The 144,179-nt window shown below is 44.9% G+C and overlaps 2 protein-coding genes across 5 annotated transcripts; one reads left to right on the forward strand and one right to left on the reverse strand.

Annotated features, from left to right (window-relative positions):
• The first annotated feature begins 24,488 nt into the window (after window positions 1-24,488).
• On the forward strand, window positions 24,489-39,165 carry PITX2 (paired like homeodomain 2). 4 transcript variants are annotated; one of them, XM_052774540.1, is made up of 6 exons: window positions 24,489-24,633; window positions 27,030-27,085; window positions 27,288-27,425; window positions 34,718-34,978; window positions 35,847-36,052; window positions 37,856-39,165. In XM_052774540.1, the coding sequence occupies exons 2-6, from the start codon at window positions 27,040-27,042 to the stop codon at window positions 38,417-38,419; spliced, it is 1,215 nt and encodes a 404-aa protein (XP_052630500.1). In that variant the 5' UTR covers window positions 24,489-24,633; window positions 27,030-27,039; the 3' UTR covers window positions 38,420-39,165. The 4 variants fall into 4 exon arrangements, with proteins under 4 accessions (XP_052630500.1, XP_052630481.1, XP_052630470.1 ...); XM_052774521.1 differs by lacking the exon at window positions 34,718-34,978; XM_052774510.1 differs by lacking the exon at window positions 27,288-27,425.
• A 31,823-nt stretch (window positions 39,166-70,988) lies between these two features.
• On the reverse strand, window positions 70,989-108,240 carry ENPEP (glutamyl aminopeptidase). The gene is made up of 20 exons (XM_052774553.1): window positions 107,388-108,240; window positions 102,363-102,504; window positions 99,649-99,780; window positions 95,371-95,491; window positions 93,064-93,218; window positions 92,322-92,435; window positions 90,470-90,604; window positions 86,185-86,250; window positions 84,691-84,756; window positions 83,252-83,403; window positions 79,389-79,468; window positions 77,583-77,710; window positions 77,413-77,468; window positions 76,477-76,627; window positions 75,647-75,720; window positions 75,443-75,544; window positions 75,163-75,333; window positions 73,083-73,223; window positions 72,177-72,255; window positions 70,989-71,926 (listed from the first exon to the last, which is right to left on the reverse strand). Exons 1-20 carry the CDS (start codon window positions 107,999-108,001, stop codon window positions 71,738-71,740), a joined length of 2,868 nt encoding a protein of 955 aa, XP_052630513.1. The 5' UTR covers window positions 108,002-108,240; the 3' UTR covers window positions 70,989-71,737.
• Between the last annotated feature and the right edge of the window lie 35,939 nt (window positions 108,241-144,179).

Raw genomic sequence — 144,179 nt, forward strand, 5'->3', positions numbered from 1 at the left:
ACCTGTCTGCCCATCTTTTCTGAAGTCTTGCAAAAGGCTCCATCTCAGAAAAAAAAAATAAACAGGAGGCCTTTGACAGGCAGAACAAACAGAGTATGTTTTGCCAGTAACGCCATGTAAATCTAGCAACAGATATGATATGTTGACACAGATATAATAATGTGCAGCAGGAGCACAAGTGTGCCTAGCCCTCCCACAGGTATCCAGCAAGCTTTTCATACTCAGATCTGCAGCGACTGGACACATATGGCAGGTGCAGGAGGTTTTAAGATTGCTCCTGCATCCCTGCTGCTGAACAGAGATTTGCTGGCTTTATTTCAGGCATTTACCAGACTCCGCAAGCCCTTCTAGGCTTGGAATTGATAACTACTAGATTGCACACAAGAAGATGCTCATTAGACTTGACGTTAAGGGAACTGTTGGCATTCCATGTTTTTAAAATTCTGTTCTTTCCTATTTCTGGATTTAGGAATAAAATTTAAGGCACACATTTTTGCAAACATTGGATATTATGTCTTCAAAAAAACCCATACTATAGCAATAACCACACACTCACAGGACACTCGAAACGGTGGGTAAAATTCTTCAAGCCAATAACAGACATTCAAGTATTATGCAGGCTAAAAACATGTTATATTTAATGTTCCCCACCAATACAACTGAAGTTTATTTTTTTTGTTAGCACTCTACACAGTACAACTGCCCCCAGTCCCATCAAAGGTGATTGTTATGGTTCCCATATCAACAGTTATTTTAAGTAAAATTTTGCCTCGCAACAAACTATACAATAATGAATGAGACTCTTGGTGCATTAAAGAAAAAAAGAGCTAGAATATCCTCATCTATATGTTTCCATGAGACTAATACCTATTAATCTGCTACTAAACTAGCAGATATTATCCACACATGCACCCTCTCTTTACTGGAGCTTTGTTAATTTTTAATAAAATTCCTCTACATTCAATAAACTGAAAATATAATTTCAACCTATTCTTAAACAAAGATACAGAATAAATACACTGATTATTTTCTTCAGGTATTGGATCCAGATTTTAGTTCATGTTAACATTGGAGGTACAAATTTGTATTTGAGTTGGACTGACATTCTTAGCTACTCATCCAGCATTATAAAACAAAACCCAGTAGTAGTTTTTTAACATCAATTATACAAATGTTCATTGCAAAATTCCTGTTCCTACCAGGAAAAGCATGCATAGCCTTACTTCAACTCCTTTTTTGCAAATCTTTCCCTCTAACTCCTCCTTAATTCAAATTATTTTGCTCAACCACATACAGTATCTTGAAAAATCTGCAGTAGTAAATTTGATTAGTGTCAATTCTGGCATTCCTCAAAACCTCAAAGACTTCAGAGACTTGTGTCTGTTCAGAAATGTTTTCAGCTGTTGATAGAAAATGTATCATAACATTATGGTCTGCAGAATGATTTCCTGCACTTATTTAGACATGCCCAAATAAGTGACAAGAAATCATCAGTTTGTATCATTCAGGAAATGAAACAATTTGCAGTTAGAATAAAGTCTCCCAAGCACCTCCAGTACAGCTGGTCTCCAGTGTCTCTATTACTCGAGCCTACAGTAGATAAATAACAGACCATGAACAGATATATCTGCACAATTCAACCCAAATCTTATTCTGGATCCCCCTTATAAATGATTCACATTCTGGGTTTTAAGGAAAGTGAGTTACACATAACATTACCACCACCTCCCTGCTTCCATTTTTACTAATTAACATGACTTCATAAAGTTGATAGGTGAAGCACATACCTCTACTATTCAAGATGTGCTCCATACTTCCTATATTTGAACCTATATACCTCTGAATAGAGATTTGTCTGAAGTGACCATCCGCATGTACATTCTTCAAAAGCACTCAGGTATCCAACTGCAATCTTGATCTCACTTCCGTCACCTTTACAAGCCTCTGCCACCATTTTTATTTGACGCTTGCTATTCAGGTTTCAACTTCACCTTATCTGCAGTTTTCCCCAGATAATTCCACCCTCAAAAAAAATGCAGGGGAAAGCAGGTGTGAAACAATTCACCAGCCAAATAGTCAACACAAAGTATCTGCATCTGAAGCCTATTAAACTGGTAAAGTCATCATGCATAAGGAACTCCAAGGATTTGAACGCCATGATTTCCTAGCTCTGCCATAGAAACTTCCAGCACAGCCTTGAGCAAAATAGGCTGTCACTCCCATTATCTGCAAAAATACAATAATAAAGCTACTCCTACCTCCCAGCCTACAAGAAACCTAGCAGGTCCTGAGGCATTCAGGACCTGCCCCCATGAGGTGACGCACCACCACACTTAGTGGACATTTGAGCCAGTTCTGAGAGAGTAGCAAAGCTCCACACACAGCATGATGCTGGGGTCCCCAGCACCACGGCACTACCTCAGCATGGTGCTGGGTCCACACTGATTTGGTGCAGTGCCTTGTCGACAAGAAGAACCTGCTCCCAGACTCAGCTCAGTCAGTTCTTGCTCAAGTAGACTGTGCTGCTTGGCACAGCACACGTATGCACTGAAGCTGCCGCCATCCAAACACACAGCCATGGTGACACCACAAGCTGATCATGCACAACAAAAACACTCCTGTCTCAAATTAACCTACAAGTATGCTGCCATGCGAGAATACAAGGTGACCCATGTTATTTGTTTAAACCACTTTCTGTGGGAATGGGTTGAAATTGTGGCTTTGCTGGGAAAACTTTGACATCATCTTCAGAAGGACCAAGATTTTACCTGAAATCTTCACAAATGGGATTTTTCTGATCAGGATGAGAGCATGGAGATCTCAGTGATGTTTGACAAAAAGGAATGGAAGAAGGGAAGAACTTTAAGAAAGTGGACAACATTGCCTCCCCTGGCCCAAGCAAATGATTTTAGAGCAAGATGATCATGATTTATTGGATAGTTGGAAAGTTGACCTATTTACAAAAACTGTGCAGACAGATTTCTAAAATGCGCATGCAAAAAAATTAAATATGTAACATCTAGCCTTTAAATAAGGGCATTTTCTGAATGAACAACTTGATACAGTAAGTTTTACAAGATCTGTAACATTTTCATTGATAAAAAGAGAGAAAAGAAACTAGTGAGGGAGCTGTTAGACGCTGTTTTGTTTATGCTCAGTGTAAAGAAGCAGTGACACAACCTATTAAAAGTCACCAATTTCCTCCCTTCCTTCTACCCATACACTTACCTCCCACAGGTAAGATAAACAGGTAGATAACTCCTTCAGCAACTGTGTATTTGCTTTGCTGGTAGAAGTGGTGATATAACCAATTCTCCTTACAACTGCTCCCTAATTTGGCAAGTGATTAATCACCAACAAGAATGATGGCAATGCCCATCTCTTCAGTCGATTATATTATCACTACAATACTTCACACTGCTAAATTCATGTGTGGTTCAGCTCATGCTTCACTTAAATATTCAAATAATGAGAGCTTTCCCTTGGATATTCCTTGCTGTAACAGCAGCCTTTCCAGATCGCAGGAAATCTCTGCAACCAATATTTAACTCTGTAGTAGTCTTAATGAATTATTAATTTGGTTTTTTAAAACCACCTATATCATCCCAACTATTAGCAGTTACTTCTAAAGCAGCAACTATAAAAGGTGAAAATACGGTGAAATATGGACATTCATTAAGACCCTTTCAGGATCACCCATATTACCTCTCTCCCTGCCAAGCACCCCACCACACACACACAGGTTAAACTAAACTTTGCACAGAAAAGTAAGGTGCATGCAATGGCACTTGTTAATTAAGTCTGTAGTAAGAGCATCTGTCTGAAAATAAATTCCAAACAGCCCAGCATAGCCAGCAACATTTGAGCCTACATTTGGTGTACAATCTTTGTCACACTCCTTGAGGGTGCAGTCCAATGAGATTATTCAGCTGATTCAATCACATTATTGAACTCATGCTCAGAGGCCTGTGGCAGATGACATGTTCTCCATTCTCCACCATTTACAGCAAGCAAAGGAGCGCATTTCAATATCTTTTCTGCAAAAGGCATTGTCCACATTACTGAGGAACCAGATTATCACTCAGGAATAGCAGGTCTAGCACTGCTTGAAGTCAAACGTGGAAAAAAAAAATTTTTTTTACTGCTCTACATGAGAGCACTTTGGTCACTACAAGACATCCAAGCAACATAAAACTAACCCCTAAAAGCCAGCATGACAATCTGACAGTGATGCATTGCTGTTCCTTATGTCAGGGGAGTGCACATCTCAACAGCTGGCTGATGCAGGAATTGGACACACATCCTTTCGCGGGAATACAACCTCCTTATGGGCCTTGCCTTCATTCCAGCTTGTCAGGAGGATTTCTTCCACTGCACCCAAACATGTTGCAAGTGGTTTTCCCCATGTGGTGAAAGGACGACTCTTCATTTGTTTCCTCCCAGTGTGCAAGATGCAGCCCCAGGGAATCTTCCTCACACATGAAGCATTCATAGATAAAAATGTAATTTAAGGCAATTGATTAAATAGTAAGCAAAGTAAGCTATGAGACTCTCTGTTAATAGAAGTGGTTTTTAAAAAGCTGACCTAACTATGGGACACTTTCCACTTCAAATATGTAGAATCGACATTCCACGTAGAATTTTTTCATAAATTTAGTCTGAGATGGTTTAAAATACATAGTTTATGACAACTCTATTACAAGAGTGAAAAAAGCACTTAGTAAAAGTGTTGTTGAATATTGGAATGTAAATCTCTGAGCTCCTTATCTTATGAAGTAAGTCTTTTTGTGTGCATAAAATACAGTTCAATGTTAAGTATTTTCTAGAAAATGGGTGACAAATCCTAGTGTAATCTTTAGACAAAGTTATTTCAGATGCCTAATGCCTCTAAAATTATAGCTGTGCCTGGTCCTAAATTTGAGGGTCTTTCAACATTTCCATTATAAAAGCAGTTTTTCAGGGGCTTATAACTCAACCATAAAAATTTGATTCAGGATGAATCTTGGCATAAGAATGCTCAGCCTGTAATATACCTACAAGTTGTGCCCACAGATATAGGAGAGTGCATTTTCATCCAGGCATAGGGTCCAGAATCTCTCTCTAAAAGACGCTATTTGCATTTACAAAATTCGTATTCATACCATTCACATACATGGGATCAGTTTCAAGAGAATAGGAAGCAAGCTGCATTTCTAGCTACCTGCCCTGTAAGTCTGCCCTGGGCAACTGAAGAACAACAGCCCTTGCTTCATACAGTAAAGTGATGGTCATGCAAAAACTCAAACAGTATTTCAACATGTTTAAAAGAATAAAAATAAAAATAGGCACTTTCAGGAAAAAAGCACAAACCAAAACTAAAGCCTGTTCCCAAAAGAGATTTTGCTAATCTACAATATTATTTTAAGGTTAAAATGACAACCACTTAGATACTGCACTAAATTACCCAAATTACTATTTTTTAAACCCGATATGGAAAAGAATAAGAGGACAGGCCACCCTCATGAGGCCTTCCTGCTGGTCTTGGGCAAAGGAATAAGGTAAATTGAGAAGCCGGATCCGATCCTAAAAACTCTCTTCAACAACATGAGACTCTGGCAAGAGCAAAGGGACAGGCTGGCTGGTTATTTTAGCCAAGTGCACATGTGCTACTGCCGGCAGCTCACAGCTGCTGAATTAGGCAGTGGGAGCAAACAGACACACGGGCAGGCATCTTCATGCAGAAAAGGATACAAGCAGCAACGTTTGGATTCGTATTTCAAATGCACCAACATCCAGTGGCACTCCAATCCAGTGTTATGGCAGCAGGTACAGCTCTGCTTTCACTGTGCTCAGCCACGAATCAAAACAAACAACAGAGGAAGTGTTTGCCTGCTCCACAGTACGGCACCCTAGGAGACTGCTAGCTAGATTAGGATTAGGGCTGCCACTGGCTCTGAACATCTAGGGGGAAGAGAGGCAGCTGTGGTTAAGGACAACACAGGTGCCTGAAACCAGCCATCCTCATTCCTGCTCTCTTCTTGTATGTTTTAAGCATAGTGACAAGCTACCCTCCAGAGATTAGCCCCGCCGCATAGTGAAGAGACAGCTAATCCTTCCCCCCCGCTTCAGAGTTTACAACCTAACTGGAAAGACAAAATGCACGCAAGTGTGACCAAAAAAAAAAAATCCACAAAGAAAAGCAATAGCAGGGGTAACAATTATAAATACCCACATGTAATCTGACTATAGGAACAACTCAAGTAACAACCAAATCACATTAAAATCAGCGGGAGACCAGGAGGAGGAGGGAGGGCTCAGCTCAACTATTTGGTGCCATTTAACTTTTGCCAGTTTCAAGTGCCCTTTACAAACATCCATCTTTCCTTTCCCAGCAACAGCCCATTTCTATTATGTTTGTGGGTTCTGCTAAAGAGAAGAGGAGCAGGGGTCTGCCAAGAAGATTCCTGATCATTGCTATGTGCCAAACACAAATCATAAGCCAAATTGTCTTGTTCCATTGTTTCTGGGGCTGTGCTCTAGACAGCAGTAGTGCCCCCAACCAATGCACACATACTTCAATCCTCCCCTCACCAACAATCATGTATAACATGAGTCTTCCTCCCACCATCTCTGCTGGGAGGCTTCCATGCCCTGGGATGTACTTAGGACATTGCCAGGTGGCTCCTCTCCTGCCCTTTTATTTGTAGCTGGCAAAGGTGTTTTAATAAAACGTACGGACTCTTTACTATTCACATTTGGCACTTAGATCTCTACCTTGTTGAGCTATGTATCAATAGCCAGGCGCCTATCCACCAAGGAGCTCCTAGCCTTTTCCAGAAATTGGAAAGCTGTCACAGAAGGAAAAAAAAAAAAAAAAAAAAGCCCCATTTTAAATGGCAAGTCTAAATTTTGCCATTTAGGATGAGATGCAAATCCAAGTCAAAACAGCTGCTGAACTGCCTAAAGTCAAGCCAAAAGAAAACCCACACCCAGGTTTTGGTGTGGGTTTTTTGTTGGTTTTTTTTTTCTTTTTTTAAGTTTTTAGTAATATAATCAAAATGCCTCTTCTACACTTGAGAACAACTTAAAACCTGGTGGGCTGTCAAGATTCCATTCATTTCAGTAGATAGCTGTCTAAGTTTTGCTTTCCCTCTTCCTGTCCCAGGTCCCTTTCATCATCACACTATTATGCTGTATCAGTTAATGTAAATAATGCCACAGCAGCTAGGTCTCCAGTAACTTATATCTCACTAATGAGAAAATTAAGATAAGTTGACATATATTTTACAAACAACAAATTTAAGATACCATCTCTTATTTTATATGCTTAAATTCATATTTTACATGAAAAAGCCCATACCGCTGCTCTACAAGTGTATTGTAAGAGACCTGTGAGCCTAAAAGATCTGTTGCAATTGTGTACTGTATACAGTCAAGCATGAAGAAAGGCTTATATGCCTGAAAGCTTGTCTATTTTATACTCCCCACCCCAACTCAGCTGCCTGACTGGTAGGAAAGGTACATTTCATTTGGAGAGACAGCATACCACCGCTGTACTTTGGAAGCAACAGTGAGTTTGCATCCATGATAGGTCAATTGAAAGCTGATAATAATAAGATTTCATGAGTGGTTTCTGGGCTAGTAAGAAAAATGTACAGCACTACAGAATACATGCAAACCTATATAGGACACATTTATAATATAGGGAGCATGAGTAGAAATACTCCAGTAGTGCGCAGAGACCCCAGCTGAGATGCAGGTCCTAACATACTAAGCGATTCACATACAGTAAGAGCCATGATCTCAGCAATGCAATCTATATAGCTACATCATTATACAATCTATACAACATAACAAATTTTGCAAAAGAATGACAACTATTTCTCATATTTACACGGAACAAATACAGTTAGCCTACCTGAGTCTTCTTGATAACATACTCTGAAAACACACATCATTTCCTAGCTTTCTGTACTTGCTGTGTCTGTATATTGGTGCAGCTAACCGCACCAACCTGAGATGTGGACTCCTAAGGATGAATTCCTCGCTCCCATCCAGCCCTTGTTTGGAACACAGACCCCCATGGGACTCCACACACATCACACATGGGTGGAAGTATGCAGTGCTTAACAGCAGTCTGCTGGGAAGGCTACAGGGAAAACTTTTGACCCTAATGTTGAAGAGCAGTACAGAGTTGTATTTTAGAGCACTGTTTTAAAAGAAGTGGGGACAAGCAAGTCTAGAAACAGAAGATGAAAGAGGGATCATTTTTCAGGTAGGGAAACATGTAAAGCTTTCCCCTGCATCAACTATGACAGGAAGTCCCACTGGCACACACACAAAACGAGCTTCTTGTTAAAACCCTTCCTGAATGAGACCTGCCAACTTCTGACCAGAAAGTCAAGAACACAAGCAAACATTAGCAATTAACTCCATGTCAGAGTCATCTGGAGAGCTGATTGTTTCTATACAGCTTTTCTCCACATGACTCCTATGGGAGTTTCACCCACAGAACAAGGGTTTGTGTCCTGGATGTGCTGCTGTACCAATCTTTGGTTAGAGGAAGGTTATAATCAAGTATAACTAGAAGCTCCTTGCTTCTTTATATGTCCCTTTATATGTCCCCAGCTGATTTTTTTTTTAATTGTTTTGGTTTTGTTTTTTTTTAAGGTGTAAGTTTCTTTCTTGAATGGAAAAACGCGTTTCTGTTGCAAAAGCAAACCATCTGTAGGTCCTTACATTTCTTGAAGCATCCTCTACACCTTCCCTATTAACTGACCTCAACTAATCAATACTCAATTTACTCTTTTTTTTTTTTTTTTTTTTTTTTTTTTTTTAAGTCAAGCATGGATACTATACTTCCCAGGCTTTGCACAGTAGCAGCTGAATAAAACAGGAGAATACTGAATCTATACAGTCTTAAATTCTGTGAACCTTCAGTAATACAGGTAGAGTCGTGACAGGCCATGCTCAAAGACCACAGAACCTGGCCATGGATGTATCCTTTGTGTGATCAAAAACAGCTGTACTTATAAAAGTAGCATCCTGAAAATACAAGGGAATGAGATCAAAGAGAACATGGGGAAAGAACAGAAAGAGAAAAGGATTAGTAAGATGCAAAGAAAAGAGCATGGGCTCCAAAGAGAATAAACACCAGCAACTAACCAGGGAAACCTGGTGCCCTTGGACCTCTCAGAGAAATCATTGCATCATCTTTATGTTGAAGACCAAACTTGAACACACAGACACGAAGGTCAGCCTATGAAATGCCTGCTAAAGTCAGACTCTAGCAGGAAATAGGCCAGAGGGGAGCAGGGAGACGAGGTATTCAGGGTTCACACCGTTTTGAGCAGCAAAATGACTGTTGTTGCTCTGAAACTGTTCGTGCTTCATTAAAAAAAAAAAAAAATCACATTCATCTGTGGTACAGGGCTATGAACCACTTGTCTTCCTGTGTCAAATTATGGAAGTCTAAAGGAAGAAATAGCCTTAAAAATCACCATGAACAAAGATACTTCAGGACAGAGCACATGTGATGGCCTCACTGATTGAGAAGGACCTCAAGATGTTCTGTAACATGAAGCACAGAAGTACAAATGTCAAGATTATCCAAAGCATTCAATTCGGTGTTTTGCAAACTACAAAAACATAAGATCTTTATTATAAATACTTACACATGCTTTCAGTATTTTTCTGCTTGAGATGCTGCTACATTCACAACCGGTTCCACCATTATGATTTGGGTGGGTTTTCTTCAGGGTTGTGTGGTTGGGGGTTTTTTTTTGTCAAAGGATACCAGTCATTTTCTGGTTAAAACTGCTCTAGCCAAAGTGTTCAGAACACTAACAAATCATTTGCCTTTGACTGTACGCACATAGTGTGCATATGTGTGTATATACATATTTCTATATATTTTTATTTTGTACCTGATAAGAATACTACACTTGAAAACAAATATTTACATCATAGTGCCTACTCAAACTGAAATTGGATAACTGGATTTTATGTAACATTTAGATAGCATATAACAAAGCCAAGTGCTCAGTTTCTCATGCAAGTCCACAGGAAAATTTTAAGAACTCAAATTTCTTTTAAGATATCTGTTTACACTCTAAAGAAATCTTAAGGGGTTAAGTAAACATCATTACCATCAGCAAAATTGGAGTATTCTTGGAAGCCTTAATCTTTATCCAAAAGCAACGGTTTAGTAAAAGAGATTTTTAATACAGTCAGTACAGTACACATTCTCCTAACATCTTAAGGTGCATATATACAGCTCTATAGAACAACACCAAAATAAAACCATTTAAGAGTGACTCCACAGGTAACAAGAGGTTAAACTGTGCAGTTTGGCCAGTTTCCATTTTAACTTGCGGTAGATTCTGACTATGAGAACAAATCAAAATTCAAAACCAAAAACATTTTTCAAGTAAAGCCACAGTAATTTTTTTTTTTTTTTTTTACATGCTCCAAGTATTCTTGGCTGCAAAGTCTCTTCTGGCCAAAAGACAGACTGAAAGCAAACCAGAAAAGCAAATTATAAATATGCCTGCAAGGATACCAGATTAAAGAAACTGTACTCTCTTTTGGTGCGAATTACCTGGAGTAGCATGCATCCTCATTTTATTTTCGGCCTGAATGCCTCCACTAGCCTACATTGCAAACTTTTTTTTCATTCAGTGATCTTAACACACTTTAAGCAGATGTATTGTCAAATGTATTACATACCAATCTGTTTATCATTAAAATGAAAAATCAATGTCTGATTCAAGCGTAAACAGGAGTTGAATGTTCAAGCTGTCATTGAAGATGACATATAATTATAGAATATGATTTGTACTTGGCAAATCATTATTTCCTGAAAAGGGCAACAGACAGTAGCAAGAAACTTTTCACAGCAAGTCAGTATAGTGCCACTTATAGCCAGGGAATTAGTTTTATGAATGCAGAAAGATACCTATGCAGTCAAGAGGAGCAACAAGCAAACAATCACTGTTAAATTTAATCATTGCGTATGTTTAGCTGATGAGAAAACATGTAGCTTTATGTTACTGGGCTGAGTCCAGATTTTTATTTAAAACAGGAGTACTGAAAATAAGAACTTCAAAAAAATACTGCGAGGTTTCTGTTCTGGACCATTAATTTTTCAGTCAAATCAAACTATCATTTAATTGAATCCTGATGCTAGAACTTGGATTCTACATGAAAAACTTGAAACTAAAGCACATAGAATAATTTGTTATGTTGAGCTATTCAGCCCAATACGTCTAGGAAAAAAAAAAGACAAACTCAAAATAAAGTTAGTCTACTTTCTGTGATGACACAGAACTAATAACAAAAGGAAACAAACCTTTGTCCTGGCCAAGAAACCTAAGCCATTAACTACCACTTCTTTCTAGTGGATGATTAATTTAAAAACACACTTGCAAAATGACAGAAAATACTCAACGCAAATGCAACATCTGTTGGTACTACTTGCAAAAAACGGACTTTCAAAGGCAACTAGCAATTCTAGGCATCCTCTTTGAATCAGTACAAAAAAGCTTAGCTTTCAGGAGGAGCAGAGAACAATCTCCAAACAAAGAAAACTACCTCTAAAACTGTGTCAAATCCAATGTATAAACATTATGGGGATGGAGCAAGGGGCCACTTCACTGCCATACTTTCGATTTGATATCTAAAAGAGAATTCCACTTCAGAAAAGAAAACAGGAGTCCTTCCTCTCCGATTCTGAATCACAACTTAGATAAGTCTCCAAACCTGGCATTTTGTGGGCTTCAATTTACATTGTGCTCCTCCTTGCATCTCATAATTCTTATTCTCCCCCACTGCTAAGTCACTAGTTAGCACCATCTGCACAATGAAAGAGGAAAGTCCCTCCATGTCATTCAACTAACCAGCTGTGAACTTTTTCAGGCAGACAAGAACATGCTGAAAGTATATGGCAGCCTTCAGCTGGGGAGCTGAAAGTATCCTGGTTCTGCTGAAGGGTTGACAGCTTCTATTTGCACATGAACCAAAGCATCTCAGTCTTAAAACAGCCTTGGTACACCAGAAACCATCTGAGATTTCAAACAACAGAGAAACCAGTATGCTGCTAGGTCATAAATATTAACAGAAACCTGAAAATACCCATTGAATCTTCCTAATATCTGTCATATAGACTGGGACAAAAGGTAAGTGGGTGCAGAAAGGGGGGGGGGTGGGGGGTGGAAATCAGTGTTCTAATTGTGGTCTTGCATTTTGCCTCCAAATCACTTGTGTTCTTTTCCAGTTGGAGAGTTCACAGCTGCAGTCTATCAAACAATTGGTATTTCTACTTTGCAGATAGAAGAAAACATTAGACTCTTACTTCAATACTTTCACATGTAAAGATCAGATAGGATGACAAAGTAGAATTAGAATTGTTATCCTACCCAGGTGATTAGGAAGAGTAAATTTTATAGGTGTGCCACTCCACAGTATCTTTATTCCATTGACACTAATAAGAGCGCTAAACACTTAGCGCATCTACAGATTGTATCAGCAATATCACTGCCAGAAGCTAAGCACCTGAGCACTAATTTTGACACTTGTAAATGTATTCTTATTATTACATTTCCCTCCTTCCCCTCAGGTCAGGCTGTTTACAGAACTGAAGCATTCATTTTAATATCTGCATTACAGGTGCATTTAACAAACCCCCATCAAAGATGCAGCAGCCTCCAGATACCCAATTGATATTCTAGCCTACACCCCAAACAAAACGATTTTCAAACAGTGTATGTTGAATTAGCACAATCAGTTTCTTTTATTCAGCAAGAACACGCAGACATGCTTTAATCTCAAAAACATTTGTAAAGTACTTGGAACTGAAGCTATTGTATAATAGCCCTAATAAATGTAACAGCTCAATGATTTAGAACTCCAAGCTTTGCTAAAGATCTTTTAAATGCTAGCCTGCTAATATAAGCTTAAAATTCCCTAATACACTAAAATTCAGATTTACTTTGCCCGAAAACACCATCTCCTATGTTACTGCTAAACTAGGACTGTCTAACCTTTAGGAAGAGAACAGTTTGACATATTTAAGATAGAGGAACAGCAAGAAATGATAAAGCAAATTAATTTTTTCAGTTACTTGCTTTGTTATAAGAACAGAGCACAGTTCTCTTGTGTATTCATTTACATATATTCAAAGCATTAACACTATTAAGTCAGAAATGTAGCAATCTGGATGCACTCAGTACAGTATCAGAGAACCTAATAATAAAGCCAGAAGGGGGGGGGGGGGGGGGGGGGAGGAGACCTAGTTTGCCTTCCTTTCTTGCACTAAAAAAAAAAAAAAAAACAAAAAAAACCAAAACACACACACAAAACCCCCACCAAACCAAACCAGGAAGAACAAAGGGCTGTTGTACCAAAGAGCTGAAACAAAGACACCCTAAAAAACCCAGGTGCCACTTTCCCTTGAAAACTTTATGCCAACCAGAGAGCTAACGAAACAATAGCACAACACAGGAAACCCAGCAACTCAGATATACACAGAAATTGCCAAATCTAGGACTAAGGGAGGTCATGAGACTATAGAAAAGCAGAAGTTTTATGCATAGTAGAAATATTGTTAGCTAAGAACAGTCCACAGGCTTTTACCTACCACATCACCCACAGGTAAAATCCTCTTGACCATACGTCAGCCTAGTCCACTTCTTAAGCACGTGGGTTCTTCCTAACTCCCATTTTGTCACGTAAGCCAGTCAGAAAACATAGCTGGTATCCCACCAGCAAGGATAGTCTGGTCTCCTCCAGCTTGTACAGCACAGCTACTAGAAGACATGAACTAACTTGACCGCCCACACAACAAAGCCACCTGAGAGACATAGGCTAAGACATCAACTCTATGGAGCTAAGGTATCCACAGCATACCTTCTTGAACTGAGTTACCTAAAGTCCTTTTCTGGATACGAACTCAAAGCCTAATTCTGCTCATTATTAGGAATTATTAATAAGTGTGAGTAAGCAAACATTACCTCAGTGGAAGAGAAAAAATTTCCAGCAAGCATCAAATCTATCAAAAAAGCCAGGAGTATCAGATTTTTCTAGTAAATATATATATATACACCCCCCCCCATATGTGCGCACACTCACAATACCCTTAGGAATAGGAAAGAGATGGACAAAAGAAAATAAGACTAAAAACAAAACAAACTCTTCCTCTACAATATATCTTTGGGATGGAGCAAAGCCTGCCTAACACCACCCCCAAGTTTCCCAAAGCAAACAAACCCCCAACCCCAACAAAAATAGTCCTCTCAGAGCTGGTATTTAAAGTGCCAAGACCTGACTGGGGTTAACAGGTGTTAGGAGTTATGGAAATGGTGCTGTTGATTACTACTGGGTGTGTTTTCCTCTGGTACTAACAGTTCCCTCACACTGCCTGTCATAAGACCAGTATTTTTGGTTGCTTACAACAATGCTAAATTTTAACTGGGAAGGCAGCATTTTTCTGTGTTGAAGAAGTGTTCTAGGAAAAAAAGTCAACCTTTGATAAGCCAGTAACTTGTCAGAAGAAGAGAAAGGAAAAATATTTTTTCTTTCTTAAAAAATTACATGTTAAAAAAAAAGGTCTCTAAGCTTGAGAAGTTTCACTGTACCTATGTTTTTGCAGTAATACCTAGCATTTGGGGAAAGGTGAGGTTCTGCAGTGGGGTGAGTTTTCTGTATCTCTAGGAAAATGCATAAGGCTAAATTCTAATCCTCATATAAGCTGTGTGTAAACATCCCCAGAATGGAAACCTGGAATAAATGTGCAAGACCAAAAATCTGGAGAGCTGGTGTGGGAGAGAGAGACTACAGAAACAAGGAAAGAGTCTCAAAAAGTGAGTCTTCTGGCAGGGCGCTGGGATAGGAAGATTGTAATCAACTCTGTAGTTCATCCTTCCAAGTCAAGCACAAAAAAACTTAAGGAATGCCTAAATGACCTAAAGATGCCTTCCTTTTGTATTATCGTATCATCTGTAAATACAGGATTACTTACTGTTTGTACCATAGCTCAGCAGGCGTGACAAACAGCCCAAAAGTGGAACGTGTTGTGTTTCATTGTGCTTCAGCAGATTAGGAAAACCCACAGACAGCTTTTCTAAAGAAACAGCTTGTCATTTGATACAGACTGGGCAGCCACAGCCTCTGCTGCACATGAGCTGACGTTGCCTGGCCTTTTTGGGTACCAGGCAGAGATGGTGTTTGGCAGGCAGTGATGCTGCTGCCCATCACACCCGTTTCTGTGCTCACTGCTGCTATTTCAGCCTGCCAAGGCACTACAGAGCTTCCTACCTGCTTGTTCCCAGGAAAACTTCTGCCATAGCAGCAGCTGTGGCTCCTGCTTTAGTATCTGGAAATCTTTTTCTCTCACCCCCCTGTCTGTGAAGTGCCAAGAAAGAGCCCAGCTGTTCAGCATTTCATTGCTGATTTCTTTGAGAAGGCCTGGAGAAGCCACAAGTGGGCTGCCTTTCTTTTCTATGGGAGAAGAGGAGCCTTTTTAACTGAAAAAAAGAAAAAAGAAAAGCAACTCGAGACTTTTCCTTGCTCCCTTGCCCTGTGTGAACTGAAGAATCTCAAAATCTTCATGCTCACCATATTTCGAGCCTCTCTCTGCTGTCTCGCAGGTCTCAGAGCAGCAAAGGGAGTGTCTCTGCCTATTACTCATTGCAGGGCTATACATGAGGCGAAGCCCATATTTCAGGCTTCTCATCTCTTTGCAGAGACAGTGCAGTCTGCTACTGAGCACACTCAGAAGAGATCTTATCATGCCTTTTAAAAAGATTTTTCTCCCAAACCAAGGAAAGTGGGAGTGGCCAATGTCATGTATATTCATGCCATGTTTTATAGCTCAAACATCAGATCGATCCTGCTGTAACCCAGTTTGTAAAGTGTGTTTGGAGGGAATGAAAACAAAGCAAAAAAGTTGTTGGTTTTTTTCACTGCTTGCAGATCAAACGGCTTACATGCTGTACTTTCACCACAAAGCAAATGTTTGTGCTATGTAAACTCCCAACAATTGAGATTATAATGAAAGCACTAACAGCCATTTTTGTTGACCTACAGCTCACTTATAATCACAGGTATGCTCAGTAGCTTTTAAAATCTGAGAAGACAGAAATAACTTCCTGGGTGTTCTTATTACGCAGCGTTTTCTGAGCCTACCTGCTTCAATAGGGGATTTCATTTCATGGCGAGGTGGTTGCCACAAAGTGTTTGTGGCCCCTTGTGTTCCCAGTGCTCTGAGGCAAAAAGGAAAATAAATTAAAGACAAATGGGCTGTGTGAAAATGTTTGGTCTCAGAAATCAGGAGGGAAAACAATAACCAAAATCAGCTATAGCTGCTCAGTAGCAGGCAGAGACAGAGAAATCAGCTGCAGAAAGATCTTCTGTCTCCAGCAACTTTTGTCTGCCAAATTTAAAAGGCCCCTTTCTTTTCACCCCAAAGGGTACATGGGGAATATATTCATTTAAATAGTGTGGTGCTAAACAGAGGAAGGCAGCATGGCTTTTATCCCCAGAAATGGTGGCATGAGTAAACCCTGGCCAGGATGGTAAAAGCCTGCAAAATAAGGCCAGCAGACAGCAGACGGAAAAAGTGAGATACGCTGGCGTGGAAAGAGTTCAGTCGTGAGATTGATGGCTGTAGTTTCTGTGAGCAACTCTATAAACATGTGTTCCATGATAGTCCATGGAGCATAGCTAGTTAGGGTCGATGGCACAGGGATGGCCCAGCTGAATGGAGAACTGGTTTATGTGGTATGCCGTCCTCATGAGATTGTATCAATGCCATCAGCAAAAGTGCTTGGAAAGAAGCCAGCTCCGCGCTGCACCAAGCCATGCCTGCACTCAGCAGGGTGGTACAAGACCGGCAGAACCACCGCGCACACTGCTCTCCTGGGAAGCAAGGTTCCCGAAAGGAGAGAAACATGGAAGAGAAACCTTCTGGTGGGCTCGCCTCTTCTCCTTTCTTGTCTACTGGAGTTGTTTGGGCACACTAAACAATTTTTTTTCTCTTGATTCCCAAAGAGAAGCACTAAGTACATCTTACCTTTCCTCTTCAAGTCCGACCTCAAAGTCAGTGTCTCTTCTGCCTGGGGGAAATGAAGACACTCCTACAGCGTACCTATAAACTTGTCTTTTAGCTTAGGGTTTGGACTATGTGGCTTTTTTTAACCTGGCAATCTTTCCAACTCTATTCTGCATTTTATTATACCCACATTCTGTTCCCAAACACTTTTTGGTAAGCTGTCCAAACATGCCTGAAAGTATGGCTTTATGTGATTGCCACGATGTCATCAAGAGACATTTTATCTAACCTACCACATTAAGATAACCATAAATTTGAATAGCAGATCAGATCATAAATTCCATCAGAACAAATGTTTTTCTAAAAGCATTCAACATTTTCGCTAATGGAGGATGTCAGAATGGCTTCGTATAAAAGTAGTGAAAGGGAAAAAAAAATAATAAAGAGGGGAAGCAGCCCTCAAATGGTGAAGAAAATTTACCATTACGTTTCCAAGTGAAATACTTTTTAAAAGCAGTGTCTAATAAGGAGCCAGCTCTTTGACATGGTGTATTACGGTGAGTAAGAGAACTTGGCCACATTCCCAGACAAAGAATGACCCGCTGGGTGCCGCCGCCTTTGCCCTTCCTTGAGCGATTTCCCCAAATGCTGCTTAATACTTTAGCCTTTCTGAAGCACTGAGACTTTCCAGAGGCTGGGACACAGCCTGACCAGCCATCCTGACATCCCGGCAGCCACTTTGGGGCGGAGGGAGTGCTGCCAAGGGGCTGGCGCTGGGGTGGCAAGGCCTTCCCGGTGGGATGGGGGTGTTGGGGCCTGAGCCTCCTCTCACAGCGACAGGGGTTACTCAGCCGTCCCAATTAAGCAGCTGGGCTGCTTTTAAGCTCTGTTTCCCTTGCTTTCAGCCAGCTCCTTGGACATGTTTCAAACCTGTCTTGACGCTGGCCATGTCCCGTCTCCTCCCAGCATAGAGGAAGGCACTGACAGGTGTCCCTTCAGCCCAGGAGCGGGGCCTCCCTAGGCCAGGCGGGATTTTCCCCTCCTCCTCCCCACCTCACTGCTGGTGGGGATGGGGGTTCGTGATACCCCGCACTTCTGGAGGGGTTTTGTACATGTCCCAGCCATGGGCGAGGAGGCCACGAGCGAGGAAGCACGGTGGTAGCGGTGGGGCTGCTGAGTGGCCACCCCTGAGGTAGCCATGAGCCGCCCAGGGTCAGTCACAGCTGGTTCCAGCCGGCTCCAAAGGCCAGGTAGTGGGACAGCCCCTCCACATGCCAAAACCTGACTGCTGCTCCCCAAAATCCCACCCCAAAACTTCAAAGCACACACAGCACCCCTTCCCCAACCTTCTTACCAAAAAAAACGCTGGCAGCCACAGGGTGGAAGATGCGCTCTGGGGGCCTCCATGGCGAAGGGGGACAAGCACCCTGAGGGACTGCGGCCGCGGGCGACATGCACTGGGGCAGGGACAGCCCAGAGAAAGCAGAAAGAAGAGAAAACGGTTTGCCGTAAGGAATGATGTGAGATCAGACGCAGGTGGATACTTTCTGTGTGCATCTACCTTTTCAGCAGCGTGTAGTTCAGGGAAGATACCAAAACCCAGGAACAGATCAATCGCAAGTCATCGCACTGGATGACCACAAAACCATGTGTGAGAGGAGAGCAAAGCCTAAGCAATGCACGTTTACCTCACCTTCTTCAATAAGCTTCTTCACAATTACGTCATGCCCAACAAACAAAAGTAAGAAGAGGTACTCTCTTTTATAACAAAACCACAATATAATCTGGGGTCATTCTGGCATCATTTCCCCCCTTTCTCCTTCAGAAACATTCAAAGGCCACAGCCGCAGACCACGCGTGAACACTTTAAGGGGAGCATTTCATAGCTTGAGGGACGGACTGGCGGCAGCAAAGGCAAGTGAGACACAGGAGAAGCAGTCACTTGACGAGCATGACAGAAGCTCCCTGAAGAGGGTGAACACAAATACTGGCAGTACTCACAGCATGAGGGATGGGTCCCTCCGCGCCGTGACGGACAGGAGGTGTGACACCTGCCTGCTTTCCAGACGAGAGCAGCAGGGAGGCTGTGACACTCCAACACTGGCAGCACTGTTGTGCTGTACCTGTTTTTTGAATAATGTGACATCCCCTTCAGCCTACACCTGCAGCACTTACCAGAAGGTCTAATTTTACCAAGTATGGATGCAAACAAATTAAGCAACTACACAGAGATCCTGGGTTTCCGTAAGCTTTGGAAAAGATCTTCAAAGCAACGTAGAAAGCCATGTCAAAAAAATCCAAGTGTCACCCCTTCTAGGGTTTCTCTGCTAAGCTCCCAAATCCCCCAAATTTGAAGCCAGCTCCTGTAAGATAACAAGGGGTGGTTTCATTCATTCCCTTTGCTACAACAGGACACTGCTGAGAAGGAAGTCCAGTGACAGTATTGCAAAGCGTCAGGCACGTAGGGAGAAGATAGACATGTTAAGTATACTGTGCTGGACACAGGCTATGAGCAAGCTATGGGCTGAAAAGTCCTGTCACAAATGACTGAAGCCATACAATGAGGCTTGAAAACGAGTGCTAGGCTGTCTAATCCTTATTGATAAGTGTTGCCGCCCTACAAACCAGGCTTTGAGGAGCTGATGCTCAACAGAAAGTGTAAGACTTGGGTATAACCAGACAGTCCTGGTTGCCATAGCTGAGCAGCTGACCCACTGGAAATGGGAAAGGGGTGACACACAGACAACTGGGACATCGTCAGCCCTGCTCATCGGGGAGACATGAACTGGTGGGACTGGCATTTGCTCAGAAAGGACAATGTCCCTTCAAAGCTAACAAGGGTGCAAAATGCTGAGCAAAAGCTTGCTGAGCATTTGCAGCCTGGGTCTGGCCACTGCTGCAAAGTGGACAGAATCAGAGACACCGAAATAGGTGCTAATCCTGTCCCTCAGCTTCCTCACACCAAAATAAAGAGCAACCACACATGGAGGGGAGGGATTAAAAAAAAGAAAGAAAAAAGAGAGAGAAGGCGGGGAGGGAAGATGATGCCCATGAAGGATGGTTTGCTTTGTCCTGCAGAAACAGCAGCCAGAGCAGGAAAAAGAAGGAATGTGCATGTGTGTGCGCACCATGTGGGACAAAGGCAGCGAGCGTATTTCTCTTCAGCCAAGAGCACTGCTGTCATCTGTCAGCATTGTACGCCTGTGTACAAGCAACACCAAACACTGTCCGCCTTCCAGTGCCTTCGACAATAGGTTTTTCGTGTTGACTTCCTCATCTGAATTTTCCTTTTGGCTCCCCTGCTCGAAGTGTATACATCTAGTTTTGATGACACTCAAAACAGCTGGCCGCAGACAAGTCACAGGCTTGCATGTCTGGTGGAGTCTAACACGCACACACATGCACGCACACACCCCCCCACCCCTCGTCCTGACCTCTCTCGCCTTCTCCTCTGCAATCTGCTGCATTTGAAATGTTTTCTTTTGCAACTCCCTTCCCAGGCTCGCCTCCCCGGCCCCCGAGGGCTGCTCCCCAGACCTGCCCTCGGTCCCGGTGAACGAAAGGGGAGGCCGAGGGGTGCGCTCAGCCTTGGCCGCCGGGCGGGAGAGCGGTTTCACACACCCCCCCCCCCCCCGCAGCGCTCCCTCCGCGCCCGCGGGCTCGCCGGGTCGCTGCTCCGGTGGACCGAGAGCTCGGGGCTGCGGGGAGCGGAGGCTGGGGCGGGGGGGGGGGCGGTGTCTGAATGCAGGGCTGCGGTTACAGCGGTGGGAGCAGGAGACAGGAAGAGTTTCTGAGTGGTTAAAAAAGTTCGGATAAGCAAACTCTGTTGCTGTCAAAGATTCCCCCCCCTTCCCCCCTCCCTCCTTTTTTTATTTTTAAGGCAGTTGATGTGGTAATTAAGAATTTGGTGAGAGCCCGGTCAGGTCACCTCGTTTCTCAGATCAGAGCCCCATCAGAAATTCTTTCAAGTGTCCTTCTGCGTCGCCAAAGATGACAACAGCAAATCAATAAGTGCTTGAAATGAAAGAGGTTGCTGGCTAGCCCCCGAGGCTACAGATTTTCGCACCGCCGGGCTTTTTTTTTTTTTTCCTCCCCCCCCCCCCTCAACTTCTCGCATTCTTTTGCACTGCCTCTCCTAGGACGAACTACCTTTTTATCCCTAGTCTCATGACGAAGGTAAGTGCCCTGTGAGCATCTCTATCGCAGGACGAGCCCCGCCAGCTCTGGCTGCGCTTCCCCGCTCCCCGCAGCCGGTGGCGGCCGGGGAGGTGCGAGCCGAGAGCAGCCCCGGCCGAGGGCATCCCGCCCGGGGAGCGGCGACTGCCGGCTCGGAGCAAACCGGGAGATATTTGCGCTTCCTCTTCTTTTTCCTTTCTTCCTTCCTTCCTTCCCCCCCCCCCAAAAAAAGGAAAAATTAATAGAAGAGGGGTAAGGGATCAAAGCAAAGGAAAATAACTACGGGAATCACTGCGTGAAGCTTAGATTACTCTCTGTTAACAGAGGTTGCTCCGCTCCGGCTGGCACCGTCATCCTTACCCCTAATGTGCCCCGATTTAACAATCTTCCTAACGACCGACGTCCTCGGGACGTTTTAATTAGTTAATTCATTAGTGAGTCAATACAGACATTTATATATTCTTTTAGATCAAGTGGTTAAGCGCTAATTTCGAAATGATTATAAAACACTGCAATACGCGAGGCACAGTAATTTTAATTTATATGCAAATCAACGGGTCCATTTGAAATGCTTAATTTTTTAACAATTATTGTATTGTAGCATCGGGACGAACCGCCTGAATGAGCAATTTTGAAACCAGATCTGGACAGGAAGAAAATATTCGGGCAGCCCAACAAATCAATAATGTTTGAGTGTGTTAAACATAGCCAGCTATAGGTATTTACATACTCGTTTGCTGTCAGCTAAGGAGCTCAGAGAGGTGGGAGGAGAGGCTGGGGGGGAGACGGGAGGGATTGCTTGCGAGGGCTGAGATCATAATCCGGGAATGAAGAAAGTAAATGGCCGTGAATCGCCCCATCGCACACTTTCGAGGAGAACTCCCTTTTCCGCCGGTCAGCCAGCGCTGGCGGCCGGTGCCAGACGCTGAGGGGTGCCTGAAACACGGCTCTACTTTTAGTCACCGCTAGATACGCTTTGCCTTTTGTTGCTGTTGTTGGCTATTTTTTCTTTTTTTTTTTTTTTTTTTGCCTTCCCCTGTCCCTGGGCAAAAGCCTCCTCGGCCGGCAGCGGGGAGCCAGCCCGGGTCCTCCTTCGGCTCGCCCACGCTGAGGCCCGCGATCACCCGGGGAGAAGCCCCGCGGCTCCCGCCGCCGTCGGGGGCACCGCCGGCCGCGCCAGGTGCCTGCAAACGGATAGTCGCGATAGGCGTTTATGAAAACAGCTTTTCCGCCTGTCGGGACGAGGAATAACCCCGGCCCTCTTTCCAAGCCGTTCAGCAAGCCGGCGTGCCCGCCGGGGCGGCCGGCAGGGAGGGCTGCCCGCCCGGCTATTCACGTCCCAGCCGGGCCGCGGGTGCCGGGCGCCGGCCGGAGCCCGCCGCCGCTCCCCGTTTCAGCCCGCCGAGGAAAGGCTCCTTAGGCTCGTCGGGGGTTTTAAAGCTGTTATCACTGCGCTGGCGGGAGGGGGGAGCCAGACTATAAATACAGCCGCCGCGGCCTTTGCTCGCCCTGAAATCTATTATTACATTTATTGCTTTGACAGAAGGGGGGGGTGAAAAAAATTTGAAATCCGCCTATTAAGTCGGCTCCGTAGTTTCCAGACACCCTGGAACCCCTCTTCCACGGCAGCATGTCTAATGTATTCCCTGGCGATTCTGGGCATTAATTAGTTGTTTAATAGGAGTATGACTAAAAATGTAAAAGAAGGATTAGGAGCGTGAAACGTATGTCCAGCTCCTTCCACACACTCGAGGAGGGAATGAAAATCACCCTGTATCTTATGCTTCTCCAGGAGCCATTTGCATTTCCCACCAGCTGCTCACTTCAGCCGCTCCGGCTCCGGGGCGGCCGGAGCCCGCTGCCGCCCGGCGCGGCCCCGCTCCGCGGCCGCGCTGCCAACGCGGGCGCCGCAGCCTGCCCTGCCTTGTCTTCCCTGTCCAAAACACAGCGGGGCTGAGGGGCGTGGGGAAGGTCCGCACCGGCGCAAGCAGTTCGCCTTTCCCGGGGACACGCAAGTGCGAGGTGGGAGCGGGGAGTGCCCCTCACTCCCGCTCCTCCTTCGGATGCGCGGGGAAACGGGATTTCACCTGGCAGAGCGCTCCCAAGGACAGATACACAGGTAGCCAAGGACACGCTTAATTCATTTATTTCTCCCTAGAAAAACTCCCACACAATTTCACTCCTTGCGAGAGGAAGCAGCCCTCCCCGCTTGGCGTGGCAACTGCTGCCGCGCCGCACTCGAAGGGTTTTTCTGTGCACGCCGGGACGCGGCGGAGCTGCTGAACGCGGCTGGGCTTCCCCAGCAGCCGCCGACAAAACGACCCGCTGAAAACTTGGCCGCTTCCGAGGGTTCGCTTTCCGCCTCCGGCAACAATTGCCTAGCCCCCTGCCCACGCCTATAAATAACTAAAATTCACTCCAGGCTGAAATAATTTAAAAATAGCCACAAATAGATCAGGTGCAGCCCCCGCATTAAGAAAGCGCCTATTTTATTTTCGCGTCGTCCCTCTATAAACAAAGCCGCGGAAATGCTGCGAGAAAAAGCCATCGCTTTAGTTTGGTCTCAATAGAGATATCCGACTTCGTTATTTTCTTAAACGAGGAAAAACATCACAAAATCGAAAATAAATTCCCCCCTGGCGCCAGCTCGGTGTCGTTTGGCGAAAAGGGGGAGAGAGTCTGCCCGTAGTGTTTTCTCGCCGTCGCCCGTAAGCGAGGCAGGGCGAGTAACAGAGATGAGCGGCAGGATTTCGGCTACCTCGGCCCTGCGCTAGCGCTACGGGCACGAACAAGAACCCCCGGAATTTAAAAAAAAATAGAAAAAGTGGAAAAAAAATAAATTTACAAAAAGGTGGGTTAAAAAAGGGAACCGAGACCTCTCACAACGGGTGGGCCGTCCCTCTTCACACCTGGTGCAAGGACAGCCGCCGGCCCGGCCAACTTTGGCCACAGTTCCTTGTGCCCCCCTCCCCAGCCGGGCGGAGCGGGGCGCGCCCTGCGCGGGCGCGGAGGGGCCGCGGCCCCCCTCGCTCACCTCGATTCTCCTCCGGCTACCTAGCCCGCCGCCGCGCCGCCTCCGCCGCCTTTTCTCCTTCCTCCTGCCCCCTGCCCCCTCCGCGGCCGGGGTCTGCCGCCGCCTGCGCCTGTGCCCGCGGAGCGCCGCGCAGCCCCGCGGAGCCGCCCGCCCCGGCCCGGCGGCGGCGGCGGCGGCGGCGGGGCGCGTTCGGCGGAGCCTGCGTGACGTCAGGGCCCGGGGAGGCGGGCGGGGCGGGGCGGGGGCGCGGGAGGGCCGGGGAAGGAGGGAGCCAGCGGCGGCGGCGGCGGCTCCGCGGCCCCGCAGCCAGCGCAGGAGCCCGGCGCGGCCCCGCCGCCCCCGGCAGCACCGGCACCAGCAGCGCCAGCAGCGGGGGCGGACAGCGCAGCCGGCCCCGGTGAGTGGGGGAGTCTCGGGGGGCGTCGGCGGGGCGGGCGCGGGGCCGCGGAGCCGGCCAGCCCCGGCTCTCTGCACCCCGGGACGGGCGGTGGGGCCGCGGGCCGGCCGGGCAGGGTGCTGCGGGCTGGAGTTGCCGCCGTCCTCCCGGGCGGCAGCGGCCCGTCCCGCGGGGCTGGCGGCGAGGGGCGCGACCGCTGCCCCCGCGCCGTTTCCCCGCCGTGCCGGCCCCGGGCTCCCGCGGCGGGGCGGCCGCCGGGGAACCGGCCCCGCGGAGCGGCCGCGCTGGCAGCGCCTTCCCGCAGCGGAGCCGCGCAGCCGGGCGGGGGACGGCGGCGCCGGGCCGGGCTCGGGGCGCCGGCAAATCGTGCGGGCGGGTCTGCCGCCGCCGGCTGCGGGCTCCGCGGGCGGGACCCCCCGGCACCATCCGCGGGGGGAGCGGCGGGGCCCGGCCGCCCCTGCGGGCACCGCGGCGGGGTAGGCCCCGCACGGAGCCCCCCTTTCGTTTGAGAGCCACTGGCAGCGGCCGCGGGCCTCTTGACAAAAAGCCTCCCGCCGAAATCACGGACCTCGGTATTTCGGGCGTTGCTGAGGTATCTGCCAGGGGACTCTGTTTTGGGGGGCGTTGTGTGTGTTTGGGGGTTTTTTTGGTTTTTGCTTTTTTTTTTTTTCCCGAAAGAACAGCGATAGATACCAATAAGAAAAAAAAAAAAATCCCGTGTGACACCGCTTTTTTGCCCGAGTCCTGCAGTTGGTGTAGCCGGCGTGCTCCCAGCAGGTTGCTGCGGAGCGGGCCCGGCAAGCCGCGGAGAAAGGGAAAGCTCTCCCGGTTGGTGCGTTTGTTGGGGCCGTGGGTGCACGGAGGGGCCGAGATATTTAATTGCGAGCGGAGGAGTGCTGGGAGAAAGGGAAATGGAAAAGCAAGTGGAGTTGCTTTCGTTTGAGTCGCCGGGCCGGAGACAATAGGAAAACGCTTCTCGCTCCCCTTGGCCCCCCGCTGCGATGTGGTTTGCAACAAAAATTAGAAGAGGGTACGGAGAGGAGAAAGGGAAGGAGCAGTACGGGCAGCTGAGAGCGAGGAAGGAGGAATAATCTGTCCGGGAAAGGCACTTTACTCCGAGGAGACTGGCGGTTCAGGAGAGAGGAAAAACTTCCCCTCCGTGGCGGCGGAGTGCGTGGGGGGAGCCGTGTGTCTCCACTCGTGAGATAAATCAGCCTCCGAGGCAGGCGGCGGGGGAGGGCAGCTGGGTTTGTCGTGCGGGACTAACCTTGACGGAGACCTATCCCGATTTAAGGACCATCGGCGAAGAATTGAGGTTCTCTTAATCGCCTTCCCGATTAATTTAGGCGCAGCTCGCGTGCTAGGCCCGGCTGCTGGAGGGAGCGGAGTTTCGCCCTGGCGTCCTTGGGCTTTGAATAGAAACCGCCGTCTCACAACAAGACCCGGAGAGGAGTCCCGATAACCGCACCTTCCCCTTTCCCCCCTTCTTTTCCTTCCTTCCTTTTTTTTTTTTTTAAATTCCCTTTCCTCCCCTTTTCCCCCTGGTCCCACCCTGCCCGCTCGGCGGAGGGCGGCGGGGCCGGGGCTGGCGGGGCCCCGCACGGCGGGCGCCGCGGCTGGCGCTGCTCATCCCAAACGTGTCTCGGCTCCAGGCTGCCGCATTTCTAAGCAGCAGCTAATAAAGAGCCCGGTTCAGACATTAAAAAAGAGGCGAAGAAGAAGAAGAAGAAAGATTACTGAAATGATGGTGACATGCAAATTTCCCCTGAAATTATCATAAGTAAACATTTGAAGCCTGGGCTAATAAAATCCCATCTGTGTTACTTCATATCGAGTTAGTAGAGAGCTGTGATAATGAATTTTGTAATATCTCACGAACAGACATCTCAATCAGGCACTAATCCTGTGATTTTACCGCCCGACCTCTCAGACCGGGGGAGGCGCAGCCGGGGAGCGGGGCCTCGGCGGGCGCAGCCGCGGCCGCGCACCGCCCGCCGCGCAGGGGGCCCGGCTGCCGGTACCCGCTGCCCCACGGCACACCCTGGCACCGGGGTCGGGCTGTCCCGGAACAGAGCGCGGCCGCGAGGTTCGGGGACCCTCCTCCACGTCCCCAGATAACGAGGGGTGGAGGCAGGCCGAGCCGTCCGACGGGCTGGGAAGGGGAAGCCGCCACGGGCGTTTGCACCTAAGCCGTGGAGCGGCTCGGGTGGGACCCGAGGTTGAGGCGGAGAGAGGGGGCATCGCGCGGACATCGCTGGGGAAATGTGGGGGTGCCGCCAGCACCGCCGCGACGTGGCTGCCGGGCGGCTGGTTTTTTGGGTTGGTTTTTTTTTTTGCATTTATTTTTCGCTCCCCAAATAATTGTTTTATAACTCCGACGCCTTCATCTTTTGCAGATAACGGGTAATGGAGTCCAACTGCCGCAAACTTGTCTCCGCCTGTGTTCAGCTAGGTAAGAGCAACCATCTCCCGCCGGACCGCTGCCGGGCGGTGTGGGGCGGGGCGGGGCGCGGCGCGGGTGCGGAGCCAGGTGGAGCGGCCCGCGGGAAGCGGCGGCGCCGCCTCCGCGGAGGGTCACGCAGCGGCGGGCGCTGACCACCTCTCCCCCGTGTCGTGTCCGTCCCGTGTCCCCCACCCCGTGTCCCCGTCCCCAGGGGTGCAGCCCGCCGCCGTCGAGTGTCTTTTCTCCAAGGAGGCGGACGTCAAAAAGGGGGAGCTCAGCGAGGCGCCGGAGGGCCGCAAGGAGCCCGCCGGCAGCAAGCTCTTCGGGCGGCCGCCCCCCAGCGCCAACGGTAAGCGGCGGCCCCTCCGCGCCCCTCCGCGGGCCGCGCTGCCGGGGCGGCGGGCGGGAGCTCCGCGCCGGGCCCGCCTGGGCGGCGCCAGGGCGCCCTCTGCCGCCCGCCGGCGGCGCGGCGCAGCGCGGCGCGCCGCTCCGTAGCGCCCGGGCGCCACTTGCGCGGCTCTGAAGATGCGCGGCCGCGGCGAGAGGGGAAGCGGGGTGCGTGGGCACCCCCGCGGCTGCAGGCGCGCACCATCACCCGCCGCCAGCGCGAATCCCGCCCTCCCCGCCCCCCCCCCAAAAGCATCGCTCTCAGCGCGCCTTTCAGCTACCCGAAGCGTCGCCCTGGTGTTTATTTTTATTTTCTATTTTTTGACCCTCCCCCCGGCCGTAAACGAGCTGCCAGCCCTCTCCTGCCCCCAGAGGCGGGCACCCCCGGGGTGCCCTGTCTGCAGGCAGGGCGAGCTCCTGCCTGCTCTTCCCCTGCCCCTTTCTGGGGGTCTGGTAGGTGAGCCCGAGGGGCGGTAAAGAAAAACAGCAAGGCAAACACATTACAAAGAAGAAAACAAGCGCTCTGTATTTCGAGAGACTGTTTAATCCAAGATAAACGTAATTTTGTTTAAATAAAATATATTAACCTGAATTAATAATACAGGAAACTAGAGTGAATTAATAATGCACGTATTCCTGGTCTCGTGGTTAAACACTTCCTTGTAAGAATACGGTATTAACCCTGTTTGGCCAAACAGCTCGCTATTTCTCGAATAACATCCAGGGATTTCAGGAGGAGCCATGGCCCCTTCCCGAGTCCACCCTCCCCCGGAGACTTTAAGCGGGATTTGCTAGCTGGACATCAAAACCCCTAGAAGAAGAAACGCTTAGGCTAAAGGAAGGTTAGCGAGCGAAAGCCGGGGTAATTCCAAACGCGAAGGTATTACGAGCCGATAATTTTTAATCCCGGAAATATACATGATATTAAATTGGGCACAAATAGGCTTTACTAGGGTCTGGCACTTTTTCCCTCGGCCAGTAATAAGTGTTAAATAATGTGGAAAGGAAGGGTGACATTGCTTTATATATGGTTTGCAAATAAGAAAGGCCCTTTTACCCTCCCCTGCCTTTTCCTCCCGACAAACAGGTGGTCTTAATCAAAGCCCTTAGCGCGATCTAATGGGAAAGTGGGGACCTTTCTGATATAATAAATTTATGAGCCCTTCCAAGTCAGCTTTATTCGACTAAGTATTTATAAAAGTAATATCCACATATGCTCCCTGACATGGTAACTTTTACTTCCTCTGCCGAGAAACAAATGGTTATTTTCTTAACCATCAATTATGAACCCGGATTATTGTAGTACACGCAAAATTTCCTGCCTCGTTACCGAATCAGCCGGTCTGTTTTTCACTCGTCGGGCTGCAGGGGAAATTGCTATCTAAACACCTTTAATGCCATTAATTAAAATAGAAGTCTGAGCCCAAGAAGCAGTGCGGGGTTGCCTGACCATTAAAACCTTGCCGGTTAGGGGGAAGGGGAGTGCGGAACGACCGCGGATGCGGATATATCCCTGCAGATGTGCGGGTGTACCCCTGCAGATGTGCGGGTATATGCCTGTGTGCGGCCCCAGCCCGTGTCTCTGGCCGACGGATAATGGCAAGTCCTGAGACGCCCCGAGCTGCTCGGGCGACTCGCTGCAAATTGTAGAAATCACGGGTGTTTTCTCGTGTTTCGGGCGGGTTTTGTTGGGTCTTGGCTTTGATTTGCTTTTAATCGCGCGGTGCTCGTTGACTTGTGTCTTGCCTGACCGTCAGGACTTCATGCTTTATGGGATTTACCTCGCCAAAAGTCTGGTACTTGGGGCGGGCTGGGTGGGAGGCGGGGAAGTGGAGCCGGGGTTATTTGGGACACCCCCTCCGTCCCCGTCCCCGTCAGAGTTCGGTTTCGTAAATTACGAGGGCGGTCAGGTAATTTCGCGAGTTAGGCACCATCGGTGGGTGCAAGGAGGATAATCGCTAACTAGCAGCAGTGGTAATAATGGTAAAAAAATGCGAACGTTTGGTCAAATCGATGCTCCTGTGAAAGGAGGAAACGAAATTCAGTAGGAGACCCTCCAAAACAACACGGGCGCGCTAGATTCCCGCGGGGAAGGGGGCGCGGGGAGGGAGGGTTGTTCCAGAAGAAACGGGTCCGTGGCCACGCCGGGGAAAGGCTAACTGGGAAAGTATGAAAATATTATTGCAGCCTAGAGTGTCAAAGGCAGCCCGGCGGGTCTCGTGTTTGCCCAGAGAGATGGGAAAATCGCTGCTGGGGGACCAGTCCCACAAAATCAGGAAAACTTCAGCACACGCTTCGACAGCCCCACAGCACGCGTAAATGGTTGCTGGTGGGTTTATTCGAATAATTTTTATGCAGGGCGGGAGGATGCTTAAACTATTTGTGTGTGTGCACATGTGTGTATATATATGTGTGATCTATACAATTTGTTAGCTCTGTGAATTCTACTGAAGGAATCCTTTCCTGTAATCGATAATCTGGGTATTGCTGAAACAGCAGCCTCCAACATAAGACATTGAAATTACGTTCCGCCTTGTATCATCATTCAGCATCACAAATTGATTGTTTCAACTCTTTAAAAAAAAAAATATTCTTTGGTCCAAATATTCCGTAACTTAACATCTCTTTTTCAAAAACAAAACCAAAAAAACCCAACGCTGATTCAGCTTTCCGTCCGGATCAGCTGAAGACAGGGCAGCGTGCAAAGCAAAGGTCCCCGGTGCCTTTTTTGAGCCCCGGGACGAGGTGGGCGCGCAGCCTCCGCCCCCGCGGGAGGGGTGGACGGGGGGGGGCGGCCGAGGCGGAGCCGGAGCGGCACCCTCCCCGCCACATAACGTGGCCAAATTTGTCCCCGGCGTTGTGACCCGAGCGGTGGAGCCGGGGTCTCCCCTGGCCGGGGCGGAGGCACTCACTCCGCCGGGGAGGAGGCACTCCGCCGGTGCGCTGCCCCTGCGCGGCGCCGGCGAAGCTGCGCGCCCCTTCCCGCAGCCCCCGCCGAGCGCAAATTAAAAGTTATTTATTGCGCTTCGGATATATAATTTCCCCCTCCCTTCGTCGTCGCCTGAGAATAATATATGCAGCGGTTGTTAGCCTCACTCCAGGGAAAACGAAATGTATAACGAAAGCTTATTCGTGAGGAGGAATATACTAACGGAACAATCTGATGTCTTCTTAATCCTATGTAAAAAGCTCTGTAGTCTTCCTAATATTGACTGAACGGGTAATTAATGGCTCTTCATCGAGGAGAATACCCGGTAATCCGAGATAGGCGAAAGACAACAAGCCAAAGGTAAAAGACAACAGGACTGGCTGGAGACTCTACATGAGAACCAATTTATCCATTTAGGAGAGTATTACGCCTAGAAACAACGATCCCGTTAGGAGATAAAGGAAAAGTGGGAAAATAAATACCCTGGGTAGGTCTGGCCAACCCCCCCAGCACCATCCAGCCGAGGCGCTCAGCTCCCGGCCCCGCTCCCGGCCCGCCTGCCTCCCCCACCGGGGCCGGCACCGGGGATCCCGGGCCGCCAGCACCGCCGGCGGGAGCGGGAGGTCGAAAAACACTCTCGGGGGAAAAAAAAAAAAAATACAAAATTGAAAAGGAAATGCAGAAGGTGGAGCGGGGTGGGGAGCAGCCGCAATTCCCCGTTTTTCGCAGCCGGCGGATGCCTTCCAGGCCACCGGGGCGCGTCCCTGGCAAGCCCTGCAGCGCCGGGCGAAAGGGGAAGGGAGGAATTTCCCCAAATAGGGGGTTTTGGTGGGGAGGGGTGACAGCCCCGTGTAGCAGGCGCGGACGGTCGGTACGCGGGTGAGGCGGCCGGGGCGGCTTCGCGGCAAGGACCTGAACCCGAAGGGGGATGGGAGTTTCCAGCAGAGGAAAAAAAAAAAGGAAAAAAAAATTAAAAACACTTTTGACATTTTAATTGAAACCTTTACCGCTAATATATTACTTGGGCGACTACAATTAGGTTGTTTTTCGGTTGGCTGACAGCTTTTAAAATATTATTTCACTCGGGAAATAAAAGCTTCATCTCAGATTATAGGTGGGTATTTTTGGATTTACGTGATTTATGGTCACCATGACAACTAATGCTGCGTGGTAGCTCCCCTCCTGCCCAGGGTGGGGGAGTTTTCATCAAAGGCATGTAAGGAAATGCGGGCACCTTCTCTCTCTGGGCTGCCGGGGCCCTGGCCGGTGCTGTGCCCCGCTTTTGGGGACGCGAGGACGGCCGAAGGGTCTGTCCCGGCTGGGGCTGGGGGACGCGGGGCTGGCCCTGGGGAAGGTGTGGGAGGGCGGCGCGGTGGCCGGCCCCTGCTCCTCCTCTCCCCCTTCGCTGGGGGGAGCGGGCCGGGACCCGCCTGCCCCCGCCGAGTGTCCCGGGACAGAGAGGGCCCTCTCGCTGCGGGGCGGGCACCGGCGGGCACCGGCGCTGCGCCCTGCAAGCGCGTAAAAAGCGCTCTGCGCCGCGCAGCCGGGAGGGACTTTTCGTTTCGAGTCGCGGCGGAAGAAGCCAGCATTTCCCCAAACTAACTAAAGATACATGAATGCAAAAAAAAAGAAAAGGAAGTGGGGGGAGGGGGAAAGGGCTCATCTGCGAGAGGGTTCCATTGCTCCCTTCAAAAAAAAAAGGGGGGGGGGTACCACCGTATCCCCTCTCCCTCCGGCTCCCCCCCCGCCCAGGGCTTTGCAGGCTGGTTACAACCCCGACGTGGGGGCTGGAGAGGGGCAGCGCTCCCTCCCAGTGCCCCTGGCAGCGAGGCCGGGGCAGCTCCGCGCCCGTGGTCTTGGCGCGGTCCCGTCGTGGGGAAGGGCTGGGGGGGCGGGGGGGCGGATTTCTGGGTGCAGGACCACGGAGGTAGCGAGAGGTTAAGAAGAAACGGGGATATGATTGGTAAACAAATTGTGCAGAATGGAGCTGGATTCATATTGACTTAGTTATAGGTCATCTGCTGCCGGTGCAAAGGGAGGAAATATTTACTTTACACATATACTTTATGATCTTGGGGGAATTAGAGGAAATTCAATAAGAAAACGGCTAGAATCATTTTAAACCCCCTATTTAAAAGACTTAAGCAAATTAGAGTCTTATCAGATTAAAATCCACTACAAATGTAAGAGCATTGTCTCCGTCGAAACGCTGTGGGGTCTGAGGAAAGAGATTCTTTGCCAAATCTCAGGGATAAAAACACGTCATTTAAACACCAGATAATGAGCAGAATGTAAATTAATTTAACCTTCTTTACTAACAGGCTGCGAAAGTAATATGTATAATTTAGCGATAAGTAAGATTGCGGGGGATGATACGTACCTCGAACGAGCATCGCCACTGAGAAGGACCCTTGCGGGGGGGGGAAGCAACGGGATACAGAAAAGTTTGGGCGCTGGGATGTGGGTGTGGAGTGCCACATCAAGGGGAAGCTTTCGGTAACTTTTCGATGCCCGTGCCCGTGCAGAGGAATGGACGATGGAGGCGCGACCTGCATTTTCCGCGCCTGGGCTCCCCGGGCCTCCCCATCCCTCCCAGGGCCGCAGCTCCCCGGGGTCAGGGCTCGGGGACAGGCTTTTCTGCCCCGGGAGGTCCTGACCAACACGGGAGGGCAACCTGCCCCCGCGTTAGATTAAACAGCCCCGCTCCTCCTTCCTCCTGCGAGACCCGAGTCTACAGCAGCCTCGCCCCCCCCGCGCTATAAGCGGGCCCGTGAGCGGGGACCGGGGGACAGCGCAGCCCGTCCCTCCACCGCCGCTGCCCGGGGGCGAGGGGTCAAATCCTGCCTCCCCGCCCCCCAGACCTCGGAGGGGGGGTTGGTGGGGAGGCCGCGCGTGAGAGGTTTGCGTGCCGGCGCCCGGCCCGGTGCGGGGTTCGGCCAGGCTCTGCAGAGGGCTTTGGTGGGCGCGGGTCCGGGGGCTGTGCAGGGCGCCGCGCCGGGCAGCGGGACGGTCCCTGCGGGTCCCCACCGAGAGGGGGGACGACGGATCCCGGCGGGTAAGGGCGCGAGTAAGGTGTAAAACCGGGGTGGGAAAGCCGCCGTGGGGGCTCGCTGTTGGGAAGCCGGCTGCGAGGAGGGGACGGCAGCGGCAGTGCCGGCGAGAGGGTTTTTTCCCCCCGTTTTCTCCGCCGTCGGCGCAGGCCGGGGGAGACGAGACAGCCGGCGAGCGCGGGGGTTACGAGCGCCCGGGGGCCGGGATGCGCGCCCGCTCCTCCTTTACTCCTGCGAGCGTGATGTGAAGCTTTCCGTAGCCGTGCCGCAGAGGGGAGGCGATTGCTGCCGTTCGCGCTTAGCTGTCCGTGCTGTAGCTGTTACTGCTACTACGGCCGTCACCAGTCGAAGATCCGCCGTCTAACCGGCCGCGACCCCCGCCCGTTTGTTTTCCGCCCCCTCCACGACGAGGGGGTCGGCGCCGGGGCTTCCTCGCTTTCTCCCCCCTCGCTGCCGCGCCTCCCTCAGTGCCGACCCTCCCGCCCCCCACCCCGCGGGTCCGCGAGCGCGGAGGGGCGCGGAGCCGAGCGGGCGTGCCCGGAGCCGCCCCGACGGGGCGCCCCGCGGGCCAGCCGGCGGAGGCCGGGCTCTCCGGGCGCGGGTACCACCCGCGGGGCAAACCGGGCGGAAAACGCGAGGTTTTGGGGGGCGCGGGTGCGCCCGCCGCCGGGCGAGCGTCGTCGGGGACGCGCAGGACTGCGCGGAGCGGGGCGGGGCGCGGGGCGGGGCGCGGCCGGGGGCGGGGCGGGGCGGGCGGTGGAGGGGCGGGGCGGGGGCGGGGCGGGGCGGGGCGGGTGACGTGCCGGCGCGGGGAAGGCCGCCGCCGGTTTAAGATGTCAGGCCAAGAGGGAAGCGGCTGAGCTGATGCGGTGCGGGGCCGGCCGCGGCGCGGCGCGGGTCCATGCGCGGGCAGCGGAGAGGAGCGCCCCGCGGAGCGCCGCCGCGCCTCGCCGCCCCCGCCCCGCGGAGCCCCGCGGCGGGCCGGGGGCCGCCGGCCGGGGAGCAGCCGTGTCGCCGTGACGGCTCTTGCAGGACCGGACTCGCCCGCTCGCCCGTCGCCGCCGCGCCCCCCCGGGCGGCGGGGGCTTCTGGGCTCGCCGTGCCGCCCGGGCGCTAGCCGAGCGCCGCCCGCCCCGACGCGGCTCCCCGCCCAGCAGCCCTGACCCCCCGGAGCCGCGGGGCTGCTCCGCGCCCGCGGAGGGGCCGCCGCGCCGACCCTCCTACACGTACCGACACCTACAGACACACGCACACCTTCTCCTATCGACCCCCCAGGCGCGCACGTAGACTTTGGCGTCCTTTTGCCGATGAACTGCATGAAGGACCCGTTAAGCCTGGAGCGCCTGGGAGCCGGGAATAAGCTGTGCTCCTCCTCACCTTCCTCCTCCTCCTCTTCATCATCTTGCCACCACCACCAGCCCGCGCTGGCCATGGCGACGGCGCTGGCGCCCGGGCAGGCGCGCTCCTCCCTGGAGTCCGCCAAGCACCGGCTGGAGGTGCACACCATCTCCGACACCTCCAGCCCCGAGGCCGCAGGTAAGAGGGGGCGAGCGGCAGGGACCCCCCGCCCGCCGGGCGCCCCGCTGCCCTGCCCGGCCCCGGTCCCGGTCCCGGTCCCGGTCCGGCGGCCCCGCGGCCCGTCCTGCGCCGCCGCCGCCGCCGCCCCTCTGCCCCGGGAGCGCCCCGCAGCCGAGCCGAGACACGTTTCGTGGTTTTGTTGGTGGTTTGTTTTTTTTTCTCGTGCGGTGTCTATGTGCCGGCGTATAGGAAGATAATGACATGTGTAAGGATAGGCGAACAGCGTGTACACCGGTGGGCGAATAATAAATATGGATACAGGTCGGCGAATAATGTCGATACGGATCGACGAGTAACGAGGGTATAGACGGACGAGTAATATGGGTATAGAGGGACAAATCATACAGGTATAAAGGGAGAAATCATACGGATATAGATAGGCCAGTGATGTGGATACAGATGGGCGAATAATACGTGTACAGGCAGAGGAATAGCACCGTACAGGCAGGCGGATAATATGGGCACAGATAGACAAATAAGAGGGATTACATGTATACAGGTGGGAGAAGAATCCGGATACGGATAGGCGAGAAACCTGCATACAGACAGGCGGAGAGGCGGCTCGGTCCCGCTGCCCCGGCGGTGGCCGTTCCCGCCGGAGGAGCCGCCCGTGGGTGCCCGCGGGGCGCGGAGGGCCCGAGGCGGCGAAAGGCCGGCGCGGGTTAATCATTACACCGCCGAGCCGCCTTCTGGGCAGTCTGCGGGATCCGGCGGCGCTGGGGACAAGCCCTTCCCCAGCCGCTGGAGAGGAGGCTGAGGAGGCTGAGGAGCCCTCGTTTTCCGCCTTGTTGTTTTTTGTTCCCCCCCCCCCCCCCGCCCCTTACAGAGAAAGATAAGAGCCAGCAGAGCAAGAACGAGGATGCGGGGCCCGAGGACCCCTCCAAGAAGAAGAGGCAGCGGCGGCAGCGGACTCACTTCACCAGCCAGCAGCTGCAGGAGCTGGAGGCCACCTTCCAGCGGAATCGCTACCCGGACATGTCCACCCGGGAGGAGATCGCCGTCTGGACCAACCTCACCGAGGCCAGGGTTAGGGTAAGTCCCGACACGACACCCCGGCTCCGAGCAGCGGGGGTCGGAGGTGGGGGGTGGGGGGTGGGAAGGGGAGGAGGGCTGAAATGTTTGCAGCTGCTTTCGATTTCGGTTCGTATGCAAACTTCAGAGCCTTTGCACAAAAGCAGGGCAGAGCAGGACATTTCTGTCAAAGCGAGACAGATTGGGATCTCTCTCTCTCTCCGGAATATGGTTTGCTGCACGTTTCGCCCTCACCGTGCAATGCGTCCTGCTCCTTTTGATCGAAACGCTAATGAAAACATTAGCCAAGAAAGCAACTTGGAACAGGCTGCAACCTGCGCTGCCTCTAATGAGAAAAAGATGTAAAATACACAAGGGCTTTTACTTCACTCCGAGGCACTCCCGACGTGCCCTTCCTTGCATTTTCTCTTTCTTTTGGTTTCACAATTCGACGAGCGTGTCTCTCCGCCCTTTCCCCCTCCGAGATTTATGGGACCATCACGGCGCTGCAGAGATACCGAGGCCGGATCCTGCTCGCGTGCAAACGCCGCACTGGGGGGGGGGGGGGGGGGGGAGAACAAAAAACAAAACAAAAAAAACCGCACCAAAAAAAAGCCCCCAAACGGGCCGAACCCCCAGATTTTCGGAAATCTCACATAAATCCTCTCCCCGCCGTCGCTTGAGGAACGCGAGCCAGTGAGAACGGGGGGGCAGCAGCGAGCGGGGGCGGCTCGCCGCCCCGGGCCGGCGGTGTGCGGCGCCGGGGCAGCCCCGCGGCGGGGAGCGGAGCCCGGGGGGGACCGGTGCCTCGCTGGGGGACGAAGCGGTGTCGGTCGCGGCGGGGCTTTTGCGGGGAAGGGGGGGGGGTGGGTGTGTGTGTTTGGTTTCGGGCGGCGCGGTGCCGCCGGACGGGGCCCGTCCCCGTGGTGCCCGGGTGGCCCCTGCCCGGCTCGGCCGGGGGGGGGTCCTGCAAGCACCCCGGGGCGGCTCCAATACACACGGTAAGGCTGCTGCTGGCGGCTGCCCGACGGGTCAGACACCTAGATGTGGATTGGGAAAGGGCACGTTTTCCCCATTGTCTGCGGGAAGGGTCCCTTAGATCTCATTTAGCACGTTGTTAAATGGCGATTTTTTTTCATCTTCTTCTTTTTCTTCTTTTTTTTTTCCGCCAAAGAGCAGTCGAACAAGTTTGTTTAGAAAGTGGTTTTCAGCTCTGGAAGCTTTCGCGCAGGAGGAACTTGTAGCTTTAACAAACTGAAGCAAGGATTTATTAGTTGCTGGCTTCCCCCTCCTTCCCCGTAATAGGAAACATCGCCTTAAAATTCCGCGGGTTTCCAGGCGTTTTGCCCTCGCTTTTGCACTTTTGTATTTCCCCTGGATGGCTCCAGTGCGGAATAAGCCAAGAAAGGAGGGGGGGAAAGAGAGAGAAAGGAGGGGGAAAAAAAAAAAAGAGAGAAGAAGGAAGCGTTGGCCTCTGGCGCGAATTAGAGCATCGCGAATTATGCCGGGGGGTGCGGGGGGTGTGTGTGCGGGGAATTGCACAGCCGCGGATCTGCCTTGCTAAACCCCAGCGGCCCCGGGGCCCGGGGGATGCTCGGCGGCCCCGGCAGCCCCAGCCCAGCGCGGGGCTCCCTAGGCGAGGAGGCAAACCTATGTATGTGTATGTGTACGTACTTACACGTTTTTATATATATATGTATATGTGTGTATGTATGTATATAGGGACAGGGTCGGCTGTTGCCCTGAGAGCTTGCGAAGGGCTGTGGTGGTGGTTCCTGACTAACTCGCGTCTCGCATCTCCCTCCCTCTCCCCCCGTTTCCAAGGTTTGGTTCAAGAATCGCAGAGCCAAATGGAGAAAGAGAGAAAGGAACCAGCAAGCCGAGCTTTGCAAAAACGGCTTCGGTCCACAGTTTAACGGCCTCATGCAGCCCTACGATGACATGTACCCCGGCTACTCGTACAACAACTGGGCAGCCAAGGGCCTGACCTCCGCCTCCCTCTCCACCAAAAGCTTTCCTTTCTTCAACTCCATGAATGTCAACCCTCTGTCTTCTCAGAGCATGTTCTCCCCTCCAAACTCCATCTCCTCCATGAGTATGTCTTCAAGCATGGTACCCTCGGCAGTCACCGGGGTCCCCGGCTCCAGCCTCAACAGCCTGAATAACTTGAACAACTTGAGCAATCCCTCCCTGAATTCTGCAGTGCCAACGCCAGCCTGTCCTTATGCTCCTCCAACACCTCCGTATGTTTATAGGGACACATGTAACTCCAGCTTGGCAAGTCTGAGACTTAAAGCCAAGCAGCACTCCAGTTTTGGCTATGCCAGTGTGCAGAACCCCGCTTCCAACCTGAGCGCGTGCCAGTACGCGGTGGACAGACCCGTGTGAGACACCCAAGTAGGAAACACTGCATGGGAATCCCTCCCCATTTCCCGCAGAGACTGAGAATTACACTAGAAAGTAATGGGCACTAGAGAGAAAGAGAAAGGAGGAAAAATCAGACAGAGACAGAGAGAGAGAGGAAAAGAGAGAGAGGAAAAAAGAGGAAACCACTGAAATAAGATAGTTCCTTTGTTTTCAAAGGACCTCCTACAGATTCTGAGATCTTTCTTTCACTAAGAGTATTTCAACAGTTACAAGGACATATATATATATATATATATATGGACAAATGTTTGACTGGATATGATATGACATTTTAATGTTACTATAAGCTTGTTATTTTTTAAGTTTAGCATTGTTAACATAAAAATGACTGAAAGGATGTATATATATCGAAATGTCAAATTAATTTTATAAAAGCAGTTGTTAGTAATATCAACAGTGTTTTTAAAAGGTTAGGCTTTAAAATAAAGCATGTTACACAGAAGCGATTAGGATTTTTTCGCTTGCGAGCAAGGGAATGTATATACTAAATGCGACACTGTATGTTTCTAACATATAATTATTAAAAAAAAACCATTGTGTGAATATCAGTTTTAGAATAGTACCTCTGGTGGATGCAATGATGTTTCTGATATTGCAATGTAAAACATGCCCTGTGTATAACATTTCGTACAATATTATTGTTTTACTTTTCAGCAAACATGAAAAAAATGTGGTTTATTTCATGGGAGTAAAATATACAGCATACAGTTTTGTCTGGATTTTTATTTACTGAGCCAAGCTGCGCAGCGGTAACTGGTCTGCAGTGATTGACTGATCGTTGACACTGGATCTTGTTCTCTGGAAACACAGGGCAGTACTTTTTATTGCAATACAAATAAATGCTGGCATTTGTTTCGCGGGAAAAAAAAAAAAAGAGAGAGAGAGAATTCCCTCGCGCTAACATTGCATGCTAGAGAAACGCCGGGCTTGGGTATGCTGCCTTCCGTGCAGCAGGATCCCTTTATTCCCCCGCGCAGCCCCGAGAAAATGGATTATTTGACATCGTTGGCCTCGAGAATTACCAGCCACAAAGTTGCTGTATCTCGAGCATAAATTTCTCCCGCTGTGAAGGAAGCTTTTATTACTTTAAAGAAGAGGGGGTGGGAAGGAAAAAAAAAAAAAAAAAGGGAAAAGAAAAGCCAATTTGCAAACAAACTGCTCCTGTTCAAAATAATCTCTCCCCTTTGCCGCCCCTTGCGCTCACCTTCTCCCTTCAGCGGGCAGATCCTTCATGTAATATTACATTTCTATTTCCAAATCCCCCTTTCAGACATGAAGAGAAACAAAGAGCAGCCCAAATAACCGCAACCCCGCGGAGCGCGGGGGTTGAGAGGTTAGCTCCGAGTTTCCTGCGACTTCGTGCTGCAACACGTCGTTGAAGGGAAAGGTCGTGCTCTCGTGTGTTTTGTTTTAAATAATATCGACCCATTCATTCTCAACCTGCTTGTTCGTGAAATTATACAGGATTATAACTTTGCCATCGCCGGACAATTGAAGCAAATCAAGATGAATTGCTGCTCGGCCCTCCCATCGGTTTACACCCCGGGACGGCAAGGAGGGGCTGGCGGAGGGGGGGGGGGGGGGGGGGGAGGGCAGGACCCGGCGGGAATATCGATATACGAAGAAATTCCGCAGGCGCGTAAACTGGCGAGGTGCTCAGGGGACGCCAGGGAGGAAACACCGCGGTGGGGGGCGAGCTTGCCCCTTGCGCGGCCTTTGCGCGCTCCTTGCGCGCTTTTGGGAGGCTGGGAAGAGCCGCCGGGGGAGCCCTCGCCCACCCCCGGGCTCCCCCGGCGGGCGGGCAGACGGACACCGCGGAGGGGGGGTCCCCGTCCCGTCCCCCCCCCCAGCAGTTAGACGGGGAGAGGGGCAGAGAAAGGGGGGAGAGGTCAGCGCCCTGCGCTTTCCCACGGGGAAAACGCTTCCCCCACCCAAAAGAGGAGTCGCCCCCGTGTTCCCATTTGCGGAGTGAGCAGACCCCAGCCCCCATTACCCCCCTCCTCTTAATTTTTAACCCCCCCCTTTTTTTCCTCATCTAATTTTTAATTTCTTCTTCTTTTTTTTTCTTTTCTATTTTTTTTTAACCCGTTTTTCTGTTTTCTTTTCCTCTGTGTGTTTTTGCCAGGGGGTCGGCGGAGAGAGCGAGCCTCCATGCTTGGGGCGGGGGGGTGGGGGAGAAAAGGCGGCCGGCCCCCTCCCCCTCGGCGTGCCCGGCCTCGCCGCCGCCCCGACCCAACGCCTCTCCCCTCGTTTTTTTTCCGTACCGTCTCAACACCTCACCCGGGTGAGTGCCAGGGGCTTCCCCAAAATGTCCCCTTCCTCCTCCTCCTCCTTCTTCTCCTCTTCCTCGCTGGGCTGCGGGCGGAAGGTCTGGGGGCGACGCCGGCGAGGGTCTGGCAGCCCGGGACCCCCCCACTCGGGGGTCGGGGAAGCCGGAGAAAGGCGGGTGCTTTTTTGCCCAAACCCTCTCGGCGGGACGGCCTTGAAAATCAGCGAGCGGATCGCTGCGGGTATCGGCACGGTATTTTACACGCTCTTTTCGGCTCTCGTTTCTTCTCGGTGGCACTGGTTATTTATAGTCTTCTCGTATATATATATATATATATATATAAATGTCGGTGTATATACTTAGAATATGTGTGTGCATGGAGGAAGAGTATATATTTAATATAGAGTATAGGCATATACGTTTAGAAGAAAAATATATCCCGTTTCCGGACCAAAAAAATACTGGATCAGAGTTTTCCACTCTACTGTGTAATGGCTCAAACGATGAAAAATCAACGTGACCGCTCAGAGAGGACATAAATCACTCCGAGTGTAATCTGAATTTCTCTTTCTCCCCCTAGCTGAAGCCTTGAGGGTCATCATTTTTCTGCGCCACTTGACCAAAGATATAATGTTTTGATTAGGTCGTAAATCAAAATCTTGGGTCGTGTTTTTTCTTTTTCTGCCTTTTTTTTTTCCCGGGGGTTTTCCTTCCCCTTATCGGCGGTGGCAGCGTGAACCTGGAACAATGGAGGCCGTAGAGAGGCGGGGGGGGGGAAGCCACAACGAAATAGGGAATTTGCAAAATACCTATTTGGAGAAGCGGGCGGGGAGAGGGGTTAAACAACGGGCTCGCACCCCCCCCCGGCACCCCCCCGGCCCTCGGGAAGGCCGCTCCGGGCCGCCTGCTGCGCGGTCCCCCGCGCCGAGCGTGCGAGCGGGCAGCGCCGTCTGCCTCCCAAATCCACATCCCAATCCACATCCCAATCCACAGCCCCGCCAGCCCCGGGCCCGCGCAGACCCCGCCGCCCCCCCCACCCCCCCTGGGCTGCGGCCGCGGGCGCGGAGCGGCGCCGGGAGCTCGCCCCTTCCAGCTGGGGGGTCCCTCCGTCGGCGGCCCGGGGAGACCCGGGGCCGTGTCCCGGCTCGGCTCCGCTCTTTTGTTTTCGGACGGTGCCTTCCCGCACTTTGAACCCCGGCGGCGTGCGCAGGGCCCGGGCAGCCGGATCGGCGCGCCTGGCAAAGGTCAAAATTGAACGTAGGTACCGATATGTATCTCGTCTGGGTTGTTTTCTGTGCACTTCCCGCTGTCCTCTCCCTGCGTTGTTTGTATGTACGTGTGCGCTCGTCCGTGTGTGCCTTCCCGAAACGGCTAGATACCGATCCTTACATACCTGTACATTTGCCTATACCTATTAAATAAAAGAACTTTTTTTTTTTCCTTACGAGATGCATTAGCATTTTTGGAGGGAAATAACTTCCTTGGGAAAACAATTGACATCTGAGCCCGGGGAAGGTTGGTGTGTGTGTGGGTTTGTTTTGTTTTGTTTTGGGTTGTTTTGTTTTTTCTTTCCAAAAAAAGACGTTTTGCCGCGTTGCGGGGCGGGCGCGGTGGCGGCAGACGGCAGGGCAGGTTTGCAGCCCGCTGTCCCCCGCGGGCACCGCCGGCCGGGCGGGCAGCGCTCCGCGGGCGCGGAGGAGGTTGCGGGGGGTGTGCGAGTGGGGGGGGGTCGCACACCCCCGTTCAAGCCAAGGAGAGGGGGCAGGGGACCGGCTCACGGCGCACCGGAGCCAATACCGAGGCGTTCTCAGGGCATGTAATTTACCTTGCTAAATGCCTGCTTTGGTACGCGTGTTATACATGTGTAGGTCTGAATATTATGCACCCGATAGACCGTAACAGTTAATAATCCAGGAACTCGGAAGGATTTACACCTTCGGAGCTCCATACGCTGCCGGACTAATTGATTGCTAAATTTGAAGTTTTCTAAATGCGAACCCCTTTTGGAATTAATTCCTCCGGTCGCCTGCACCTTCTTCTCAGAGAAGAAAAGAGGAAATAAAAGAAACCCTCACTTGTAAATTTTTAGTGGCAAGGCCTTTTTTCTCTTTTTAACCAAAAAGGCGTTTGAGGCCGCTTTTCGCGGCCTCGGCCCCCGCTTCTGCCGGGCAGAGCCGAGCCGGTGCTCCGCGGCCCTGCGCAGGGGCGCAGGGAGCTCCGCGCTGCCCGCCCGCCGAGCCACGGCTCTGCCGGCGCTTGGACGAATTTCCCCCAGGTGGACGCGTGGTTTCGGGGGCGAGGGCAGCTTGTTTGCTGGCTTTCTTCCCGCCCGCTGCGACCACCTCCCGCCTGCCCCGAAGGGCGGAGGGCTCCGACGGGGACGTGGGGGGACGGAGGGAGGGGGCAGCGCGGTGGCTCCCGCCGCCGCGGAGCCAGGCGGGGGAAGGCAAATGCTGCCGCCGCCGAAGCGGGAACCGGGCCGGCCTTGCCTTCTCGGAGGGCGGGCTTGTGCCTGCCCGGGGGGGGCCACCGGCGCGACCCCGGCCCCGCGACCCCGCACGGCCGCCGCCAGCCCGTGCCCGGCACCTCCTGCGGCGCAGCCCGGCCACGGCAGCGTGCGAGCGGGGGCCTCACGGACATCGGCCCCACGGGAGGAAGGTAGCGTGACCGAGGTGGGGACCCGTCGAGGCCCGCGGCACCGCCTCGGGAAGAGCCTGGGCCTGACCCCACGCGGGTACAGTCCTGCGCGGCTGCGGCTCTGCAAAGCGAAGCCCCCGGGGGGCTCTGGGCTGGAGCCCGCCGCCGGGAGCGGAGGATGGACGCGACTGACCGCCAGCCCGAAACCGGGAGAAAAAAAGAGAAAAGAAAGAAAGGAAGAAAGAAAAAAAAGCAGCCACAAAGCCCCCAGCAGCCCACCCGGGAGCAGGAGCCCGCGGGTGCCTCGCTGCGGCAGTGAGGAAGAGCCGGGAGCCCGTCGGCCTCGGCCCCTGCCCGGGCAGCGGGGCGCGGCGCTGGAGAAGGAGCCGTGTGAGCCCTGAGTGTGTCTGTGTTTCTGTGTCTGTGTGTGCGAGCGTGTGCGAGTGTGAGTGTGGGAGAGACCCGTCTCCGGCCCAGCGGGGCTCCCCGAGCCGGCTGCAGCGGGGAAGCGTCTCAGATTTACGCCCGCATATCTATATTCACACATACCGATATATATATATACACACACAAACACATATATATTACACACACATACACACACGCACACAGAGTGCTGTGCGGGCTGTGCTCCGTAGCCGCTGCCCGCAGACGAGAGGGATGCTCCGGCGGCTGCAGCCCCACACGGCCACGCAGGGGCTGGCCACGCACAGCCCGCGTCGGCGAAACCCACGCCTGATCGGAGCGGCGGGGCGGGATCGCCTTCCACTCTCTCCTTTCCTTTGACCTTTTCATAAGGTTTTTCCCCCACCTCCTCCGCTGCCCCCCCCCCCCCCGCCCCCGTGGGCTGTGGGGGCGCTGGGGGCTGCGGGGCCGGGCGCGGAGCAGGGCCGACGGCCGCAGCCCCTTCCCCGGCCGCGCCAAGCCCGGCCCGCGTTGAACATTAACCGGCTGGAGCGGCCCCGCGGTGTAACACGCTACGTATAAAAATGAATCATCTCCCAGGTTGTAGTAAAACGTCCTGCAGAGTCCACCTATAAATCCTGGTATGCACTTAGCGCTCCCGGCTTCACGTCTTGCCGTTGCCACGGAGTATTTGCCATCCCCTCCTCTCCCCACTTTTCCCTCCCCCGAAATCCCGGCGGCCGTCTGCCGTCCTAACCCCGGTCCCGCATGCCCCGGGGCGGGATGCGGGCAGCCCGGGGGCGGGATCCGGCCTCTCCCCCCGGGGGGAGAGTGGGGCTCCCCGGGGGGACCCCCGAGGTGCCGGCGGCCGCAGCCGTCGGGGACTCTGGGGCCGCCCCGCTCCCTCCAAACTGCGGGGAGGGAGAAAAACCAGCGGGCCAGACACGGCCCTTAACCCTCCAGGGCGGCAGGACCGCCTCCCCCCGGGGCCAGCTAAGGTGGGGTGGCTTGCAGATGTCCCTGCTGCTCCTGCCCTCCGAGGGGGACTGCGCCTCTATGTGTGCGATAAGAGGAGATACTCATACATGGCAGCAAGGTCCTATAAAACTCAGCAAGGCTCCCCCCTGCAAATTGGTTACGTATTTTTCTCCGGATTAAAGGGAAAAAAGGAAGAACGTTTAAGCCGAAGGGAGCCCAGCGCTGTGCAGCCTCAGTGGGTAGGCACAGGCAAGGATCGATGAGTGCGCAGCAATCAATGCAGCCCACAGTTCAAATCCACCACCGAGATTTATGCAATTGGAAAGAAACCTGAGGAACAAGCCCCTGGCGTGCTGGGTGTGTATGTGGAGAAATGGCAGTGCTGGGGAAAACACGAGGGTGGAGCCGGGCTCATCACTTGATGTGTATATTTAGTGTGGTGGTAGTTCCGCTGGCTCACGGGGTACTACTTCCATGCTTAAAGTTATTCACATGCTTGAGTGATTTGCTGGATTGTGGCCATATGTAAAGCAATAAATATAAGTGGCTACTTCTGTGCAAATAAGAGATCCAGAGGTCTCACAAGTAATTTTCCAGCAGATCCAGACCTCGTACTGTTAAGGTAAAAGTGAAGAGAACTCTCTTCTCTCATTCAATTAAAAAAAACAAAACCACCACCAATTAAGGTCACTGGGACAATACAAGCATAAAGGAGCATAAAGCCTTTGCTTTATGAAAATCCTTGCCAGGCACTTTCAAGGCTGCAGTATCTGCAGAGGAGCAGGAATCTACAAGTCCTGTACCGGTGCAGTTGTTTTCAACCTTCCGAGCCGCAAATTCTTGCACCCGCTTTGGTGGATGCAGAGCTAAGGAATGAAGCAATTCCTTGCCAGGTTGGAGGACGGCGTGTCGGTGTGAGAGTGGGTCCCAGCCCGTTTGGTGCTCCTTTGAAGTCAGCAGAGCCTGAGCTGGCAGCGCTGAGTGCGAGGGGAGTTCCCAAGCAAGCAGAAACTCTCCCTATGAGGTTCGGGGTGGTTGAATTCCCATGATTTCTCCAGGGAAGGTCATGCGTGCTTCCCACTCCTCAGCTGGGATGGGAAGAGTAGTGGAGACGAAGGTGGCTCCTCTGCCCTTTCTCCTCTATCTGCGGAGCCAAAGTCTCTGGCAATTCTCATTTTTTTCATGCAAAGTAAAACAGAGTTTGATTAAAATAATAATATCCAGCTTTTGGCAATGCTTCCTATAAATTCATGGCTTTAGCCTGGACTGTCTCATGGCCAGACTGTAAATTTTCGCGTCTAACTCCCTGTGACAAATCTCTAGCCCCAGCCATTGTTATTTCCTTCAGCTTTCACATCCTGCTGGCAAAAACCTCCAACTCTGGTATTCTTCCCCCAAAACAGAAATTCCTACCACAAGGGCCATTACCCTGAGAACATTTTTTAATAAACATGTTTGGAAAATGAAAACAAGACACATAAAATATATGAATATGAGTAACATCAAACGAAGTCTTGGAAACGGTTTCAAGTAGTATTACAAATAGGAAATAGCTTGCCAGAGATAAAAATACTCCATGTGTTTTGTTAACACCAACATGCAGTCGGGCTTTATTCTCATGGTTTATTTGGATGTTAAGGGACACCTTTGTCCTACTTGATGTACTTGTAACTGCTGGCTGAGCCAGGAGGTCAGAGACTTTAGCTTGTAATCAGTGGGTGACCGGCAACATCCCTGACAAATAATGTTGGTGTGACACGATCAGGGCGACAGCCATTCTCGCATGTCAACAGCTATGGCTCAGCGAGGCTGAGCAAAGGACGTGGGGAGGGACGTTTCATAGCACAGGCCATTTTTTTAAATCCTGGTCCACACACCTGAGATGCCGTTCAAAACTTCAGCCTCTGATACAGAGCAGGGAAAATGGCTCCCACTGACAGGGGTGGTTTGGGTTTTTTCTCCCCGCAATAAAAAGGGATATTAAGTACCCCAAGAAGCAGCCTCATTGCTGATTTAGTGACAGTTGTAGGCTCTCAGCATCTTATAGGGTGTTTCCTTTTAATTGTCTAGGGTGCAGGGATTGTTGCATTTTTCTGTCTTCTTAACAAAAAAGGCTTCCGAAGCTGGAGCACAGCTCTAACAATTCTCTCCGTGACAATGGAGTACTTAATTCTGGTGATGACCAGGCACTGCCATTTGAGACCACTCAAATTCCCTCCGGTAGGGCTGGCAATTCTGGGGACATAAATAACACAGCTTGGGGACCCAAGTGAGCATTGTTTACATGGAAATATTATGGGCCTACACTGGTCAGTGTAATGTTTTCTCGTGCTGGAAGGAGCAGAAGCTGTGATGCGCTCGTCAATCCAACGGGGCATGTATGCATATCCTTAAATCCCATCAGCTTCCAAGGTAAAATTAGCACATGCTCATCTCGTCCTGGAAGACAGCAGGAACGGACCATGTGCCTGCAGGCCATGCTGAATCAGGACCAGGCTCCATGGCTGAAGAGAGAGGACTGGGAACAGCTTCCCTTCTTACAGCCTTAGACAGGCTCATTTCATCTTGCAGGGCTGGGCAAGGAGAATAAGTGGGCAGGTTCTGCTGTGCCTGGAAAAAAAGAATTCCCAACCAGAAAATACTTAATCTCCTGCCACAGAAATCGATTAGCTGTTTGGGACCAAATTATGTCTGATGTTTAGGGAAATGGATGAATTAAAATTGGAGGAAATCCTCCAAAGGAGCTCTGTGTAGGCTTTTCTTGGGGTAGGAAAGAGAACCTGCAGCCCAGGCTACGAAGACCATGCTGACCCTGTGTGGAGGCTGTGGGCATGAGCAGACACCAACGCAGCCTCATGTTAGAAACGCCTTGTATTAGAGGTTATTATGTATTAGAGTTGTTCCCTTACTTTTCTCTTCTGGCTGGAGAAATGAAGCCAAAGGAGGAGTAAGAAGAAAAGATGAAGCAGCTCGAGAAGAAGAAAAGACATCTTATTTCTGGCTTCTGTGATATGTCTTGTGCAGAGACTGTCACAAGAAGAAACCTTCGTCGAATACAATGCCACTGAAGCCAATGTGCAGTCATACTAAGAAAAGTGTGTGTGGTCTCCAGATCAGCTCGGGGTGATATGTTATGGGAGTGATAATTCTGAATCTCATTCTTTGGTGATACCCAAGCAATTATGTTTTACTGATTTATTTCAATGGCACAGTTTCACTTTCTTAAAATAAATCTAGTTGAAATAAGCTTGCAGAGGGAAAATGGGACAGCTAAATTGGTAATCTTAATGTTTCTATAAAGGTAATGACGATTCTTATCATTTATTCTTTGTTATTCTTCATGGCATCTGATTCATTTCACTGCAAAATTTAGTTTACACATATATGCAAGCAGAGCACGTGGAGTGTTGTGAGCAGAATGCCCACCCTGACTATTCCAGAGGATTATGAATGCCAGGCTGTTACGAAGAGAATAGCAGAGCCTAGCACAGGCCTTAAGAAGAAATCCACTGGTCCTGTCCTGCCACCATGTCCACTGGACAGAACTGTGGGGTGCTTCCCTTTGAGAAGGTGCCTGCTCGAGGAGTTGTCCTCAGCACAATGAGGTCTCCCAGCGCGGCAAAGAAAAGCCTCGCTCAGTCCCGTAGGAGATGCCTGATTTGAGGCTGCAAACATGGACTGTAGCCAAATGAGTGAAAAGTATAAAATCGCAAAAAGCGGTTATTGGTATCCTGGCAAGAAATTCAAGACTACATCTGACATCTACACATGATGCTATAGTCCAACACTACTTAACTCTTAGGGCATGACATTAGATATGTAATCCTGGCTCTGTGGCCTCTGTGATTGAAACGCTGTCATGCAATCTAGCTTAGTAACTGGTGCTGGATGTGCTTACAGTACCCCAAGAGGCTCTCGATGTTTTAGACTGTAGCCAAAAGACTCCTGCGAGAATTGCTGTGGACTGGAGACACTGTAGTAACCCGTCTTTCAGCTGCTTCCCGCTCTCCCGTTTGCCTTGTGAAGTGTTTATGGATGGGACCTCTCTTTCCTCTGAAAGTGAAGTCTTCTCTCCCAACTCCCTCTGTGAGCAAACAGTAAAACTCCAGGGGAGCTGAGGGCTGAGTTGGGGTTGGGCCCCCAGCACCAAGAGGGTGAGACGGTTGCTGGATACTATGCATGTGAGTGCAGAACAAACCTATGCCTTTAGCACAGAGGGTCAGGCAGACACACCGTGTCTCCTGGACCCTTCTACATGTACGGCCCTTGGCCATGGTGTTGCTGGCCCATCCAGCAAAATGGCAGCTCCTACAGCTGAGCTTAGCTAACTAGGTGTCAAATTGGCTGTGCATCTGCTGAACTCAGCAACTAGGACACCAGCGCTAGTTCACATTTCAGGCACATAGACAACATCAAGCCACTAAAACTGTGTTTAAACTGATGAATCTGGGATGCTCCCAGACCTTCAGATCCAAGTGCATATCCTGGCCTTCTAGTTTGGTATAATGCTTTAAGCCATCAAAACCATGTCGAATAGTTATATATATTCAACCACAGGAAGAAAACCAGGCATGCAAGCAAGCTAAGAGGGAACCACAATGTGTTCTTGTCAGGTCCTTGGTGTGTGCCAGAGGAGACAGGCACCTGGAAAGCCCTGTGTAGTTCATATGCCATGCAGGCTTGGTTCAGATGTACTTCGTCAGGTGCCACTTTCAGCTGCTCTTACCTGAACAAGGGCAACAATTGTTTCCCATGTGGTGTGAAGACAAAAGCGCATTGGTGGTTGTGAAACGGTCAGCTAACTTGGTGAGGAAGATTATTTCAGTATATGGACAGCGAACTAAATCCCTAATTTATACCTAGCAATGGGCACTTCCTGCGCATGCATGCATTCATTTTTGTTAATTTTTTTTTTCATACATAAGATTAGGAGTTCCAACTCCAGGCCTTTTATTCAGGTGAAGAGCATAACCTTCATAAAAGACTCTGAAGACAAAGTGGCTTGTTGACCTATAAACTGGAAATAGCCTACCTCCACTATGTGCCAAAAAAGGTTTCAATCAAAAAGGCAAGCGTAGCTACAGGAGAAACTGACTCAGAATGAAGCAGCCACCTCACTGCAACATCATTAAAGAAAGACTTTAATGGGCTGGGACAGATTTATAATAATTAATACAACTTGCTCATTATCTGAGACAAGGCATCTACAGCATATAGCATGTCTCTGTGTGAAATTGTAGACTTATTTGCACAAGTGTGGGCTGATTACATTACATGTAAGTAGCGGGGTGAAGCAGGACATTTGGTCCAAATACATGTAAATAGAGTATCTAATAGTTTAGAGAAAGTCATGTCATGGGTGATTTATACCTCCCTACTTTGTCAAATCATGCTGACCAGGTTAGACTTTTTCATTTCGTCTCTCCAGGGAAAAAAGCACAGCATTTTAGGGACTCGTCTCCAGAAAATGTGCTAGGGTGGTAGAGATGCCAACTTTTCATTTTCCCAGTGGGTGGTCTGCTGCAAAATCCCCAAAAGGCGAAGGATCTAGAGCTAGCCAGGGCCTCCCTTAAGCTGAAGCGTTTAAGAGATTTTTATGTGTAATTTAAGATGTTTGCTGAGAAATAGAAACTCTGATTTAACTATTTGCAGCTTATGATTTTTCCATTAGAAAATCTTAAGGAACCATCAGCACATTCCATATTTGACTGACCACAAAAATCACAATTTTTTCCCTCAAATCTATTGCCCCACAGCAGTGTCCTTTGTTCTTCTCCTCTCTCATTTGGCTTGCGCTTATTTGGAAATTGTCAGAAAAGACATTCGACCACTGTTACTCACACTAAGCTACGAGCCTCTAAAAAGATTGCCACTAGCTTCTTTGGGGCAATTTGCAAAGCAAGGGTTTCATCTGGAAGGCTGGGTGGACTGACATCCCTGCTTAATGTTTAATACAATTCCCCCAAGCACCCAAAGGTTTCGCTCAGCCCTTTCTGTGCAGATGCCCCTCTTTAACACCCTGGGAGCTCAAACTGAAGAGAAGGTGAGCGGCACGCAGCATTCTTGCACGTAAACCTCCCAGTCATCCCAAAGGTGCTGGAGCTGCATTGCAATAGGCAAATGCAACTACACCTAATTGTCTCCCTTATTTAAGTGTTATATTTGTTGTAGGAAATACATAACTTTTGTTTGACAGTGCAACAGGGTGGTCCTCTTTAAGTAGCCAAAAGAACCTGGAGCCAGTTTCCCCTCCCTCCCCCCCCGCCCCCCCAGTAAGCTTTTTTAAGGAAGTAGATGTGTGAAGGAGCAGCAGACAAGATAGAGACTGGAGCCAGATGTTGCTCTGAGAGCTGCCTCCTGACTGGGATAGAATCCCAGCTGTTTGCTGACTCAGGGGGATTCCAGGCAGAAAGCTCTGGGATTTGCGGTGTGTGCGCGAGAGAAAGGCACAGCCTGCACTCCCCTACGCTGACTCTCCCTAGCTTGCAGTTGGAGGGGGAAGGCGTGTGCTTGGCTGGGAAAAGGATGCTGTGAGGACGGTGAGCGTGTGCCGAACAACCCTTTTGGGAGAAAACCTCAGCTCCCCAAATCGTGCTGATGAGGTAGGTAGGCACATTTCTCCTGGGACCTGTATTAAGAAATCCTGCTCGGTGAAGTGAACCGCTGCCTTAAATAGTCTGGCCATTTGTCTAATTTATAGGAAGAATGCCGAGGAAATGGCTCTGCTATGGATGCGCTGCAGGCTGACAGCTTGCGCCTGGCTTGTAAAATATATTAGATATTTCTGGGCGTATTTACAAACATCTCCTAGTTAGGATAATAAGCTGCTTGGCCAAAGTCAACATAAGCTGCAGCGCACATTATATCCCCAACCAAAACCTACCTTCCATCCAAAAATCATGGCTCAGCCTCAGAAAACCTCTCCACTCCAACCTGTGTTTAACACCATTGATTCTGGGGGAAGAGAGAGTTTCCCTGCACCATTGGTCCGTAGGTCACAGTCCCTACCCGAGGGTCTGGTGGGATACGGCTCCACAGGCTGTACAGATTGCTTGCTCAGAGATGTCTACAGGTAGCGTGCCATGAAGAAGGAAGAAAAGCCTGTCCTTAGGGTGGTTTTTATTTTATACTTTTTCCAACGTTCAGGAACAGGTGCCACACATGCAAATGCCCTGCTAAATGGGTATGTGAGGCTCTTACGTATAAATTATGGAGAGGTGCACCGTTACCCAGGACTCTGAAGGCATGCGTGGCAAGCCTCTGTACCTGTTTTTATTCACGGTGCGTTTCGCTATGAGCCACAGCCAGTGACAATTATCCATGCTGGAAAAACTAGGGCAGGCTGTGGCTCTTCGCTGCTAGGCAGGCATGTCCTTCAGCTGCGTCTAAATTACCTCCTCAGGTGCAGGGGTCTTGGCGGGCTGCAAGCCAGCTGTGTTAGCTGTCCTCTGCCACTTCAGGCTGGGTGGGCAGGTTAAAGGGCGAGAGCTGTGCACGCAGTAATGCCTGTGGCTTTGCTCTGGGTGGCTCAGCAGGGCTGTGTTGCCTGTGAGCCTGACCCTCCTTGGAGCTGGCCACCGCTGCCGGTCCCGAACCCCTGGGACGACGCATACTGCCAAACCCCGGGCTGCGAGTACGGATGGCTGAGGTCCGATGTTGCGGGCAGAGGAAAACCTTGGCAGCTCCGCAGGCTCACTTTCACTCACAGCCAGGATTAGGAGCACCTCTCGTCCTCCTTGATAAAGCCCAGCATGGGAGCGGATTTGACCTGCTCCTAAGCCAAGTGCAGCTTAGCAGCCACAGCCTGGCCAGCTCTGCTTCGCGCTGCTGCACCCCACATCCTCATGGTTTTGAGGCTTGCCTCCAAAAACCTGACCGTAAAGTGGCAGTGTTGGTGATGCTACGTCAACAGCTTCAGCTCCTGGATAGGAAGAGCAGCAGAAGTGAAGTACTGGTGAAGGGCGCATTACTGCTCTTCTGACTGCACTAAGATCCCCTCCGGAAAAATAGCTTATTAGTATTTTATACTAGTGCTTTTAACTGGTAGTGTTACTTGCTGGCTTTGCAATACAATAATCCCAAGGAAGACGGGTTCGCATTGAGCTAAGCACTGCTAGCTAGCACAAGGTGAGAAATTCCCTGCTCAGAAAGGCTGCCATTTAAATAGATAAGGCAAATTGTAGGAGGAGAAACAGAGCTAGAGAAAAGTGAAAAGACTTGCTCAAGGTCACATGGCAGATCAGTGACAGATCAACAAAACAGTCTGGTTGTCTGAACTGCCAGTCTACTGTCCTGCAAAATCTTTGGAAAAAAGCCTCTAATAGCTGCAGCTATCCTCATGCCCACAGTAAGCCTCTGCAAATAATATATCATAACTCAAATTCTGGCATCCCAGAAATAAGAATTCCATATTTTATGCACTCGGAGTATGATCCCCTAAGGTGGCTAATTCGAAAGTGAAACGGTTTGTTGGATCAGTCATTTATTTTTAAAAATTGACGTTTGGAAAGCATAGTTGAACTGAAGTCTATTTTTTTTTCTGTGGTGAGAGGAACATGCTGGTGACCATAATCTTGGCTAAAATATAGGATAAGGAACTCTTCGTCCTTCCCCCCCCCATGTGCTATTTTGAGTTGGCATGTGTTTACAGAGATAACATTTGATGTCATAGTTGCCACATTTGACAGAGAAAAGCCTGAGAGAACCATTAACTATAGGACTAGTCAGCAATCTAAGGCATCTTTGTCCTTTGCTAAATGATTAGCTCAAAGCAATGCTTCTTCTGAAGTTTCCAGCCCAAGAAAATCCTACAAACAAACATTCTAATAGCTATTATAAAATAAAGAATCCTTTATATTTAACAGAATTTTACAACTGTGCAAAATCAACTCATCTTTATTGCCCACAAGAAAAAATATTTATTTGTATTCATTTCTAAATGCATTATAGCAACATTAACTACAGATTTGAAGGCATGAGTGAATGAGAGAATAGAAACTAGAGACAAATAGGAGTCAGGATGCCAGATTGCTTTTTCTGCTCTACCACTTTGTTGCTTTGTAACCCTGGGTATGTCACTTAACCTCCCCACCTCAATGCATCTATATGCAAAAGGCAACAATGATTTCTAATTCACAGAAAGGTGCTTCTCCTTCTGCCGTAGACTCAGGTGCTTGACCCTCCCAGGGATCTGCTTGTGAAGATTTTGGGAGAAGTTTTTTTCTTAATGAATCCAGGTAATCCCCAATGAGCTGTGAATCCTGCGGGACCATACTATTCAGTAGATTAGACATTGCTATCAGAAAGAAGAATTGCGTGGAAACTGCATTCTTAGGATGCTGCTGGTCACAGCTGCTTTGAAGACCCTTGTGGGGGAGGACGCTGCTGGTCCATGATGAAGACCCAGGCCACACTTTATTCTCTTAGATGCCTCCAAGCAAGCAGCGGAGCCACTGATATTTTTGCCTGCAGCTCAGTTGGTTTCTGGACTGTAAAACTCCCTCGCCATAGCTGCGAGAAGGGGAAGATGGGAATGGGATAGGGACAGCTTAATTTGTCTCTGTAGGGGAGGGGAAGACAGCACACAGGAGGTCCTTTGGGTAATGGGATCTGAGCAGCTGGGGGAAGATCCTATGCTGAAGCATATTTAACTTCACTGCTAATGGGTTAAGAAGAGCAAGATTATTTTTAACACACTACTTGTGAAACATTTTTCCTGTTCCTTGAAGAAGTACTTTGGCAAAAGGTGTGGCACAGATGCCTGTAATAGTAAACGCTGTTACTGGGAAACATGGCACTACATTGCATCCATAAGAATGTAAAGTTGCCTTTTGTAAAAGACTGTTTTAGGCACTTAAAATTTTTCCATACTTTCCTTTATCCTAAAAACATTCATGAAGGATGCCTATCTTTGGTTGATGATTTATTTCTCTTTTGGTTAAAGATTCAGCAGAAATGGCTCAGCCAGTATTTCCAGGGATAATGAAATTAATCTGTCATTTGGCTCATTTTCTAAAGGGAGAAAACCACCTCCATCCTGCTGCAAAGCACTGGTCTGTATGCGCTTAGGAGCAGGCATGTGAATTTGCTGACAGGGTTACTCTGATGTCAGGAACGTGCCCTTTGCTTTCCTAAATAGTATCAGCCAAATCTGTGAAATTCTAGTTTGGACATACTCTGGAGAGACTTATTAAGAGTTGGGCAGCTAAATTCTCTGAAGCTTACACGTGCTGTAGCACCCGCCAGCTCTCATCAGACTACGGCTGCTGTAGGAAACACGCATCAACGTGTTACAAAGCCAAACCACTGCAGTATGTCCCACCCGGTTCCCTGCAATGATGGCGAGGTGGGGGCTGCTGCTTGCTTCACTTTCTGGAACCACCCAGTCATTTGTCAAACAGACCCGCAGGCTGCACTTTTGAACCCCAGCTATCCAGCCCAGGCTCCACCAAGCTGGGCAGGCTTGTCCTTGGCCAGCTTGAAAGATCTTAAGGAGAGTTTGTGGCCAAGTGGTGGCTGGAATCACCACTTTTTGTAAAGCAGAGCTTGCCAAAAGAATTAAGTCATCCAGGCCAGACTGAAATTTAGGGAGGGCTGAGCGCTTTCTCTGTAGAGATGATGGAGAGCTAAACATTGCTTGAGAGAGAAGGGCATGCCCAGCTGGAGACCATGAGAGACGGCACAGACAAGGGCACTGTGGCATTAGGAAGAACTGCAATGGGTTATATCCCCTCTGGAGTTTGTAAGTGTGAGCAGTGGGCAATCTGCATGGATAAGGAAGGTGACAACAGTGGTTGTGGTTAGAGGAGTTCTTCATCGGCACTGTGAAAAGCATGCCAGGGAAAGCAGCTCAGCCTGAGTGGCTGGGCCCTGCTGCCTGCATCACCTCTGCCACAGCCGTGCAAAGCCGGGTGGCTGCTGCTTCCACCTAGGAAGGGCTCAGGGCTGAGGTGGCAGCAGCTGTGGCTGGCAAGGAAGCGGAGTTGTCACCGTCAGCAAGACTGGAAGTGACATGCCTCCATCCCCAGGATTTTGCACATGGGAACCCAGTTCTGGCCTATTCCATTTTCTTTTCCCTCCATCTGGCAAAGTGGGCTGTCTCTGCCTTTGTCTTCTTATCCTGGGAGAGGAAAACAGTGGTTGGCTACACAGCTGAGAAGCCTCAAGCTGAAACTCATGGGTGGGGACAGGGGGCCAAAGAGCAGTACTGGTGTGTGGCCTTTAGCTCCCAGGACAGTGCCTACATGCTTGGGACTGGCAGCACTTTAGACTTCCACAGCATACGCACGTGTCCCGGCGATGTCCCCAGCCCACGTCAGGTCAGGACCTTGCTGTGCAGTATTCCTTACATCTGGCATGGAGCTGCAATAGGCCCCGGGATGGAGACCTGAAGGCACACAGTGGCTCTGCTGCAAGTCAACATTGGCAGTTAGTAGCGTATATTTATCTATACATGAGCAGTTTTATACCTATGCATGGAGATTATTACTTGTTGTTATGATGGCTAGAGAAGGGAGATGAGGGGAGCTGGAGTTTGAGGATGTTTGTGATCAATGCCACACAGATCCTCCTCTGACAGAGCAGGAGGCTGTCAGAACTGTTGGCTCTAAGGGAACACCGAACAACACAGTTTTCTGCAAAATCCTCTCTTCAAACCCTATTTTGTCCAATGGAGATAATTGCTAGACATGCTGCAGGTAAATAATGCCAGTGGGATTTGTACCATGTAATGGTGAGTACCCAGAGTGTCACCTCTGAGGTATCCCAGTTTTGTGGAAATTTCTTGACTTTAGCCTCTCTGTGCTCATTTCACTATGTTAAAAACAAAGACAATACTTTTCCTTTTTGTCTTCCTCAGTAAAATTTTATTTGCCCTCTACCCTCAGGAAAATAGAGACAGGAACAAAAGAAAAAAAGGAAAAAAAAAATAAGCAAACAGAATTAGATTTTTTTTTCCTTAAAAACTTCGAACATTTAAAAAAACAAACATTTTTCACAAAAAAGCTCACATCTGTTATTTATAAAATTCCATTTTTATGTGATTTTTTTTTTTTTACTGCCTCCCATTCAGATACCAACAAAACAAATCAGACACAAGTATCACATCTTGTACCAGTAAGTGCTAGAGTCCCTGAAAGAATATAGAAGCAATTATTTTTTTTCTAAAGATTTGGCAAGGGAGGTGTGTTTGGAGGAGGGATAGAAGGAAGAGAGGTAGCCTGAGAACAAAGAGAAGGGTGATTAATAGAGTACAACCCTCTTTATCTTCTTCGTCTCCAGATACGAAAAATATTCAGGTGAGTAAGGAAAATGGCAAGTAAGCGTTACATCCCTGATGAGAACCTCAGTCAAATGAAACAGACTTTCAGATAAATCCATTTTCTTCTTCAGATGGATATATTCAAAAAGGCACAAGCTTGTCAGCTTGGGCACTAGACTTATTTTTAAACATTTATCTAGTCAGCATGCCAAGCTCCTAGATATGCTTACAAGCAAAATTCTTAAGCCCAGTGCTTTCTAACTGCAGAATGGCACTGTTGTCTTTCTTGGGAAACAAATTATTTCGGCCAGGTCTGCACACAGAAGTTGTCTGGCTTCGACCACTCGGGCATAGGAGCACCAGCACAACCTTTCCTCTCTCCCCCATGTCGTGATTGCCATTATACCAATATAAAGACCCCATACTGATATTATTATTCCTTGTCAGGAAAAGGAATGAATTGCAAGCACCTTCCTGCCACTGTAAGTGAATTGATACCAGGAGCTGTAGATGCAGTTAAAAGACCCCCCTGGTGCTTCCCCCCCAGGTCTCCCACACAACCGACACAGTTACACTTGTACAAAATCTAGCTATAGAACAGGCTTTCATGGACCAGGAGTCTTTACCCTTTTTTAATCCACTTAGATTAACAGCAGTGCACTGCTAATTCACATGGCAAAGGGCAAAGGGCTTTTTGCAAAGCACAACTTTTTCGTGTAGCAAAAATAGATGAACCCCCTTTCCTCCAAAGAATTGATTACTGGATGCCTTTGTGGGTTTTGTACAGCGCTCTGTTCATGTGAATTAGGCGTAGTTTGGTGAATGCGAAAGCTTAACCCCTCTTCCTCCAACCATATGTGGAGAAGGAAGGAATTTGTGTTTAAGTTAAGGACTGTAAAAAATACAGCAGCTGTATTTTTTTTTTTTTTTTTACACATAACAGTTTTGGTTTTACATGTAATACCAAGCATTTTAAAATGACAGAAATACAGAGCCCTCTGAAGTTTTGCTAAAATGTCTGTCATGCTAAGAATCTCAATCTCCATTAAACTGGCAGCACATTTTAATGGGAAACAAATAAAATCATAAATTTGTTATGCTAAGGGCTAACTTTGTCCTGTTAACATCACTGCTAGTCCAAAGGAGCCTTGGTCCATAAAGAAGTTTCTTATGAGATGGACAACTAAATACTATGGATTTATTAAATATTAAAGGATTACGTGTGCTTTACATACATAACTTCTTTAGATTGGTTTTTAGGCCACTCAGGATTTTTACTAATAGAAATCAAGCGATTCAGAATCCAGGCTATTGCTGCTGCCTCAGTTGAGCTAAGCTGCTAAAGGAATTTTTAGATACAACATGGTCTTCTATGCACTACCTACCGTTTGGTTACATCAGTACTATTTGACCAAATGTGATAAAGATAGGTGCTGCAATAATTCTAAGAGAACAGAAATATATATACACACGCAGTGGCAGGTGTCACCAGAAATGATCATAAGCTGCAGGAGAGCCACATGAAGGCAATTTGTACCCATGTTCGTTTAATTTTTTAAAATCTCCTTTGGTATTCAGAATTTTCTTTCTGGAAATTTTCTCAAAGCAGTGGGAGATTCCTTAGCAATTAAATGAAGATGCAAATATTTTAAAATTTCTAACACTGGGTATACATATATGAACTCAGTCAGTGACACTATTCACCTAGTTAAAGTTAGGCTTGTGCTGAAAGAACCAAACGGATTTTTCCCTGCTCACTCGGCAAAGGAGTTACGTCGGTGTTAACAAAAAGACTTTCTGTATGAACTGGTTATTAGTCACATTCTGTTGGTCTGTCAGATTTAGCTTCCTCCTTGCCTGACGCCACATCTACTAAATCTCCATTCACCTGTAGAGTAAGGCAAGTAGAATAAACCAGGACCTGATTTTTTTGTATAAAGTACTGAGAAAAAATCTCAGTCTGGAACCAAAAATAAAAAACCTGGTGGATTAGTAGAGATTAAAACTACAGAAAGTTATTTTCTCCCACTATTCAATCACATTTGAGGGCAGCCTTAAATCTGTACTCGCTTGCGCTTGCCATTCTTTTAAAATCTTCCAGTGAAAATTGAGACTTGATTTTCTTGACAGTAAAATGTCAGCGGCAGTAAAAGAGAGGCTGTTCTTCCAGGCGGTGATAGAGATGAAGATTGCACCGCCCTTCTTTTCCTCTCCCCTTTCTCGGGCTCTGTTTCAGTTTCTTACCCTGTGATAAATGGCACTTAGATCCAGGCAGATCCTGCTGTATCGCAAGCACAGCTTCCTTAAGCATAACATCGTGCTCTCTGTACCAGCACGCGGCCAGAGCCTGGGGTAGTGCAGAGCGCGTACTTCCATCCAGCTTCCTGAAATGCAGCGAGGGTATGGGCATAAGCTGTCCTCTGTGTCCATCAGATCTGGAAAGTAAAAACTGATTTTTATTTGTATAAAGCATAGAGCCAACTTCATCAGCAAACATAACTGTGATGCTGATAATTTCTGCTAATAATGATAACTTCGGTCTAATACATATCGTGCGGGGTAGTGATGTTACCTTGCTTACTAATATGTAGACCTTTTCAGCTCCTGTCCTGCAAATTGTATCACACAGTTGGTGCTCCATAGAGCGAAGGCTTCTCTGCAGCTGACAAGATGGCAGGTTTAGGGCTTTTAAAGTCTGTATCCAAAACCCACTGGAGCAAAGAGACTCAGTCATTTTGCATCCATCGACTCTTTGCTGAGCACATGAAACAAAGAGCTACCTTCTGCACTCACGTAGGTGCACAAAGCTTTGTGAGGAGGGATTAATTCCTGGTGGCTGCGTCTCGCCTGTGGGACAAAGGTGCTCCATATTACCACACCTCGAGGAGGTCACTCTGATTCCCTCCTAGCCCACAGACCCCCTTTCCTCCCTCCAGACCGGGCAGGGGGCAAAGCACAGGGATCGCATTCCCACATTTCATCCCAACACAGAGTCAAGATGTAGCTGAGGCAGACAGCAGGACCCAGGAGCTAAGTGGTACTCAGGGTCAGACTGCATAAACACAGTCAGTATTAAATCTGTATTATTTGCTTTCACTGCAGTGCCTCGGGTCTCTGAGAACCTTACTGTGCCAGGCACTGTGCAAGTCCAGAACAAACTTACCCCAATATAGACTTTGAATAAGGACAGCATTGAACCATGACAGATTTAGAACACAGCCTTTAAAGTTATCATTAAAAATATTTTAAAACCCTGGTTTTTTTGAGCAACACCACCCCCACCCCTTTAGAGGGGAGACCTTGTCAGGCACTAAATAAATGTTTACAGAAAGGTGTTTATGACTCAACATTAAATAATGATTTAAGATGGAAATGTTGACAGAGGCTGAGTGCTAGCAATACTTCTAAGAATCTCGATGCATCTGGGAATTTATTTCCTTTTACAGCCTATGATAAAAAAGAGAATACCTCTATCCATGTTTTAAAATAAAAGCAAGTTTTCACATCAAGGGCCAACCAAAATGATCTGTAATCCCTGAAAACAGGAATCTCTACTGGAAACAGGGACAAAACCTCTACTGTAGATGTTTCAGCAGGAAAAAACAACATAAAAAAATCATCTCCATATGTTGCATAGCTTCCTTTTTCTGTTTACAACTCGTTTCAGAATTTAGGATTTTTAGCTAGCACTGTCTTTTCATTTCTCTATTCCCCTTGTTTGTCTTTTTATCTTAAAATGTGTATTTGCTTCAGAAAAGTCTTCTTAATTTTGACCCACTGGTGGCCTGGCTAAGCGCTGAGCTAATATTGACTAATATTTCAAAATAAATTGCTCCCTCTAGTGAGATCGCAGCAGTACTGATGTCTAGCAGATGTGACTGAAAACTGCTTGAATGTATTTTTCAGTACCACTCGATTAAGCAGTTGGCTCATTATGGATTTGATTCTGCGCTCCTCATTCAGACAAAACTCCAGATGATCTCAAGAGGAGATTTGCTTGAGCAAGGAGTGCATGATAAGGCCTTCTGCATTTAAGATAATATTATTTACAAAGGCTTATGCCTCCTACACCATTAAAACCTTCCCTTAAACAATGCGCCAATTAACTAGTAGACCTTTGGAGAAGCACGCTAGCTTGCAGAATGCTAAAGCCTTTGCTATGAATAGGTTTCGTACAAACAATACTGTTATCACCGTCTCCTTCATTTCTTTCAGCTCCAAGTTGTTCGGGAAAAAAAAAATCTCATTAAAGGCAGACCTCACTCCAAACATGAGCCGGATGCTTCAGGATGCTCCCCTACATCCAGCAGCTTTTCAAGGAAAAAAAAAAAAAAAAAAAAAAAAAAGGCCTATTTTGTGTGTCTTCAAAAGGCTCCTGAGCAAAAAGACATTAAAAAGGAACAGCATTAGCATTCTTTTTAGCACCTTCTACCATGTCGGCATGGTGTTTCATAAGGAAATGGGTACCCTTTCTCTTTTTGATTAACAGACCTACTCTGGGAACACTGGGGAATAACTCCCAGAGAGGCAAGGACCAGGGTGCTGGGATGCTTCTCTGCTCATTCGCGTGACCTACTCGTTAGCAGCATTATCCTGAAGCTGGCTCTGCAGTCACTGTGAGTGCTGCGGACACCACCTCCCTCCCCGAGCATCTGCACCACGCGGCCCGCGGAGGCCATCGCCCGAGAAGGCCCCGGCCTGGCTGGCCGCCCCTCCCAGCACAGGCGGGCGGCCGCCCCCCGAGCGAAACCGTGCCGGTGGAGAAGTGGAAAACCAGTAACGCGTCTCTTGTTATCAGCCATCCTGCTCTCTGCTGCCCGCTGGGCAGGGCAGGGGCTGGGGCTGGCGGAGGGCTTGGGCCCGTGCTGCCGGAGTGGCCGGCAGTGGAGCTGCTGCCTGTCCCCACCAGCGGGAGCGGGTGTGGGGGGCTCTGGGCAGAGGTTACCCGCCAGCGGGGCCGACCCGACGCTGACAGCAGCAGCGCCGCGAAGCGATGGTGGCTGCCGCAGGGTGATTTAATTAGCGGCGCAGCCTGATTTCATTAGCGGGATGATTGGATTAGCGTCCGATGAGTGGCTGTAACGAGAGCAGCCCCGGCCACCCACCCCCGCCCCGCATGCCAGCGGTGTGGGGGACTCGACCTGCTGAAGGTTTGGGTGCTGCCCAACCTCACGCGGCGTGGTGGTGGGGGGGTGCTGCGGACAACACAGTATGGCGGCAGGGCCTTTCTTTCTCCCTGTCGTGGCCCTGCCTGCTACGTGGAGACACAAACACTTGCCAGGCTCACGATGGTGGCCTCGGGATGTGTTGTGCCGGGAGGGGCTATCCCCTTCCTCGGGCTGAGCTCATCCCCGAACACTGCCACCATCTCCCACCGCGGTGAGGAGGCAGAGCGGGCCGTGGGTGATCCTGCTGGGGCGAGCCCATGAGGGGACCTGAGGCAGCGACATCTCTGGAGGTTGTGGAGGGACCTCACTGCCCAATGGTCGGCGTGAGGTGAAGCCAGAGCTGCCCCGGGGTGCTTGCAGGGGTGCAGCTGCAGGAGGCCGCCATGCTGCAGGGGCCCAACTCAGCTGTTGTCCAGAGCCCAGCGGCAGGGCCGAGCCCGCACCTGTGCTCTCAGAGAGAGGCTTTTTACTTTACAAGAGAAAAACAGTGGCTTGACTGGCGAGAGATGAATGTCTGGAAGAGGCCTCGGCCCCCTCAGGCTGCTTAAGAGCAAGGCCACCCCACTGGAGGAGGTAGGTGTGAGGGGAGGCAGGAGACATGCCTGAATACAGGGATGTCCTGCTCCAAACCCTGGTTTAGGTCCTGGTGAACCCTCCCCACCGCTGGGCGCAAGGCTTTGTTCACCGTAGCCTGTGGAAAGTCAGCTGCTCAAGGGAGGCTCTTCCCTCCGGTGGCTTCTCCTCCCAGCCTGCCTGCCCGGCTGCCTGACGGAGAGGGGCTGCATGCCCCCTTTCCAGTGCTGAGGGGACAGGAGCCCAACGCCTGGCTGCTGTCCTGCCTGGGACACCATTTCCCAGCCTCGCTCTTGCTCTCCAGCCTCCCTTTTTAGTGCCATGAATGTGTCACTGAGTCTGCAGACACAGTCATGACCGTGAGCCTGGGTCCATTTTCCATAAGCAAAGCTTGACTGGCCAGAGCAGTTCTCCAGAGGTCTGAGCAGACCCATGTCTGCAGGAGGAGCAGCTGCCACAGGCAGCAGTGGATGATTCGTTCTTCTCTAAATGAAGTAATGACTTAAAGGCAGGTGGTAAGATTTCTTAAACAAATATTTCCTAACTTCTTTTCAGCGAGGAGTAAAAGCGTATATGACTCCCAAAAGCAATGGATTAAAAAAACCAAACACAAGCCCATTTTGGAAATGTTGAGGGCTTTGTTGCGGGCTACTGGCAGGCCTGAGGGGGAGACCACCTCTGCGGGAAAGCAGCTCTACAGCACCGGTCCTGCCGTTCCCTGCCACACCTCCGGCAGTGAGAGCTTGTTCCCGACTGCAGCATGGGTCCTGCCATGGCCCCTCAGCATTTTGCTGAGCGCAGCGAGTTCTCTGGCATGATCACGGGCAGACACTTGTTTCCACAACCCCATGAAGCACAAGTGTGTGTGTTTGTAAAGAAAGTCGAGTTTGCAAGGAGAGGTAATATCTTTTTAATGCCTCAGTTGCTATAGGTGAAAAAAGCCAACAAATACCTGGCTCAGGATGGTGTAAGGGAGTTTACAGGCATTTATGATTGCTGCAAATTACACATGCCAGTTTTTGCTAGGAAGCTTTTTTTTTAAGTTGCAGACAACTGCTTGAGTAAAATAGCCATCATGCCAGAGTCCAGTGCCCCTGCTGCTTACAGGCGCGTATGCAAACTCATTGCGGCTGTCTTGAGTTCTGAGTGTTTGGCTTCTTGGTCCTTCGTAGCAGTGTCCACTGCTTTTTGAAACATAACTTGCATTTTCAGCAATTTCTGATGACTCAAATGGTTAAATGCAATCTTCAAAAGTGACATAGAAGCTTATTTTATGGGTTGTGGGTTTTTTTTTTCCAGCCTACAAATTTTAACCTTAGTGATTGCCATTTATTCTAGGTTAAGTTGTCTTATGCGGTGTTACTTAGAAGCACCTGTGTGCTTAATGACTGGTTCTAAGGCAACTTTTGTTTTTTTTAAAGATGTATTACAAATAGTCAAAGAAGTGTTTCCGTAAGCATGCGCGCTGTGTTAAAGCCGGTATAATTAAATGTAATGGCTACCAACTGTCACTAGAGGCTGCTCTTAATACACTGTGGAGAAATAAAAACGGGGAAAAACTTCACTGCACATCCTCCATCTCTCATAAAGGAGATTTTTTCCCTTTCTTTTACGAGATGAAAAAAAGTTCATCGCCATGATGTATCTGCATGGTTATCCTATTTATTTCCATTGCTAAACCATTCGTTTAACCATAAAATCGTTCTAGCTATTACAGCTATTACCTGTGAGATTAGGCAACACACGGACAAACCACATTTCCCAGACCACCAGTATTTATTTTTTTCTAGTGCACACAGAAAATAGATCAAAATTTTTGAGTTGCACTTTAAGAAGTATTTGAACAGCAGCTCCTAATTATAGTAGGAAATTTATGTTTTACTTTAACATATGTTTTTGGAGTAATACATTTCCCATAGTAAAAACTTAATGATACTTCACTAATAAGTTTTCTGATGCTTGCTGTTTTCTGTCCTTAATTTTCCCTATCTGATTTGTCTTTGACAGGTTGCATTCATCTCCTATGTAAGGAGTCCTAGCTAAAATAATAAAAATCCCTTAAATATTTTGCAAGGAACTCTTAAACATTTTGTGCAGATCTGTTAACATCTAAACCAGGTGCGTTTAAATAAACAAAACACAGGCCGTTTGTGTACTAGGACATGCACGTCAACCTGCTTTGGCAACTTAACTGCCTCCCTGTTGCCCTGTTCTGCACATTGTTCATTTGCACAGCCCAGACGGTACACCAAAAATGTCTTTTTCCTGGGTAAACCCACTCATCCATTAGATCAGAATGAGCAGGGTTTTTTGGCCAAATGAGGTGTTCTCTGTTCTTTCAAAATGCAAAGATGACCAAACATTTCTTGCCCTGCTCTGTTCTCTTCTAGCCGTGCATCTGCAGACATGATTAGGGGACACGGGGAGCGGTCTAGCTGGGGTGTAGAGCAGAGCAGAAGGCGCCGTATCAGCGTGTTAGCATAGCATCATGCTTGCACAAATAACGACCTTCGTCTTAGCCCTGACTTTTCTGACTGGGCCACTCTAGTGCCAACTAAGATAGGCGGTTTGGCGTTGTACCTGATTTCCCCCTCCTGCAATCCCATCTTAGCCATAGCCGACCTTCCCCTCGGTTGTGTTGTTTCAATGCTAATTGCGCGTTGTTGGCTCTGCTGGCTGTTCCGTTTTTGTAATACATGGTGACTGACTCAATGTTCATTAAAACCAGTCCCTGCTTGCATCAGCCTTTCTCAAATTGCACAAGTGTGTGCTTCTGTTTTGTGGCCAGGGCAATACCTGAGGGTGTAGTTTGCTCTGGTTCACCTCCTAGTTTGTGCTGGTTTACTTTCGTGCCTGGAGCTTGTCTTTCCTCTATTGCAGTCTGGCTGGGGAGCTCAGCAGCCCTTACGTGAAGCCAACAGTCTTGTTATTTCGGGGCATTCTCTGGGGGAGCACATTTTTGTTTGTTTGTTTTTCTCCTGAACTAGGGAGGAGGTGAGTGAGTCTGTGCAGCTTGAATGAAGCTTTGTTTTCTGCTGAGGAAATGAAAAGCTGAAATCTTGTCTTGCCTCATACAGAAATGTTCCCTTTCACAGGACTGAGGCTTTTGGTTTGGAGTCCTTGGGGTGGTAAAATAAAAGAAGGGCTGCATTTACAAGAGCACTGGAAGAGAGGAACACCCCTTACATGCAGTGGTTGGAGACCTTGTGTGGGATGTGGAAGACTTGGTGAATTATTGTTTCTGCTGAACAGAATTTTAAACCATGTCTGCCCTTTCAGGCTATTGCTCGAACCACTGTACTATGGAACGATGCTCCTCTACATTTCTAATTACTTAGGGCCTATTAATGAGCTTATTAGCAGCCTCTGCTGAAGAAATCCATCTTTACTTAAAGTGATAATAAAATATAAGGGTCTGTCTATCCTGTGTTCTCAGGTGCTCGTGCAAAGCACCAGACTAGAAAGTTACTAATTTGCTTTTGATCCTGGCTATTATTTAAGTATCACGGGAGAATTTGGAAGACCAGGCCCAGTATAGTCATGTGGAAGAGTTCACGTGCATTTCTGTGGAGGAGGCAGAACTGAGCCTTGATCTGCTTGCTTTCTTTGTAAGTGCTCCTGCCCAAGAAAAAGGGGGGGTGATGACTTTTCATCAGTGATTTTATAACTTCAGGTCCATAGTGTTTTCTCCAGCTGAAGTTGCTTAACGAACCTGGGTGGGCCATAATTTCAGTTTGCTGAAAGTGACTATTTGCTAAAACAAATGAATCAAATCATTTATTGGCTGCCCACCAGACACCTGGAAAAATCTGCTTCTTAGACTGCCACAGCAACTCTTTTGGCTCATAAGAACTTGACCTACAGCTTAACACCTTTTTTGCCACAACTTTGTGCAACTTTTGCTCTGGCTAATAGCTACGTTAACTACCCTCCAGAGAGCATCCTGCAGTTGTTTGGTTTCAGGCTCCCTCTTTGCAAAAGATGTAAAAAATACCCCTGAGTTGCAGAGCTGCTACAGGTAGGAGCTCTGTAGCTCTGTGGTATGCGGTTCCTGATTGGAGAGGCTTCTTCACTGACCTGTGGTGTGTGAATGCATTTGACAGCAGGCAATACAGAATGAGAACTCTGGAATGACAGAACCTCATGGTCTGTGCTTGGCCTTGCACTTCTTGGAAGAAACCATATCAGTGACCAGTCTCTTGTTCACTGCAAAGAATTTAAAAAATTCAAAAGTGCTGGAAAGGATATTTAGCAGTCACCTGGCCATTTCATCCATCTCCGAAGGAAAACTAACATAGATGGTTTAAGCTAGGGTGAAGTTTGTATGGCAGATATCACGTATAAAACTGCAACACCTATTTCAAATTAACTTTTGATTCTTACTAAGAATAATGACCCTGTATCCCCAGCCTGCCTTTTGAAGAGTTAGGCTCCAGTCCTCTCTCATGCTTCGATCTCTTCCTTTCCCTGACTGCCTGGTTCTTGAGACCATCCATACACATTGTTTCAGCATCATTAAACTACCAGCAAGCAGATGTCAGCTTGACAGCAGTCTCTGGACATCAGTTTGTGAAGAAGAGAGGGTTGATATGGAAAGGTTTTCTGTGGGTGAGGGATTACTGAAACAACTAGTGAGTGCTACTTGAGAATGGTGTCTCTCAGATACTGTGTCACGGCCATATTTTTCAGGTTTTGCTCTTCCCTCACAACTCTTCAGAATACACACTGGGAAGTCAGAAACTCTCAGACTTATCTGAACCAAATACATTTCAGATGCTTTTATAAATAGATTTGTAATTTTTTCAGAAGTGCATCTTGGAAAAGTTCAGATATCTGGGCAGCCATATGAACCACTGTAGTACCTGTCAGCTGGAGAACACTTCCTTAGTCTCATATAGCTGTATCTTTCTGTACCAGTTTTCCACATACAGACATACATTCAGCTGCCATAGGTGTGGATGTGAAGTTGGAATGCCTCCAGGTCAACTGCCTTCTGCCTAAACAATTGGGAAAGCAAACACAATCTTGTTTGACTAACTTTCATAATTGGATACATATAACACAAGATGAAGTTTTAATCTGGCCATATGGTATTGCTGCTGGTAGTAACCGGATAAGGTCCTATCCTTCTGACCCTGTTTAGCTAGTCTCTCCTGTGCCCATTATAAGCTAGGTTTTTCCCTCTCACCTTGAGTCCCAAAAGTTGCTGGAAGACGCCATCACCCCAAATGATGGTAACCAAGAAATGGCACTGGTCACTGTGGGAAGACTGGAGGGATACTTCCTAGTCATGTCCTATTTCAACAGAGAGACATACCATATGTATATGGTATTTTTTTTATGTCTGCATACTTTGTAGCGATCTTAACTGCTGTTTTAGAAACTGACTCAGTTGGGGACTTGTAGACGCCTTGATATTTGCATTGGTGCTATTCAATTTTTCTGTGCAGTAATACAATATTTTCAGTTGTTTCTTTACCTGAATCATCAAGATAAAGCATTTTCATGTGCCTATCAGGCTTACAGCCTCCTGGGGCCCACGGGCTCATGCTCCATAGGACGCACAGCTGTGGCTGATATGAGAAGGATTTGCACAGCTAGCGTAAGGCAACACTGCAACAATCACAAGTGGCCCCTCTAACTCCACCACATCGCGCTTCTACTCAAAGTGTTTCTCTACCTCACTGCATGCGATAGCTTTCGCTGCGGTACAACGGGAACAGCAGAGCCACAAAAAGCTGTGTGGATCTAAGGGGCCAGCCGGTTCTGCACTCCCTCACTTGGCTTTATCAGTGGAAATTCCTTCCTCGCCGATCGAATGACGGGGGGAAAATTATCTCTTTTTAAAACAGTTCACATTTCTTGGGATTCAGTTTCAAATTGGCATTCTTAAGCTTATCACAGACCATTTGTAAATGACTAGTTCCTGACCGAAAGATTTAGCATGTACCAGATTTGTTATCCGTTTAGGACAAACAGTCTGAAAGAGGCACATGCCATACAGTACATTCTCCATGAGCCATTTAAAGGTAGCAAGATCACTGCATAATCTAGAGAACATTATTTAAAATTGACAGAACCTTTACCCTACCATAAAAGCAGCCTTCTTCTAGGGCATTTGGATTTACTTCCATCTTCATCTACCCACCTAAGATCAGTGTAGAAATCCAGCCAACCTTTCTGTAACATCAAAAGTATCCAAGCACTAGTTAAACGTCTCTCTGATCCAGTGTGGTTCAGCACAAAAGCTGCACATGGTCTCATCTTCCTGAACAGAGCAAGAATCAACTGACAGGCGGCAATTGCTTGGCTCACTATTTAAATCCCCTTCTCTCCTCCATTCAGTCAGGGTCATGAGCCCAGTAGTTGTTCAGACTTGTCCTTGGCTTCTTGCTCTCTGCCTCAGTGGTATTTGTCTGTTGTCTCTCTCTGTTGGCCTTTTAAATTTTTTTCTACTACAGCGATACACAACCCTACTAATATGTGCCTTGTCTTGAATAGCGATATGTCTGTGTGATTTGGATGTAGGCTGCTTATGCTATAGCTTTCCAGCACCATAGAAAATCTTCATTACTTGTCGTGTTTTCCTTGATGAAAGCCTACTACTGTAGCTGACAATGTTGGCCACCCTGATCCCACTCAGTGGTAGTAGGGGCTACATAAAACAAAGGATAGAAATCTCTTAAAGTAGCTACTTAATCTTCTATCATCCCCATAGTAGTCATGCCTTTCTTTCTACAGCAAATTGTGGCAGAAGCATATGAATAGTTAGAGAATCTCTTCTTTCTGCCAAATTTCATTCAATCTTCTCCGAAAGGGAAAACAACTGAGCTATGTGCTTGAACATCTTCATACCTGTTTTGCGTTGTTGCACATCATGGCCAGCTGGAGTTAAAATCTTTCAGTTAAAATATACAGCACTGGCAGTGCACAGAAAATTTTTCTGAGCTGATCATACTGTTGTATAGTCACAGTGATACAACATACTGATAGTATTACAGTGTAGTGCTAAAGAACCAGTTTGTGACCTTGAAACCAAGACAGTCGTTGTTTGGCTTCTGCTCCTTCAATGCACTCATCGAAACTGTAAAATTGTGAAGGCAAGTTGGCATGTGTCCTACTAAGCAGGCAGCTGCCCAAGGACAACCTGCTGCCCGTGTGCTGAGCTGCTGGTAGTTTGGGTGTGGGCAGCTGTTTCACTTTCACTGTCCTCTGTGTGTGAATCTGAGCAAGAAAAAAAACTGGAAGAAATTGCCTCGCCTTTTGCCACCTCTTTACCTTAAAGAGCAGCTGGTATCTGTAGCAAGTTGTAACCACTGTTAGTCAAAATCCTGTCATGTTTTGTTTGCAGGAGGCAAATGACTGACATTTTCCTTTGACAGAACAACTGACTTGGTCACCAGATTTGTCTGGGCTTGTCGCAGCTATTCGGGTATCTAGGGAGAGGTCTAAAACCATACCAGCCCTGAATCTCCTGGGGGAGCAGGGTAAAGTGTTTCCATCCAGGACTGTATAAGCTGCTCTGGAGCTCTCTGTGCCGTACCAAGGCCTAGAGGCAGGCAGAGCCTGTACCCCAGGATTTCTGTACATTAGAGCCATCTCCTCAACATCTCTAGCTTTCCCTTTCAATAGCATTGCAGGATGAAGGGAGAAGTGTTTTTCCATGTTTCTGTCCTCCCATCCCATTGCCGAGTTTCTCGACAGCTGTGCCTAATCTCTCCCAGGGCTACCTACTGTGAGATGCTCTACGGTCCTGTTCCCAGGGCATCCAGACAGGGACTGGCTCTATCTGGTTCCCTTCTACTGTGCCTTTCCACTCAGGAGACGAGGGAGGAGGCAAGGAGGATGGGGCTGATGCCCATGTCTGTTGCCCGTACGGTGTCAAGACACAGCACATGGAAACCTGGGAGCTCCAAGTCACCCAACTCCCAGCTTGGGAGGGGCAGGCAGAGTGTCCCCAGTCCTTTCTCCAGCAGCATAGTGGCAGAGGGACTTGGGACCAAGAGTTGTTTCTGTGCTGCCTGTACTCCTGCAGTAGACTGAATTGCAGCAGTGGGACTCATCTGCCCCCTCTGCCTGAATTTGCCATTTTTTTTGTATCTTCTCAGAGGAGATAATAGATTTTTCCCCCTCAAAAGTCACTGAAGCTATATATATGGCATACCTGGGCTATGTAACAGGTGTCTTTCTACATGCCAGGCAGTTTTGCCACTTTATTAGAAAGAGACTGAGATTTCCAGGTAGGTTTTTTAAATTTTATTTTTCCCTAAGAAAAGAGACAGTAAGGACTGTATGTCTTGTTTGCAGTAACGGCTGCCACATGTTCTTCTTTTGAGAAAATTTAGAAATAAGACAAAAATAACCAAGACAACCCCTAACCCAAGCTACAGAATACCAACTAATAACATTGAAAAAGAAGCTGGTAATATTGATCCCTTGTGTACTGGTAGTTAAACTTCAAAAATCAATGGAGAGGGAAGCTTAACTGGCCTTTCTGTAGTATCAGAATGGAAAGGTAAATCCCAAATGTAGAATTTTTACAGCTGTAAATATAGGGGACAATTTTCAGACAATGTTAAAATTACTGCTTAATTCTCTTTCCTTCAGGAGAAAGCTCCTATGAGGTGCACTTGGAAAGAAATCCCTGACTGTACTAGATACGCTTCTGTGCGAACCAAGAAGTAGCTTTTCAGAAGAAGTGGTATGTGGAAGAAGTGAGAGCAGCTTCATCAGCAAGGACCCCAGTTCTGCCATCACTTATGCCTTGAGTAACTTTAAACATTTATCCTGTTTGTTCAGGCAAATTCATCCCTCAAAATATGAAGCCATTCCTGCACATAAGTGCTGGCAGGGTCTGGGATCAGCAACTACACAAACATTGCTCTGGCAGTGGTCTCCTGAATGTTTGTAGAAAAAATATTAGGCCTTGGTCCTCTAAGGTACCTAGGTAAGAAATCCACATTGCTAAATATCTCTGAGGTTCTGAGTGCCTAGAATGAGTGCCTGGTATTTTTAACAAAGTAAGACTTCAAGGGCCTTGGCAGTGCTTCTAGCCATGTTCGTATTTCCTCCTTGTTTACTTTTAGCCATTCAATGTTGTTCTTCACCTGCTCAATTGACTGACTCCTGGGCAATTCTGCTGCCCCAGCATTAGGATACTTCTCAAAGAAATTTTCCATCTGGAAAAGAGAGAGAAAAAGAATTGACATGAAGCAAATAATGCTGCTATTGGGCAAGTGGCTTTTTACAGGGACCTGCTCAAGGGCACTTTTGGCTGGGAGTGATATTTAAGCTCAGGCTGGTAGCACTGGGATAGTTCTACAGTCACTCATACTGCTTTACACATTTAGAGGATAAAAAGTCAAGTTTCCTGGCCAGTAGATTGTTAAATATATTGACTTAAAACCAAGAGAAGTGCTGTCACCATACCTGCCAAAGCTGGAGCTCAGTGTTGAATGTTTGGGTGATAGTTACTAATCGACCAAGGTTTCTGTCATTGATAGTGAATCTAGAAAAACAATTTAATAAATGATGTTTGATGCAATACTGTTAAAAAAAGAAAAGGCACAAGTAATTATCTGAAGCTTAAACTTCTAACTGTGCTACAATAAAACAGATGCACTTGGATTTCAGCATTTTTAGAAATACTTGAAAAATAATATTCCTATACAATATCTGTGCTGTTCTCAAATATGTCTACTAATGGAGTGATCTCTTCTGGGCGAGGTTTGGGGTTTTTTTAATTAGTGACTTATTGTCTCATGCTGGAAATTGGGTGTATTGCTGCTCAGCAATACAAATGCTGTCCAGTTCACAGCTCAAGGCTTGCAGGTATGCTTTGCTTCTGTGCCCTCGCCAAGCGCTTAGAAAGGAGAAGGAAGGAGAGAGAAGTCACTCAAATAGGGAGGAGCAAACCTAAAAGGTTTGCTATTACTTCCACTGCTTGTCTGTACATCTGCTGCTTGCTGTTACCACTAGAAGGAACGAAAAAAATTCTCTACGCTGTCTTCTTGTTATGAAATCAATAGAAAGAGTGGATACACAACTGACTAATTTCCATGCAATAACCAAATTTCTATAGCCTCAGTAGAACTTTCTATACTTTTTAATCACCGTTTATTGGTAGTGATCATTTAGGTAAAGAATGATTTTCAAGTCAGCAGCAAAGTACTTTTTCACAGTAGCTGGATATAATTGCGTTGAATACACTTTCAGTTTTCATTATGCAAAGTCCAGTGATTATAGCTGTATAGTGAAAATACAGAAAAGCATGGCATATAACAAGATATACAAATAGATGTAGACCTAAAGTTTCCAATGAGTTCATTAGTGTACCTGTCAACTAAGTACTGCCAGTTAAGTCGTATCCAGTCCCAGGCCATCGTTTTCCCATAGGTGTTATACGAGATGTATTTAAGGACTGTGAACACGTCTTGGCTTTTGATGAGGCTGGTGTTGTAAATATATTTCAGATACCTAAGGGAAATGCCATAAGAACCAGTGAGAGACTTTCATGAAAGACCATGAAAAGCAAATAATAAGTTAACACTTTCAGTGTAGACTTAACTGATGATGATGAGAAATAATGCAATGCTAATGTCTGTATTTCTCAAGTATTTACCACCACAGTCTACAGCCCATTTCCAAGCGGAATATTATTTTTGTCTACAGCATTTTAAAGGTGGAGCACACTGATCTAAAACATAAGTATCTCTTGATAACTGTGTCAAGAGATAATTGTATTGAAAGAAATCTATGCAGTTAGGCATCTCTTTAGAAAGTAAGTAGGGTTTATGTCTCTGAGTTACTTGAAAATGGCCAAACCCCATTATTATTCCTATATTTTAATCAAGTAGTGGAAAAAAGACTGGGTCAGTAGTCCAGCCTGTTTGGGTAGCCAAGTGCCAAAAAAGTAGTAGTCCAGGCTATAAAGATCTTATAGGCACCATGACTACACACGCAGGTGGCTTTCTCACACTGAAATCTGTGCTGTTTGTTCTGGAACTCTTACCTATACAAAATTAAAATTCATTTGGGCATAGCATGCCTGTAAGTGCTGCAGTTACAATTCCAGTTACAGCACAAATGGTTTTGACTGACAGAGTGGAGGATCCCTCAGCATGCATATTCACAGGGAGATGAGTAGTGTGGTCATGGCTTCACAGCAGCAGCTGCAGAAGAACACCCTTAAGCTGTTGTGTGCTGCGATTAAGGATTGTCTTCTTTCTTCCTATATGTAGGGGATGATTTTCTCAATCTGTTTGCTCTTTTCCTCTTCCTTGTCATTTTAATAGTAAATTAAGAGGCAAGTTCTCCCTGCTTTAGGGGGAATTTTTTATTTTCTGCAAATATAGGCTGATCTAGCTAATTAATTCATGTCTTAATCATGTCAGCAATTAGTCATTGAATGGCTTTAGATTATGGCTGTTGTGGTCACAAGAATTTAGGAATACAGCTGCCTCCTGCCACTAATTTAATTACTCTAACTCTTATGTTTACTCTTCCTGAATCTCCTATACTTCCTTGTTTCATCTTGTTTCAACTTGGAACTCTTCCAGGCAGAGACTGCTCCATCTTATGATATTTAGATAGGGCTCCAACAAAGTGGTGAACAGCCCTGGTGAAGATATTTGCCTGCATCTCCTCTACATGATATAATTGCATGCAAAGTTATCAGATAAGCTTAAAGGAGCTGGTGTGTCTATGCAGAGCGGCAGCCTGGAAAGATGCTTGCCCAGTCTGACAGCTGGACCAGCCTGGGGCAGTATCCAGACTCCCCATCACTGCCATGGTGGCATGAATACATCATTTCTGGTTCCTGCCCAAGTACCTCTGCACAGCACTTCAGGGAGCATTGCGTCTTCGCACGGATGCCTTCATAGGACTCTTAGTAATGATTGCTCAAGGTTGCCTAATTTTGGGTACTTGGAAGGCAGACATCTAGTCTAGGCAAACTCCCTCTGTAGCCAATGGAGGGTGACTGGCAACACCCAAAAGCAATTCTTCCCGTTGATTTTAAGTTCCTTTCCTGGTCTGGGATAAACAGTGCTCTGGAGGTCCTGCCTCCCTTCACTGATTATAGAGGAAACATAGATGACTAATTTTCTCCTGATGCTTAACTATTAGGCAGCTAAAATTACACAGGGTGAAGCACTGTTGGAAGAGCTGAAGGCTGTTGATTGTGTGCAGAAGCTACCATGTGTTCAATATCTTTCCACTAAAGGAGCAAGGCTTTTTTTCCACTATAGTACAATCTCAGAGGGGGGGTGTTAGATAACTGGTCTTGAAAAATGTGTTGCATTCCTCATGCTGTAATCTGACAAAAATGACAGCACAGGAGAAAGGAGAGGGGAATGAGCAAATGGTGACTGGTTGCTTCTGTAGCGAAAGAAAAATCTTTGTGTGTTTAAATCACCTGTCCAAAAGGGTGATGTTCTTCACTGATGCCAGGCCATACAGCAGCTTTTCTTTTTCTTGTGCTAATGAAGTTTCTTGGTATTTCTTGAACATGTAATTCCACGATGACTCATTGCCTGAGTTCTGCATCCCATAGCGATATACTAGGAGTCGGAGATTTGCAGGAATGCTAAAATAAAGAAACAGTACTTGAATGTTCTTTCCCCTTTCCTGCTTGAGATCTATGGCCGAGTCACATGCCGTGTTCTTCACCAGCCACAAAAGCCATGAGCACTCACATTTTTCCTTGTAGCCATTGCTCGAATAGTTGAGAAGCGTTGTTCAGAGATTCTATGTCATCCATACTGCAGGCAAAGTCTAGAACAGATGCACGAAGAAGCCTTTAAAAGAGAAAGAGAGATATAGAGAGGGATATTTTCCTACTGCTTAGTGTTCTTTGAATCTATCAGTAATATGAGAAGGAAAAAAAAACATTGTTCAACCTCTCCAGATGGCTTCCAAAATCATTCCAGTGCAGTTGATCCACAATGGGTTTTACCAGGTAGCGGAAATATTCCTGAGGTAGAAAAAGAGGGTTGGTTACTTTGGTAGATTTCTTTAAATAACAAAATATTTGTGTTCATAGTTTATTCTCCTTCATTTTTCCCAGAACTAACATCTCTTAAACAACAAGGAACACCAACATGCACATGCACAATCTTTCCAGATCACCACAGCATGCTAAGTCTGAATGCTTGCAATACTGATGCGCAGATAGGACAAAGGCAATCTGCTTCTCTCCAGCCTTGTCTGTGCTCCTGAATGAAGGTTGGGGTACAGCAAGGACACACTGCCACAACTGTTTTCCAGAGATAATGCTGAGTTCAGGACATACTTATTTCAGTGACCATTAAATCATGTTCAGCATGGTAGGTCAACTAACACACCTGCTCCCTGCCACATTGAGATATAGCCATCCTTCGTCCTGAGGACAGGTGTCAGAGATTTTGCTGCCCTATACATGCTTTACTGGATGCAGGACAGCCTTGACTAACAAATGTCTGTACTGTGACTTATGGTGATGGATTATAAGAATAATTAAGCATAATTTCTTTCTTCCAAGTGCATAGTCCTGAACTGAGAATCCAGGTAATTCAGAGATCAGTACTAAGCAGTTTTCGGCACTTTTTTTTTAAGAGTACTGTAACAAAAAGTAAATACTGATAGCTCAGCAACATTGAAAATCACTTGAACTTCAATATTATTGCTGTTACAGGTCCTGAGCTGCCAGATCCAGTGGTCCCGTGCAGGAATGGTTTTTTTGCTTCATCACCTGAAACCGAGGATAGAGATTTGTGTCATCTTCAAGCATGTTTGCGAGGTAAGTTACAGATGATATAACTCGATGCCAAGGTAAATAGTCTGTTTCATTTGTTAGGTATTTTGTGAGCTCCAGGGGAACAGCATAATTCACGAGTCCAGGTCTGTGGAAGGAGAAAACATAACTTCTGTTATTTTAATGAATTTGAAGAACTTACTTCTTTAAAGAGATTAGAACACTATTTACTTTAGAAGGTCTAAAATAATAAATTTTGAGAGGGTGAAAATAGTCTGGAATGTAACTTGGGATGTGTTTTCAAAGAGACCACTGAAGATCACTGTTGATCAATGCCTGACCACAGGAGCTCTCGCTGCTGTGAGGAGGCTACTCACATCGTGCAGCAGCCCAGCGTGCCCAGAAGTGGGTAGCCCTCAACTGACTGCATTAATTCCCGGAGACATCCTGAAAGGCTGGGGTGATTCAGACTTACAGGCTGTCACAGGAGGTCGCCTAAAGTTTATCTGTGTCAGCATGGCTGGGTACAAGAGCTAGAAGTTTCCAAGCAAGTTTCTAAACAAGATAGCTGAGATGGTAACTTCCTAACACCATGCTATGCATCGTGGGTCTCTGATTTTCTGGGCACCTAACTTCTTCTGGAGTGCTTCTATTAATGTTACTTAGCCCTTTCTAAGACCTGTGCAATTAAAGCCCTCTTTTTTTCTGCCACTGAGCTGAAGGGGAGCATCTCTCTTGACTACATTGGTACTGCAAGTTGCCAATGCATACTTGAATTTGACCCTTTTGGAGGACAATATAAGCCAATAAACAATTAAGACTTGTAACAAATTCAGAAATTTTCTTTCAACCATCTGAGTTGAGTTAATTCTAATTAACACGCAATGGAAAGTGAAAAACTTGTGTTGAAACCTCTGCAGGGAATTAGCTTACCTTGCTAAAGAAAAGGCATCATCCAAAATCCCTGCACGGTCAGCAGCTGAAAAATCCTGTGCGAAAAGAAGAAAAGAGTGATCAAGAATATATAGATTATTTGCAGAAAAAACAGCCTCTACAAACCTCTATAAGAGACCCATCAGACAGGTTAATGTTATGACACTCACTTTGTGGTTGCTGACCAGAAGAATGCTTAACTTGGCCCAGCTTTGACTATCATAATTCACCCGATAGAATCCAATGTGGTCTGGATTAATGTTCGCAAAAGTATTAGGGGGTGATGCTATTATAATTCCTGCAAAACAAACAAACAGTGATCAGTTTGTGCATTTTATATGACACAGAACTCACTGGAGATTCCTTGACTCCAAAAGTAATATATGGTTTTAATGAATTTCAAAATAAGATCCAAACCTTAATTTTATTTATTTTTTAAAGCGCCATGAGTAAAGACGAGATATTATAGACTTTAATGAGTGCCAGCACTTGTCTTACAATAGTGAATTGTGGTAATTACTTAGGCCAGCTAGTTTGTTAAATTTAAAATGGAGATCATTGTGATTAGGGTTAGGATGGTGAAAATTAGTGTCATTGTAAAAAGTAAAAAATTGCAAAGAAACGGTACTTGCAAATATCTCTTAAAAGGTTTTTCACCCTCATGATTACTATTAGTTTAAAAGTTCTCATATTTTTTCCTCCATTCGTTTCATTTTTCAGTTTATTTCAACTAACTTTTTAAGGGTTTTCTTCCCTGTACTCCTCCCTGATTCAATTTTTGTAGCTATAAATAAAGGAATCACAAAATCAGCTGAGACTTTACTCAAGCATTCATGTTTAAGGAATTTCCCATTTAAAATGAATCCTTGAAAAATGTTGCTTTCTCAGAAGCTTGGCCTGGTCCAGTTGGTGCTGCTAGTTATGAAAGTTATTCTATTGCCCATTGAAAGCAGTGGTCTTCAATCTGCAGTTTGAGGGTGGCTGGAGTTAAAAGCAATTTTCTCTTTGCATTATCCATACAAAGTATTTCAAAAGGCATTTTTTCCCTACAGTTGCTGTTTACCCTACTAGCCAAGATTTTTATGGATGTAGAAGTAAGCACCTAATCACGCCTTTGGAGACTTTGTCAAGTTAATAGCCCCTTGCAGCCCACCATAATGTTATATGGAAGTTAGAGAAGGAAAATTTCTTTGTCTTAATCTTTGACTTGTAGCATGACATAAGACTTTTTTGTTTGCTTTTGCATGGATACTAGAAGCAACCAGGTAAAAAAAAAAAGCAGAACAAAAGACAAATTACTTTTAAAATAGGTAACATTCAAACAAGTACAAGAAGAGAAGAGCTGATTGTGACAGTTCTGAAATTCCAACATGATGAAATTTTAAAACTCCAGAAGTCAGTACTTTTTTTCTCTTTTCCCCCATTTTTTCCCCATTTTTGGCCACTAGAGTTATAGAATGAGAAATCCAGATTTGACCGCATAATAGAACAACCATAAAAAATACCCGTGTAGGTTTTTCCTCATTCCTGAAATCAGCATCAGAAAACGCGTGTAATCATTCATAGCTCTTTTTCTTTGATTGAACTTAGATTGCCAGTTTACCATGCCACAGATGCGTTCATCAGCCTCTCACTTCACCTCTTTTCTTAGACTCGACAAAGGGCATACCTAAGTCCCATTGGTTTTAGTGCATCATAATTAAGAGTATGCTTAGATGCTTCCCTGAATAGGACTGGATTTAAACACATGCTTAAGCACTTTACTGAATTGAGCCTAAACTGACATAATTTGTGTATAGGGGAAATAATCATCTTATTGCAGAAATGACTACTAACTTCACCACAACCAAGCTGTGTGCTGGTTCCTGGATCTGAAAACTGAAAAGCATGAAAGTTAATTCTGTATTTTATTTCTTGTTAAGGACATTGAAAAGCTTTATCTGTTCATTACTCTTAAAAATGAAGGGGAAGTTTACCTGCAGGATCTGATGTGTTATAGAAAGTATAATTTGTTGAACTCCCAAGTCTCCATTTCACTGGTATATTCCATTTGTAACTGAAATTATTTAAAGGGAAAGAGAATCAAATGACATTTGAAACCAAATGTTAAAAATAAAACTCCAATGTATCTTTTTTATTTGTTTTAATGCTTACATATTGTTTTATGAAGCCAATTGTGTGCTTATGTACATATACGTTTACCAAATATCCCTTGTGACAAAACACAGTGTTTTACCAATAGCTGTTTTTTATGTAGTAAAGATGTTTCTGTGCTATGATACTCTATTCAGGCAACAAAATGTAAGATATTGATGTGGTGTGATTGGGGCAGTTATATTCCCTGAAAAACAAAATAAAAAGCGTGAAATATCTGCGCATGTTCATGCTCTAGAGATGGGGAATAGCAGTAGCTTGTCTTAATACTTTGTATTTATCAATAGTTCTCAAAATGCATCTGGTGGACTGAGCAAGGGAGCGAAGTAAGATTTTGTCCAGCTTCCGATGTTGACGTGTTAGTCAAGTTAATAGTTAATATGATACTCTGCTAATGATGTGCCCAAAGTTAAGTCTGAAAGCTGCACAATTTATCTGTTTTTGTTTTGGGTTTTTTTTTTTTTTTTTTTTTAAATCAGTGATTTTCTGAATGCAATCTTCACCTCTTGGTGACTCTGTATGCTGGAAAGGGTAAAAATCACCCATAATCATACAGAGATCACATAAATGAATTTCCATTGTGCTATCCTGTGTAGCTTATTACCACAGCTCTGGAACATGCAGCCCTGCTAAGCAGTATCTTCATGTCATGTCAGATAATAACCTAGCAGGGTACAAAACAATTAATTTAGTAAAAAATGATTATATGTGGATGGTTGGTATCAGTGGTAATACTGATGTGTCTAGGTCTTTGTGCAGACACCACTTAATCTTTGCAACGCTGACTTGAAATAAGTGGTTAAGTATTATGAAATCTTTTTTACAGATGTGAAAACTGAAAGAGCTTAAGCAACCATTGCGATACAGTCAGTAGAACCTTTTGCCTTTTCCAGCCTATTTTCCTTCTCCAAGACAACCTTAATTCCTCAATTATAAAGCACTGGGAGCCAAATGTGACCTTTCCTCTTGCTTTTCAATTCCTTGAATACCTTCATTGGGTAGGTGCAGGCTCCTCAGTCTGGGGCATGCCCAGGATGAAGCTGAGACATTTGGGCTGGGAGGGAGCCATGGCACAGCCTGATCAAGACTGTGACCAGGCAGTCAGGGAAATAGGATGGCAGAGCATGCCATGAGCATACCTGCACAGCCACCTGCATAGGGCTGCTAAAATTATTAAGCCCTTTTGAGCAGTCAACTGCTGTTCCATGTTAGCATATTACAGTCCATCCCAGTGAGATTTTTCTTCTGTCTTAAATGCCCTGGTGACAAGCGCCACAGGAAAACCTGAGCCATCTTTACAACCCTGGATTAAGTGGATGGTCATTAACTTCCAGAAAATACCAAAATGAAGGCTATGGTATCTCCTGCTTCTTCCAGGAAGAAAGACCAGTTACTGTTTTGTATCATCTAAACAAAAATATCTTAACAGATTTATATACTTCTAGATTTTACTAGTTCTTTTATGGAGCTTACTGCCATGGGAATTTAGAGAGGTTATTGTTTGGCTAGAAGCCCCAGTATTGTGGTTCCCCAAGAGAAAGCCCATAAAAGATGATTTAAAAAAAAAAAAACCCTCTGGTTTTTTAAATGCATTTAATGAGGGGGATTTTATTTAGTTTTCTTTATATGTTCCTGAGCTTACATACATAAGTACTTTTCCTGAGCATAAGGTACAAGAGCTGTGTCCTGTTAACTGTGCATATTGAGGATGTGTTCCTGACATGCTATGCTGTAGCTACATATTTGCCCAGCAGCACTATTTTAAGAGCACAGGTTTTTGAACTTCCATTTCTTTTGAGTGTCAGCATGCAGGAGAGGACTCTTTCAAGCCAAACAAGCTTGAAACAAGCAGGCAGCTGAGGAGACTATCCCTGCAGGGTTCAGAGAATAAAGCATACACAAGGCCTGGAGTTTTCACTGCTTAAATCAAAATCCCACACCTGGACATGAAATAGGCCAGTCCCATCTGGGGTAGGATCTCTTCAGGAGCTTCCTCAACCCCATCTGTGAGGGTGGAAGGAGGGGGTATTGATTTTCAGTGGACTGACTTCTAGGTAAGAGAGTAAGTCTGTCCCAGGATAGATAATGTCAGCATTATATTACTGCATTTTATTTTTGAAGTAATTTATAAAACTACATATTCAGAAACAAATTCCCCTCTCACTTTGGGAATAGCAGGGGCAGTGCACAGCTCAGCTTCTTGACAGGTTAGAGTAGGAGCAGTGCTGGGATTTCTGCTCAAGAAATGACAAATGGCAATGTACTGTAAGTCTTGAAGTCAAGCAAAAGTAGGATTCCTGATTCTGCTACCTCATAGCATAGTGCAGTAAGTCAAAATTTTTAACACAAAGAAGTATTTTTGCCTGAATAGTCTGTAATACCAGCCTTCAGATGGCACAGTGCTGCTGTTTGCAGCTAGCGTTACTTCAAAAGCCTGCAAACTTTTCTGCTTATGTTGGGAGAAATACAATGTTTCAAAGACACAGGTAATTATCCAAACTCTTTTGATACCCGTCCTAAGCTGCCAATACCATGGGTCTTCTCATTGGTCAAGTTTTTTCTTTTTAATCAGAATGAAATAAAGTGGCCACAACTGTTTCTTCATTTTCTCCTTGTTCTTGCTTTTTGTATTAAAATAACTAGAAGAAGCTAATAGAAAATTGCATTTGGGTAGATTTAGTTCTGGTTCGTACAGGCAAGTTTTACTGGTTTAATTGATTGGGCTAGTTCAAGGAACGAAAGCTTCCTAATATGGGTTGATTTGAATCTCTTTCACTGAAATGGTAGCAAAGTTGTATTGCCTCAAAATTGGGGCTGGCTAAGAATATACACAATGCCAGCTCCGAACAGTTATTCAGCTGGTTAATGCCATGGTGCAGCTGAGACATTTTTCTGTGCAGGTTCACCAACCCACTTGTAGGGTTCATCTCCTCCCAGGTCAGTCATCTGTTAATTAACAAATATGCTCCTATAGATTATACACCCCCCACCCCCCAGCCCCCCCCGTCTTGAATAGGGTAGATGAATGCAGCTGTCTGTCTGGCCACGTAAGAGCCCAAAATGTCTAACTTTGACTAGATAACTACCTTTTAGATAGGTAAAATTAAGCAATACCATCCTGAGTTAAATAGGGAAAAAATAGCTCTTGATGAGGATTAATAACATTTATACATGACTAGTTATTTCATAGTAATTCATGTTTTTAAGACATGTAGAGAAGACCCTGTATTGTATGTGAAGACCCTGTGTTGTATTATAGATCCTATACCATATGGGAAAAGGAATAAAATATTGTGGTATAAAATACCTAGATAATGGTATCTGATTTCTGGACAGAGACAATTTTGTGTCAGTTTTCCTTAGTCTGGCAGACTATAATTTGCAGTGGTTCAACAGGTGACTTGCAATCATTTGAGCTGTCTGTGTGTGGACATAAGATTTTCTGAGACACCCTGTCAAATTCTACTCTGCGGTGTTGGAGAAAGAAACTCTGAGACAAAGGGCTGATGCTGTCCTAAATTTGAAATACTTGTATCCAACTTCCTACTGGCTTCTTTTTAAAAACAAATCCTGAGATTAAGTTTAGCAAGAATGGGTATAACACTGCCTACTGTATGTCAGTTGAAGAGAGTACCTGTACAGTATTTCTATCTGTTTTGGATAGACATTCACAGCAGGAACTTACCCAAGATCAGAAGGAGGATGAGAAGCATTTGCATTGGGATCCAAGAGAAAACGTTTCTGTGTGAATACTGAATTATTTCCCATCTCCAAAACAGGGTAGCCCATCTGCCTGGTCCATGTGTCCATGACTTCCTTCACAGGTTTATTACTTGCCTATGGATGATGGGAGAAGGTTGCAGTGAAAAAGCAAATTCAGTCCAAAGAGTTAAAAAAAAAAGTATCTCTGATATTGAGAGAAAGAAGAGCAGAAAGTGGCAGAGGAAAGAGCAGGTTCAGTACAAAAACTACTCCATTAAATCCTTTTATAGTGCCTGTCATTGAAAGAAAGAATGAGCTGGAAACTTGAGCACGGACAGAGGAAATGAGAAGTATATGGGCAGGAGACTGACCAGTAGCATGGACAAGAAATACTGAGGAACCTTTGAGGTCCCTTGCATCCTCTAAGATCTCTCCATTTTTTCTGAGGAAATAACTGAACAGGACAGAAGGGACATAAAGAGACTTTTCAAAGCCAGAAGTCTCTTTGCAGTATGCCCTGTTTTGAGAGTGAAGGAGGAGGCAGTATTAACCACCAGCAGCTGCACTAATGTAAAATTTGATCCATTCTGTGGACTGTGAGCTTCTGTCCTAGAGACTGGAGCTGGAGAAAGCTGCCACTGCCTCCCCAGGATGCCACCTGTGAGGGAAGGGAGCTGGGGTCATTGTTTCCTTCTTCAGACGAAGTAGATGATGTGAAGATGCAGGGCACCAGAGAGACAAAGCAGGAAGAAGTCCTGCTGAGCAGGAAGAAGTCTGGGGCCAAGGAGAAGATAGGAACTTTGAAGGAGACACAAAAGTGCAACTTGGGCTGTGTGGGTGTCCACAGTGGTGGAAGGAAAGGAAATATCATCGGGAAGAACCTGGTAGTATGCAGGTGGGCTTTTGGGGGTAATGAGATAGGTGGAGAGAAACAACCCAGTCTCAAGCAAAAGGAAGGATCAGAAAACGGTGGCACAGACGATGACCCAGCTGGGACTCAGAAGATAGAGACGGAGATAAACACCAAAATTACTTGGGAATGGATACTGTTGAGAACTTTCAAACAGCTAAATCTGGTTAGAGATACGGGAGAGTATGGGGTGTATGGGTGTGGTGGATGAGGGGTGTTTTCACCCATGAAATGAGTTTGAGTTGCAGGGGGAATGTTTCAGTAGCAGGCTGTTTGTTAGCAAGGCCTCCTTTCTTGTTTCTTATTCCACTCCCACAGTCTTATGCCAAAAAATGAGGAAATAATATATATTTGCTAGAAATAAGATGTGTTGGAATATACTGGGAGGCTGCTTAGCTTGTGACCTCTGATTGACAGAAGAGCTACAGAATATAAAAAGTTTGGGAAACTGAAATCAGTGGGTGAGATATGGAAAATTTATTAGCGAGGGTTTGGGTTGCTGCAAAACATACCGCTTCCAGAGCTTCCCAAAATTGTTGTGTCTTGGCATTCTGGAAATGGTGTTTCTTCAAATATGCCTAGAGAGAGGTAGAAGACTGTGAAAATACTACCAGGTCTTTCTTCTTTGCCTATGAAAACAATACACATATTCAGTTGTACAGAGATACAGAGAGTACAGAGAGTACAGATCAGTTGTACAAAGTATCTATGCGTGGATGGTAGTATTGTGAGTAGGAGGTTAAATGGATCAATATTCAGCTGATGAAGTTCCTTTGCTTTCCAATGCATCCTGTAACACTAAAAGTCAGCATTTTCCACTGTGACTTGTTAGTACGAAATAAATTTGTACTTGAAGAGTTCTTTGTATTTTGTTTGAATGGACACCAGCATACCCTGTTGCAAATTTATGTTTAATGTAAGAGCTTGCTTAGAAGGAGGAAGCTGTTTCAGGAGATTTCACTAGCTGTGGACTCGGAGTGGAAGTAGGGAAGTCTAGTCGCCTCTAAGTTGTAATCAAAATGACTATTACAAGGAATAATGGTATTCAGCTAAGTGTTTGCACCCCCTAAACACTATTCCTATCCTTTATCTTACCTGGCTGCTTAGCGAGTGCTTTCCTACCCTGCTATCCGGCTCCTGGTGATGTTTAGTCAGTAGATGGTGCTGTTTGTTTCACTGTTAGCCACCGCTACCTACTTTAATGTTCTTGAAGGCTTTGAGTAGAGGGGAAGCATTAGACTCTTGTGGACAAGGTGGCTGTATTTTCCCATCTTGTGGAACTGTCCTGATTGAATATATGAAAGGAAAAATAAAGGAAAACACAACTGTCTTGTAGCAGCCCATAAATGTGCTCTCCAGGAGGGAGGGAGGTGAGAACAAATGTGGTAAACCTGGGCTGTAACTCTTCAGAGATGACAGATGTTGGTTCAGAGGAAAGGGCAGATAACCTTCCTCTTTCTGGGAGGGGTCCTTTCTCCCATTTTTTCTTCCATAATTTTGTAGCATCACATTTTTTTCTCTATGAGAAAGGACTATGAAGTGTGCAATATCTCTCTTTTCTGCTCCCTATTACCTCAGCTCTCTAGGGCTGGGTGCCCCTGCATCAGGGTACGGATGAGCTTATGCCTGTAAGAGTGTCCCTGCATAGCAGGCTTGGGTGGGTTGGAGGATCGTGGCTGTATGAAGCTGCAGACATACTTTACAGCTGAATGAGGGGAACCTAGCTGACAACAGGATAACAGTGGGGTAGAGGAGGTTTCTCGGCTAAAAGCTGTCATGAATTTAGGTCCTCACTGGCAGGCTATCAAATCTTAGTGCAGTTCACATTCCTGCTTCTGTGGGAGCGTGGAACTTCTTCCCCTTGATGTTGTCCACTCAGTACTGAAATGCAGTAAATACTTTTGGTACTAGTACCAGGATCTCTGATATTCACTTTTTGAACAATGGCTTTGCTACTGTAACACAAGGATGGGCTGCATTTCTCGCCTGTTTGGTGCCACGCTTACCTGACAGCCTTTCTGGAAGAGGTCTGGTGTAATCCAGTCTCGAAGCATTCTGAGGATCGATGCACCCTGAGGACAAAGGGAAAGGGAGAAAGTCATTCTACACTGCTCTAACACTGGATTTCCATTCATCTAAAAAGCAACATGAGAATGAATATTTTATTAGGCAAAAATAGAAACCATCTATCTGACTAAGGAAGTGGGTTTTTTAATTCCTTCATGTCACAGCATGCCTGCCTGCCAGAGCTTAATTCTAGATGTGAGAGTTGGTCTTTAGCTGTGACCAGGTGCCCGTTTCCAAGTTCAGCTGTGCCAGTGGAACGGCACCTGAGCCCTGCTGCTGGGGTTTACTGTCCTGCTGCTCTACCAATTTGTGTGAGCGGGGGTCCCTGTTTCACTTTGAACAGCACAGGGGTGAGGGCAGCTGGGGAACTAGCCCTGTCCAGCAGCACAGCCTGATAGAGGAAGTGACTTTGGCTGAACACCCAACAGGTAGGGAACTCTAAAAATGCTGCAAGTCTGGGGCTTTATGTGTCGGGGATGCCATCTCAAGGTTCAGAATGAGCTTTGCTGAGGACTGGTGTGAGAGCTTTGGCCTCTGAAGCAGGGTAGAATTGGGATCAGAGAAGTTACTTACTTGGGTGTCACAGAAAAAAACAATTAGGATCTTGAAAGAAGAAAAAAACAAAGGGAAGACAGGAGAGAGAAGTAGAAGAGTCGTGTGGAACAAAGAACAGAGTGGGCACAAAATGATGAAAAACAAAAGCAGTGCAAACCCAGTTTTAGGATTAGCATGTTTTCATTTTCTGAACTAAATCAAAGGGCAGCTGAGAGCCTAATGCTATGAATGGTTTAAAAATCCAGTTGTTCCATGAAAACAAGAATGTTATCTGAATTCTCAGTAAATCCTGTCTCCCCTATTTACATGTCTGAGAATAACAACTTGACTGCACGAGTCACAGCAGAGGGACTGTTTGAACAGATATGCCTCAAACTGCTTTCCAGACTATTGTTGCAGAGTCGAGATAGTCAGCAGATGACTCTCTTCTGATAATTTAATGTGTTTACCGTGAAATATGTTCAAAAGCAATTCAGCAAAATTTAGAACAGATATCCATTAGTGGCAATCATAAGGCTGCTTATGATTAATGGTAATCATAAGGCCACGTGTATGTACCAGGGTACCTCAGCTCCTCAACTTTGTCTATCAGCCACTTCTTATCTGATGTCACCTCTCATAGACCATCCCCTCCCACTTATATTAAAAGCCAGAGTAGAAATATGCACTTGTGCATGCATTTGGGAACAGCAGAGATTTCTTTTGCTTTAAATTGCAATGTACAGTTAGCCCCTTGCATCTTCTATTACTGCTTTTCAGTCTCTTCCCCCTACTCTTGTCATTCCTCTATAGTCTGTGATGGAGTGTGTTTGAGAAAAACTCATCCTAACAACTGGTTATAACTGGTTATAGGAACTCCAGTGTTTTAATAACTTTCCTTTCTTTCAACTGTTGGGGAGGTTCAGGAAAGTGACCTTGATTTGAATAGCTGACCTTGTCTGATGGGGATGTGAGGGCGAGCCTTTTAACAACACCCACATAACTTCTCCTAGAGAGGTGTAGTAATTGCCAAGTATATGACAAGATTGTATGTGGCAGAAATATGGAATGTTTAATCCCAAACTTCTTTAGCTGGGAGGTTCCAAAAATGTGGGGGTCCAAGACCAAACTTCTAGCAGAAATTATTTAAGTATCTGTTTTCTGAAAAGGTAATCAATGTTTGAACTCCAAAGACAAAAAAATGTCATTGTTACTTTAATAGAATCTTTCAAACTGAGAGGATTAAACTGGAAAAGAGGTGAGATGCAATTACTTTTTAAGAGCAGATTAAAAGAATTATATACATTAATTGTGCAGTCACCAGCTCTACTCTAATACAGCTTTCCTAGGCACATAATGCCATGCCGATCATACAGCAGTTAGAGTTTCCCTTACAGAATACACTGCAATGACTCCACAGACCCTTAGGCTTTAGACCTAACCATTAGAGTTTTAGGATTGCAGAAACCCTGTAATTGCTCTGGTAAAACTAACAGAGAACATTCCAAATTATGCTTTATTTGTTTAGTGATGAATATTATCATGAGGAGATTGTTTTTATAAGAAAAATGCAAAAGAGAAGCCAAAATAAAGCCAAAAAGAAACAAGTTAATTTTGTCACGCATTTATATATAAATATCAACAGTAATTTGAGCTAAATCTACGTGAAGACTTTCTCATTCAATCCAAATTATATCCCAATCCAAATTATATCCCAGGCAGACTGTTCCCAAACAATGCATGAGTCCTCAAGTGTTTTCACTTAAAAAAAAATAAGTCCATGTAGCAATTATGTAGGCACAAAGAGATGACTAAAAGCTAGGATTTTTTTTCTCCATTGTTTTTTCAGACCATGCAAAAGTATGTCTCTTGCTTAGCTCACCACTACAATGCATTTTGGTGCAGAGTATTTCATTTAGCTCTGTATGTTTCTTGACTTTTGTTAGTTTGATTTAAGAACGGTGTTACACAATCCAGGTTTTCACATGGTTTATGATTTGACTGTGAGGCATTTATGATGCAATAAATACTTGTTGTATTGTTGGATAGAGGATTTAACAATTGAAAACAGAAAACTGATGGAAATGGATGGATCAAGTCTAGCTAATAAAAGTAATATCTACAGCTACAGACTCTTGCACAGCTAAAGCTGAAGTCAATGCAATACATACTTTATGTTTAGCTGATAATGGGAGCTTGGAGGGAAAGCAACAAGCAGGATTTAATAATAGTGGATTTTGTGTGCTCAGTGGAAACTTGTTCTGGCATCAGATAGGAAACACTGACAGAGTCATACAAGAAGCTGTCAACACAAGGTCATGGGAGATGGCTGGTTGGGGAGAGAGTGAGCAGAGTCCCAGCTCCTTCCTCACCTTGGTGGCATATGTGGTGGTGAGAGGGAAGAGGGACAGGGGTGTTTCCTCCTGTGCTGCTTCAGATTTGTCTGTTAATGCACTGAAAAAAATAACTAAAAGCAACAGTGTTGTCAGGGCAGCGCTTGAGTCAAGGGACTCCCTGGTTAGATACCAGGGAGTCTGGGGGAGACCTGCTTTGTTCCATGTCTAAGGGTTCTCTAAGGACAAAATGGCTTTGGCTGTATCTGATATGGAGGGAGACAAGCCAGCTTCAGCTTCCTAGCCTGGATCCTGCTGACCACATCGAAGTGGTGACCCTCAGCATGGCTGCTGGCCTCTCCAGTGCTCTGGACCTCAAAGCACTTTTCCACAAGTGCTGAGCTCCTGGCTGCTGCCCCACACAGCTACCAGAGGCTGTGGGCTCAGGGAGGCCTCTGTGCACCCTGGTCGCAACAGCGGTTGGACGGCACCAGCATCCTGGTGTCTTGCTGCTCAGAAAGACCCAGGGTATTCTTCCAGTCAGTTCCAGCTGGCTTCTGAGAGCGCGTTTATAGGCACAGGTCCCCACCACCACTGACAGGGACAGTCCCAGGATGGGCAAAAACTTGTCAAATACCTAACGGTGTGTCCTCTACCACTTCCTGGGCTACAGACTACTGTACTCCAAGTCAGTCCTGAGCTCCACAACTCTCAGTGAAATGTGGAGCTAACTTATCTCCCAGTTTAAGGCCAATGCCTGTAGAGACTGGTGTAGACCATCTTTGCTATGGCTTCTTGGGTGGCTGGGATACTGTGAGCAACTTGAGACAGAAAGTTACTTTCCTGTTTTCACTGATTGGTTCCCTGCCTTGCTGTCTCAAAATAGAAGTTGTACTGCCCTGAAGGTGTGATGAGGAAGTGAGAGAGGACACCTGGACATCTGCCCTTGCATCATTTGGCCTTGATTTAGATTATGAGGCTTGACATAACTGGGCTGCATCAGCACATGAGGTGATGGGAGAGAGATGTGCTTAGTATTTGGTTTAGGATAATTTTAAAACCAACAACTTTAGTGGCAGAAGCTGCTGACACTGTGATTTTCCTGCACCTCTGCATGCTATGACCAGGTTTGTGTGGTGCACAGTGGCTGACTAAGACTCTGGCTGCACTGCTCCTCTCACAGTTGCTTTTGACTGAATCATAACAGACAACAGTCGGGAATGTCCCAGAAAAAAGGTCTGCACAGACACAGCCCAAGTGGGCTAGGAGTTATGATTACGAGCTCCCCTGACTTTTATCTCCTCTCTCAAGCCTCCACTTTCTTTGCATCCAAAGTCACAACAGGAGGATATCCTACCTTACTGTAGGATATCCCGTCAAACACAGAGGTGATTTCAGCCGGAGATGACACATTGACCACAATTGGGTGGGAAGAGAGCAAAGAATCATCCTTCATGACAGGAAGCACATCATCAATTAAAACCTGTTCGAGCTGCGAAAGAGAAGATGTTAGAATAGAAACAAAGGCAGGACTATATGCCTAATTTCACAAAATAAGTAGCTTGAACTGCAGCTTCTCTAGGGGGAGGCAGTTGGAAATGGAATGAAATTTCACCTCCTCTAAAGAAGGACTTTCAAACTCTTACTTTATGTCTGAGAGGGGAGGGACACATTTTTTCCTTAACTAAGATAAATTGCCTTTTGCAAATCCTGTTTTCCTGTGTGTATGATAACACCCCCCCCCCCCCCAGTAGGCAAAAAAAGAGGCCTGTATTACCAATTTCAACAGTGTGACAATATCTGCAAAGCATTATGGGCTCCTCTTGCAAAAAGAGGAGCTGGGGAGGAAGGGAAGGAGGGAGGAAGGAGGCAGGTTCACCATCCCAAGGTTTATAATTTTTTTAAAGTAATTATAATTTTTTTAAAAGATTAAGTGGCCTGCAGTCAAAATCCCATTACTTCCTAATCAATATTGACCAAAAAAGACTAAATTTCTATCTATCTAGTTTTCCTCTTCTAATACTCACTAGAATGACAACATGGAAATGGCTCTAGATCTTAAATGAACATGGTGTCTAGATACCAAAAGGTCTTTTAAATTTTAGGCTCAGTAATTAAAATTTTTCTTACATAGCTAGCACAACAGATCCTCTACTTCAAAGTGTAAACCAAGTGACCCAGGAATGATTTTGTTCTCAGCCTCACATAACACGGATGAGAAGAGATATTTATGGGGAGCGGGGAGGGAGGCAGGGGAAGCACCAAGTAGGCACTGTCTAAAGTCACTAGGCTCAGGGGCTAGTAGATTTTGACAATGGGCTCAACCTATGCAAAACCTACCCTGCTTCCTTCCACTGGCATATGTTATATATTTTCTAGTAGCCAGAATCTCATTACACCTGGACAGCTGGGGGAAATATGCATACTATACACCATCACATCTATTTGGGAGGAGAGGAAGAAGAGAGCAAGAAACCCCCCTTTATTCACACACTGTTATCATTCCTTAGAGTATAATGCATATTTAAGGCTACTCTCTGTCTGCAACTCCCTTAAAGTGGCTGTGAGTTGGTTTCGCTGCACAGTTAGTGCTGTGGGCCATCCACTATCACTACTTATTTTTGTGCTGTGGAGAGTAGAGGTTGTCTGAGTTGGAGCATTTGAAATGACACTTAAAATGCTGGCAGCAGCTGAATAGGGGATCTGATATTTTCCTTGACGAATAGCCCAAACTGTGGAGAAGACAGGACCAGGTTCCCAACCCTCACCAGGTCTGATAACGATCCTGACAAGTCGTTGATAAGACACTACAGCCCTTGATAAGACACTACAGCCCAACTAAATAAATAAAGGGAAATCTCCATCTTCCAGGATTAGACCTTTAAACAACCTTGCAAAATTGCTAAGCCTCTTTCCAGAATCCACCTAGGTATTATTTGCCATAATAATAACCAAACACTTGACTGACTTGTTAAAAAAGAATGACTCTTCCCTGCGGACTAAAACTTCACAAAGTTTACTTTGACTAGTTTCAGACCATAACATAGGTAGGTGGAAAAGCTTAAACCAACTTTTTCTTTATGTTGCACTGCACTATGTTATTTTTCTATAAACATACTTTAAGTCTTCATTGTCCTTGTCCAATTTTTACTGCCTTTCAAAATGTTCCCCCCAGCCCCACCAACCCTCCCCAAGACAGAAATAATTACCATTTGCCAATCTGGTTCTGCAGCATTTACTCCCAGGAACTCAAAATAACTGGCAAATCCTTCATTTAACCACAAGTCATCCCACCAGTCCATGGTCACAATATTTCCAAACCACTACAATTATAAACATTGAAAGATACAGTATTAGCTAAATGGTAAATGTACGTTTCAGTATCTCGAATCTCCACATAGAACATTCATTTGTTTACTTTTCTTCCTGTTACCAGATGAAAATTATCATAATTCTGGGGTTTAAATAGGAATTTAGGCCTTGCCTTGTGTTAAAACATCAGTTTTATTATAAAATTACATATTACTGGGGAGATTGCTAATGATTCATGTGCCACTGAAAATATTTTTAGTTTCTTCCTCTTGATTTGATGATTTGTGCTTGTAAGGATATGTTTTCAGACAGCCTCCACGGTATATAGTTGTCCTTATTTGCTTGCCCAAAAGAGACATCTGCACATGCAAATTAGTTCCTTTAAGACATTTCAGACAGATTTTCATAAGCTGGCTCACAGTCTGGACCCAAGCATCTAACTTCCTGAGAAAAACTCAAAGGCAGTAGTTACGGTACTTTAAAGCTCTAATGGAGAATTGGTTTAGCAGGGTATTTTGCAATCAAATTGTGAGCACATGGAGAAGATCCTGAGACAGAGTTAATGACTATTTTCAAGATTAAAATGTTGTGACTACACATTTGAAGCACTGTAAAAATTAATCGTGTCCTAAAACATACCTGATGAACGAGCTCATGGGCTATCACAGCAGCTACTCTCTGTTTGTTGGAAGTGGCTGACTCATTGGGATCATACAGTAGGTTTGTTTCTCTGTATGTGATCAGCCCCCAGTTCTCCATAGCACCTGTCCCGAAATCTGGAATAGCTATTTTGTCTACATTGAAAGAAAGAGAATATAATTACCACTGTATCCTTTAAGCCACTTAGCTTGTCCTCATTCTGTGTATTCACAGCCTGTTTTGCTTGCCATTTGTGGTTGTGGACCACAATTGCTGTGGACTGCAGTCTATAACCTGTCTTTAAGAAGCAGGGAACTGGCCTGCAGCAGCTGATAGCAAGCACGCTGGCTCTGCTGAGATTAATAGAGCTAGGATCAGTTGCACTAGCTGAGGATCTGTCCTGCAAGGTGATGCTATGCCACCTCCTGGGAACGTGCGTATCACACATTACTTAATTTTGGCTCCAGAAATTAATAGTATTGTCTGGGGATGTGCTGTAGGCAGTAAACCTCCTGAAACTATCTGTAGCATAATGAGGCATGTCATTGTTTGTCATACTGTTGTATTAAAAATATTTATTGACATGTTAACTGAAGTAAATCCTCCATGCAGTGAACAACATCTGCTTCTAGTCCTGGCAATTTGTGGGGGTCACTCATTTATGGTCAGTAATCAATACAGGTTTAAATGAGAATTGTGGACTCAATTGGACTGGCATTTTCTTCTGCAAATAATGACCACAGCGGTTCTATGCGGGTTAGTGAAAAAGTACAGATGGATTTAAAACTGAGTAGAACAACCAACCTTCACTCCACCCTAACAGAAGATAGGAATTACTTATTTTAATTTAAACAACTTGATTACAGAATCAAAGCTGATAGTCTGGCAAGGGCTTCACTGACAGTCAAAAGGAGGATCACAAGGAGAATGGCAATGCCAGAAGCCGTAAATCAATGTGAAATACAATATTTAAATAAAACATTATGCAGAGATATATTTGATTCATCAGGTTTGATCTAGATGACTTCTAATACTGAAGAAACAACATAGTAAGTCAAATTTTGTGATCCAACAAATCGACATTCTAAGAAAAACAGTGCAAAATCTACAAGAGCATCTATCCTCTGATACTGCTGACCTGGTGTTACCAGTCCACCCTGTAACGCAGACAGGCCCCTATCCATACACCGACATGGCAAAGTCATCAGGCTTTTATGGAAATGGAAGTTTGAATATGAAGCATAGCTGAGATATAGTCCTAGTTATTACTGGGGACCAGTGTGCAAAAGAACATATTGTACTGGTTTCCCTAATTCAGTTGTCATTGAATGCAAACAGATATTTACAGTAAACTCAGATGATGTTTTGAAAGGAGGAGGTAAAAATCTGTAATACAGGTTAGCCTAATAGGTACATGTATGAATAGCCAATAAAAGGTCTGCATAGCATTGTTAATTGTCTTCAAAGTTTTGGTTTTTTTTTTTTTCCCCATTACATTGCCTTAACTTGTTTGTAGTTAATATTTTTCCATCCTTTTAAGTTCATGAACCTAACTGAATTACCTCTTTGGAGGTCATAGGAGGGGGCATTTCCAAAACTCTGTTTACATTCCCAACTTTGTTAGTTCAAACTGCACAAATCAGATCCAGAGTCCAGATAGCCCAAGTTAAAGGATGCCCAACTGCATTACTTTTTCTTTGCTTGTTTTGTAACCATGGGTAAAATTTGATAGTGTGCCCACTCTTGTTTAGCTCTGGGTCTTTATTTAGCCCAGCAGTAGAAACTACAAATTATATGCTGGACCACATTCATCCTTCTAAGAAGTGGATGCACACCCACTTTGCACTAAGGTTAATAAATAGTATAACATGCTCTTTGGCAGTTTACATCTTCACTTATCTCACTGCTGACTTTTGTCCAGAAGTTCCCATGGAAGTGGTACATATTTTTCTCAAACTTCTTCTGGCTCTATTTTAGCTCATGATGTTCCTTTGCTGATGACACGAATGCTTCCCCTGATTTTCCACAGGACACTTTAAAATAACCATGCCAGGACCAGTGCTTCAGTTCAGCAAACTGAACTGTGAGAACTGGTAACTAAACTGTTACTGAGACCAACCCTGCCCTCATGACATTTAAGAACATCTTGAACTACATGGGTACAGTTTTAAAACATCCTGACATCATATCAGCAGTTAGCAACCAAATGCTTTCATGCTGTTTTCCACCAAAGCACAGAGACCTGTAGGACAAACATGACCATGACAGTGAATTAACAAAATGAAAAATAAAAGTATTAATAATTACCTAGTTTTGGAAGAGAATAGCTCAAATTAAAGTACTCTTCAAAGAAGTCGAATACAATTTTTGTTACATTTGCTGCATATTCTGCTGTGTGTATTTGCAGTGGCTGGGCGTAAACTCTCAGCTGTAAAATACAGAGAGACAATTAGAGCAGTCTTCAGTTAAAATAAATTAGAAGGTGGCAAGCATTGAAAAGTCGTTTAACGTACACAGCTGTAACACTGCAGGTTTTCTCTAAGAGACTGGCCTGAACACTGAATTCTGTTCCCTAACACATTTATTCAATAAAGTTTTTCAAATGTTGTACATAAAAGAAACCAGGTCAACATAACCTGTGCATGCTTTCCACAGTATGCCTAAATTGTAAAACTGGCAATACCCATGTCCAGAAGCTCACAGTGGCCAAGCTTGGAGCAGGGCCTGGGTGCATACCAGTCTATCCTTCCCCAAGGCCTGGTTTTCTCAAGAAGGAAGCCTGGACAAGCACAATTGAAGGGAATCCACTTGTTCTGAGCAGTTCATTGATCTGGACTGATCCCATCAGACCAATCTTTAGGAGCACGTCTGTCCTGAAATGTGTCTGAAGCCCATAACACCTTTTCTTCAATTTCTTCCTACCTACTATCATCATAATTTCCTCTTGTCCTTGTATGTTTGAAGATCTCAGACCCTTTGAAGATAGTGTGTTTACCAGATCTGTAACTATTCCTGGACATGCTGGCCCGTGGAGGTCCAAATGGCTGTTTGCCCAGGACCTCAGGCCATACAGCCACCCAGTCACAGCTACGGTGCCTGCTGGGGAGTTGCGCCTCTGGAAATCCCAGACAAAAATCAGCTCTCTCTTCCCACCAGGTAGGTCCAGGAAAACTGGCATGTTTGGTAGCCCTGTGTGTGATGAGTGACCATTTCTCTGCTCCTCTGGCATATCTGTGCATGCTTTTTTTCCTGAACACAATTAATGGTGTGTTGAGTGCTGATATTTCCATTCCTGAGGCTTGGTGCCTGGGACTGCTTTGGCTATTACTGTCAAGCCGTAGGAAACCTCAAGCCCTGGACGACTAGAGTCTTTATGGCACCCATAACCATGATGAGGAGGCCTACAGCTTGAAAAAGCTTTTTGGGATGTTGTCTCCACATCATGAAGACAAAGTTTGACTTCAGAATTTATGGAGTCTTTTGGGGGTCTTTCCCTTAATCTCTTTGTCCCAAAGCTCATACAGATCTCTGACCCAGAGCAGAGACATAGCACTGGAGTGTCCACTGGCAGAAACTGTAGGCTGTTCTCTTCACTGTCGCCCAAAATCTCCAGTGTGGAAAGTAAGAGATCTTTATATGGAGTGAAATTTCTGACTTTAGGAAAACCGATCCATCTCATTTTGCAGGCTCTGCATCTCTTATGAATGGGCCACATTCTTCTGGCTGAGTTGGTGTGGCTTGTTTACTCCTCAATGCTGTCTTACAGCCAGGAGTTTAGGGTCCAAACTGAGCAATGAAGCTGGCCTACTCTAGGAGACCTCTTGGAGCCTGACAACACATTGATTTCAATACCATAAAATTACACTTCCTCCAACAAGAGAGGAGGATGGGAAAGTGGTCAGAAATAAAGCTGGAATGAAAAAACAAAACCAAAAAAAGCTTATGAAATTCAATCAGGAATCCATTCCAGCCAGGGGATTTCCCTCAGGATCAGTTTGCAATTACTATCTGCAATTTCCACTTCAGTAAGCTCTTTACTCAATTTAGCAGTGTTCGGTCCCCTAGCTGATCCATATTAATGGTTTCCAAAACCTTCAGCATGCACTAGAACTGACTTTGGGTTTCATTTGTATAATCTCCTCTGTGATTTTCCAAACCAGGCATTTGGTACCTGACAGGTAATCAGCTCAGGAGCATAGTTTCCAGCTGTAGGCACATTTCCCACCATTGATTCCATTGAAGTCTTTGTTAGGGCAGCAGCTTGCAGAGCGAACAACAGAGTTTTTAAATAATTTACTGTGTCATGTGAGCTGTACGCTGTTGCTGTTTATGAAAGCAATATATGGATCACATGTATACTTTGTGTTGGATGAGGGATTTATTGCTAGCAATTTATACAGCAAACTATGGAATGTTCTTTTCAGCAGTCAGTGAATCTAAATACCTCATTGCTCAGCTGGGCTTCAAAGTTTTTGGAAATGAACTGTTTGGTTAGGAGAAGGACTTTCTAAATATCTGACTGAAAACTCTAAAGATAGCATGGTTTTCCTGGGGAAAAGGTAATTTTTAGTGATGGAGTTTATGTGGCTCCCTTAATTAAAAACAATCTTACACATATACTTTACATACATATCCACGCTAAGAGAAAGGAAACGGTTATGATTTTAACTTCACTTAAAAACCAAGTTTTCTAGTGCAGGCAAGTCCTCAGAAATTGTTTAGTGAATAGCATTAATAAAATATTTAGTAACCAAGGCCTGAATTAGAAGATGTTTCTTCAGGCAACCTCTGTACTGACATGAATACCCCTGCTTCTACACACACACACTAATTACCATGTTTCAGTGAACACTCCCTTCTATTTAGAAAAGCTACAACCAGTCAGGAACATTGTGGGCTTTACCGTTTTGCTTGTGGAAAAAACCCAAATATTGACCTCAGAGCCATATTCTGGAGCATGGCATGGATAAGCAGAGAATATTAACTTTTGCATCTAGAAAATAAAGAGTTTTACATATGTCTTCAGCACTTTTTTTTCCTACCGCACTATGTTCTACAAAAGCTGCACAAATTCTGATTCTTAAAATAACTAAACTCTAGAGAATATCTATCGAGGCCAAATAACCAAAGTCCTGTCCCTGGTAGTGAGCGGAACAGCTGCACTGAAGAGCATTTGGTTAACAAAATTGTGTGGCTGGCTGGCTTAAAACATTCTCCTGTTTTGCAAATTACTTAGCCAAACAATAGGGATCTAAGAATATTGCATCACTATCTCAAACCAGGCTCCAATTGCTTGGGTAAGTGTAATTTAGCCTTAGTTATCTGTCAAGAAATAATATATGTGTACAGCATGATGCTAGAGAGGGTGTAGAGGAGGGATGCCTCAGCACAGCACTGTGCCAGGAAGTCTTCGCTAAGAACTGGATCAGCACTTTGGATATTTATATGAGGCAGATTTTCACATCAGTGGACAGCCTTAAGTAGGGAAGGATTTGCTGAGCTTTTTCGGATAGAGAAACTCAAGAAGAGCTTACTTGCTAGGGGAACAGTGGTCTGGCTGGGGCTTTGCTCTAGATTCCCTGTCCATTGGTGTCACTGCCTCCAGAAGAGGAGAAAAGGGCTGCCAGCTCAGCTGAACCTCAAGACCATGTGTTACACCCCTAAGAGGAAAGGAAGGGGAAGCAGCAAGAGCATACAGCCCTGGAATCACCCTCTGTCTTGGATGAAATAAATAATTAACAGTGGGTTGAGCATCCCAGACTAGGTTTAGGCTAAATGAGGAGTATATGTTGAGGGGCAAATTGTATTTAAGCTTTCAGGTTGTGATTCAACATAATGTCTTGTGATGTCTTTATGCCTGATCAGCTGCACCTTCAGGAGATTTGAATCTAAGCGAGAACTAGATTGGACTGCCTGTTGCATCTAAATAAAGGAGCTATTTTAATTTTATATGGATTCAGATTCAAACATATGTACTTCATTAGGGCATCTACCAAATATTCAGCTGTTTAGGCAGGCACTATCACTTCTATACTTATTTGTAAAGAACTTACACTGGGCAGTTGCCTTTAGCCACTGTTGTAAAATAAATAATATTAGAACCAATACATAATGGCACACAGCATTGTAGTCCTATGTCTCCATGACTGTAAATAGGAAGACATCGAGTGCATAGATTCACACCTTTTAACCCACAGAAAACTGTAAAGTAGTTGGATCCATGGCCTGTGAATCTCTTGTACTCCTGGATTTGTACATTTCCTCAGACTCTGGGCTTCAACTCAGGGATGAGGTTGGAGAAATAGTGCTCCTTCCTCACCCATGTGCCTGTATGGGAGGTACTGACTGGGATTTCACCAAGATGGGAGACAGGGAAGGACTGCAAAACACTGTATGTAGTCAAGGTCAGAGGGACCACTGTGAACACCCAATCTGATAAAATAGGCTGCATCAAATAGGCTATAGGAAAGGGAAAAGTATGTTCCTGTTTGTATTATAAAAAGAGATGTTTCTTTTTTTTTTTTCAAAATGCAAATCACAGTACATCTGTCATCTGAACCATGTTCAGGCTGCAACAGAACTTACAGGTTTTCCACTAGCAGATATTCTCTCTGTCCACTGGAACTGGTGCACTGCAAAGCATACCAAGTAAGTGCTCATGGGAACTGACTTCTCAAAAGTTGTCTGAGTCCAGCCACTGCCCAGCTGTATAGTTTTCTGCAGAAATGGAAAAATAATTAATTTGATTTTTGGAATTGCAAACATATGCAGAAAAGGGTACAATATTTCTATGAAGGCTGCAACTACATAGGAATGATAAATCACCTCTTCTGGCAACCCATTGCCAATGGCATGAGAACAGACAATACGTTTTTTCTGCAATACACAAAATGGGACTTTGTTTTTCTGCACTAAATAAGTCTACCTGGTTCTAATTTTAATCAAGGATTTGAAATCATTCACATGCACAGGAATTTTGCCAACAGGAGTTTTCCAGTGTATGCTAGTGTGTTTTGTTCTTGAAATAGTTACACTAAGTAACATCCCTTTGGACAGATCAGAGAAGAGACTGGATTCTCTCCTCTCTTAAGTACATGTGTCATGTAGGAGCCAGACATTGCTGGGATGCTACTTAGAATAAAGTCCAGTGTAATGAATCTGTCCTGAACTCATTCAGATACAAATTAGCACTGCTAATTGGTGGATTGTTTAATCCTACATAAGGTTTAGTACTGCTTATAGTTTTTATTTTGTAAATCAGTTAAAAACCATTCCTGATTTTCCCAAATGTCCTTAACTCTCAGCTGAACTATATGACCAAACCTGCAACCTGTTGTATGTGATTCATCCTCTAAATACTTATTTCTGCTATTCATTATCTGCTATTGCCTGTCTGATAATTATTTTGTGCTTCTGACTGGATAACTAACTTAAGTAGGACAAAAGCAAACAGCATATAAAAGACATTAACCTTCTTCTAGAGATACAATACTTAATGAGATTTGTTTGTTATAAATACAATATAAATAAAGCACAGATAATGAATCTTACGGGTAATATGATTCCATGAGCAAAAAACCCCTTTTCACGGATATTCACAAACCCTTTTTCGTAGAGATAATTGCAATCTACTTTTCCATTATTTGACTCATTTTGACTCTATTTTGATATCTTTTTCTTTCAACAAAGTCAGGACTTCAGTGGAAAAAAAGTTTAAAAAAATTCACTCCAGTGAAAAATGCAAATGAAATGTACAAGTTTCTGATTTTGCTATGTAGATTATGAAGCTCCACACCACCAAAACTACTACAGGACATGTAAATGTAACACACAACGTGCTTTGCATTTACAAACTATTACATTTCCATCTGTTGAAAAGATTTCCCAAACATCTTTCACTACTAAGAACAGAGCTACTGACCTTGTGAGTGCACCAGATTAAAAAGTGCCCTGCTATCATCCATTAGTAAAACCTGAGTATGAACCCAGTATAACCTACATTTCCCTGCCTGTACTTGGATTTTAGCAAATTAATTAACAAGCAGTAGCTAGCTCTTTGAAAGCTTATTTTTGTCTGTTCATACTAGAGGCAAGGTCCACATGTAAAGGTGTAAAGTAAATCCCCAAACCCACTAAATCTTGGTAACATCTAGTCTCATCCCCTCATCTTTCTTGCCAGTACTCTCGTTTATTTGAGGTCTGTGAAGAAAGGTACAGCAAACACTCTCCTTTCACATGTTTTTCATCAAACTGCCTGGTGCTCTTTTAGGTATCATAGAAGTATTTTTAATAACAATAGGTTAGAGCTTTAAATTTGCAAAGGGTCTGGGACGCAGCTGTATTGGATTGGTAATAGTTCTCTCAGCTGCATTGCTAGGGGATAGTTAAGGTTTGGGGGACTCTTTAAATAAAACAGTACACAGTAAAGCAGACCTTTGTTTTCTGGGTGGGGGAGTGATTGGGAAGATGCAAATGTCAACAGCCTGGAGGCTGGAAGCTCTTTTTTTTTTATTTTTTTTTTAAACTTGGCACTTTATCTCCCACTTCAGAACATATTCATTAGAAATTATACATTGGACTACATATTCAGTTAAACTATTCATTGGAAACTCTCTCAGCTGAAAGCCATTCAATCTTCTTCCAGAGGGCCCAGAGGTAGATAATTGATGCCATTGAATTTTGTACAAAACTTGGAATTTGACCCACCAGATCCAGAAATAGATTATTTAGGAAATTACACTCATGGTGAACTGACAAGTGTCCACACCCATGAGCTGACAGATGGGATTTCAGATCCTGTATTATTAAAAATAATAATCCTAGGCTTTCTTGCTAGCAGGATCCTTTGCCATTAGATTGTGATCAGCAGACCCTTGCTTTGGACCATTATGTAGTTTCAGTGATTATTTTAGACTTCCTGTCTGGGAAGCAGCTGTCTTCCAGAGAATTTCTTCTCAGAGTCCACCTGGTTTGACTGAAGAACCTGCATATACCTATTTATAGTTAGTAGGGGATGCTCATCTAGAATATCTGAATAGAGGACCAGCTACCTAAAGACAGAAGAGATGTTTCATTTCTGCTTTGGATTTGGCTCTGTATTGCCATGTTTTGTGCTGGTGGACCACTGGGAGTCCTAACCAGCCAACCAGTCCTGTTTTATGGAATACTTATTAACTATTAGCTTTACAGTGTCTGTGTGGTAGAGTCTGTGAACGCACAGGGAACTTGCAATCCACACTACCTTTCCAGTGGCTTTACAGAGCCATTCCACTTAGGCAGCAGAGTTGGGAAGTACATACCTGTACCGGCATGTTTGAAAGTGCTTGGTACGCATCTTGATGTACAATAGATATGTTGTAAGTCGCCTTTTTGTTGGGCTCGTCAAAGCAAGGAAATGATTTCCGTGCATCTGTTGGCTCATGATCAGTAGCTGCAATGCTCCTTAAACAAACAACAAATTGGCAAGCCTTCATTATATACTTTTTAAACCTTATCTGCAATTTCTAAGCATAATTTTTTAGCAGTTTCACAAACTAAAGTCAACTACAAATATTTGTGTGTACTTCTCCATTTACAAAAGTAGGTGACATCAGAAATGCACAAGCTGACATCATACAGGTATTTGTAACACATATACCCCAAAGTTTGCCATCAGCATCCTCTAGGTTTCAGAGCAAAAGCTAAAGCAAATTGCTTATCATCAAACATTTTTAGGAGCCAGCCAATATGATAGGAATGACCCCTCATGGATGGCAAAAATTTTGCTCACCTTCCTGATGAGCTTTCCCATTGATTTATGTGCCTAAAATAAACTACTGATGGTATCATCTGAAAGGAAATTAAGATCCTGATATGGGGACGCTTACTTAAGTCACTCCATGTGTTGTTTACCCACTACAGCATATCTTGGGATTGGAGTCCTCAACATCTCCTGACAAGACACCTCAGAATTGCATAAGTGCCCGTAAAATCTCATCCTGCTTGTGTGTTTCTTTTTCTGCAGTTACCATGTACAGTTTTCTGCTGGTGCTGTTATGCTCTCCTGACTCCATTAATGAAACTGCTGGAGAAAGCATGGGAAGTTCAGATGAATATCCTAGTACATAACTGATGCTATGGTAGCTGTGTTGGAGGGTTTAGAAAGTCATCTGAGTTATGCAAAAACAGCTGGAGGAGCTAGACAATAGGGGTCACGTAAAAAAATAAGGTGAAGGTTGTGAACGTTCATATCATGCTTGCTTCTGCTCCAACTATATTAAGCTAGATTTTCTTTCCAAAAAGTAATTAAAAGTGTACATCATAAATTACAGATCTGCAGCAATCCTACAAGCTCACTTGACAACCAATTTTTCAATGTTTCTCTTGCCCTTGGCATTTCCCTGTGACGGTTAAATACTAAACTGGTCATTAGGAACTTGTAGCAGCAAGGGTCATTTACAAGCCTGATGGAGGTAATATGTCTGGGTTCTTACCATTCATGTTCATTGGAATAGTAACTCAAAAGTTCATGGGTAGACAGCATAATGAACACTCACCTTAACATAACTTCAGGCTCAACAGGGTTTCTTTTGCTTGGTAAATTGTTTGATGTCGCTCTCTACTTTTTGTAGGATTTGAAAGCTATTTCACAATTAAGTTAACTTCAAGTCCCCAGGGCAATGCTTCACAGCTATTGCTTAAAAAATTGGCTATATATTTTGACACACTTGTATCTTGTTCCTACCGACTGATAACACTGTGATATTTCTGTTGTTTTATAAGGTGATAATCCATTTATCCTCATATACTTGTGGATACATACAGACATCAGCAGTGCAAAACCTTAGCACTACCATTCCTATGGGGTAGATGATGAGAGCTCCAGGCTATGGCATGCATAGAAGTGGCACTAGAAACATGAAATGTTGTAATTTCCTTTCAAACTGTATAATGTAGTTTTTAGATAAGATTTTCTTCACTGCATGGTGGCTTCTGCCCTTCTCTCTGCTGTTGATGTCCAGATCTTTAAATATGAACTAGAGGTGACAATTGTAAATATCACTGAAGTGAAGATCTGGCTGGAGCTGCATCCAGCTGTTGTTCCCAAAATAAAACAGCACTGCATTTAGAACCATGATGAATTTCCCGCCCTCCCTTTTATTTTTTCCCAAAGCACAGGGGGTTAGTGGAAAAACCCCTCCCCTTGAGCTAATTAAAGCATTTTTCTCCCAGTCTTTCCCTAAATTCAGATTCATTGCTTCTTCTGAGAAAATTTTCTCCTTGAGGAAGAAATGCAGCAGTGCTACTTCTGTACACTAAAGAATATTTTGCCTTTCCCAAATCAATAAAATCCTAAATGCCAGTCTCCCTGTTAGAGATGTGCCCAGCCAAGTATCTTTTATAAGCTTCTTGTTCTCCTCTTACAGAGGACAGAGAGAATTCCTATAAAAGGGAAGCTATACCTTGTCACTAACAGTAATGCAAAATCAAAAACAGCTGCTGTGACATGTTTGTATCATCTGTAATATTAAGGAGAAAATAAAAGTGGGTTTTAGCACACTCCTTGAGAGGCACTAATGACTTAAAAGAACCCATTACAGCACACAAGGGCTCTTGTTGTGCTCCTTTCCCTAATACCTGAATATAACACAGTCGTAACATATTTATGCTCACTGCATCATGCAAAGTAGGGAAGGACTGCTATTCCCCTTTCATAAATGGGGAAATGAAATGCACAGACAGAGGAATAGCTTTACCAAAGTACCTCAGTGCTTACAGCTGGATTCAGGCACCCACAGGAGGATCTAGGCAGGTCTATGTATAAAATCTGCATTCTCAAAGTTCCTGCTTTCCTGCTCCTCACCCTCACACGCACGTCACTTTAAATAGTTGTGCTCCCAAAGTATCTCAAGATCCGCTTCTGGGCATGTCCAAAAGCACCTTTGTCCTGATGGGGACTGTTTGATCTGTCTGAACAGGATTTCCAAATGAGGTGTTCTTCTCCCTAAGCCTCCCATGGATCCCAGACTTGCAGGCATGTTCAGCACGTGTCTACCTGTTTTCTACAAAATGTAGTGGGAGATTTCAATCTAAGCAACAGCAGAGCCTGGACATGTGCCCAGTTTGTAAACAAAAGGCATTATAGCAATGCTTTGGCAAACCTTTGCCTTCACAGATAGACAGCCGGGGAGAAGCTCAGCCCTGGGAGCTGACTTTCCAGTGTTACTAATTTTCTCAAAAGGTCCCCCTGCTTCTAACACTGCCCAAAAGGGATGGGGGAGTAGGTTAATTACATGTTGGCTCTCATTTTCACCTCAGCCCCCTTCTTCTGCTATTAATTGACTTGCTTGACTTTTGCTATTTCCTGATCCGATTTGTATTTACTTACAACGTGACAAAAAAAGGAACTATTTGGGTTGAAATTTTCCAAGGGTGATGTCTGCCTCAGGCAAAGGTGAAATAAAAAAGCTAATTCCGGTCAGCATTGTTTTTGAGTAGAAAGCCAGGGCAAAATGCAGTTTTAATAAGTAATAAAACCCTTCCCTTGACATCCTTCCTCACCCCATCCTATCATCTACCCTCATGCCGCATAGCAGCAACTTGGCTGGCGGTTGCAGCACCACTTGGCTGGTGGTGGTTTTCATGTCAAAGCTGTACTTATCACTATCACGTACATCACCTCTTCCACCCCCACAAACAATCTGCCCAAACCTAACCACATGAAAAGCATTTCAGAAATCACCATTCACTCATTCTTATTAGAGCCCTTCTCAAGCCTAACAAACAAATTCACACACTCACGTTCCTCTCTGTATTGAGTGTTTTCAGACTGCTGGCTGGGACCATCCTTGCAATTATACCTTCCAGCACCCAAATCAAGAAGTAAGAACCTTCTTAAAGTGAGCTCACATTTTATGCTTTCTTTAGCTTATGAAGTTCTCCTTCCTTCCTCATGTCAGATGCTTGGTCCTTGTCTTCCTACACTGTCTGGATCTGAGGGATGGGCACTCACCTTTCCTGCTCTGTGACTCAGGAGACCTGCATTCTGGTCCTGCTGTTCTGGTGTTGCGACAGATCTGTTAATTTAATATCTAGGTAGCCTTCACCAATAAAAAGGAAGTAACACACCTCAACTTAGAAAGATGTTAAGAGGTTACACTTTAAAACTGCTGAGGGGATGTCAGATGCTCAAAGTGTCAAACCAAAGCACCTTCCAAGTCAGAGCAATACTGAGATGGTAGATGGAGGAAAACAAGAGGGAAAGAACTGGCTGGGGTTAAAGCTGTTCTCTACATGGCTTCTTCCCAGATCAGGTAACTAAGTTTAAGTATGAAAAATCAATGCTTGCTTTTATCTCTGCCTCTTGGATTTGCTGCTGCTGGTGCCTGTCACTGCTGCTACTCCTGGCATTGCCTGTCAGCAGCTGAATGGAGATGATACGACTCTCACTCATGACACCATTGTCCCAGGAGGGCAAACAAGTGCCGTGAAAACATACTAGTGTTTGTCTCCATGCTCTTGCTACAGGGCCTTGGAAAAGTCTAGCCAAGTTTATCTTCTAGCTGTAAAGGCTGGAATGAGTCACTTCAGAAATGTAAATATTGGAAAACGGATGAGTGTCCTCTCCGTAGGTTAACTGCAAAGAAATGCTTCTGAGCAGTGGGCAATGGCTTTTTCAAGCTTCCACCTTGAAGTAGTGCAAACCTGGGAAGTGGAATGGGTTAACTGAACTGGCAGAGGCTTTGTAATCTTTCAATAACTAGTGATATATTAAAAAGGAAGAGCTGTAGCACAAAAAAACCAAGTCGAAGATAACTTCATTGTTTGGACTTCCTACCCATAATTTAAACCAGCTGCAGGAGGGACAGGGAAGTGCTGGTTTGGATATTCCTCAGGCTTACAACATCAAGGAGGCATCATGTCAGGAAAACTATCATAAGAGCATTTTACACCAAAACTGTTACCCTGGGGAGTGACAGGAGAGAGTGGTGAGAGCTGTATGCTATTTATTGTACTACAGAGATAAAAACAGGCCTCGATCCCTCCAGCTCTCTGAGGGAGCCATTCGTAAAGCTCAAATATAACCTGGGATCAGTAGAGTTTGAAAAAGTTTTTCAGAATAATAATAACAAACCCCTCATCTCTCCTGCCCACATTCACTTGTCAACAGCCAAAGGGTTTTGAATACAGCATCTTCCTTAGGGGAAAGAGAAAATTAAAGAACAGCCCAGAATGTCAGCAAGTTGGTGAGAGACAAGACTGAGAACCTGAAACAGAAATAAAGCAGGCCTGAGCAAGTAGAAATAGAGAAGAAGGTTTAATAAATAAAAGAAAAACTGCTTTACTTGATCTGTCCGTTCTCAGTGTAGGTGGTCCTATAAAACCCAACCAGGGAACCATTCAGCCAGCCTTGAAACTTCAGAGTGAGTATATAGGGATCACTTTCATCAGTGACAGAGAGCTCTGCTTCTGCCTTCATCACTATGTACTCTTGTGGCTTGTACCCAAAGCAGTCGTTTAGAGCAATCTGCTGTCCTGAGGATTTCCGGAGTGTAGGCATTTCTGTAATCTTGGTCTCTCGCAGGTGGAGCCACAGGTAGCTGGTAGATTTTTCCAAAGCAATAGAAATACTGACTGTCCCAGTGTAAATGTCTGTCTCCATTTCAGGCTTCATTTCCAGATCATAGTGCACAGGCTTGACATAAGTGGGTAGCCTAAAATGTCTCCAGTCTCCAGTCTCATCGTTTTTAGGAGGACAGGGACCCAAATCCACTGGGGGAGGAGGGTTTGTTGGCTGATCTGTTCCCCCTGAAGGTTGCTGAGATTTAGGTCTGCTCAATCCCACGCCAAGCCCCACTGCAAGACCTACAATGACCACAACACCACAGATGACAGCCACGTGCTTTGTCTTCATGCAGTACCTCTTGGACTTCTCATCCTCAAAATCCATGCCCTCCATCTCTGCTCCCGGGTCTGTTCTCAGAGCAAAACATTAACTGTAAAAAAGCTTGTTAGTCACTTCAGCACTTGCATTCAGTAAACTCAGCAGACGGTTTGTATTTTAATTGTGTAGCTATAGCTGTTCTCTGCCCGTCTCCCCCACCTCGCTTTCCACGAGACACTCAATTAATTAAAGACAACATGCATTTGGAGGAAATGTGAATGATCAAAAGGAGTGCAGCTGGGCTGGGAGACGGAGGGAACTGACACAGAAGAACATTGTTCCTGCCGTGCTCCCCTTATAAGCAGCGCAACCCCACCCCCAGCCCCTCCTGCTCTAGCCTGAGTTAAATATAAAACAGTGCTATGTTAATCAGCAGTTAGGAGATGATCAGTTGCCAAAGCCCTGTCAGCAGTGGTCAGAAAGAGTTTGCAGATAGAGATGTAACTGCTCCAAACCCTCAACCTTTACCACTACCTCTTCCTTTTCTTCCCCTGCTGTGTCTTGTTTGGGTTTTTGAGGTTTGGGGTTTTTTTACTTTTTCCTCTTACTAGCAAAGGTTTCCTTGAACTTCCACCCTATAGTTTGTGAAATGACATCTCCAAAGTCTCAAAAATCCAGCAAAAATCATATACATCTTTCAAGGCCTTTTCAACTGTTTCCCCTCTTTTCCAGGCTCATTTACCTTTGCTGAGTAATTTGAGGCAGTCACGGGCAGAAGAATGCACAACAGAGCAATAAATTTTGATGACTGACTTCGAACTTTAAACCATGTCCAATTCCTCTCCCCCTCATAAGGCCAGTTTTCCAGGAGATTGCTCATAACCATGCATGCAAGCTGGTAGCCTGGGATAACATTGCCGTGTTGGTCAGCACAATTACAGCACTGCCTGTGAACCCTTGCTGCGAGGGACACTTCTAAATATGCAGTTATATGATTTATGTACTAAAGATCTAATTTAGCATTTACTGTATGTCATCACGATGTGGCACTTCATCAAAACAAATTAATTTAATAGAGTCTGATTCTGCTTGGGGGAACTTGGTGTAAGTAAGGCCTTGCTAGCCTGCAAGCGAGATGTTGCTAATGCAGTGTGAAAGTGAGTACAGCAGTAGTCTTGACCTTGTTTGATGCTGAACTAAAGGAACACCGTAGAATAGAAACCTCAGTCCCTGGATCTCTTAACCCTTTTTCTCTAATTATGAATCCCACTTGAATGGATTGGATTTTCAATCAGGCACATCAGTTTGGCTTCATGCCTCCTGTTTTAGTTTATCAGGTGACAGATTAACATCACTCTTCACATCAGTTACAACTCTCTGATGACTTAGCCTCTTCTTTTTTTTTTTTTTTTTTTTTTTTTTGTGGTGGATGAAGTTTCACCTGGATGGGTTGACTTATGCCCTAGAATCGGTTAACACATGTTCTGAGTGAGATGCACTGAATCAAGGAGGGAGCTTTTCCAGGACAGTCTATTTAGAAATGGATCTGCTCACAAGGTTTGTAAGTCTCCCTTTGAAATATCGCCAGCCACCATGGGGAACTTTAGCCACCCAGTCTGCATCAGCACCCTTACAGCACACTACTATTTATATAGCATCTTGTTTTAAAGGCAAGGTTTTCCAGCAGGAATTGAGAAAAGAAAAGGTCTTTTTTGCAGAGCATCAAGTTAACTCTTACTCAGATATTTTCAAAGTGAAAAACCAATGTAGAAAAAAAATTAAGCAGAAAGCTAAAAATCTGTTTCACATTATGTCTCTTTTTATTGTTTCCCATTTCTCTGCTGTGATCAAAACTAGATATGACATGGGAAACCAGTGCCTTTTAATGGATTGGATAAGAATTTAACTTCTAGCAACAGAGCCAGCATTGAAGATCATGGTCTTAACATTTAAAATCATTTCAGCTCTTTTGTTTTTATTGAACAGGACAAGGAAAAAGAGCAAGAGTAGATTTTAAATAAAAGACATCTGAAGCCAGAGCTGGCCATAAGTGATGAGATAGTAAATATGTCTTGATTTCAGGCATGCTTTTTACATCACTCCCATTTTCATTCTCCTTAGCGATGAGGTTTTCCGTTACATTTTTAATCTGAAGGTGAAAAATGGTCTTTGAGCTTATAGACTTCAGAGCAGATTATTTACTCTAATTATGAAGAGACTTGCAGATTTCTTCACTAGTAACAATTACCTCCTTCAGGAAGAGCTAGAAAACATATGTGGATGAGGTGGTCCTAAACAGCAAAAATATATATATTTCTTATCCTAAGCCTTAAAAACAACACTAGCAGTAAAAGCCATTACAAGCTAATGAGGAGCAACAAATGAATCAGCTCAACAAGTAGCAGAGATTATTGGTGTCTTCTGCTAGTCAAGAGCAGTAGTGCAGTTATATGCAAGCTCTAGCATGGATCTTCTCTTTATAAAAACTGAGTTTCAAGCCTAGTTGCTGCCAAAAATAGCTATAATGTATTTCTGATAGTGGTAGTTATGAGCAGACTTATCCCTCCCATATCAGAAATATGCATTGTTCCTAGCTGACACCACTGGGGTCAGCTAGCAGCACTAAGAAGGTCCCTAGCTGCCAATAACCCAATATACATGTCCAAGGATAAGACAGGGCTCAAATTGTTAATTCCTCTACACAGGAGCAATAAAGGAGGGCAGAGGTCCCAAAGGCAATGCCAGTACTCTCCCTGCTTGGCTGTATGCAGGTAGAAAGGGGCAGGGAACAGGATCTGCCTCCCCAGAGAGGAAAGAACTATGGCTTTCATCAACAAGGTATATATGCTTTGTCTACCCTCTCCCCATGGGCATAAGATGATGAATCCCCATATGGAAAGTGGAAGAAAGCTCACCCCAACCTGCTCCAGCATAAACCACAAGCATGGCTGCAGGCAAGTGCTGACCAGGCTTGGAGGGGTTTAAATTGCTTTAGTTTAGTTTCTAGAAAACTGAAAAGAGATTAAAACAATCTTATCAGTCACCTGGACTATGCTAACACCTGCTGTCATTTGTTTGGTGTCGATTTTTAATTGAAGCAATTTCACCTTAAGTTAGGATTTAGTTCTGTCTGCACCAGAATTACCACACTAGCTTAACCCTGCCCCTTTGGCTACCTAAAATGGAGGGGGGGTATGAAGTCACCCTGTTCTGTCATGACATTGCTGGTGGGGACATGTATGTGCCTGTAGGAGTAATATCCAGATATCTTTTCAGACAACTACCAGGAATATAATGAATCCTAATTTTTATCCCTGAACTGCCAGCCATTCATTTCCCATATAATTTCCAATTTTAAGTTCAGAAAATGGAATAAAATTTCTGCAAGTGACAGCCAGGATCAGTGCTAACATAGGCCTGCTGTAGGCATTTGGGGAGAAGTCACATAGTCCCAGGAAATCCTTAACTGAAGCTGACAATGAATAAAGAGCTGCTCTGGAAAGCATCAAAGACATGGAAATAAACGAAGTCTATTAAAAAAAAAAAGAAAAAAAAAGCCTCCATGCAACTCAGCAAATGAAATTCCTCCGAGCCAAGTCCATCCTTGGAATAACATGAAACACTTACTGGGCCTATGCCAACGTGGTCTTTCGCTCCCTGTGTCCAGGGACATTAAGGCAACATGAGGGCAGCAGGGTCTAAGGACCTCTGATTTCCTTCTGTTCTCTGAGCTGCCCCTGCTATGAGATTTAGGGATAATAAATTGAGCCTCTCAGCCTCCATCAGGAGGAATTTGGCTCTTTTTATGCTAAACTAACACTCCTCGTTAGATTTGTTGTTGCAAAAAAAGAAGGCATGAAGCAATCTGCTGTAGTGACTGCTTTCTGGCAGAACTGCAATTGTAGACTTCTCCCCTGTGGCCCTCTACCAAAAAAAGTTTAGGACATTAATTTGAGAAATGTGAAACTGATTGTGGTGTTCCACCAGGTCACAAATGAACTGTGTCAGAACTAATTCCTTTGTCCAGTGTTTTCCTATGTCTGTAATGACTGATTTTGTCTCTATCTTTGGCTTTGAACACTCTCTAGCAATCGTTAATCCCCTAGAGTTCACGAGTCTCAGTAATTACTGGCTTGCACTGGTCCTTGTTCCACTCACAATCTTTTCTATGACAGTTTTTAACTACAAACCAAGTCCTTTTGGGTTTGTGTTGTTTGGAAATGCAAATGTATTAGACTGATTTGAGAAAGACAGTCAGGATTTCTTCAGTCATAATTGTTTCCCCATTTAGATCTTTGAAATCTGGCCCCAGCTATGGGGCACTGTTGGCTGCGGTGCCTTGGGAGGACTGCGTTATTTCCTGCAGCAGACTGATGAGCTCTGTATATAACACGCCAGTTGAAGCGCAGTGCAGTCCCACCACTTATTCTGGGTTCTGCTGTGCTCCCCCAGATCAGTGCTGGATGTTTTGTTCATCACTAGGGTCAAGGCTGAAGGTAGTTACCTCAAAGCTTCTTCACAAGGAAGTACCGTGAGTTACCTTTAGCAGAGACTTTATTTCCTTCCTTTCTTTTTTTCCTGTTTCAAATTCCTGGATGTAGATTCTGTGCCTCAAAATGTGAATGTAATCTCATACTATTTGTGTAAACAAAGCAAGTCCATTTGCTTTGCTATATCGTATCAAGTCATATCTTATCTTATCTTATCTTATCTTATCTTATCTTATCTTAACTTAACTTATCTTATCATTTAATCTGCCGCTGCATTGCTACCAAGATGAGCTTGCTTGAGTTCCATCATTCTAATTATTAACCTTTGATACAAAACCAGAATAGTCTGGATGCTGGTGAATACAGTTCCAACTTTCCAATTCTAATGTGTTTTATTATTTTTACATTTTAGTATCCTATTTCTTGTCAACACTGGTCATTACAATAGTTACAGTTTATGGCTCTGCACTTCAAACTCTAGCTTCCAATATGAAATTTCCTTTTTGTCTTTAAAAACATGCCTGAGGAGAGTTCTACTGTATCAACAAAATACAATTTAACATATATGGACATTTTGTCAAACTCGCTCAATACACATTGTGTTTAAAAACTTCCTAAGCAAAAGTGAGAAAAGCAACAAGCTTTTACCATGTAACCTCTAGGATACAAGAAGCCTCGGAGGGAGGATCCGGGGAACTACAGGCCTGTCAGCTTGACCTCAGTACCGGGGAAGATTATGGGACAGTTCGTCTTGAGAGTGCTCACATGGCATGTGCAGGACAACCAGGGAATCAGGCCCAGTCAGCATGGGTTCATGAAAGGCAGGTCCTGCTTGACCAACCTGATCTCCTTCTATGACCAGGTGACCCACCTAGTGGATGAGGGAAAGGCTGTGGATGTTGTCTACCTCAACTTCAGGAAGGCCTTTGACACCATCTTTCACAGCGTACTCCTTGAGAAGCCGGCGTCTCCTGGCTTAGACAAGTGTACTCTTCGCTGGGTGAAAAACTGGCTGGCTGGATGAGCCCAAAGGGTTGTGGTGAATGGGGTTAAATTCAGTTGGTGGCAGGTCACAAGTGGTGTTCCCCAGGGCTCAGTATTGGGGCTGGTTCTGCTTAATATCTTTATCAATGATCTGGATGAGGAGATCGAGTGCACCCTCAGCAAGTTCGCAGACAACACCAAGTTGGGAGGCAGGGTTGATCTGCTCAAGGGTAGGAAGGCTCTACAGAGAGATCTGGACAGGCTGGATCGATGGGCTGAGGCCAATTGTATGAAGTTCAACAAGGCCAAGTGCTGGGTCCTGCACTTTGGTCACAGCAACCCCATGCAACGCTACAGGCTTGGGGAAGAGTGGCTGGAGAGCTCCTTCGTGGAAAAGGACCTGGGTGTGCTGGTTGACAGCCGGCTGAATATGAGCCAGCAGTGTGCCCAGGTGGCCAAGGCGGCCAACGGCATCCTGGCCTGTATCAGAAATAGTGTGGCCAGCAGGAGCAGGGAAGTGATTGTTCCCCTGTACTCGGCACTGGTGAGGCCGCACCTCGAATGCTGTGTTCAGTTTTGGGCCCCTCACTACAGGAAAGACATTGAGGTGCTGGAGCATGTCCAGAGAAGGGCAACCAAGTTGGTGAGGGGCCTGGAGCATAAGTCTTATGAGGAGCGGCTGAGGGAACTGCAGTTGTTTAGTCTGGAGAAAAGGAGGCTGAGGGGAGACCTATCGCTCTCTACAACTACCTGAAAGGGGGTTGTAGTAATGTGGGTGCTGGTCTCTTCTGTCAGGTGTCTGGAGATAGGACAAGAGGAAATGTCCTCAAGTTGCGGCAAGGGAGGTTTAGGATGGATATTAGGAAAAATTTCTTTACTGAAAGGGTTGTCAGGCATTGGAACAGGCTGCCCAGGGAAGTGGTTGAGTCACCGTCTCTGGAGGTATTCAAAAAGCGCGTAGACAAGGCACTTCAGGACATGGTTTAGTGGGCATGGTTGATGGTTGGACTCAATGATCTTGAAGGTCTTTTCCAACCTAAATGATTCTATGATTCTATGATTCTACATATTGGGACACCAGCAGGCCCACAGGAAAACCAAATACTGCAGTTTAGAAATTCAGTGGGAAATTCCCTGAGAACTTCTGGAGGCATTTTCTCCTCTTAGAATGAAAAACTTGCTTTTCACTCTTCACTTTTTTTTGTGAGTGAGGGTGATACCTTAGAAGACCACCTCTCTCCACTTGCAATTCAGAACACTACTTTTAATCTGTCTGATATGAGTTACAGTTCCCTGAGGTGCCACCTCTGCCCTTGAGCACTGCTGTGCCATTCAGTATGCAGTTATATTGATCCGCTTCTATGTCTAGATAGCAGGGCATGAGAAGAAAAGCATTTTGATGGAGGAGAGGTGTAAAATTTCCTTCCTACCTTGACTGGCTGCAGCCTGAAACTGTTAACCTTCAGGGCAGGCTTATTTGTACTGCTTTCTCCTTTAGAAGCAGGGCGAAGTTCAGAGGCCAAATAAATGGAAATGAAGCATTAGTCAGCCCAGTAATGATGTCTGCTCAGCATGCAGTGATAGTACTAAATCCAAGTATGATACTAACTTCATTTTGCAGGTAATGGAGATTACGGTGGAAAACAGTATTTTCAGCTGAAGACATGTTTTCACTTACAGTAAATTGTGGGTTTCTCATCTTACCAGAAAAGATATAGTGGAAATAGAAGAAGGCATCAAACTAACTGGCAAGACAAAGAGAATGGAAGGATCAATCATCCTTTTAATCACTAAAAGAGATTAAGACACTGAATCTTGCTCTCTTGCAACTGTGTGCACTGGGAGCAATTCCCTAACAGTCAATAGCAAAGTGCTTGAGAATCTGAAAAAAGAGCAATAGGATATGACAACACTGTAAAAATAATGGGTAGCTTAGATTAAGATAGTTTACCTAACCCATAATATAATAGCAAGGAAATTCATAGAGCTTTCAAAGGCAGTAAATTTTACACAGACTAGAAGAAAACCTTTCATGTTAATCTCACATACATCTCATTCATAGTGGCGTTCGTAGTGAGGGGCCATAGGTGCTGTGTATGAAGCATCTGATGCAAGCCCTGAGAAGCACAACAGTGGACTGAGAAGATTTCTGATATGTTCTGCTATGTAAACTCATGCGGTCTTTTGCCACTGAAGGTGCAAGTCACAGAAAAATAATTGCTTGCATGATTTTAGTACCAGAAAAGTCTCATAAATGAAGCCAAGTTAATGGAAGAGGAGAAAACAGTTAAACATTTTTGCTCATTTAGAGATGTAATCTCAGGGGAATTGTCTGTCAACATGTATTTAGGTTACTTCCAAGTCTGTTACCTGTTTCATTTTCTTGGCCAGGGTGATGGGGCTGATAAAAGAGAAAACAATTGCAGCAGCATAAACTGTTTCATTTACTATTATATAAAAAAAAAATCCTCCCCCCTCCCCATTTGTAAACAGGATTGTAGTTACATTAAGGCATTTGAAAATGAATCAAGAGGTTGGGAGATGAGAGAAAGTTGACAATTATAGATCTGGCTTCCTTCCCTTCCTCCCCCCCCCCCAGTTAAATCTCTTTGCCTGCAAAATGGAAGTAGAACAAGCTATGTCGTTGGGACTTCAACTGCATTTACTTCATCTGTTTTGCCCTGCATGGAATATCTCTCTCTTTCAAAGACTAGCTCTGTTTTCATCAGTCCTTACCTCCCCACAGCCACTGCCAACAGCTGCTGCAGTGATTGGGTAGAGCAGGAGCTAGACAGGGATCAGTTGACTGATTCCCAGGCAAGTTCCTAAATCACTCACTGTGCACACCCTTTCACAAATAGGCATGTATGTGAGGGGTGCTGAGGTATGTGCACTGGCATACCAGTCAGCAAGTTTGCCTGAAAGGAGGTGTCACATTAGAAGGAGGGCTCTGACACAACTAGTATTTATTTGATGTTATTTGGGAGTCATGTCCTTCAGAGCAACAATTAGTCAAATGTTTTCACACAGAAAGAATACTATAAATTATTTTGTTCTATTTTAGCAAATCTAAGCTGATCTGGGAGTTGGCCAATTTTATTGGCCAACAGTAAGTCCTCACATCTAAATTAATTTTTATTATGAGCAGCAGCAACCAAAATAGTAGGTGTTTCTACACAAGGATGAGGACATCTTTATTCTTCAGGCATATAACATGTTATTTTGAGCTCATATGCAGCACTACACATTGCCAAGAGCATAAATGAACAGACCAGCAAAAAAAATTAGCACTTGGTAAAGATTGCACTGAAGAAAAAGCAGCACAAGCAAAATCAAAGAAACCCAGGAATTTCAGATCTTACAGGTGATCAAAGCAATATTTCCTCTTCCTTTTAAAACCAGCTAAGGAATAGCATCCTTTATATCCAATACCAAATGGAGCCAAAGAAGCTTAGAGTTGGGAAATAATCAAATAATGTCTTGGGTTATCTGGATCCAATTCAAGATTTTAACCCCTTGTCCAAGACCTTCCCTACTGAGAATCAGATCTCAAATGAGATTGGATGTTATGCACTAATTCACTTTGAAGTTTTTAGGATCACTGCCTTTGCTGTCCCTGGAGAAGTTTAAGCACTGGTGTTTTACAGGATAAGCTACAGGATGGGATATTGTTGTACAGCCAGGTATTTCCTGCAGGGCCTTCTTTCACTTCTTACTTTAATTCACTTTTTTTCTTTTCCTTTTCCTCTTCCTCAAACCTTAATGACAGACTTTAGCAGGAATCTTCCTTTACTAAAAAGAACTTCCTTCCAAGACCTTCTGGCAATAGAAGCCACAAAAAATACCAACAAATCTAATAAATGAAAATGGGTATAAAAGACAACTTTTCAGCCTTTGTCCTAATGTCTTTTAGAAACCCATACTACTACCTGCATATGCTGTTTTCAGGCTATTTCTGGTTCCTTCTGAAGTCAGTAATAACGTTTCCATTCACTGCAGAGAGACCAAGAAGTAGAGCAGAGAAGTGCAGGCCTACATTTATTAGTATATGTGAGGGGAATATTTAGACATAGGATGTTTGACGCTTCTTCCTCACAGAACTTTTTTCTATTTATATACTTACATTCAAGAGCAGCTTAATGGTTTTAGATGGAGTAGAGTCTTGGTCCTTGCCCAGAGAGTGCATCTACTGGTATTAGACACAAGAAAAAAGTAGGGCACTAAAAAATGGAAAGAGAGAGCGAAATGAAGTGGTAGGACAATTGTATCAGCATAGCCATGTAGGCAGATAGGTATGTGCTATTCATCTTGATTATTTGTAACCCAACATGTGTAATTCATATTACATGATAGGCTCTCATTCTGTTGGTTTGTTTCTCATAATGATACAGGACTTTAAATGAAGTTCTTTTAAATTAAATAATTCCATTAAAATATCTGCTCAGCCGAGAAGAGCACTTACTGGACTCTCAGACAAAGCAATCGCCAGCTGAATTATCAGAACTCATATCTATGGTGCAATCAACAGTGTTTTTCAATTCTGATGTATCAGTCGAAAGATTAAAAAGTCAAAGGACAAACTGTTCAGCACAGTTTTACAATGATCATACCTTACTTTTCCAGGAAAAGAAAGTTGTTTCTGAAGCATATACTTGGGGTAACAATAAAGCAAGGTGCAATCTGCTTAACTCCTCACACCTTTAAGTTCCATGTGATTTTTAGAATGGAAATAACATTTTTTTTTTGAGAAAGATACACTACTACAGTGATACAAAGCAAGAAAAAGCCCTCTCAGAGACAGAACTTCAATAATTTTCTTAAGTTTATATAAAAATTTGTGCCTCAAGTTGACTATGACATAAGGGCATCTCTGTACAAGACCTGAGTCTGTCTACTCCAGTTGGAGAGTCAGCAGTTTTTTTCCAAAAGCTATGCCACCTTCTTTCCATCTAGTTTGGTCTGTAATATCTCTGTTATTGGCAGAGATGTTCAAATCTTCAGACATGGTCCATAGGAGGGAAAAAGTGGGAAAAGGAGCTGAAGCTAATCACAGGTTATGGAGAGGCTCACAACAATACCGTCTTTGTAGTCAACTACAAAGTTGTTAATATAAGAGGACACTGAAACCTATTTCCATCCCCCAGTCCTTCCTGCTTACTATTCTAATTGTCCATTATCCCAGACCAGGACAGATGCCTGAATTGTTGATATTCTGGGTATATTTTGCCTAGATTGCAAAGGAATGCTTCTGACTACGTGGAACATATTAACAGTGCTGGTTTAACAATACCGGGTAAAAACCCCTAAATGTTCTAGATAGAGAAATAGAAAGGCCTTTTTCTTCTCTGCAGAGGTGGGGTTCGGTTTTCTTAACTCTTATCTTCCTCTAAGAGGTAGCTGCACATTTGGTCCTGGAGAGAAAGCAGAGTTCATAGCCTTGCCTTCAGGCAGACTCACTACAGTTTAACATGCTGCACAAGCTGTTCCCTATTGTCCTGTGGCAATATTTTGGCACACACTCAGCTGAGACTCCCAGATTCACATGAAGCATTTAAAGAAGAGGCCCAGTTTTTCAAGTGCTTCCTAGTGAACTTAAGCATCTAATTTAACTCTAAATCTTAAAAAAAAAACAAACCCAAAAAACCCAAAAAACCAAAACCAAAATTGTAAGTTAATTTAATGTTTTTGTGAAGAAAAAGCAAGAAAGAAGATAAGTATTAAAAAATAAAAAAAGTCAGCACCTGCTTTCCAATGTTATCCTGAAAGCTTACGTGTATTACATGCTGCAGCTTTGTGCTCCTGGAATCCTATCAAAACCAGTGTTATACCCCTGACTATATCTATCTAAACTTGCAGGCAGAAATACAGCCTCATTTTAACAAAAAGATGAGTTCTGGTTATGCTTGTCTGATCATTTGGATTATTGCCATCGCCACACTGAGCTGGGTGTCTGTGTTCACGTTGTGCCAGCCCTTCCCTGCAGTACAGTAAGACTCGGGACCTTGTGTCTCCTGCAATATACTGAAAAAGTCCTGCAGAGGGGAAAGTTGGTATGTTGCTTCAGGTCATGCATGTGACCAGCAGCGGTATCCAAGCCAATTCTCTCTATGGCTGTTAGTGCTTTTTTATCTGATGACTGTAAGTGCAGGGCTCAGAGGAGGACTCTGATATCTGGCTCTGTCATTCTACCAGGAAATAAAATTCAGCACTAATCCCACAGCCTCACCCAGGGCAGAACACCCAGCATAGCAGGGATTAGAGCGATTCTCCTGAGCGGTGCTGATCCCACATTCAGCCCTGTATCACAGTCCCTCTGAGTAGCTAAGTGGGATACTGTCTGTGCCAACAAGGGATACTGTCTGTTCATACTGTCTGCTAGCCAAGTCCTTGGGAACTAGCTCAATTCAGACAGACCATCATTTCTACTGTCTCTGATTCATTTCTGCAATGCTAAATACAGTGTCTCCTCAAATGCTTTGCACTTCTCTTTTGGGGTCAGTAAAGACCCTCACCCATCAATGCCTTTTGCCAGGGGAATATTCTAAAACTCAGTTTCTCGGGTGTTTTCCAGCACGTTTGCAGCTTTAGGAGTGTCAGAAATCATTGTAACAAGGGAAAGAAAGTGCTTTTACGCAGCAAATCACTAAAGCCGCCTCCTCTCTGGGAACAGCATGAACTAGTCTCTTAAATACAGTTCCAAATCCCTTGATCTGCTGGGATTTACGACCTCACCCAGAAAGCAAGAGGTGAAGCCAGGCAATGACCAGGAAGCAGAGGAAACAGCCTCAACTGCTCTGAATAAAAGGGCTGGGAAGAGAGTAGTCAAAGGAGGTGGTGGCTAAAGGAACTTGCTTCCTAAGGTGAGGCCTGATGGCCAAGTCAGTTTTCTGTATATCTGCTGTGGAGAATGGATATATGTAAAAATATTTCCCTGGATGGGCAGTTAATGAGGCAACCTGGTTGGTTTTGGTTGGTTTATTTTTGGCACCTATGTGATTCAATGACAGATGTATAACACTTCACATTCAATTCCCTCGTGCTAACTTTACACACACAGCCTCTCATGTCCACCTCCCATCAACATAAGAGCAGCCAGGACCAGACCTGCGTTTATGCCTGTCCCCAAAGTTGTGCGATTATCTCCAATACTTTAGATGATCAAATTCCAAAAGTTGTGAGCTAAGTGACCCAGCAGTGGTAGAAATGTGACTCTGAGGGATTTTTGTATCAGATTATGATTTACTTTCCTGTTCCAGCAAGTGGAAACCCTTGCTGTTTTCCTGAGCCGCCTATTTTAAAAAGGTGGCTGTTCTCATATAGATAAGCTTCCATTGTCTTACTCTGGGGCAACTTCATTGCTCATTTATAAATAGGAACAGATGTTTCACTCACATACCAATGAAGAACAGGTGTGGAGAATAAAATTATTTCCTCCTGATTTAGTATTGTTTCCCGTTTTTCACACTAGCTTCTCTGTGAAGATAATCCACTCCCCTGTTGGCCAGCCACTCAGGCTGGAGTGGAAGAGCCAGGCTGTGCTCCTTCCCATGCATGCTGCCCTGAGAACATCTGGATTTAACACTCCTGTTCTCTTCAAGGCCCAGAAGTATGAAACATGACTTTTTGCAGCTGTATGAAGGTGGCAGTGAGGAAACCTGAATCAATATGCCTGATTATGCAAATGGTGTCAAGGTAGTGTCCTGTTTTAGACTTGTGCTGATAGATTTGCAGTATTTTGAGTATAGGTAGCCACAGCTGTTGACTCTAAGAGCAGCATGTTACTTAAATGGAAACTGGGTATTCATTTTCAGAGGGATTCTTGTACTATAGTACTGCAATTAGTCTTCTAGTTAAACAGGTTAATAGTTTACTCAGGATTCACCAGTATATTTTGAAATGCTAGAAATGGTTCTATCTTATTACATGTAGTTGGACTTTATTCTTTCATCAGGAGTGGCTTTAATGGTTGTCAAATTACACAGAAATAGCATTAGTGTTCTCACATACGGAAAGTGGTACAAGTATAAAAAATAGACTGATATGAATGTTTATTACCACAGAAAGATTTTAAAAAGTGACCTTCAGCATAATAACCTTGTATGAACAAGGCCCTAACTTTCAAATGCTATTTTGTTTGGGAAATTACCCACCACATGACTGCTAACTTCTGTGCTTTAGGTGCATCTTTCAGTGATTGTTTTTGTTAAAAAGGAAGTGACAGGCTCTTACTGCATCTGTATGACCTCTCTCTATTCATGTAAACAGCAAAATGATAATGTTTCCCTGCCATTCCATTCTGAAGTTAGAAGTTTAATATTGCTAATACTTAAGGTGTACTTGGTCATTCTGGTTCTGAAATGTACTTTTTATGAAGTGAACCGTGCTACTTCTTTTTACAACGTAGCTGTTTTTAGAGCCAGACTCCAACATTTCATTGCTGCATAACTTAAACTGTGCCACTGGTTGTGCTCGATAGCTCCAAGTTACTTCTCTGGAATGAAAAAGGAACCTACTCTATTAAAATGCCCAAAGTACTGACATACACAGGATTCATTTGCAAGACAATATACAGGCACCCAAAAGTTTAGCTGTTCAGATCCCTCATGCTTATTCTGATCCAAGACAAGTGCTGTACTTTCTAGAACATGACTGTGAGGTCCCAGTTCACACTTTGCTGACACTATTCCTGTTGTGGTCATTTTTTCAAAGCAGTGAGAGGTACACTCGCCTCAGTTGCTTTCTCATCTCTTCTGAAGTTGTCCTCCTCAACTCTGTTATGCCATGACTGTCTTTGTTCAATCTTTGAGTCCTGGTCAACAATATACCTGTATAGTACTTCTTGTCAAGGTCTTAATTTTGTCTTTCTTGGTATTTTCCAGTAGGCAATGCTAACATTTCTCTCAAAGAGCTTTCAGGAGGGAGCGCTTGCAGAAGAGAGGTGTTTCGTGGAGATGCTTAGAAGCCTTTCTGCATGCACAGGGCTAAAGTACTATCTTTAGTGGCAGTTCTTGCATGGTGTACAGTAAAATGGTAAAACTCATATTCTTTAGGGAGGAGTTATCAGCAAAAGCCTGCAGGCTTTTCATATCAGACTACACAGCAGGTAGTACAGCTTGCCCTGTCATGAAATGTGGGGCTCCAAGCTGGAAAAGCATGCTGGTACTCTGGGTTAGCAAATCAGAAATATCGTTAAGTAGATTAAATTTTTACTGGGGGAAGAAGGATGTCTAATGAAGAAAGATTCATGTTCACATCATTGACCAACTGACATGAAACTGAATGAGAGTATAATCTGAGCAATGAGTAGAAGGAAAGTGCCGTGAACAAAGGCAATGTGCATTTCATAGGAGCAACATGAGACCTCTTGTCTTGCACTGCTTTAAAGAATAATGAAGTTACCTGACATACCATTTTTTCTCAAGTTATGCTAATGATGATTAGTACAGTGCTTACTTTTCATATTCTGGAATTTTCAGTGCAAAAAGAAATCAGTTTACCATAAGTATGTTGACAGTTATCAAAGAAACTTTCACAATTCAGGAGACCTGAATACAGTAACCTCTTAATAAAAATCAAATCCAGTGGTCCTATAAGATATTCTCCTGTTATTACTATGTCTGGGTACAAGACAGCTGTTACAAGACTTCAGTTTCCATGATCAGAAAGTTTCTGGATTAGTATTCAGTAACTTCTGCCCAGCCCCTTCACTGCCTAACTTTCTGTCAGAAAGAAGTGTACAAGAACTCCCATTAACATTATAAACAGAGGAGCCAACATCCTTGGAGCCACTTGTAAAATTGGTACAATGATGTAACTTTTGAATTAATACTTCTTTCCACAGCGTATGTGTGGCAGCATCATGAGATGTCACCCCCATTACTGGTAGCTTATAGCTCAGCATATGAAGGCTTCTGCTGAGATTTGATATTTTTATGCAAGGTACTTAAAAACAAGCAAACCAATGACAGCTCCAAATTCTTAAGTAGTGTTAACTGAAGACAAAACAATAAAATGTTACATTATACAATAAAATGGAACATAATAGCATAGCCTTGGATTTTGACTACGGGTAAATATTGCTGAAAATATTTCTTCAACCTGGAAGCATCTTAGATTTTAAGATTGAAATCCTTTCTCCCTCCCTACTCCATCTCTAATAGAAGGTTTGCAAAACTTTGTGTGGCCACAAAACAGATAATTGGCATGTTTCAGGAGTGGCAGTTTTTCCTCAAACACTAATTATTTCCTTGGCTCAAATTTTGGACTTCAGAGTAGGGTGCTTTTGGTGTTAAGGAAGAAGCTGTCTTTCCTCAAGCAAAAGCCACAGGCTTCCTGGTCATAGCACCAAAAACTCAGCATCCCTTGAGGAAAGTCCCCACCCTTAAAAGTGAGATTTCTGACAGAGTGCTAAGTCACCACATGGGTGACTACAGTCATGAGGCAGGGCTGGGGTCTAGTTGGGAAGTCAGTCTACAGTGTGAGTCCTTGGCCAGGCACAGGCTGTGACAGAGCTTGAAGAAGGGAGTAAAAGCCCAACCTGATCCTAAATAGGGCCTCAATAGGTAGGGGTGTGGGTCCCAGGTGAGGCTGGTCAGGGCCATAAAGGCCTGTTAGCGCACTCAGGCCTGACACAGAGGTGCAAAAATGGTTTTTGTTTCTTGCAAAGCATTGAAATGGCTAGTGTGTGTTGGGGCAGGGGAGTGGGGGTGAGATTCAATGTTTCTAACAGTGCCAAGAGATCTTGAACAATGACTTTGATGAGGACTTTTTTTGATGAGGAATAAAAAGGGAAGCTTTGCCAAAGTGTTGATTGCCACGATCAGCAGCAATGACTTCAAAATAAGGAAGGAAAAAATGAAATTGCTTGTTTAGCAGCAAATAGGAAAGTGCTTAGCAGGAGACTCCCTTAAGAAACTCATAGTACCTTTAGCCAGGCAACACCTGCCAGGATCTAAGTTACAGATGAGACACGCACCAGAGATAAGAAAAAGCAAGGTTAGTGAAAGGCATGATGCGCAAATGACTTTGATAACTATTTGAAAAATGTATGATAGTCGTAGCAATTTCTGCATGGCTACTGTATATGTGGAACAGCTTTAAAAAAGGATTCAACTTTGTAATGACACAGTGAATTGGAAACCTAGCATTCCCACTTTAGTGATAATTTGTGGTGGGTTGGACTATACAGCACTGAACAGAGCTGCATAGGGATGCTCAAGCCAGTTCTGAATGACCTGGTAGGCAGAGTCACCTACCTAATGTGCTGTATTGTTCCTGTTTCAAATTAACTACCTTGATTATCCACCTGTGTGGCACAACAGTGCAGCTGAGAGAGATGTGTCAGAGTGGGTATAAGAATTCAGGATTCCTTCTTAGGAGCCTTGTGGTCTTTGAATATCTAGAAATGACCACAAAGTATGCTTTTGCTTTGGTACTGCAGGATAAGTAGGTACAACAGCTGAGAAATCAAGACTATCAGTGGATCTGAAAGAGTGTGTGGATGCACATTGCAATTTCTTTGGGCTGCAGAAGTGTCTGGGCTGGCTGAAAAGAATAGCTGCTCACAGGGTATGCCTCGTCAGGGAGCCCTGGAATTTGCAAGGATGTTGAAAGCATGTGGAAGACACAGGCACCACAGAGCTTCTGTGAGTGTGCCACATAAATAGTGACTTAAGACACCTGTTCTGGGGAAGAAAAAACTGAAGTTCTAGAGTGTGTTAAGACTTCAGGGCCACAGGAAGAAAATATGCACAGGTGCTGTTGGATTGTATACCTGTTAAATTCCACATGTGGGACACACCTTTGGGGGAATCTATATGGCATGCACTGTATTAGCAACATGGCCTGGAGAGGAGGGAATTGTTCAGCTCTTGGTACCTGCAGGAAGCAAGGACTGCGTGGATCGTTCCTTTTGAAGGAGCTCTGGGGGGGCTGTGTTTCTGACACTCAAATGCAGCAGCTGCAGGAAGAGGAAGAAAACAGATCCTGCATGTTCCAAAGGGTGTTCCAAAGAGTTCAGTGATGGGACTAGCTAAATGGACATTGGAACAGAAGCAGCAAGGGAGGTAAGAGTCTTCCTGTGCATCCTCACTTCCTCGCTCACATGGCAGCTGGGAATAGCTTGGCCTTTGATATCTGTCTGCTGCTTAATAGACAGTACTAGTACTTACAGTGAGCCATGAATACAAGCTAGGTCAGCTCTAACCTTAACAAAAAAATTGGATGTGTTTTCCATTGTTAGATAGCTCTTCCAAAGGAGCCTGGCTGCTCACATCGCTCCCACTATTAGAAATTAAGTAAGTGCAATAGCTGGTTTCAAAGGACACTAGACTTCCTTTACTTTTTGCATTCTTCAGACTCTTTGTTCCCATTTTATTATTCATGTCACTAAAATTTCCCTTGTTCCAGTACTGGACTCCAAACTTCCAAAGTGTTTTTTGGATTATACTCAATCTATGCAGTCAGATGTTTATACAGTCCCTTCTAAAGTCTTTAGTGCTTGTTCTCCCTTCTTTCCTACTTTTTATTTTTCCTCATCAGAACTATTTTATAAGCTGCAATAATCAAGCCCAGTTTCATTGTCTGCAACGAATGTTTTTGTTTCAGCACCTGTTCCTCTCCTACTGAAAGGGCAGGGATGTATTGGAAGTCAAATGCTGATGCTCTGCTTTGGTTTCAGGGCTTCTGAGCAAAAAGTTTTAACAACAGTGGGGTTCTGTCACATCAGTGGGAGCAGGATTTGTTATTCTGAAAGTGTTGGTATCAGGAGATGCCTGCCATATGTTCCTGGAGGCAAAGTCCTTTTCTTACAGTGTGGACAGAAGCCGTCATTTTCTACCTGTGCCTTCCTCTCATTCTAACCTTGAAGATGTTTGCAGGAAAGAAAATGAAGCTTCCATTTAATTAGTTATCTGATTGCAAGATTTTAATGATCTTTCCTGAGACTAATTCCCTTTCTTCTGAAGCACAGCAGCACTGCAAAATATATAAATGCATTATATGCTATAAAATCTACCAATGCCAATTATTTTTGATCAAAAGGCACCTGTATGGTGTGCATATGATTACTTCACAGGCATTTACATGTGAGCATTTTCTCAGACTCATGACTGCAGTAAAGACGGGTCAGATTCTGTCGCTGTTACGCCACTTGAGATACCAAGGAAGTAGAAGACTGATGTAAACACTAAGCCTGAAGTTCCTGTTAAATTGCAGAACTGTCAATGAGAACAGAAGCTAACACAGATACTTGATTTCAAAAGAAGAGGTGTACGTTCCTCACTGAAACTGTTCTGATTTAATGGGATCCTCATCTGCCTCCAACAGAAAGTTCTATTTACCATCTACCCTCTGGAAGCAGCAGCTCTTACATCCCAGTATACCTCAAGTTTGCTCCACTTTGCCTGAAAACATGCTTATAGGTTACTGACTTCTATGTGAAAGTTATAATATATAACCATGCAAACTTAATGACTGCCATCTTAGTCTCTTAGATACTGCAGAGACAAATGTGTTACAGCACCACTATATTAGGCACGCCTATGTTCAAAATCTTTACCTAATAAATGGCAATATCTTGACGGCCTCAAGATTTAGATATCAACCTTATGCACCTTAACACATAATTGATACCCTCTATTGCTGAACTTACAGAAAGTCCCAGTGACTGGGAAAATCCGATGGTTATGGAGAGCATTGTCCATTCTTAAGGCTAAAGTGATAGATGAACCCACAGAAGGTCTTGGTTATATGAGCTGCTCAGTCATAGGTCTCCTTTGAGCTTGGACAAATTGCAGAACACCTCAACCTTTCAGGGCTTCAACAATGTCTAAAGTTTCCATGGATGTACATACATGGAGAAACTGGACTGGGACCTACAAGTGTGACTGTAAGTAATGTGATGTTTTGTCATGTTGTAGATTTGTGGCTTGGATACCAGTAATCGGGCTGATACGACTGACAATTTGTTAAGATATTGCTCTTTCTATACACTTTTTTGGTAGCAAATAAGTGCAGTTAATTGCATGGTGTATGCAAGCTTGTTTGAACAAAGAAAATGCTATTTATTCCACGTTTGCACACATGAGCTTCTGTATGCATGAGAGCATGTCTCTTCATTTAAACTGCTCTGCTAACTTATTACCAGGTCCTCTCTTTGCAATGCATTTGACAGCAAAGACTCGATCACTGTTATTAGTGCTCAGCTACCTTGGAATTGTGCTGGGATATGACACTTGTGCCTTAGTCACTGGGAAAATTATTGCAAGACTGTGCCTCCTGGTCCATATCTAGGGAAAAATTATGTTAGCTTTACATAGCCCTCGCCTTTCAATTCTTGATTTTGAATAGTAAGTTCTTACGTAGATATCTGTGTATTGACAATATCTATTTTCATACGATGGTCTCTACTATTTAAATTCTTAATTACTCATTTAACTGCAGTGCCTTCCTCTTTTCATTTCCAAAGTGTCATAATGTGATGCAGCAGAATCACAAGAAATCTTCCTTTTTCATTCAGCTGTCAGCTCTCCTTTGGCTGGAGAAGGACTTAACTGGAGGACATCCCACTTATGGTGGGATGATATGGTTTCATGTGCTGCAGCTGGCAATCTGATTTTGGGGAGAAGATGAGCACTGGATACTGTTTGCTTGTTGTGGTTGATATGGGGCTGGGGCAGACTCCTTGCTGGTGCAGGTCACTGCCCAAAGGTGAGGAAGATCTCTGAGCAGAGGTGAACACCAGAGAGGTACAGGGGCTGTTTGCTTCCTGCTAACAAAGCTGAGAGTTGCTGATTATTAGCACTGCTGTGGACTAGCATTGAATGTGCTTTGTAAAAGGTGAAAGGGGGGGCTCCCTCAAGAGATCAGGGCACCCCATTACCTGTGTCTGTATTTTATGTGCCTCTTGAACACTGCCCTCTCTCCTATGCTGTCGACTAGCTGAGGGACATGTTAACTCTGAATCCAAATGCAAGGGTACAAGAAAATCTTCTGGAGGCAGAAGCTTGAAATTGTACCATTGTTGCCACACTAAAGCTGTGATGTTTATTGTTAGATTCTTTAGACGCTCTTACAGCACAATAAATACAGAGATATTTGCAGATGCAGAAGGATATTTCCTACATGTTGCAAAGTAAGATATATACTCAGAGCATCAATTTTTCTGTACTGTCTAAACTAAGTAATATTCATATAGTACAGATTTGTATCAGAAAATTCCATTTACTTCTTCCATGCTTTAAAGAGATGTAGTCTAGGTTTAAAGGATGCAATAATGTTTAATTTAGTCAGAGTAAGTCCTGCTCCTTGGATATCCTTGCGTTAAAGATCGGTATTATTGCTGATACAGGTTAGTCTTACAAAACTTAAAGGCAGCCATAAAAACTTTAACCTAAGTTCAGAAAGTTCAGCTCAGGAATAGCCTCTACTATTGCAACACTAAGAAATATGGAGGGAATGGTGAGATCAGATCAAAATTAGAGATTTCATCTATTCTGTAATTTCCTGCTGACATCAGTTGGCAGGGAGATAATCATTAACAGGATTAATGCAGTAAAGATTATACCATCTATGTAATATTTTTTTACTCTTCCCCTAGCATGACAACCTTTAAACAACTTTCCCTGGTGAAGACCAATTTAGATAAGAGGAGAACTGCAGGAAATATTCTGAGGTAAGCGTCTATTTCTTTGTCAATCCACTTTCTTCTTCCTGATCTCTGATTTTGCAGTCTAAGGGCTTGTACGAGCTGCATTCACATCAGTCATAGTATACAGCCACTTCCTTGTGGTAATGGCCTCATGCAGAGGCAAGGCTTCTTATCATCAATTGTGGGTTAATCTAAAAAGCTGGAATCCTGATCACAGAGGTATGGAAGGGTCAGAGAACAAATTGCCGGTAAATATTCTTGTTTGTGTTTCCAGGGACCTCGGTGAAAAATATTCTCCTTATCTTCAAAGGGGTTATTAGTGGCTGCTCGGCTTCCACATCTTTAGTAGGTACCCCAGATGTAATGGGCTCACAGTGGGATCTCATTGAAACAAGCAGTACTGTGACCTTGCTGGGAAAGAACCAAGTCCTCTAAACATTGAAGAGGAACCAACAACTAATGGAATATTGTTGCTGATTTTTTTTCCGAGATTGCCAAAAATTCAGTGACAACAGTCACATTAACTTTAAGAGAAATAGTCGAGAAACCCTTGTTCAGAGAGGTTTGTATCACAAATACTAAAGCTGCTTCAACTGGGGGAACCTTGTGTGTCTGAAACTTACATGTTTCTCTTACAAAGAGGAATTTTAACACCATTTAAAGACTTAGTTCTTTTCCTCATGTCACTAGTCTTAAATTCAGATGCAATGTAAGGAATTTTCTTCTGTCGTGTGTGTAAAGAGGTGCTGGGAAGCAAGATCTAATATTGCCTTAACATCTCCTCACAGGACTGGAACAAAGAAGGATGTGGACAACAAATGGTGTTTTATCTTTAAGGCTCTGTAAAGTCTTCCTGAACTGGGATGAAGGGATTGTTTTAACCTCATCCCTCCTTTTTTACCTTGTTTCATCCTCTTCTGTGATTCTAATGAATTTTATCCTAGTGAGATCTTTTCCTTATTATATCTCTTAACCTCTGGCCCATAAACCAGAAGACTTTATTAAAGTCTAACGAGGCTTTTAAAAGATTCAAAGGTTTGAATAATTATCAAAACATTCCATTCTTGCAACAAATTTTACAAACAGGCCTTTTCTAATACACTCCTAATCAGAAAAATTCAGTGGGTGTTAGTCATAGGCCAGCTAACTTTGGTGTATTCCTAACGAGTTCTGTTAGCCTTCAGGCTGGGGGCAGGATCCATAATTCTTCTCATTCTTGCTAATAACGATGACCCAGTTCAGTTATTTGAGAAGAAAGGGGTTCATCACTACCTCAGACCGTCGTCTCAGGATAGTGGAGATGGCTCTGTTTGTGTGTTTGATTTCTTGCTGTGACACAGGGAATACTTTACTACTTGGAAACAGGCCTTCCTCAAAACAAAAACTGTGACCAGTCCAGAAGCTACTTTTTCTAAATTATTGAAATGACAGGAATCCTTCATTCTGCCAAGGGTCACTTGTCACAAGGGGCTGAGCGAAGTTCTTATGTATCCCCAGATATTGCCAGTTGAAGATGGTCTGACAGTCGGTTTCCCAACAGTGCAGAGGCAGAAGTGGTTAATGCTGTGCCCGATACCAATCTACACCTGGTGGTCATGTAAGATATGACCATCTAAAAGACTGAGTCTAAAAGGTCTACTATGACAATAACAGAAATATTACATTTCTAACACTTGGACTGTATGGAGTTTGTCACCCTCCATAGTGAACTGGCCTTTAGATACTAATTTCCCTTGCAGACAATAAGTGTTGTTAATCTGCATCCATACAAATGAGATGAGAATTTTCCTGAGAACTCTGAAAGGCCCAGAAAAAGCAAGATGCTGTTATCACAGATTATGCCTTTTCCTTCAGATTATGAGAGCAAGCATGTCCTCAAGCAACCCTGTATGTCGTACGGTGGTGGTGACATAGTGATATATTCTGGCAGACTACATGGCAGTACATACTTAGCTGTTGGAGCTCTTGTGGATGGACTACACAGCCATACCCCTGGAGGCAGATTAATAAGAATCATTTGTAATAATTATTGTGGCCACAACTATGAAGAATGGCACTGAGTTTTTCCTTACTGCTTATGCAGAATAGAGCTGTCATAGACATTTTATGGTCAGTACACTTTGAATCTTATGTATCTTGCTATAATTATTGCAACAGAAGTATTCCCACATGAATATTTAAGAAAGTGCTTTCCTTTGGTATTGTATGACATTTGCATAATTACCACTGAAATTCGTGGCAGATTCAAACTGTCAAGCCTGTTTACATTGCAGTGGAAAAGTATTTACTGATCCGTACAAATGTTACATTTGCATCTGTAACAGAAAACGCATACCTCTTCAGTTTGCTAATGAGAAAAATTATACATCTGGTTAAAGAAACTTTGTCAGAGGTAGAGCTAGCTGGCATTTCCCATATCCCATTAATGTATGGATACACTTCTTTCCCCCCTGGAATTTCAGTCAACTCTGAGAACATGTTGTTGAGGAAATTGAGTGGTGCCAGAATTTATATGAAGTATTAAACCCCGGGCTTCTGAGCTGTTGACTTGTAATAGTCACAGTCTCGTTTGGCTGGCCAGGTAACAAGTACAGCATTAATACAGGAATTAAAACTAGAAGAACAAAATAAATGGGACATTGTCCTGTTCTTTAAAGGGCCAAACACTTGGGGCTGAGAAAGGGGGCCAAACAGTATCTGAGAGAGGAGGTGCTGAGTACCTGACAGGATGTAGCACCAGGACACTCAGCTCTCCAGTAGAGCTGTTAAACTCCTGACTGATAAACTGGATACAAACCTGCAGTCAAACTGTGCAAAGCAGGTCAGGTCCAGTTAGGTTTATTGGCTTAGCCTCAATAGAGATCAAATGAAGCAGCGCTGGTCCAAAGCTGGCTTTGAGGGACAATGACCTCAAACCTGGGGGAACATGATGGAGCTACACCCTAAGGGCTCTTGAGAAGTCAGAACAAGTCCAGATGGATTTGGTACATCTGGTTTGGAGCTGGCCATGCTAGATCTCAACTGGTTTCCTGCAGAGAGATTCAGCATCTTTGGCTTGTGCTCTTGTGTTAAGTGCACAGGAGAAGAAATTGGAGCACTTGGCTCCAGGTCAGTCCAAAGAGCGGAGCACTGGCTGCAACTCGGTCTTCTTGTCCTGCTGGATGCAGAAGCAAAATGATCCACTCTGTAATTGCAAAAAGAAACTGCATTACAAGAATCAGCCTGAAGAGGCAAATGTTCAAATATCAGGGTTCAGGTTCACAACCAATGTGGGTCTGGCTTAGAAAAGACTAGTGTTTTGAGATACATTAGGTTCTCTTTGTCTTTGGAAACTTCCAGGTGTACTTGATGGAATTCCAGACTTGTCCCTTGAATTAGAAAGGCTACAGGTTTTCTTTTCATACGACTGAACATGACATTCCTGTTAGCAGGAACTGGGGTGCTAAGTAATGCATCACTATCTATGAGACTTGAAATAAAACCAGCACCACATCCTTCTGAACTGATAACCTGTATAGTCCCAGACTTCCTGCTCTACTGATTGCCTTGAAACATTTATAGGAGATCTTTAACTGGATAGGTCAAAGATAGTTATCAAAATGCCTTGCTCTATTAATAAAGGAGGTGCGATAGAATCAGAAATGCTTCTTTGGCATTAAGCTACTTAGAGAAAAACATTCTTGTTTAGATCTAGGGTTTTATTTTGTACCAATGTCTATGCTAAACTGAGATGCTTGATGGTTTCACTTTAACTCTCCATCATTTAAAATTATACTGTTAAGTATTCTTCCCCATTCATAATAGTGGCCTTCAAAGTAACACTTAATGCAAAATGTCCAAGAAGTTAGTAACTAAACTGTGAAAAATGTTTCTGTGTTAAATACGTAGAAGGATGAAGCTACTTCTTGGCCCCAAACACTTAAGTTCCTCCCTTCCATGTCTCTTTCCTTTAATAAATGCAGCTACCTCATTCTAGCCATTAAAAGTCTAAGTGAATCATTAGCTTTTTTCTATACAAGAATACATTATATTAACTTAAACTGTTCTTTCTGTTACCTGTGGAAAATCCCAACATTTTTTCTCCCTCTCTTGGGTAACTGGGCTTTTAAGCGCTCTTGTCACTCGCACACTACACCACTATATTTTTATCTTTAAATGGTCCCCATGAAATTGTGTATCATTCGTAAGAATTGCCTTTGAAACACTTCTCTGGAGCTAAGGCATTTCTCGTTTGTGGGCAGATTCACAGGAGCAGCCTGTTTTATTATGTTTTTAAATCTTCCTTTGGAAATGAATTTGTTTTCTCAATACAGGTGCTCTTTGCATCTCTATTTGCCAGTGGCCTATGGTTTATGTAATTTGGACATGTGTTTGAGGAAAGGAAAATTGACATAACCTTTAAAATCTTAGTCTGAGTTTAAGCAATTTTTTAAGAGGGATATAGTGTTTTGGTTTGTGTCCTCTGTAGTTGAAACTGAAACTTTATGGTGTTAGGTCTCCTCTGCATTTCCTCCTTTTTTTTTTTTTTTATTTTAATTTCAACTTTTACTCATCTGTGTAATTAACTGGAATGTTGTCCCAGTCCTGGGCTGGGGCCAGAGATGACCTCCATGGGGGAGGAAATGATGTAATGGTAGAAACTGGGCACCCAAAAGCATGTGGAGTGTCTCCTGCAACAGGGTTAGTGCAATAGGGTGGGGATTTTTTTCATTGTTTCTGCAAAGTGTCCAACTTCCAACTTTAACTTCCTACTTTGCTGTAAGCCCTCTGACATTTTGTCTACAAAACCTTCTCCTCCCCAGATGTGATTGACAGCTCCAAGCTTTTCCTGTGATGGAGGAATCCTGGGTCCAAGTTCTCATCTCTTTCACATCCCAGACAAGTATCTTGGTCAGCTGAGGCTTTCAATCAATATTTCCATAACCCTCCAAAGGAGACTATGTGACAGCTGTGACTTGAACATGGATGAAGAAATATCAAAATGTATTTCTGGGGGTTCAGCTTATTTTTACAGCAGTGTGTCTTAGGGCTTCAGGCAGGGCTTCTGCCAAAATCTGCCCAATAAATAAATTACTTTGTTCTGAGCACATTTCCTTCAGATTCTGTAGTCAGCAGGCTCTCCCCTCATGGCACAAAAATCCTGTGAAATTTAACCTCACAAAAAGAATCTCTGACTTCTGGTTCACAGGGTGTTGGGTCACTGAGGCAGAATATCTACATATATAATTTTCTATGCAGCATACGAAGCTAGATGAAGAATGAATGGCATGAAAGGAGAAGAAAGTGTGATGATGAGCTCTGCACAGCAGACCCTGACATGTCTGGGAAGGTTAACAATTGACTCTTTGTGGGGGTGAGGAGCTGAGAGTGTGACCTGAGCACATATGAAATGGGACAGGGCCCAGACTTAGATGCACACAGTACATTTTTCAAAAACTGCTGGCAACTGCTGTCTGAAACCTTAGAAGTAAGCCTTCTCTTATTTGGTTGTGCTAGATTTATATTAGCAACTTCAGGACCTGACAGAAAAATTCCAGGTGTTAAGGGCTTTTCTTATTATCCTAAAATTTCCTCAATAGCATTTCATTGCAGGGGTCAAAATCCTTGAATTGTTTTTTTTTTTTTTACTTGGAAGGCTTTTCTTTTGGTTCATTTGCAGGGTCAATATTAATGCCATCTGATACGTAGACCCCAAAACAGAAGATATGGGAACAAGCTAAATTATAAGATGAGGAAAGTGGAAAGCAATTTTACCAAATCCAGGTACTAGAGAATTAAATTTCTCAGCCATGCTCCAGGAAGCAAATTTATGCTCAGGTTACAGAGTAAGGTTTGGTTTAATTGACTGTGTTGTAATTTTCCCACACCCTTTGGTCACAGAAATCAGATGCAGTTCTCTGATGCCTGCGGCATCAAACCAGACATGGTCTGAAGTATCCGAGAGCATCCAGAGCTCACTAATGGAACCTTGTGATGTGCAGAACAAATGTGTTTATATCGCTTGTGTCCCTCTTAACCAGTTAGCTACAAACAGCCAGGCTACATACAGCACTTTTTGGGAAAGATGCTGAGGATGCCCTTATCTCTCCATTAGTTGCTTGGGTGACAGGTGTCTATACTTTGAGGAGCTGACTGACATAGAAGTATAAGTAAGGTCTAGCTTGAAAACAGACAAACTTTTAAATTTAAATATCATTTTTCATCTGCTCTTGAAAGACTCTTTTAAAAACAATCTAATACATTTATTCCAAGTAGAGATCAAGATATTTTTTCTAGAAAGGTTAACAGTAGAAAACGATGAAGAGTCCAAATTTAGAATATTAATACACTGTTATTTTGCCTAAGATGCTGTTGTACTTGTGCTAATATAGACTTACCAAAATACTTAGAAATATAAATACTATACTACAGTCATAATAAACAAAATTAATTTGGAGATACACAATGCTTTGAGTTCCCAAGTTAATGTTGTATGAATGTACATGTAGCACATTTGGTTTTTTTAAAATAATTTAAGTTCAGTCCTCTTCAGCAGGATTCTAATTCATGGTACAAATTAGCAAATTTCTACAAAAATTTGTCGGGGAGAATCCTATACAAATGTAAACGATTTAGGACTGTTCTAGGTTTCTTAAGACAAAATCCGTAATTACAAAAATTGCAAGAATGAAAGGATCTGAAAATAGTGAGTAATGACTTTGAGCTTAAGTTCAATGATTATTATCTCTCTGTCAATGAGTGAAATGTGTATAATCTACTACTAAAATGGAGCAATTAAGTTTTACTTCAACAAGCATGTTCAGTTACCATTACCAATTAATTCCACAGCATTTTTCTCACTTCCGCTTAATTTAGTGAATACCATTATTTAAGCTTCCTAGCTCCTCAGCTATTCAAAATACTTCACGGAAACTGTAGACACAGCTATTTCTTCCCTATAGTGCAAAATAAGCTGGCCTTGCACTCAAAAACCAAAGACAAGAAGGTTCAGTCACCCTTTCAACAGGATCAAAAGATTCTCTTTGGCACTTGTCTGAGCAGGTCAGAGTACAGCAGTGTATGAGCCAGAGCACAGATCCCAGGTTGTCTGCCCTCACTGAAGGGGTAGAGTGTGTGGTCACCCTACTGACTGGAAAGCAATATTTTCACAATCATCTCACACTTTTTTACTACTTTTATTTTTTACATCAGCCCAAATTATGGCTGGGATGTTACTGTGATGAAATCATGCAGGCATAATATGGATGTGCAGTAATGATACTTACGGTGTAATTCAGGCTCCATTGACAAGTTACTAATTTAAAATGTCCGCAGGAATGCATCCCTGCTGTGAGATGAAGGCCACCTCTTACATATGTGTTAAACTCCGTTTTCTTCTCTCCCTGCCTCCTCCAAAACCAGAAGAAAGTCTGTGAATTCCCTTCAAATATAAATTGCAATGAAGACCCGGAGGCCAACATTGCTATATTTTGTTTCTCAAGGCCAGGAGAGCATGGGAGCCCCACAGGGCTGCTCAAATGCAGCCAGCAGCTTCAAAGTGCCACCTGAGGTAAAACTCTGCTGGGCCTCAGCCCGGGGAGTGTGCCAAATGGGACACACTAAACTAGTGTCACCCTGGTTCAGCCACCTCCCAGCCCTTCTGCCTGCTTCTGAGACTCCAGGCATCATGGTGGGCTGGGAATGGCAGGTCTACTGCCCTCCTTTCCCTCCTGACTGCTGGTCCTCCCTTGCTTCCTCTGTATGTGGCACCTGGAGGAAATTTCCACAGCCTGAACTGCTGCTTTTCCTCTGGGTGAGGGGTCAAGCTCTCTGCATGGGTAGCCTCACAGCTGCCTTTTTTACAGAAAAGCAGCTTACAGCACAAACCTACAGTGGCCAAATCTATGATGGCTTCTCCCTTGGCAGAGGGGAGGAATGGGGCACAAGCCTGAACCAGCAGAGCCACCCTGCAGGGAATGCTGCTCTCGCCGCAGTGTAGACCTGTCCTGAGGCAGCATGGACTGGCACCAAGAGCCAGAGAGGCCCCGAGGAGAGGTTGAGATGGCTTAAAAACACGTGTGCCTTTCCCCGAGCCCAGGCCTCGCGCTGGTGCAGTCCCAAGCTGACCACAACGGTTATTTCTGTGGTCCAAGAGCATTTTCTCAACATGCTGATGCTTCCGTGCACTCATGTCTGTGCTGTGAAAGCTGGGACATCCTGCTGTGCCGCCAGTCACCTGAACACGCCACGCCAGTTACTCTAAGAGATGCACTTGCTGCTAAACTCTTCCTCCTTGGCAGCAAAGCTAACTTTGTTCAAACTTGCTCTCTTGAGAGGATGTCAAATAAATTCTTCCAGAGTGCATCTACCGAATCTCTCACTGAAGCGCTGCATTACATGTCTATGCATTTTTGTGCTTCTACCCTTGCCTTATGTAGCTGGCATGGACTCAGTTTGACCTGCAAGTGGCAGTATATGGCTTAAAATGCTTCCTTCTTCCACGGCTCTTTCTCACCCAGCTCCACGACGTTCGGAGGGAAGGGTAATTGGAGGGCTGACTGAATTCCCCTGACTAGGGGCTGACTTAAACAATCTTCTTGTCTGAAAGGTGTCACGCAGCTCCCTATTATTGGTAACACTGCTCAAGCATAGGAAAAAAATTTGAATTGCTTTCTTTTCTCAAGTTGTTTTAAAGATTACTTTCCCTGCATATTTTGAAGGCTTTCATTTCCTATGTGAATTTTGAAATAGTGCTGCGTAGCTAATTTCTACATAATGCTTGGATGTCATCATAAATATACATAGAGAAATAAGTTCATTCAGTCAACAAAAGAAACTTAACTTATGCACATGATTTCCTTTGCAAAGCCGGTGTTTGAATTATCCTTGTTTTTCTGGTAGCAGGATAAACTTTTTGCATTGCTGCAACAATTCGCAAGCCTTTCTGCTGACCCAGCATGACGGTGATAGGGTTTAGTCAGATCCCATGTTAATGCACCGAGTATAAACAGTTGACATTGCTTCCTATTTTTTAAATCTTACTGACCATAATCTGTGGCCACTCTTCCGTAAGGAATTGCTGTAGTAGCTCCCAGGCGGGACTGACATCTCGTACCCCTGAGAGGAGGCACAGAGAAAATTGGATCAATCCAAGCATGGCACAGGTTTTGTCAGTTGGAGAAGGCAGGGACACCAAGACTGCTTATTCCCCATAGGGGCAGCCCTACCCTCAGGTGGGGCAGAATTAGACAATTGCCCAAATTACCAGCAGGGATCAATATTTATGTGGTAGATTCTGCTACAGATTTCCTGGTTTTTATGCCAACAAAGTGGTTCAAGTTTACCTGTGAAAGGTCAAGAACAGAAGAATAGCCTTCTCCGCTTTCTTCTGAGAAACTTCAGCCTGGTTTGTTTATTTGTTGGTTGTCACCCAAAGTTTGAAAATATCTTGAGTGGCACCCTACAAACCTCTGTTTTACAGGTGGAGTAAGAAGGCAGAGTTTATACATACTGGATGTTATTCTGCTCTCACCCATGAGTCAGCCCTCCCTAGGACTGAATGGCAATCCTAATGCTCTTCTCTCTGCTTCCCATCCTCCCTCTGCTTTATGTGTAAAGGTGCTATGCTTCAGCCTTGTCAGCTGCAAGTCTGGTGTTTTTTCACAGGCTTTAAAAATAAATCTTAAAAGAAACTATTCTGTTCTGTTTGGCTGTAAAGGACACTGAAAGTTTCATATATAGTGTATCATGCATAAAAATAATCGCTGCAACTGCAATGTACAAGTACTTATTGTTCTGAGGTAAAATCAAGAAGTGTCACAAGTAAAAAATATTACTCTGAAAAAAAAGTCCTTGCTTTAAGAAGTAGAGAAAAACAGCTCTATCAGTGGAAAACCAGAACACAGAGAGGGTTTTATTTGTAAGTCAGCTTTTTTATGGTACTCATCAGAATCCCTTTAGTACCTCATAAATATGAATTAATTTATGCTCATAACTCTTCTATGAAGTATGGAAATATTATTTTCTTCAGTTTAGAGAAGGGAAAATGGGCCAAGGAAAGATCAAATGAGTTGCCCAACATCATAATGATCACCTGTAGTAGAACAGAATAGAAATGAAGATTTCCAGAGTCCTGGGCCACACTTTTAACCACAAAACGATCTTTTTCTCAAAGATAATTGTTGGTATCTATGACACAGGGGAAAAAAAATCAGCCCCACTTTCAGGAAAATAAAGACATAGTGACAAAGATGAAGTGCTTCATCTGGAAATCTCTGAGATTGGAAAGCGTTTAGATGCTAGTAAAGATTCCAAAGGCTAACTTTAGATTCAGCTGTGTCCATAAGGCAGCAAGGTTTTAAAATATAAATGAAAATAATCCATAAACAATAGGACTTACAGATGAAGAGGGAAATCAAGAGCTTAGGGTTTTTTTAGGCTTTTCAAATGTACCTCTGAACTCTTCAAAGCATGCATGAATATCCTATTTTTAACACCATGGTTCTCCATCTCCTGTCAGTTTTATGATCCTCAATTTCAGAGAGGATGTAAAACATATTCTTCAGTCAGTATGCTGATGGTTTCATTCCTGTGCTAGATCTGCCTAAACCCCGGTGCTCTGAACCCAGCAAGGACAGCCCTGAAGTCTGGAGATTTTTAGAATTATAAATATTTCTGGTTCAATTTTCTCCAGGAATAGCAGGAGTTCTCAAGTAAGACAAGGCCTACATTGTCCTAGATAGAAAGCAGCTGATGCTAGACAAAGTCCTGGATCATCCTTTTCCTCAGTGCTCTCCGACTGCAATTAGACACAGTCAAGGGGACAGGGAAGACATTACGAAAGGCACAGTGATGTGTCAGGGGTAACACTGTGGCAACTGCAAAGCCAGCAGAACAGCCCAGAACCTTACCTCATTTAATAGATCATGACTGCATTGCATTGCAATTACTGTTCATGTATTTTGTTCGTCTTTTATGATAAGTAGCCAGCTAGCAACAGGATGCTAACACAGCCTGGAAGGAGTTAGGTGTACATCCAGCTGCATGACATTATATTAAGTAACATATATATCAGTATGCCTAAGATGGGAATGGCTTTAAAATATGAATCTGTGTTTCCTGGCCTGTGCCCTGAGCTTTTCTTCCACGTTTAACTTTTCCTGTCCATTTCCCACCACAATAATGTTGTTAAATCCTGGTCCTTTGCACAGTTTCCTGCTAACCTGAAGGTTTGGTTCGAGATGCTGCATAGGACTTTTGGACTGATTACTTTCATCTCAGCTTCATCTCTTCAGTGTCGTAATCTTGGACATAACAATGTTTTAGCTTTAAGTCTTCTTCTGGACCTGGAATATATGTCCCTATGAATAGGAAGTCTCCAGGGTGGTATTAGTGAGGAAATTAAGTAGAAGGCGAGGTGGAAGAGAACATGTTTATCTATGCTAAGCAACCAGTGATGTCCGTGATTGAAGCCGATGGGGAGACCATCATAACCAAAGAGTTGCACTGTCGCTGTAACAAAATGCTTCTTGCTATATGTCTTGCTATATATACAAGCACGAGACATCATGCTTGTCCCTCAGTGAGAAGTGCCTTAGGAGTTTGCTCAGCTGGCCAGTCACAGGGATCACAAGCAATCTCTGTGCAGCTACATCCAATGGCACTGCTCTGCTGATCTCACTGGTCTGCCACTTCAACTGAAACAAGTCTCAACTGCAAAATATTTCTTGGTCTGAACTATTCTCTCAGGCATGTGTGTGGTGTCAGGTTGCATAACACACACTGTTCAACAGTTGATGCATAAATGCATTTGCCTTCTGTTACTAGGAGTGATGTTAGCCTACAGGTATTTCTCATGTGTGTCTGTGTGTGGTGTGAGAGATTGATAGATTAGAAAGTCTAAAAGAGCCCTCTGTTGTTCCACAATAGCGCAGTACAAAGCCACTCAGTGTCTGCTTGTTTCTGCATCTACCTCTGCAAAAGGCTGTTACCTGACAGTCTAGGAGGCAGAAGGTAGATTTTTAAAGTACTTTTTTTCCCCTGAAACCTGACAATTCAGACTCCTGCTTGAAGATGGGGTGGTTGTGCTCAGCACCCAAGCAGAAACCCTTTTGGAAAGCTACAGGCAAGGGGTCATGTGGCTGATTTCTTGCAGCACCAACTGCTCAAACCTTAAAATAATTAAGTAAGAAGCAGTAGTTCTAATCCCACTGTGGTTTGTTTTTTTCTGTGACCATCTGTGAATAGAAGTGTCTCTTCCCTTAGCGCTGAAGTAAGGGATGATTTACCAGGCAGTGGAGACCACAAGAGAAATGACTGAAGGACTTGGGGCCTGCTGCAATGCTCCTGACTGGAGGAGAAGCAGTGGTATCTGAAGAAACACAAGCAGTACCTGGTAGCTCTCTCTTTCTCTCCCTCAAAAAATGCCCTGTCTTGCTCCTTCTCTAAAGGGGAATAAGAAAAGACCCACTACGGTCTGCATCCATGGGGAAGTTGGGAGGGTAGGAAAAGAAAAGCTATCTTCTCCCAGAGAAGGATGATCATGGGCACACTGAACTGCCAGGTCTACCATTTCAGGGTGTGAGCAGCCTGGAAGAATAAAGCCTCAAGGAGTCTTAAGGACATTTAAAAATGTAAGGACAAAGTGGAAATAAAAGAAGAAATACTAGGTAAATAAAAAAATAAAAAAAATAAATTAGCAGACAATTAAATGATGGAAAGAGGTAATTACTGAAAGACATGCAAACAAACGAGAAAGAAAAGATTCATGATAAGTTTCTAAAGAAGAGTAGGACCAGAAAGTCAGTGTCTCCAACAAATATTTTTGGAAGCTTTTTTTCTTAATTTGGTTCCATATGCTTAGAGCTGATCCCATCTTTAGAGTTGATGGCTTATGCCTTTCTATCAAGCATTTTTTCTCAGCTGTGCTGGCAAGTTTTTTGGGCAGGAATGCAGTGCTGTGCTGGAAAATGGAAACATGGATAATAGAAAAGCCTGCATTAAAGACTTTCAAGCTTCCTGAAAGTCCTGCTTTTTGAAAAGCCGTTTGTTCCAAGATACACTCTATTGAAGAACAATAAACTAAGGCCAACTGCTTGCTGTTCATGGCTGGTTTTGTAGCCAGGAGTGGTGTATGGACCTGTTTGCTGAGAAGTGTCAACTGTTGCTCAGGGTCTTTTTTGACAAAAATAAGATTCCTTACAGTTTGTGCCATAGCACTTCCCTGCAAAAAGCATAAATAAAACCCAGGGAGTAACAAATAAACTCTATATGTTTTAAAGTAATAGTCTTAGATTCTGCTTTAAAGAACCTCTGAGAACCCATTATGACAAAGCGGATTTCTCCAAACTGGTACCTCTCACCATAGGTAATATTCTTTAATAAGATCTTCAGCAAGGTATTCACAGTGCATTTGCAATAGAGAATTTGCAGTCCACATCCACTGCTGTTCAGAGAACTTTTAGGGCATGAGGTGCACAGGGATGATAAACAGCATTCGCTCTAGCTCTAGCATTAGCTGTCACGAAAACTGACTAAAAGAAACCCAAGACTTCAGCTTTATCGCGGATATAGATGCAAGTATTTTTGCAAGTGATGGGATGGATATTGCATCATTGCAGCTAGCTCTGCTCCCAGTTAGCAGGTGCTGAAATTGACAGCGTGTACCTTGCTCGCTCGCATGCTCAGGCAGCAGGAGCTCTGCCAGCTGCAGTATCCTGCCAGCTCCCCGCATCACAGCCTGCAGGGCCTGAAGGGATGGCACAACACAGAAACTCATTCACAAGTGTCTGAATTTCTATGTTTCAGCTGCCCGGCTGAGGAATTGAGCATTTCTCCTCTCAAGATATTTCAGGGTCTTTTCTCAACTGGGGACTAGGACAACCTTTCCAAATACAAGGGAAGCATTTTAAATGCAGCAGGCTAAAGTGATCTACAATTAGGGGTGACATCAGATTTCCAGGAAGTCAAGGAAGATACGAGTTTGCTGTGTGTGCATATCTACTGTCAATTTTGCATGTGCTGATGTATTTTTCTCTGACTTTTCCTTTCTTATGAGCTCACAGCCATTTCTCCTCCACATTGCAAGTGACAAACACAACAGATCCTATCTGCACTCCTCAGCAAGCAAAGGCTTATTTGTATTTCTGTATCATTGCTAAGTTCGGTGGGATATATTTCAGAAGAGGATAGCTCTCCCAGCTGCAGCCTGCAATCTGACTCCATGAAAATCTTTGGTATTGAACCTGATCTCGGTGAACTATGAGCCACCTGAGTGCCTAACCCAGGCCTAAATTTGGCTGTCCAAGTGCAGGGTGGGATTATTGGCTGGTCTGATATAAGCACGTGAGTTTTCAAAGAAGCAGATGGAAGTGTGATGTAAAGTGGGAAACAGTTTGGAAACTCAGCTATTTTGCAGTGTTTAGGGTCAAATCTTCCTGTCCTTGCTTCTGCTGAATAGCACTAATTAGCTTCCCTGATGCACCCCCAGGAGTATTTGGGTAGAAGGAGAAAATGAGGACGTCAAAATCACTCCTCTACGTTGTTTTGTACCAGGAGTGCTGATTCAGCACTGAAGGTGACAGCAAGTTATAAAATCTTGTGTCCCTTCTGATGCTAGGAACCCCGAGATTGGTGGAGCGTCAGACTGACCTATGGTCAGGGCATGGCACGCTGCGCAGACTTCTGCTTCCTTTCAAGATAAAGACAAGGACATGCTGGTGGCATCATTGCTGGTGCTAGGTGAAAGCGTCCTCCAGGCTTTGCCATTACAATTACCCAGTTAAGTTTAGGTTTAAGGGATATGTACAGCACAGCACGGTCCTGAAGGCCAAGCAATACGTGCAGTACAGTACGGCACAGCGCAGCGCATGCATGCACCTGCTCAGGGCAATCGGTGCGTGGATCAGAAGCTCCTCAATGTACAATAGTCTAGTTAGGACAACTACATATGTTCTGCAGTCCTAAGTGGATGCAAGATGTCCCAGGAGGAAAACACATTCAGTTCTGGACAAAACCTGTAAATGGCTTAGCTGTGGTGGCTGACTTTTCATTGGGAATGTTCTGGGTAATACCAGCTTTTCCAGTGCTTTCTGCGTAGAAGTGCTCATATCACAGTAATTAAAAGCGCTGTAATTGCATGGGGAGGATTATT

Source organism: Harpia harpyja, chromosome 2, assembly GCF_026419915.1.
Source record: "Harpia harpyja isolate bHarHar1 chromosome 2, bHarHar1 primary haplotype, whole genome shotgun sequence".
In the NCBI taxonomy this organism is placed as follows: Eukaryota; Metazoa; Chordata; class Aves; order Accipitriformes; family Accipitridae; genus Harpia; species Harpia harpyja.

Bases quoted from the DNA above. Each gene is read 5' to 3' on its own strand.
- ENPEP (XM_052774553.1), bottom strand. From the start codon at position 108,001: ATGGAGGGCATGGATTTTGAGGATGAGAAGTCCAAGAGGTACTGCATG. The intron at 83,404-84,690 runs GTATGTTTTGCA...CATCATCCATAG, and splicing joins TTTGGGAAGCTCTGGAAGCG to GCAAGTAATAAACCTGTGAA. The intron at 77,469-77,582 runs GTGAGTGTCATA...CTTTTCGCACAG, and splicing joins TTCTGGTCAGCAACCACAAA to GATTTTTCAGCTGCTGACCG.
- PITX2 (XM_052774540.1), top strand. From the start codon at position 27,040: ATGGAGTCCAACTGCCGCAAACTTGTCTCCGCCTGTGTTCAGCTAG. The intron at 27,086-27,287 runs GTAAGAGCAACC...CCCCGTCCCCAG, and splicing joins CTCCGCCTGTGTTCAGCTAG to GGGTGCAGCCCGCCGCCGTC. The intron at 36,053-37,855 runs GTAAGTCCCGAC...CCCGTTTCCAAG, and splicing joins TCACCGAGGCCAGGGTTAGG to GTTTGGTTCAAGAATCGCAG.